This window comes from Ylistrum balloti, unplaced genomic scaffold, assembly GCF_031769215.1.
Source record: "Ylistrum balloti isolate Yb309-2 unplaced genomic scaffold, AGI_CSIRO_Ybal_v1 Utg369892, whole genome shotgun sequence".
NCBI lineage: Eukaryota > Metazoa > Mollusca > Bivalvia > Pectinida > Pectinidae > Ylistrum > Ylistrum balloti.
The window spans coordinates 1,185,142-1,329,320 of NW_026782024.1; the positions used below are offsets into that span (position 1 = coordinate 1,185,142).

Genomic DNA, 144,179 nt, shown 5'->3' on the forward strand with positions numbered 1-144,179 from the left:
ATATTGATATTGAATGTCATAATAAAGGAGTAATGTTGTGATGATTGTTTAATTTTAGAGGTGCGACCGTGGTTATGCCGGATGAAAGACGTGATAATATTGGATTTCGGATTAAAAAGGCGATATGGTGATGATTGTCGGATTAAAGGGTTGACAGAACTGTTATATTTTCGAATTAAAGAGGGTATATTTTAATGATTGACTGTTAAAGAGGAAATATTGTGATCATTGTCAGATCAAATATCTGTAATTGTCGTCGGATCAAAAACACTGATAAATGACGGATTAAAGAGATGATACTGCGATAGTTGTCGGATCGAAGAGATGACATTTCAGTGGTTTACGGACTAAAAAGTGAAAGTTTGATGGTTGTTTCAGATTAAAAAGATGTAACTGTGATCGTTGTTGTACTTCAGAGGTGACATGCTAACTGCCAGTGTCATTACATTGTATTCACACAATACTGACGGCCGGATTAACGGGTCAGTAGGCTACTCGGACATTGAACAGCTTTAGTGTTATGCTTGCCGACACACTAAATAGGTGGTACTGCAATTGCCGGCAGATTAATTAGGGACAACGTTCGGACCTGACCGCGGCCAAACAGTAAACATTATGGTTACTGACCGCCGGATTAAAGGGTCCGTATAGTAACGGATACCCGAAAACAGAAAAAATCACTGCATTGGTCGTTGGATTAAGGGGGTAGTTCTGTGTAAGCTAGAATTATGCGTTTACACGACCACACGGAGGACAGTGCGTCCCCGTGGTGTACCTCGGTATCAGATCAATACTCTCTCTCTAGCATCTCCTGGCTCTAACGGTGTACCGTTATTCTAGTGCTGTAAAGCTCGTAGAGTTCACAGCAATGTCAGAAGAAACGGCACCAGAGATGACTACTGAGACTAAAACAGAGGAAACTGGACTTCCCGAACCCGCAAAGAAACCACAAATGAGGGCTATCACCCTTACGGGATTCGGTGGACTGAAGATGCTGAAGACTGTACAGAAGGATGTGGCAAGTGTGAAGGAAGGCGAGATTCTGATCCGAGTGAAAGCCTGGTAATGTTATATAGCGCCACCAATATCGATTCAGGGTTGTACACGGTAACATATGGTTAATGTTTTAAGCGTGATTGACAGTAAATACCGTTCAGATTTATACATAGCAAAATTACTTTTTGAGTACATTCATAGAATTTGTAATTACATTATATTTTTACATTGTTATCATACCATTTCGCTATTGTATTTTAAGTATCACCCGTCTGTCAATGTTGATGGATGCTTAAGGAAGGTCTACTATTGATACGATTCACGGACGAATCAATAATGTCCTTGCTACTGAACATTGTTTACTTCTGAGCAGCGCTGTTCTCGTTACCAAATGCTAAGTACGTGTCCAGTAGGTCAGATAATACAGATCGACAATGTCATTGACAAGAAATAGTAGAGAAATTGAGATTATTGTTGACACCAATCTCTAACCATCACTCTCCATATGTCGTCTTTCTATATATTCATATATCTCTATCGCTTGACATCTTCCCTCTATCAACACAACGAATACATATTCACAGCTAAATGGTTCTCTTGTCTCTAGTGTGGATGGTAAATTACTGTCATGTACAAATTATCTCGAGTTTTGACACAAATCGATGCCCGCACTTGACATTCTCAATGCTGCTCTGATTTGTGATTGATTTTGCTGTTAATTTCCTATAGAATAAAAGATCACGGAAATGCAAGGTCACCTACATTGGTTCAGGAATACAAGACAGTTATATACATGTCCACCACGCATGCCATTGTAATGTATTGGCGCATTGTTACTAAAATATACCGATTTTACACACTTCATCCATTTCTTTCTTGTCAGGGGAGTATGTAAACATGTAAATGTTAATGTAATGGTATGATTTGGGAATTTAAAATGCAGTTTTTATAGTACCATCGAAAACGACAGTGTGTGCTATCGATTTTTTTGTATACGGTATAGTATTATGAAATCAATTTTTTAGTTTTTATCCTGGCTGGAAGTCAAACATCTTAAAATCCAGACTTGTCTAACAAAATTACGCCTCGTTATTCTGAATGGAAACTGAAAACTCCAAAATAATAGTCGGTGACGAAAGTCAATGCCAGGCAATCAAGGGCGACAGTTGTTAAATCCCGAATTCTATCGACTACGCACACAATTAAAGTCTAAGTATGTTATCAAATTTTTAACTAAAAAAGTAACCTTATTATCGACAATAAATAAACGTCTGTGAAAAAACATGTCAATCTAGGTGTACTGTCAAACAATACACTATTGACCTTGATGTACTGTCACACAACAATACACCTCACGTCTTTGATGTACTGTCACACAATAATACACCTCACGTCCTTGATGTACTGTTACACAACAATACACCTCACGTCCATGATGTACTGTCATACAACAATGCACCTCATGACCTTGATGTACTGTCACACAACAATACACCTCACGTCTTTGATGTACTGTCACACAATAATACACCTAACGTCCTTGATGTACTGTTACACAACACACCTCACGACTTTGATGTACTGTGACACAACAACATACCTCACGACCTTGATGTACTGTCATACAACAATACACCTCACGTCCTTGATGTACTGTCACACAATACACCTCACATCTTTGATGTACTGTCACACAACAACATACCTCACCTCCTTGATGTACTGTCACACAACAATACACCTCACATTCTTGATGTACTGTCACACAATAATACACCTTATAATCTTGATGTACTGTAACACAACAACACACCTCATGTCCTTGATGTACTGTCACACAACAATACACCTCACGTCTTTGATGCACTGTCACACAACAATACATCTCACGTCTTTGATGTACTGTCACACAACAATACACCTCAAGTCCTTGATGTACTGTCACACAATACACATGACCTTGATGTACTGTCACACAACAGTACATCTCACGTCTTAGATGTACTGTCACACAATACACCTCATGGCCTTGATGTACTGTCACACAACAATACACCTCACGTCCTTGATGCACCGTCACACAATAATACACCTCACGTCTTTGATGTACTGTCACACAACAATACACTCACTTCCTTGATGCACTGTCACACAACAATACACCTCACATCCTTGATTTACTGTCACACAACAACATACATCACCTCCTTGATGTACTGTCACACAACAATACACCTCACATCCTTGATTTACCGTCACACAACAATACACCTCACATTCTTGATGTACTGTTACACAACAATACACCTCACGACCTTGATGTACTGTCACACAACAATACACCTCACGTCCTTGATGTACTGTCACACAACAGCACACCTTACGACCTTGATGTACTGACACACAACAATACACCTCACGTCCTTGATGTACTGTCACACAACAATACATCTCACGACCTTGATGTACTGTCACACAATAACACACCTCACGACCTTGATGTACTGACACACAACAATACACCTCACGTCCTTGATGTACTGTCACACAACAACACACCTCATGTCTTTGATGTACTGTCATATAACAATACACCTCACTACCTTGATGTACTGTCACACAATAACACACCTTACGACCCTGATGTACTGACACACAACAATACACCTCACGTCCTTGATGTACTGTCACACAACAACACACCTCATGTCTTTGATGTACTGTCACACAACAATACACCTCACGTCCATGATGTACTGTCACACAACAATACATCTCACGTCTTTGATGTACTGTCATACAACAATACACCTCACGTCATTGATGTACTGTCACACAACAATACATCTCACATTCTTGATGGACTGTCACACAACAACATACTTCACCTCCTTGATATACTGTCACACAACAATACACCTCACTTCCTTGATGTACTGTAACACAACAACACACCTCATGTCCTTGATGTACTGTCACACAACAATACACCTCACGTCTTTGATGCACTGTCAAACAACAATACATCTCACGTCTTTGATGTACTGTCACACAACAATACACCTCAAGTCCTTGATGTACTGTCACACAATACACCTCATGACCTTGATGTACTGTCACACAACAGTACATCTCACGTCTTAGATGTACTGTCACACAATACACCTCATGACCTTGATGTACTGTCACACAACAATACACCTAACGTCCATGATGTACTGTCACACAACAATACACCTCACGTCCTTGATGTACTGTCACACAACAATACACCTCACATTCTTGATGTACTGTCACACTATACACCTCACGTCCTTGATGTACTGTCACACAACAATACACCTAACGTCTTTCATGTACTGTCACACAACAATACACCTCACTTCCTTGATGTACTGTCACACTATACACCTCAGGTCCTTGATGTACTGTCACAAAACAATACACCTCACGACCTTGATGTACTGTCACACAACACACCTCACGACTTTGATGTACTGTCACACAACAACATACCTCACGACCTTGATATACTTACATACAATAATACACCTCACGTCTTTGATGTACTGTCATACAACAATACACCCCACGTCTTTGATGTACTGACACACAACAATACACCTCACGTCCTTGATGTACTGTCACACAACAATACACCTAACGTCTTTCATGTACTGTCACACAACAATACACCTCACTTCCTTGATGTACTGTCACACTATACACCTCAGGTCCTTGATGTACTGTCACAAAACAATACACCTCACGACCTTGATGTACTGTCACACAACACACCTCACGACTTTGATGTACTGTCACACAACAACATACCTCACGACCTTGATATACTGTCATACAACAATACACCTCACGTCTTTGATGTACTGACACACAACAATACACCTCACGTCCTTGATGTACTGTCACACAACAATACATCTCACGACCTTGATGTACTGTCACACAATAACACACCTCACGACCTTGATGTACTGATACACAACAATACACCTCACGTCCTTGATGTACTGTCACACAACAACACACCTCATGTCTTTGATGTACTGTCATATAACAATACACCTCACTACCTTGATGTACTGTCACACAATAACACACCTTACGACCTTGATGTACTGTCACACAACAATACACCTCACATCCTTGATTTACCGTCACACAACAATACACCTCACATTCTTGATGTACTGTTACACAACAATACACCTCACGACCTTGATGTACTGTCACACAACAATACACCTCACGTCCTTGATGTACTGTCACACAACAGCACACCTTACGACCTTGATGTACTGACACACAACAATACACCTCACGTCCTTGATGTACTGTCACACAACAATACATCTCACGACCTTGATGTACTGTCACACAATAACACACCTCACGACCTTGATGTACTGACACACAACAATACACCTCACGTCCTTGATGTACTGTCACACAACAACACACCTCATGTCTTTGATGTACTGTCATATAACAATACACCTCACTACCTTGATGTACTGTCACACAACAACACACCTCATGTCTTTGATGTACTGTCACACAACAATACACCTCACGTCCATGATGTACTGTCACACAACAATACATCTCACGTCTTTGATGTACTGTCACACAACAATACACCTCACGTCATTGATGTACTGTCACACAACAATACACCTAACGTCTTTCATGTACTGTCACACAACAATACACACTGTCACACTATACACCTCAGGTCCTTGATGTACTGTCACAAAACAATACACCTCACGACCTTGATGTACTGTCACACAACACACCTCACGACTTTGATGTACTGTCACACAACAACATACCTCACGACCTTGATATACTGTCATACAACAATACACCTCACGTCTTTGATGTACTGACACACAACAATACACCTCACGTCCTTGATGTACTGTCACACAACAATACATCTCACGACCTTGATGTACTGTCACACAATAACACACCTCACGACCTTGATGTACTGATACACAACAATACACCTCACGTCCTTGATGTACTGTCACACAACAACACACCTCATGTCTTTGATGTACTGTCATATAACAATACACCTCACTACCTTGATGTACTGTCACACAATAACACACCTTACGACCTTGATGTACTGTCACACAACAATACACCTCACATCCTTGATTTACCGTCACACAACAATACACCTCACATTCTTGATGTACTGTCACACAACAATACACCTCACGACCTTGATGTACTGTCACACAATAACACACTTGATGTACTGACACACAACAATACACCTCACGTCCTTGATGTACTGTCACACAACAATACATCTCACGACCTTGATGTACTGTCACACAATAACACACCTCACGACCCTGATGTACTGACACACAACAATACACCTCACGTCCTTGATGTACTGTCACACAACAACACACCTCATGTCTTTGATGTACTGTCACACAACAATACACCTCACGTCCATGATGTACTGTCACACAACAATACATCTCACGTCTTTGATGTACTGTCATACAACAATACACCTCACGTCATTGATGTACTGTCACACAACAATACATCTCACATTCTTGATGGACTGTCACACAACAACATACTTCACCTCCTTGATATACTGTCACACAACAATACACCTCACTTCCTTGATGTACTGTAACACAACAACACACCTCATGTCCTTGATGTACTGTCACACAACAATACACCTCACGTCTTTGATGCACTGTCAAACAACAATACATCTCACGTCTTTGATGTACTGTCACACAACAATACACCTCAAGTCCTTGATGTACTGTCACACAATACACCTCATGACCTTGATGTACTGTCACACAACAGTACATCTCACGTCTTAGATGTACTGTCACACAATACACCTCATGACCTTGATGTACTGTCACACAACAATACACCTAACGTCCATGATGTACTGTCACACAACAATACACCTCACGTCCTTGATGTACTGTCACACAACAATACACCTCACATTCTTGATGTACTGTCACACTATACACCTCACGTCCTTGATGTACTGTCACACAACAATACACCTCACATTCTTGATGTACTGTCACACTATACACCTCACGTCCTTGATGTACTGTCATATAACAATACACCTCACTACCTTGATGTACTGTCACACAATAACACACCGTACGACCTTGATGTACTGACACACAAAAATACACCTCACGTCCTTGATGTACTGTCACACAACAACACACCTCATGTCTTTGATGTACTGTCACACAACAATACACCTCACGTCCATGATGTACTGTCACACAACAATACATCTCACGTCTTTGATGTACTGTCATACAACAATACACCTCACGTCATTGATGTACTGTCACACAACAATACACCTAACGTCTTTCATGTACTGTCACACAACAATACACCTCACTTCCTTGATGTACTGTCACACTATACACCTCAGGTCCTTGATGTACTGTCACAAAACAATACACCTCACGACCTTGATGTACTGTCACACAACACACCTCACGACTTTGATGTACTGTCACACAACAACATACCTCACGACCTTGATATACTGTCATACAACAATACACCTCACGTCTTTGATGTACTGACACACAACAATACACCTCACGTCCTTGATGTACTGTCACACAACAATACATCTCACGACCTTGATGTACTGTCACACAATAACACACCTCACGACCTTGATGTACTGATACACAACAATACACCTCACGTCCTTGATGTACTGTCACACAACAACACACCTCATGTCTTTGATGTACTGTCATATAACAATACACCTCACTACCTTGATGTACTGTCACACAATAACACACCTTACGACCTTGATGTACTGTCACACAACAATACACCTCAAGTCCTTGATGTACTGTCACACAATACACCTCATGACCTTGATGTACTGTCACACAACAGTACATCTCACGTCTTAGATGTACTGTCACACACACCTCATGACCTTGATGTACACACCTAACGTCCATGATGTACTGTCACACAACAATACACCTCACGTCCTTGATGTACTGTCACACAACAATACACCTCACGTCCTTGATGTACTGTCACACAATACACCTCACATCTTTGATGTACTGTCACACAACAACACACCTCATGTCTTTGATGTACTGTCATATAACAATACACCTCACTACCTTGATGTACTGTCACACACACAATACACCTCACGTCCTTGATGTACTGTCACACAACAACACATCTCACATACTTGATGTACTGTCACACAACAATACACCTCACGTCCATGATGTATGTACTGTCACACAATAATACACCTCACTGTCACACAACAATTGATGTACTGTCACACAACAATACACCTCACATTCTTTATGTACTGTCACACATCAACACACCTCATGTCCTTGATGCACTGGCACACAACAATACCTCACACGTCTTTGATGTACTGACACACAACAATACACCTCACGTCCTTGATGTACTGTCACACAACTTGATGTACTGTCACACAACAACACACCTCATGTCCTTGATGTACTGTCACACAACAATACACCTCAAGTCCTTGATGTACTGTCACACAATACACCTCATGACCTTGATATACTGTCACACAATACACGTCATGACCTTGATGTACTGTCACACAACAGTACATCTCACGTCTTAGATGTACTGTCACACAATACACCTCATGACCTTGATGTACTGTCACACAACAATACACCTCACGACCTTGATGTACTGTCACACAACAATACACCTCACGTCCTTGATGTACTGTCACACAACAACATACCTCACCTCCTTGATGTACTGTCACACAACAATACACCTCACATTCTTGATGTACTGTCACACAATAATACACCTTATAATCTTGATGTACTGTCACACAACAATACACCTCACGACCTTGATGTACTGACACACAACAATACACCTCACGTCCTTGATGTACTGTCACACAACAACACACCTCACGTCCTTTATGTACTGTCACACAACAATACACCTCACGTCTTTGATGTACTGTCACACAACAATACACCTCACGTCTTTGATGTACTGTCACAAAAACACACCTCACGTCTTTGATGTACTGTCACACAAAACACCTGACGTCCCCGATGCACCTTCACACCACTTCTAGAATAGTCCTTTAAGAAAGTTAAACGCCGCACGTGAGTTGAATAATGGATGAATCTGTTTTGTACGATAAGATCAAATCACTCGGTTTTATTGGAAAATCAATCCTATGTTTTCAAACTCACTTTAGAATTACATGCGAGATTGGTTTTGCAAGAACTGAATCCAATATTCGGTTTTGATTTTTACTATAAGATTACGCAAGCTTGTGATGGTTTTATTGACCATGGCTGGTACTAGAGGCGTACTGATCAGACATGACAGGACATGGAGAGGACTACATGTATATTATACTGTACAATTTGTTAGTCTGGTCGCTTTAATGTGGAAGAGTTGCTAGGCCTTATACTATGTCACGCTAGTCAGGATAGTTAACTGTAGGCCTAAACTTGCAGGGTATTCCATTATTCATCTCGTTAGACCCTACATCTCGCTTTGAATTTCACTACTCCGGAAAGTTGACTGTAAACCTCGTTGGTCAGAACATTTTTATATAAACTTCGTTTGTCCGGACATTTGCAACTGTAAAACTCACTGCTAATGTGTATAACTGTTATTAGATATTTACACATTTTTTTCCATACAAATGTATTCGAAATAGAAATGTTGATAGTTTATTTGTGTTATTCAGGAATCGTCAATTATTAGCGTTCTATTAAAACTGGTTAAACCTGCCTTAAACAATTCTATATAACAACAACCTGTCTATAACAGCCAAGTGACTCGGTGACCTTTATAAGCCCGCCTGTTTATAAAGACCACTAGTGTTTGCTCAATATGGTAATCATTGTAAATGTTTTTGTTACATTTAATTAGACGAACACTTTGTCCTTGAATAGTTTTTAACTTTACTCCTCTTTATTCCTTCACTTGAACTTAATTGACACACTGTGTGACCTCTGACCTCTTTGTAACCATATATTTTTTCTTCTAGTGGACTTAACTTCCTGGACTTAATGGCAAGACAGGGCGTTATCGACAGCCCTCCGAAAACTCCGTCGACTGTTGGGTTCGAGTGTTCTGGTGAGGTGGAAGCTATCGGTCCCAATACCAGTGGGTTCGAAGTAAGTCGCAATTGTTGACATTTACAAACATTTTCGTGTTTGTCGGGTCCATAGTGTAAGCCGAAATTCGTATTGGCTGTTCAGAACGTGTTATAACAGAGCCTTATTTCTTGTTTTATATCTAGTTTTGCACGGTCGCAAGGCGACAGTTTCTGATGAATAATCATTCTGAAGTTGAATGAAACTTTGAATGCGAAAAGATAAAACAGCCCTGATTGAGGCAATAAATAAAACAAACAAAAAAATACATGAATTATAACTATAAATTAAACATGGGATAAATGAAACGTTTTCTCTATAGAACATAAAAGAAATGATACAGGTTATTATGGTAGAACTAGGACAAACACCGAGTCTAAGCTATAGTCCGGATTATCGAGGTATCATTTAGGCTCGATCGGATAAGCGTACGCCACCCGTCATGTGATCAACCTCTTTCAAAGGCACTGTGAAATGTACCAGTTTGGTTTACACTTACCCAGGATGAAAATTTTAATTCGATTTTCGGTTTAACGTAGCGTCATAAATGTTTGATACTGAATTCTTGGCCTCTTTTTGACGCTTAAACGGCCGAGCAAGCGTTTTTGTCTTTCTGACGAGCAAACCTTACATTTTAAACATATTTTGGCAAGGCCGTGGAAGCGATATACAAGTGCCTCTGCCTAACTTGTTTGTACTCAGAGCAACCATCGATTTTCTCAACCTTGTCGCTGCCATTTTGTATAAAATCTCATTTAAGTGTTGTAGATCGACGGAAGTTATATCTAGGGTTATAAGACACAATCGACATCGTTATCGGTTAATTATGTAAACTGTACCAGCATATCTATTGAATCTACTATTGACGTTAACGGTTTTATAAACTAGAATAAAATACGTTTGTTGTGATGTGTGTTTAGGGTTTAAGGTTAGGAAGTTTTTTTATCACTGGGGATTCGCACGAATTTCTAAGCTTGCGTTTAGTTCGGTTCGTTCAGTTAGGATTAGACATTCTTGTTCATGTGTGTTGTAAGAGAGCATTATTCTTGGAGCATGCTGTACGGAAGTGGGGTTTGTTCAGATTGTTGGACGACAGCGAGGCTTAAGTGTATTGTATAAAAGCGGAGCTTTATGGTTTGTACTGTATTGAAGTAGTGTTTGTGAAGTGTGCTGCACGTAAACTTGATTTGTGATGTGTGCTGTACGGAAGAGGGGTTTAGGGGGTGTGCTGTACGGAAGAGAGATTTAGGGGGTGTGCTGTACGGAAGAGAGATTTAGGGGGTGTACTGTACGGAAGAGAGATTTAGGGGGTGTACTGTACGGAAGAGAGATTTAGGGGGTGTACTGTAAGGAAGAGAGATTTAGGGGGTGTACTGTTCGGAAGCGGATTTGTGGAGTTTGTTGTACGGGAGAGCAGTTTGCGTGATGTTTTGTGCACAAAGCGGTGATTGTGACGTGTGTTATGTAAGCGGACTTTGTGTAATGTGATGTGGAATTTTGGAGTTTATAAAATATATTGTAAGGCAGTCGTGTTTGTGGAGTTTGTTGTATGAAACTGAGGTTTTTGAAGTGGAATTTGTGGAGATTTTGGTATTTGTACTAGATACTGGTTTAATACCGTAAAGTTGGAGTACTGGGATAATTAACACCCATATACAAAACCAAGGGTGATCCTAAAGAATTGAACAATTACAGAGCAAACACTTCTTTCATACATAGGTAATATTTTTACATCGATTTTTAATATCAGGTTATACCAGCTAATCGACGGAATCGATCGTATTAGAAAAGCTGAGGCGAGTTTCAGGAAAGGTCATTCGACAATGGACAATATGTTTATATGTACTGATATCATTATAATTGTCTTTCGGTTAAAAAATATATTGCACCTTCATTGACTCAGTGTGGCGTGTCGGTTTATGGCAAAAGATCCTTAAGAGCAATATCGCTGGTAAAATATTCAAGGTTTTACATGGTATGTATACTGATACCAAATTATGTGTGGAAAATGTGAATGAACTATCTGAAATGTTCCCATTTGTTATCAGGTGGATACAAGGAGAACATTGCTCACCTTTTATATTTGCCTTGTATCTTAATGACATTGAACCATTTTTACTCAAAAAAATGTTGATTGCTTGCTTAAAATTGATGAAGTATATCGTGATTATATTGACATGTATGTGAAAATGTTTGTTAGGTTATTTGGTGGCAATAAAGCCCTGTTATCGGAGACAGCTGATGGGTTACAAACAATTTTAATTGAATTTCAAGAATAATGTCAGAAACGGAAACTTGTTGTAAACACAAACAAATCCAAAATTGTTATATTTTCTAAAAGAAAGACAATGGTGAGAAACATGTTTTTTATTATTGTACAAAACGTTACCACCATCGGACACGTCTTCTGTTAGCGTGTAACAGGAGTGATGTACAGGAATGATGTTCTCAGGTCTTACGTCGTCCCTTTGAACAGCCGCAAAAACAGTTTTACTAGCAGGACACCACTCTTCCCCACAATGCTCCAGTATCTATGGGGTTCTTTGCACAGAATAATGTGAATGTCTTCCTTTGGCCGTCTCTTCCAACGGGTATGATACCGATAGAACACATTTGGGATGAACTCGGGAGAAGAATATCTGATGGTGGAGCTCCGTTGACGCTGGCACAGCTGGAACAGAGACTCCTCCAGGAATGGAACAATTTTCCCCAGGCATTCTTCCAGATTCTCAGCAATTCAATGAGACGACGTTGCACAACATGTATCAATGCCCAAGGCCGACAAACGCATTATTGACTGATTTGTGATTTTCCTTTCATGGGGGTACCTTAATTAAATAGACATTAGAAATAGTAAATCTCACGAAATGAAATCTAGCCACATTTTGTTTAATTGCAATTTTAACAAACTTTTGAATAAATCTGTAAACATTTAGTTTCTGTTTTTGATTTCTTACAAAAACGTATCTTAAGCCGGACTTGTTATTCTTTTAGGGCTCAGTATCTTATGTTAGTAATTATTTAACTTTTCTAGTCCTCTATATTTTTGCCTGTCATAATCCTAAAATTTAAATTTATGCAAAGAATGTATTGTTACACACTTTGTATGTCCGAGATGAATAGATAGATTTTGTCCTGTAATCTTGTCTTGCCGAGGATGATGTAATTAGTAGAGGTTTCGCAGTGCGATATGCTGTTTGGAGTTCATGAAACCTGCTATATGGAAGCCGGATTTGTGGAGAGCGTTGTTGGGAAATGAAGTTGGTGAAACCTTAAACGGAAGCTGGATTTGTGGAGAGTGTTGTTGGGAAGTGAAGATTGTGAAACCTTTTATACGGGAGCTGTATTTTTGGAATATGATAACATGAACTGTGGTTAGCAAAAATTGACTTGTGGTAGAATTGGAATGTTTTTGTGAACGAAACTATTTTCAACAGGTATACACTATAACAGTACATTGTTAGCTAAATATAAAATGATTTCAGGTAATTTTTTAATGAGTATTGTGAACAACGAGAGAGATATTCTAGTGTCCTCAACCAGTGACAATAATAATATGAAGGAATCACATCACTCACGCGCGGTCTCGAAAGAAGATGGATGACACACTGCTCAACGAACAGTCCAAAAATTAATGAAGATTTATGTCAAAAACAAATGTACAATTCCCAAATGTAATAGAGGTTATTACGGATCGTTCATGTTAACAAGCAATAGTAGAAATAAATACCGATTCCCTTCGAAAAAAAATATGAAATCAATATGCTCTCTGGGAAAGTTTCCAACGCTTGAAATTTGATGACATCTTTCTAAAAGACCTTTATATGGCAGATTGGTGACCGCGTGATCGGGTTCTGTGACTATGACGCTTGGGCGGAGTTTGTCGCCATTTCCGCTCACTATGTCTACAAAATGCCAGAAAGAATGAGTTTCCAAGACGGCGCTGCACTAGCCATGAATTACCTGGCTGCTTACATGATGCTGTTTGATATCGGAAACTTGAGACCTGGAAACTCTGTCTTCTGTCACTCTGTCGGAGGGGGCGTGGTAAGTAGGGACAGAATAATGTCAATTTACTTCGGCCACAGTGGCGTACTGCAAGGTAATTATAGTCGATATAATTGCAACTCACCAATTGTAATCCCGTAAAACCCGCTAAGGGTTTCTTGAAATAGAAGGCTTATCTTACATTACCGCCAATATTTTCGGACATATCAATTAAGGGCCCGCTTATAAACATGAAAAAAAACAACAAAACAGCCACTGTAACGTCACTTTACAGCGGGAAAAGATTCAATTTTATAATCATTAACGGAAAATGGAAAAATGTAGAGGTTTTAATTTGGGTGATGTTGTATGTAGACACAAAAAAACAACACTACAAAAAAGAGATGATGTAGTAAGTAGGAACAACAAAATCACACTCCATCAGAGAGGTGGTGTAGTAAGTAGGGACAACAAAATCACACTCCATCAGAGAGGTGTAGTAAGTAGGGACAACAAAATCACACTCCATCAGAGAGGAGGTGTAGTAAGTAGAGACAACAAAATCACGCTCCATCAGAGAGGAGATGTAGTAAGTAGGGCAACAAAATCACACTCCATCAGAGAGGTGATGTAGTAAGTAGGGGTAACAAAATCACACTCCATCAGAGAGGAGGTGTAGTAAGTAGAGACAACAAAATCACACTCCATTAGAGAGGCGGTGTAGTAAGTAGGGACAACAAAATCACACTCCATCAGAGAGGAGGTGTAGTAAGTAGGGCAACAAAATCACGCTCCATCAGAGAGGAGATGTAGTAAGTAGGGCAACAAAATCACACTCCATCAGAGAGGAGGTGTAGTAAGTAGGGACAACAAAATCACACTCCATCAGAGAGGAGGTGTAGTAAGTAGAGACAACAAAATCACACTCCATCAGAGAGGAGGTGTAGTAAGTAGGGACAACAAAATCACACTCCATCAGAGAGGTGGTGTAGTAAGTAGGGACAACAAAATCACACTCCATCAGAGAGGAGGTGTAGTAAGTAGAGACAACAAAATCACACTCCATCAGAGAGGAGGTGTAGTAAGTAGGGACAACAAAATCAAACTCCATCAGAGAGGTGGTGTAGTAAGTAGGGACAACAAAATCAAACTCCACCAGAGAGGTGGTGTAGTAAGTAGGGCAACAAAATCACACTCCATTAGAGAGGTGGTGTAGTAAGTAGGACAACAAAATCACACTCCATCAGAGAGGTGGTGTAGTAAGTAGGGACAACAAAATCACACTCCATCAGATAGGTGGTGTAGTAAGTAGAGACAACAAAATCACACTCCATCAGAGAGGTGGTGTAGTAAGTAGGGGCAACAAAATCACATTCCATCAGAGAGGTGATGTAGTAAGTAGGGGCAACAAAATCACACTCCATCAGAGAGGTGGTGTAGTAAGTAGGGACAACAAAATCACACTCCATCAGAGAGGTGGTGTAGTAAGTAGGGACAACAAAATCACACTCCATCAGAGAGGTGCTGTAGTAAGTAGGGACAACAAAATCACACTCCATCAGAGAGGAGGTGTAGTAAGTAGGGACAACAAAATCACACTCCATCAGAGAGGGTGTAGTAAGTAGGGGCAACAAAATCACATTCCATCAGAGAGGCGGTGTAGTAAGTAGGGGCAACAAAATCACACTCCATCAGAGAGGAGGTGTAGTAAGTAGAGACAACAAAATCATAGTTGGAGGTAACTTCATAAACTGTTGGTGTATTTTAGTGTCTTTGACTTAAGGTCATTTGACATGCCAATATGCATTTTTTACAATATTTAGCTCATCTGGCCTGAAGGGCTCAGTGTGCCTTGTGCCTTGGTATGGCATCTGGCTTTTCCATTTAAACAACTCAATAATCAAAAGATCAAAAGTCATGATAGCTGAAAGTTCTTTGGATGAAGTTTGACAAGTGTTTGACAAGAAATGACAGTAACAAATGTTGAAAGTGACAGTAGTCATATTTGTTGAAATCAAGTCACTCTTGCTCATTAACCAAAAGGACTAGAATCATGATAGTTTGCTGGTTGGTTCCAGGATAGAATCTTGACAAAACAACTTTGATCAGTATCAGAGATTACACTGATCAAATTTGTTAAAATCTTTAAATGACTTCTTCACATTAACCTTGACTTTAAATATCAATTATGTGAAATATTAACATATTTGTGGTACAGACCTGTCAGGCATCTAGTTTAGTTTCCTGTAGATGAAATCAGAAGGAGGGGACCACAGTTTTCCTCTCAGTGTGTCTGTTCATATAACACAAAGATTGTCAGCCCTCTTGTTGCTTCATTCCTTAAGAGATTGTCATCAAAATTCACACACTTTTAAAGCATCAGAATATCTTGATCAACTGTCATTTTCAGGAGTGTTGGATTAAAGACCACAGTCGCTAAATATCTTAGAAAACCCATTGCCAGCAATGTAATGACCTCACCCCTTGAGGGTTAAAGCACTAAAATCTCTTGAACATAACTGAGTCAGGGTTGTAGGGTCAAGGTCAAGGTTACCATTACCTAGTTCCAGAAAATGGTTAGCAGCACGCTAGCAGCTACACCATACAGAATTATGAATTGTTGAAGCTTTTTTTTTTGAGTGCATGAAATTGAAATTATGATCAATTTATAACCTCAACACTACTATCCTCCATTTTTAGGGACAAGCAATCTCCCAGTTGTGTCGGACGATTAATGATGTCACACTGTTTGGGACAGCATCATATTACAAACTGGAGTCAGTCAAGGACAATGTCACTCACCTGTTTGACAGGGTAGTGGACTACTCTCAGGAGGTTCGAAAGTAAGTATATACATTTACTACAGAAGGATACACAATTTGTGGATGTAGGTTTCAGTAACATTGATGTTTATACTCGATTCACCAAAAGCAACAAGAGAGCTGGGCAAAGACACTTTCTCTAAGGAGAGAAGACCATACAATGGACTGAAGGTTTTAATAGGCTAGTTGTTATCTTGAAAAAAAAACAACACAAACAAATAAGAAATAAACATAAACAAGCAAACCACTGAAGAAGTAATATGGCAAAAAAATGTCCATTTTTGATTTTAACTTTTTTCATTTGCTTTTCTTCTCAGAGAGTACTGTTGTGGCCAATCTCTTAATTTATGTTTGAGCAAAGTTTCAAAACCTGTTAAAACACGACTAACTTGATGTCATATAGAGTTCAGCTTACTCTAGTTTTTTTTTTTTTTTTACTTTTGAAAGTGTTATTGCTGTTGAATTTTTCTCACATCATGACATGTAGTTTTGCTTTACATCACTTCATGCATTTTCAAGTTTACATGTCTTTGACAAAGGACATTTAACTGTTTCATTACTGCTGATGATTATGTTCTCCTTTGAGGAAGTAACATTACTTACTGACTTACTTACATGTTGTCCCTGAAACAGATGATGTTTGCCCTTGTGGCACATGTGATATAATTATTCTCCAGGTATTGTCTGTGGATTATTCATTTATTTACATTCTGCCTCGTCACATCAATTTCGAGTTAGTTGCCATGTCTGTATTTTCTCACTGTATTCCTGTCACATGGCAAAATTGCTTTAAATCTTAGGTCTTCCACATTATTCAGATACTGGTCAACAGTCAACAGAAAATAAAACAGGAAAGAGAGAACTTACATATCTAATAGTGCCAACCCAGACCCCTCTGGGTTATCATTTATTTAACTGTAAAGCTGGAATTTTGATGTCCCTGCTACACATAGGGCTACCCATGTCCTGATTCAATGTAAGCACATAGCAACTTCATTCTTTGAAAGATTTTGGTCACAATTTACACATACAAAGGTCAGTTATGGGTATACTGTGAATATCATTGTGTTTCAAAGGGTCAAGGTCACCCTTTCTATATAAAGAAAATCTTTAATTGTTTCATTTTAAACACTATGCATTTTTCATGGATATGCCTCCCCCCTTCCTCCCCTTTCATGGATACGCCCCCTCCCCCCCCCCACTCCTCCCCAATTAACTAATTTCTCTTGTTGGTTGGACATTTATGTTTTACAGACATTTTTCTAGTTTTCCCATTTAATTGCAGACTTTCACCAGAGGGTGTTGACATAGTCCTTGACTGTCTCTGTGGGGATGACACCAATAAGGGTATCTCTCTTCTGAAACCTATGGGCAAATATGTTTTATATGGTGAGTAAATGGGCAAATATGTTTTATATGGTGAGTACATAGGCAAATATGTTTTATATGGTGAGTTAATGGGCAAATATGTTTGATATCACAAGTTCATGAGCAAACGTTTTAGATGGTAAATAAATGAGCACATGTTTATTTGGTGAGTACATGGGCAAATCTGTTTGACTTTTTAAGTGCAAGGGGAAATATGTTCAGTATAGTGAGTACACTGGCTAATACGTTTTATATGGTGAGTACATTAGCAAATACATTTTATGTTTATAGGCAGTAAATTCAAAATATTTTCAACATTTCAGGATCCTCGAATGTGGTGACAGGAGAAACAAAAAGCTTCTTTAGTTTTGCCAAATCTGTAAGTACTAAGAATTTGTACCCTATATTCATGCCTTTTGAAGTTAATTAACAATAAACTGTTCTATCTGCTGGTATATAACACATTAAGGTCTAGGGGTTTGGATGGTGTAATGTAATCAAATGGTTAAAAGGTAAAGGTCACTATGCTGTTTGTTTACACTAACATGAGATTATTTTTGTATTTCCAACCTGACAGTAAAAAAAAATATACAAGATGGTCTATTTTACAGTGGTGGCAGGTTGATAAGATAAGTCCTATCAAATTGTACGATGAGAACAAGAGCATTGCTGGCTTCCAATTGAGGCAGCTTGTCTTCAGACAAGGTCAACACGAGTATGCCCGTAAGGTGATGAACCACCTCATACAGCTGTACTCGGAGGGCAAGATCCGACCAAGGATTGACTCGGCCTGGGCATTTGAGGATGTAAGTCCATTGGTGTAACCAAAGCTCAACAGCAAACACACATTCTCGTATAAAACATTCTCTTTTTAAGTCTTAACATTTAATAGCTTACACCGTGTGTTGTTTTTATCTTAAAAAGGTGACACACACCATATTATTTATATCTTAACAACTGAAAATATCCTGTTGATTTGATGACATTTAACACATATGCACTTGATTATATCTAAACAACCTGTTTTATCTTTATTATATAGACATCCTATATTGGTTAATTTCTGTGTTAAACACCTGTAATACTGCTTTATTTTCACAGGTTGGTGATGCCATGCAGAAAATTCATGATAGGAAAAACATTGGAAAAATTATTCTTGATCCAAGTTTGGAACCAAAAGTCAAGGTACCTAGCCCCATATAGTTTCTAAACACATAAAACCATTAAGTATTTTTCATGTGTAAAGACATTTGTTTGATTTTATTAAAGTTGTTTTGTTTATTATCTTGAAATGACAATAACCACATATTGTACTTACACTGCTTACACACAATGCCATTTACAAATGGAACAGTTAATACACTTCATACACAATTCAGTTGATCCATGATATAATATTGAGCATGTCAGTTTACACATGAATTAGTTTACATAGCAGATACATGTCACACATTATTGTTAGGTGTCTTCCAACAGTAAGAATTTCTATGTTAACTCTAACTAATGATAACAATGACTGTTTTCTCCTGTGTGTCCAGCCAGTAGCCCAAGGTCAAGCTCGGACCCACACGGACAGTACATGTAGTGATGAAAAGGAACCAGTGGTCAATGGGGAATAGAATGGTCAGTATTAAAACCTTGTTTGAGGACTGTGTTAATGTGAATGATTTAGAAATTTTACAATGTTCTCGGTCTTTATGTGATATATGAAGATTGACTTGTTCTATGGTTTTGTTAAATGACACTAGTATATTGCTTGGATTTAACCAAGGTTATTTTAACTGGTGTTGTTGATGAAGAAGATGCCACTAATCCTACTGGAACAAGTAATCATGCATTTTTCTAAGAAATGCCATGAAAGCTTTTTTTCATATTTCACCTTCTTTCTGATCACTCTGCCTTCTTTGTGTCCTTTTAGTCCATTCTGTCTTTTTTGCCCTCATTCTCTCAAATTAACCCTCTATTTAGGTCATCTGACTCCATGTGTCAAGATGACCTTTAGCCATTGTGTTTTATTCTTCGTCATGCACCTTGCATAAACTTTCATTCATATAACCTATTCTCAGTATCCAAAAGGCCCAAGGTGCTGATATTAGGCCAGTAGCATACTGGGATGAAGGGCTACCAAGTTCTTCAAATGAATGACCATGCCAACTTTGAAGGTCACAAGAGTCAAATGTATTGACCTATTTAAACAACTTCTTCTCAATAACCAAAAGACCCAAGGTACTTACATTGGATCTGTAGCATGCTGGGATAAGGGCAACAGATTTGCCAAATGAATAACTTTGACCCACTTTCAAGGTCACAGGTGTAAAATGTGTTAAAATCTTAAAAAAATCATTTTCTCAACAGCCAAAAGGCCCAGGGTACTTATATTGGATCTGAAGCATGCTGGGATAAGGGCAATAGATTTATCAAATGAAGAACCTTGACTCACTTTCAAGGTCACAGGTTTCAAATGTGTTCAAATCTTGAAAAAACATTTTCTCAACAGCCAAAAGGCCCAGGGTGCTGGTATTGGGCCGGTAGCATACTGGAAAAGAGTGCTACCATTTTTTTAAAATTAATATTACAAGGGCAAGATAGTCAGGTTCAAGGTCATTGGTGTCAAACATGTTTAAAAGGCAACATCTTCTCAATAACAATAATAATGTTGTAGCGTGCACATTTAATATTGGTCCTGTAGCATGATTGGATGAAGGACTATCAAGCTTATCCAAATGAATGACCTCGACCCATTAAGGCCGCAAGGGTTTCTTTATAACCAAAAGGTCAAAGCTATTGATATTGGTTCTGGATGAAAGGCTAATGACTTTATTCAAATGATTGACCTTGACCATTTTCAAGGTCATGGAGGTCAGTTATGTTTGATACCTTTTAATTTGTTCTCAACTTGTCCTGTATCATCATATTTGTGCAGTAGCATGCTCCGGGAATAGGATTTCAAGCTAACAGATATTGACTTTGTGAACTGACAAACTCTTCTCTTTAACAGTTAGGCAACTCAAGCTCATTGACCTTCTATCATATTTATATGTTCTTTATAAATCAGACGAATGTCTGTCTGTCTAACTATTTTGCCCTCACTCTGTCATTTAATTTACCTCTATCTATTTTCTGGTTCTGTACATTTAATCTCATAATTATGGTTTAGTTTTCTCATCTGGATATGAGGCTGTAAACAAGGTCATCAGTACTATCTGTTTTTTTGGATACTTATTGTATATGTGACATGTTTTACAAACACTTCATGTTGTTTCACAATTCTTTTATTACAGATGTAATCATGAGAGTAAGTGCTTTGGAAGTCATGGCACTACACCAGTGTTACAGCTGTACCTTGTGACCTTAGGCTGGAATTGCAGATCACATTCACAATTCCTAATAATGCTGCATGTACAACTGCTGAAATTCCACCTGGTCTAAGCAACATACTCCAGTGCATCCAGAAATTAAAGTAGACTTGTCTGATTCACATATTCCACAGCATCCAGATCTGTAGCTATAATATCCCTACTACAGTGTATTTGGTGTTTGAGTCAGAACTCCATAATAATCCCTGATAGTACCTAGAACTGCTTTAAGCATATAGCATTGGAGCGATATTTAGTCATTTATTAGATATACCTATCAGTGCATATTGCACACTGAGCAATTTACAGATGAAATTTTAGTTGTAAACTGTGTATATTGTCAATATTCCAATAGAAGGACTAGTCAGGTGTCTCTTGACAAGTGAGGGTTGTGTCTGCACATTATATTTACCTGACCAGGTTGTCTCATCGATTCCAACACATCATGTATATAATACATGTAGGATAACAAAGACTAATTCCATATTACAGTATCTAAAAACAAGCTATATTACAGTATCATGGAATTTGTTTCCGAGAATTTATTCAGTATTAAGGTATTTGATTAACCAAGAAATTTTCTATTCCAATATTACTCAAAAAATTGAAAAATTTACATGTAAATGTAAGATATGTCAGTCAATGACATTTCTGGGAAATTTCTCCCTACGTAACAGCAAGAGTTAACTCCCCTTACCAGGGTAAAATCCAGTGGAAGTTATTTGGTTTTGTGGTTCTAATTGAAAAGAAACATTTCATGTAATCTGGTTGAAATTATACAATGTCCAAACAACTAATGTCAACAAATCCATAACATCTTTAACGGTTAGCCAAAAGTTTTTATTGGTGTCAATCTAAAATACAGTTGAAGGAACTGAAAGATGGTGTTATATGTGTACTGTTGTGGACGACAGTAACCATGGCCTGGTGTGACAGGGTAAGAGTGATTGTTGAATATAAATGTATTGTGTTATTAACTTATTATAATTGTTATATTGTGGTATTACAATGCTCTTTTTGTTACATGTTCTGTCTGTCAAATAAAGATTCAAATTCTAGAATTCATTTAATAAACAATACGTCATATTTATTGATTTGTGAGCTGAAAAAGGTTGACCAAAATATTTGCAGTTGATAAACTAGCATGTCCGACAATAATCCTGTAACAATATATAGCCATTGTCTATTTATAGGCTAGCACTGCAGACCTGTTACTATATATAATCATTATCTATTTATAGCCTAGCACCCATTACTATATATAATCATGACTTATCCATAAGTTAGCACCTAAGACCTGCTACTATAAAATCATATAGTCATTATCTATTAAAAAATTAACCACATATAATCATTGTCTACATTTCTATTTATCAGCAATTAATCCAGCTGCCATATATAGCCATGTCATTATTCATTTGTAGGCAAGCACCTTCTTGTTACCATATAAAACCATCTATGACTATTAATTGTTATCATATATAGTTATTTATTTATAGGCTACCACCTATAGACTTGTTACCATATATAGTCATTATTGATTTATAGTCTTGTACCTCAGACCTGTTACCATATATAGTCATTAAGTTATAGCCAAGCACCTCATACCTGTTACCATATATAGTCATTATTTGTTTATAGCCTTGCACCTCATACCTGTTACCATATATAGTCATTATTTGTTTATAGCCTTGCACCTCATACCTGTTACCATATATAGTCATTATTTGTTTATAGCCTTGCACCTCTGACCTGTTACCAAATATAGTCATGACTTATTTATAAGCCAGTACCTCAGACCTGTTACCATATATAGTTATTTATTTATAGTCTATCACCTCCTACATGTTACCTTATATAGTCATGACTTATCTATAGCCTAGCATCTCAGACCTATTGACCATATATAGTTATGATTTATTTATAGCCTAGCAACCTCAGATCTGTTACCATATATAGTCATTATTTATTCATAGCCTAGCACCTTAGATGTGTTACTATATATAGTGATTGTTATCTATTTTGTATTGTTTATCATTGTTTTCATAACTCTGTTGTTGGTGAACATTTTAGAATGATCTAATGTGATAATTGAAAGCTAGCTATATATATAGAGGACTATTTTTAGAGTGTTTATATATATATCAATATAAAAAGAAAAGAATGAATAATTGTGTATATATAAATACCAGATAATTAGAACTGCACATAATTGTTTCATTTGGAAAAGTTTGGAAAGTTCCAATAAGGGAATTCTTGAAATAACGGTTCAAACACTATGTACATTATACATACTTCTCACTGACTGAAGCTATGTTTATGGGCTAACAGGTCCATTCTGATGTGACTTTCCAATATATAAATTATTAAAACCTCCCTGACATGACAGTCCAGTTTGGATGTATGCTATCAAGTATCTGGTGTCTATATGTACTAAATCATCACTGTTTTATTTAAAGCTTCCTGTCCAAATACAAGCTCCAAGCATGTGGTGTTTGTGTTTTTCAGGAAGCTGAGGAATGGGTAGGTCTGTGCTGATGTGATTGTGTGTGTGTGGGTAAGGCACATTTCCTTAATTACTCTGAATGTCACCTCCTGTATGTTATGCAGTGTGGTGATCATACCCTACTACAAGACCCTGCCACAAAATGACCCTGGCTGTTCACAGGATGATAAACGCATTAAACAAACAAACCCAATACAAGTACTTTAGTAGGATCCATTATCACACTTTTTAATCATGTGATGTTTCAGCCCAGACAGAAGGTGTTAAAGTTCATAAATTGTTATCAAAGGGCCTTCTACATGAATAACAATGTCTATAGGATGAAATTTACCACACTGTTATTTAATGTAAAATTTCTTTAAGATTATACATAAAAGAACACTGTAGTTAAAGATATACACCAGGGCAAGCTACACATTTGTTTACAAATAAATAATCTTGCATTTTCAGCTACACATAGCATATCGGCTGGTCTATTGTTTGTGTCAAAATTATCAAACAGATTTCCATTTGTCAAACCATATACCGTAAATAACAAAAACCATATAGCACAGTATTGAGCAAGCAGTTGAAAAGCTATTGTTTGTAGCGTTATATAAATCCATCTTGGACATTGAATTGGATTGTGATGCTATCAAGAAAGTAGGTCATCATTGACTCATTGTTATCAAAAGTAACCAATTAAAATGCACTATGTGATTGTTACCATTACCTGTCAACCAATCAATGCAACCTATCACTCGTTATATTGTTATCTTAGTGCTTGTGAGAAAATGTTGTTAGAGAAACCACTTGTATAATTAAAGGTATGTAGATTGTATTTACTGTGAACCTTGAAACTTTATAGTGAATGCTGTATGGTAACCAGAAAGTAAATGTGTATATGGTATTGCTGATCACTTGGGAAACATGTGGATGATTTGATCATGTCAAGTTCCATAGAATAGTTAGCATACACTTGAGCAGTATGTAGTTTAAAGTTTATCTCCCCTGTATCTTTGTCCAGTCGTGTGTCAGTCATCAGTTGGAAATAAAAGTTGTATTTTGACAAATTGTTGATCAGATTTGTTTTTAGTAAATAAGAAAATGCTGATACGACCTAAATAATCCTCACTTCTATTCATCATCAATATCAAAGTATCAATATTTGGCAAATTTCTGGAAACAAAAATGGTCTTGGAACCATGAAACAAACTCATCTGAGGTTTTATCATAGTTAAAATTTGTGTAAAAGCAGATTGAAATCTGTCGGCTAAGAAATGAAACAGCTAGAGTGATAACATCTGGCACTGATATTGGATGGAGGGGGCGGGACTGACATGGGTACTACTTTATACCATCTGTCAATGACAGGACATAAACATCTTGAACACTGATCTATTCTGGACACAGATCGTATGTCCCAGTCCAAGTGGGATTTCAACAAACAAAACCTAAAGTCATAGGAAGTTTCTGCTATGATGACATTGAAAACATTCAGAACCAATCCTAATTTGGAGACACTGGTAACATCACATCAATAAAGTACATCCATTCACCATCAAAATCAACACTTCTGTACTTTTCTCCATTAAACATCCTTCTCAACAGTCTTTGGAAACTTCTTCAATTGTGGTTTAATTCATGTTCAAACTATAGTTTATTTCATGTCTACCTCATTCTCTTAAACAGTTGTCAACTTCACATCTACCTGAATCTCTTAAACTGTGGTTATTTCATATTTACCTATATATTTTAAACTGGATTATTTTACATTTATCTGTATCTTTTAAACTCTTTTTTTCACATTTACATGTATCTGTTAAACTGGTTTATTTCACATTTACCTGTATCTTTTAAACTGTGGTTTATTTCATATCTACTTGTATCTTTTAATTTGTCCTTTATTTCACATTCACCTTGTATATTTTAAATTGTTGTGTTTTTCACATTTACTTGTATCTTTTAATTTGTCCTTTATTTCACATTTACCTGTATCTGTTAAACTGGTTTATTTCACATTTACCTTGTATCTATTAAATTGTTGTTTATTTCCTTTACTTGTATATTTTAAATTGTCGTGTATTTCACATTTACCTGTATCTTTTAAACTATTTGACAATATACATATATATATCTTATGCGATTTTCAAATTTTTCAGATTTGATGTCATGATCATAAAAATTTAACTTTATTATGTAAGGACAAACACCTTAACTATATACAGGTATCTGCATTAATGACACAGGACCCCAGTATTTTTAACTATAAATTAGCATTATGAAATAACAGATTCAAACCTGCAACGATACACTTTAAATGGCATCAGGCACAAACTCCAGAGACAGTGAAACCAATCTTACACAAACAGATTCAGAATGATCAAACAAATATTAGTCAGCTTCATTGAAGAATGCTTGTACAGATTTCTCTTCAAATTTTTAGAGTAAAAACAAACACGAGATTTTCTTACCAACATCTGTATTACTATTTCCTAGTACCATCTAGAAACTAACAATGACATAAAACAAATACTTTTGCTCTGTATCAATACGGTACAGCACTCGGCTGTCATTGCCTCTGTTTGAACTGTTAAAAGATAATTGTTCAGCAAAGACAGGGTCAACATATAAGTATTTAGAATAATGCTATTTCAAATATGTTTAGATATAAATGAATAGTGGTCATGTAAATTACACTCATACAATGTATATTCAGAAACTACAATAAAAAATAATATCAAGTTGTAATTTTGTTTACAAAAATTTGTCTCATATTTCGCATTACCACATGACGATAATAAGGAAGTACCACTTCATGTAAAGCTAGTTTTTGATGTACAGACAGTTTTGAGAATTATCAAAAAGTAATTTCTAACTACTGGAATTTGTTTCCTGAAAAAAGCAAAGTCCTAATTTTGTTTTCAATTTTGGCAAAATCATTAATAAAGGGGTGATGTAATGTAAAATTCCTAACCACATCCGGAAACTGTTACTGATATCATGAAACCCAGTTATTTCTAGCATATGCTTTCAGTGGATCACTACAACACACTACAGATTATACTGTAATCTGTCTTCACTGGAACATATGTTCTATGTTTCTTCCATCTGAATAATGGACATTTACATTTTAATATTTAGACACATGTCAGGTATTTCCATTATTACAATCTTCACGTTTCAACAAGTGAGACCATTGTTTTTTGTTTTAGAAATTGAGATAAGAGTAGAGATTGATTAAATAGCGCGATACATTTTTCTAGAGAGTACAAAAGTCTCCCCTGTCACTAATACATCAACAAAACTGTTATATTGTTTGTACACAGGTAAGATAGGCCAAGTCTGTTCCCCAGATTTACAATGTGTATCAGCAGTGTTATAGTCCAATGGTGTAGGAACGTCCAGAAGGATTGTGGATAGGAATCACGCGAGGTTTGGTGACGAGCCATTCATACCAGACGTTCTTGGTACTCACACAACGCCAGATGTCTACAGAAAGGGTTTCTCCCTTCTTCAAGTATTGAGGTGTCTGAAAACAGATCAAACCATTACAACATATTTATTCTAGAACTATTCAACAGCTTCAGTACACAAACTATTTCCAAAATGTGTTCTCTAACATTGTAAGTTAAATGGTACTGTAACGGTACTGTCAATAATCTCTGATACCTTACTATATACCTACCTTTATAGGAAACAAGATGGGGAACCAGCTGAACATGCCTGTAGAGTGAGTGGAAGGAAGAATACCTACAAAAACAAGGGTAATTAATAAACACAAGGAAAACTTTCATATTCTTACACATTTTTACAATTCTAAACTCATGAAAATAACTCTGTTGTTTGTAAATCACGCAAACAAGGTTACCTTATAAACACAAGGAAAACTTTCATATTCTTACACATTTTTACAATTCTAAACTTGTGAAAATAATTCTGTTGTTTGTAAATAATACATTATATTTTGATATTAGCACTGCAAATTTAATCATCAACTGATTGCTCTATAAATCTCACAGAAAATCAGACAAAGTAGAGAACTAATTATTACAGGTAAATATGAGGAAAAAAGCAGTGAATCAATGAAGTGATAAACCTATACATGACTTACTAAGCATCACATCACCGTAAAGTCTGGTATCAAAATATCCAGCCAGACCATGTAGCACGGAATTCTCCTCTACGGTGTACTCCAGTGTGGCATAACGGCAGTTATCTATCACTTTGTCTGAATCAAAAGTAGCTGTTGGTCTTACAAAAAATTCATACACAAAATAAAAGCAACTTACACCCTACAAACAGTAGTATTAATCAATAGGAGATTTTACAACCAATACTTGTGACCAGTTTTTGTCTCTGGAAATATCAATAACACAATATTTTGATGAATTGTAAATGTCACATATGACAATACCTAAGAAGAATTTTGGGTACTAAGGTCATGGGTACTATATATATAAAATCATCAACTAATTTGAATGGGATCGGGGACATTCCTGCAGTTTAATCATTTTGCTCTGTAGTACCTAATTACAAATTGGTATTGACAGGTGTTATTCACCCGTGAGCATTTTGTAATTAGACAGTTTTCTCTTAGGCTGGATATGAATATGCAGTCTTTAAAATATATCCATGTGTTGTTCCTGGTTAATGGTATGGCTATATAAAAACATCAGTAATTTGCAAGTTAGTTGCTTTATATTACTCATCTTGTAGTTAAAACATAATAACAGTCAGAGGACAACCTCACAAGTCAAAGTAGAACACGTCTAACTTACCCCGATTAGGGTGGTGGAAGTGGAAGACAGGCTGTGGTTCTGCAATCAGCTGGCAGTTGTGGAGACGTACTACATACGGCATCTCAAAGTTGTACTATAAACAGCAAAAAAGTAGTGACCATGAGGTTTAAGGATGTGGCAGGGATAGTCTCTAACCTTTCGAATGTGATGGTGATAGCCACTAACCTTTGGAATGTGATGGTGATAGCCACTAATCTATATAATGGGGTGGTGAAAGCCACTAGTCTATAGAATGTGACAGTGATAGCCATTATCTTTTAGCCACTATCAAATCCATGAAAAGTGCGTTTGAACATCTAAGAATGACTGTAATACAGTATGTAACTTTGACTACTAATCTTACCTCTAGTGGCTTGTCCTTTTCCTTGCAAGATTTGACCTCATTGTGGAGTTTCTCTGACTGGAGAGGTGCCAGGTAGGACTGATATTCACAGGGAATGCTGATCCCATCATCTGCAAGGGAGATTACTCATATTTTCATTTAAAGTGCATCTCCATGTATTCAAGTGATCACATCTCACTGACAACAAGTAAATACTTATAACTCAATAAGAACAAATCTAATACTCATACAGGTGATCTAACTTTTACACACTTTTTCCTGTAGGTTAACAAATAGAACCCACCTCATCATCCCTCTATGTTCCTAGCAGCAGGTGACAAATGACCCCAGGATAAACAGTGAAAATGGCTTCCCTATAACAGTATATTATACTATTGTATGATATTTGTCAATTTCCTATTAAAACTTTCCTACTGTGATTTGCTTGTTCTGTTTACCTTGTAAGAATCTCTGAGCCCCGTCCAAACATTCAGGTGAAAGTTCATTGTCCCCAAATGATCCAAGTAGCTCACTGACAAGTATATCTGCCTTTTCTGGAGCCTGCCACTGACGCATATCACAGGATATCACATCCACCTGGTCTCCCCACATCTCATCTTTCATGTTCTCCAGACTAAAGAAGAGAAATCACGGGAAACCTCTAGTTAACAACATTAATATTATCAGGACTGTCTCCCTTATCAAAACAACTGTTTTTAGAAGCATTACAATTATCTGAAACGAGAACACATTATTATTAAAAGTTATGTCCCATTTCCACAGTAATTGTTTTGGTACACAGATATCTGTTATGAGCAAAATATTTCATTTCAATATCAGAAACATACCAGTTCTGTTTCTTTTACGGGAACAGAATTTTCCGCTAGCCACTTACGTAACAACAGCATTGGGATTCTTTTCCACAGCGTAGAGTTTACGTATTTTACGGTCAGCCTGGTGGGCTGCTGCTAGAGCAGCCCTTACAAGTGGTCCTCGGCCAGCTCCCACCACCATTAACACACTGCCAACAAAACAATACACCTTTAGGAACTGCAGTTTGTTACAATTAGCCTGCCAGGGTTGAAACCTTCTATGGTTTGTTGTGATTAGCCTATTAGGGACTGAACCTTCTATGGTTTGTTGTGATTAGCCTATTAGGGACTCAACCTTCTATGGTTTGTTGTGATTAGCCTATTAGGGACTCAACCTTGTATGGTTTGTTATGATTAGCCTATTAGGGACTAATCCCTCTGTGGTTTGTTGTGATTAGCCTATTAGGGACTCAACCTTCTATGGTTTGTTGTGATTAGCCTATTAGGGACTCAACCTTCTATGGTTTGTTGTGATTAGCCTATTAGGGACTCAACCTTCTATGGTTTGTTGTGATTAGCCTATTAGGGACTCAACCTTGTATGGTTTGTTATGATTAGCCTATTAGGGACTAATCCCTCTATGGTTTGTTGTGATTAGTCTATTAGGGACTCAACCTTCTATGGTTTGTTGTGATTAGCCTATTAGGGACTGAACCTTCTATGGTTTGTTGTGATTAGCCTATTAGGGACTCAACCTTCTATGGTTTGTTGTGATTAGCCTATTAGGGACTCAACCTTGTATGGTTTGTTATGATTAGCCTATTAGGGACTAATCCCTCTATGGTTTGTTGTGATTAGCCTATTAGGGACTCAACCTTCTATGGTTTGTTGTGATTAGCCTATTAGGGACTCAACCTTGTATGGTTTGTTGTGATTAGCCTATTAGGGACTGAACCTTCTATGGTTTGTTGTGATTAGCCTATTAGGGACTCAACCTTCTATGGTTTGTTGTGATTAGCCTGTTAGGGACTCAACCTTCTATGGTTTGTTGTGATTAGCCTATTAGGGACTGAACCTTCTATGGTTTGTTGTGATTAGCCTATTAGGGACTCAACCTTGTATGGTTTGTTATGATTAGCCTATTAGGGACTAATCCCTCTATGGTTTGTTGTGATTAGCCTAGTAGGGACTCAACCTTGTATGGTTTGTTGTGATTAGCCTATTAGGGACTCAACCTTCTATGGTTTGTTGTGATTAGCCTATTAGGGACTCAACCTTCTATGGTTTGTTGTGATTAGCCTATTACGGACTAATCCATCTATGGTTTGTTGTGATTAGCCTATTAGGAACTCAACCTTGTATAGTTTGTTATGATTAGCCTATTAGGGACTAATCCCTCTATGGTTTGTTGTGATTAGCCTATTAGGGACTGAACCTTCTATGGTTTGTTGTGATTAGCCTATTAGGGACTCAACCTTCTATGGTTTGTTGTGATTAGCCTATTAGGGACTCAACCTTCTATGGTTTGTTGTGATTAGCCTATTACGGACTAATCCATCTATGGTTTGTTGTGATTAGCCTATTAGGGACTCAACCTTGTATAGTTTGTTATGATTAGCCTATTAGGGACTAATCCCTCTATGGTTTGTTGTGATTAGCCTATTAGGGACTCAACCTTCTATGGTTTGTTGTGATTAGCGTATTAGGGACTCAACCTTCTATGGTTTGTTGTGATTAGCCTATTAGGGACTCAACCTTCTATGGTTTGTTGTGATTAGCCTATTACGGACTAATCCATCTATGGTTTGTTGTGATTAGCCTCTTAGGGACTCAACCTTGTATGGTTTGTTATGATTAGCCTATTAGGGACTAATCCTTCTATGGTTTGTTGTGATTAGCCTATTAGGGACTCAACCTTGTATGGTTTGTTGTGATTAGCCTATTAGGGACTCAACCTTGTATGGTTTGTCGTGATTAGCCTATTAGGGACTCAACCTTCTATGGTTTGTTGTGATTAGCCTATTAGGGACTGAACCTTCTATGGTTTGTTGTGATTAGCCTATTAGGGACTCAACCTTCTATGGTTTGTTGTGTTCAGCCTATTAGGGACCAAACATCATGGATATCTAAGAGATCTATTCCAATCGCCTACAGTGGTGAAAACACTTCTCTACTATCAGTACGTCACAGCTTTCCTAGTCATAGTGTAATGCATATAATATAGTGATCCTTCTTTTCACATTTATGCCTCTCATTTCTTTAGATACAAGTCTAGGAATATGTTTGCTTATAGACATATGATTCTGTGATTTATCATCATCTAATTGATCCATATTATTGAATACTTACATGCTCTTGGTATCTTTATCCTCCGGACGTATTTTGTCCAGTAAAGCACAATAGATTGCCTAAAATTTGCAGAAAGAATATAACCTGGTGTTTGAATTCAATTTTTTCATATTATTAATTTCTATTTCAATATAAAACACACATTTCTAAGAATAACTTAAAACAATTTCATATATTAATGAACTTTTAACTTTTTCATATGACCCCAAAATGCATTTAAAAGCCTTTCTAATATGACAATTTTATTTAATAAAGACTGCTTCACATTTTCATCTTCTACAAATAGTAATTTTCACAAAAAATGAAACAATGAAACATTGTAAAATTATCCCAAGAAATGACTTACGTTATCTTTCCCATAGACATATCTTTTTGATTGGTTTCTAACAAAAAGAATTTTTGAAAGAATCCTAAAATATCTTTCTAACATGATCCAGACAATCTCCTTTTTGAGATGAACCCCCGAAAGAAAACTTTTGAGAAGAAATTTACAGAATGTACTTTTTTCCCTGTTCCATAAGTTGACACTAACATAAACGTACCTTTTGATACTGTGAGTATTTCACAGGATCCTTCTCAAAAATCTCATAAGTCTGTGACTCCAGGTTGTCCATTAATGGCTTTAATAAATCAATATTTAGGTAAAAATGATATGAAAGCATTGGAAAAGATTGGTGGTTTATCTTAATACTAGGTTCAAAAGATTTCTCATGTGAACAAACAGCTATACATTATGGTATATACACCTATATCACATATTTCACGTACCAACCTATGTATTAAAGGGACTGTATGTTAAAAGCATGTATTTGTTATTAATTGCACATGTTTCACACATTTCAATTTACATTTCTATGCTATCCAGATATTCACAGTCAGTTTTCAATGTCAATCTTGATCACTTCTTTGCTTTAGAAATCCCCTCACAAATTTAGCACTTATAACACTATGTAATAGTTTTGAAAACAAGGAAGTTCCTTATGTTAACAAGAACACATGGTGGCAGAAATGACAACAACAGCATTGACACATGAAGTAAAATCCAATTTTTTTGTACAAGATTTTGTTATGAATACAGTAAATGCTATTTGAAATAAGTGCCATTAATCTGCAACATTTACTTGACAGGTTCAGGTGGGAAGCCGTTTTATTTTCTCCAGGCAACAGTATTTTGTTTTGATGCTTCATCATAAATGAAGCAAAAATTTATATCCAGACTGTTGATCAACAGATCATAATTTCATTTTTATATTTATTAATTAAACTCTTTATGTGTATATCTCTGTGAAAACCAACTGTCATTATTCCTAAGGTGATACACCCAATATATATGTGTATATATATATAGGCAATATCAATAAAAAATCAGTTTTACTGTGATGTCCTTTTAAAACTGGCTGTAATTATCTAGATAGTATTGTAGCATTGTTCTGTATCTGAACAGATACATCAAATACTGTTAATTTATTTATCCAGTTATAAAGTTGTAACAACATCAGGGAAATATTTCCAGTTCTACATTTAATGGTAAATACTTCTAGTCCTACATTTAATGGTTCCCTGTTGGTAAATATTTACTTATATCCCTACTTATAACAGACACATTTAATGGTTACTGTTGGTAAATATTTCTATCCCTACTTATACTATCCTTACTTATAACAGACACTGTAGTAAATACTTCTAGTCCTATTTAATGGTTCACTGTTGGTAAATATTTAACAGACACTGTAGTCCTACCTACTTATAACAGACACTGTTGGTAAATACTTCTAGTCCTACATTTAATGGTTCCCTGTTGGTAAATATTTCTAGTCCTACTTATAACAGACACTGTAGGTAAATATTTCTATCCCTACTTATAACAGACACTGTAAGTAAATACTTCTAGTCCTACATTTAATGGTTCACTGTTGGTAAATATTTCTATCCCTACTTATAACAGACACTGTAGGTAAATACTTCTAGTCCTACCTGTAATGGTTCACTGTTGGTAAATATTTCTATCCCTACTTATAACAGACACTGTAGGTAAATACTTCTAGTCCTACATTTAATGGTCAACTGTTGGTAAATATTTCTATCCCTACTTATAACAGACACTGTAAGTAAATACTTCTAGTCATACATTTAATGGTTCCCTGTTGGTAAATATTTCTAGTCCTACTTATAACAGACACTGTAGGTAAATACTTCTAGTCCTACCTGTAATGGTTCACTGTTGGTAAATATTTCTATCCCTACTTATAACAGACACTGTAGGTGAATGCTTTTTATCTTACCTGTAATGGACACTGTAGATAATCCTCATAACCTTTAGCAAACTGAGTGACTGGATCAGGAGCAGGCTGAGTCTGAAATGTGTAAAAACATTTACAAAACAGATCACATTACATATGATAGACAAGTGATATCACCCATGATACACATGTGATATTACATATGATATACAGGTGATATTACCTATGATACACAGGTGATATTACATGTGATAGACAGGTGATATTACATATAATAGATAGGTGATATTACATACGATAGACAGGTGATATTACATATGATAGACAGGCGATATTACATATAATAGATAGGTGATATTACATACGATAGACAGGTGATATTACATATGATACACATATAATAGACAGGTGATATAACATATGATACACTGGTAATATTACATATAATATACAGGTGATATTACATATGATACACATATAATAGATCGGTAATATTACATGATACACTGGTAATATTACATATAATATACAGGTGATATTACATATGATACACATATAATAGATCGGTAATATTACATATGATACACTGGTAATATTACATATAATATACAGGTGATATTACATATGATAAACAGTGACATTTCAATAAAAGATCCTTTGTCCTATCTAGCTAGTCTAAGAATAAGTTATGATCATTCTAAGGAACTCTATAGTAGCAAACCAATCATATAACAAGCTGTCTTGAATACTAAATACTAGTCCCTATGTCACTTGGCAAATAGCTCATACTGTGTGAATGCCTGCTGTGATGGATTGAGACTTTGTTTCAGCAGTTTCTATCATCAAGTTCACTTCAATAACTGTTACTAAACAAATGTTAAACTGATTACATCAAAACAAAAATGTTAACTTTTTCTTCATACACAGACAATACATCTATTATATTTACCACACTGGATTTACACCAGACAACAGATACTATTAAATGCAGTGCTGCACAACTTACCTGGAACAAATGGTCAAGATATTGCTGGTAAGCATGGACTCCCTTGTCCAGGTGACGCTCCACACCAGTCAGGACCAACTGGACATCCAACTGTTAGAGGTATACAACAAAACATATAGAGTGTGTCCCTTCAGAATGTCAACAGGAATTATGTCAGTGTATGGTAAGTAAGAAGTTTCAGATTTATGAGAAAAGGTAGCTCTCTTTCCCCGGAACCAATCATGTGAATAAAAGTCATCATTTTTAACTGGTGCTAATTAATGTACTATCATATAGAATATACATGAAGGATTTGGCTTTCAACTTCTCAGCTTCTAAATATCTTTATTAAAAGTCTTTTTTTTTCTCTCAAGATCTAAAACAGTAAAGATGGCAAGTCACTGTTAATGCCATGGAAAATCCCTGTCAGCATTACCCTGAAGAGTTTATAGAGAAATGCCTGATGAGCCCTCGACAGCACAGGATACCCTTTCTTGTTAGTCATGAACAGACTGGTTGAGATGTGGACACACTTGACTGGTTCTGCTAGCCATCGGTCAAGGATATGATCTGGAGGGAGGTTAGCACACAGCTCTAAAGCCACCTTTATTCTCTTGTTACCATCACACACTGTCCGGAATGTGTGCCACCTGTAACAAAGTAAATAACACTGGTATTCATGAAATTATCCTATGTGATTAAGGATGGTCTTTTATTTTCCCATTGTGTTGTACACTTTAATTTTCTGGTACAGAAAACAAATAACTATCTTTATATTTACATTAATATGCAATGATTTTCAAAAAAACTAAAACACATGATGCTATATGTATCTTTGGAATAGCGGCGAGTTCAATTGAACAGCCACTTTCTACCGTAATCAATAGGTGGTATCACTTTGTAGATACAGTATTATGTAACATTATGATGAGATGTCTTACATGTTTTTAAATATAACCTAAAAAACCTATTTCAACTTATATTAATCACTCTGTTGGCCCTGTGAGCACAAGAAAGGTCATGCTATGGGAGGACACAGGAGTACCCGGGGATGACCTGGGTGATATCAAAATTTTCTCATGGTCCCCATTGACTTTGAGATAATGAGGCTGGATTTTTATTTTCTAAGTAAAAGCACATATCTATATACTATTTAACAGCTTATTACCATTCCCATGTATCCTCTATCTGCTCCTCTGTTTTCTCCTCTTCACCCTCAATAAGACAGTCAACCTGATCTCGGGCAGACATCAGAGGAACATGAATCCAGTATTGCTGTTAAAAGTGGAAATCACACTTACTAACAAGGAATAAAAACAGTCACAACAGCAACTGACTGTCCTGTGATCTAAATTGTCCTGCTTCAAGGACACAGTCACAACAGCAACTGACTGTCCTGTGATCTAAATTGTCCTGCTTCAAGGACACAGTCACAACAGCAGAGGACTGTTCTGTGACATAGAAACCAGGATATAACTAAACACCTTATATCTTCACCTGCGGTTTTATTAGCTCTATCTACTGACTAAGCTACTGCAGTCCCACATTTTCTATAAACTATAAATACAACTACTGAATTGCATATGTTTTTTTCTCATCAACCATTACAGTTACAGTAAACCTTTCAAAATCAATCACTGGGTATATAAAAGAAGAATCTCTTTCTACCCACGCTGACTTCCCTTCATAACACAAATTCAAAAAGATCACTGTAAAATATCTAATTGAATATATATCAAAAATCATATCTATGTTGTTGAGATTAATGTTTATTGCAAGTAATATAAACAAAAATTTAATTTGAAGATAATTAAAGAAGTTGTACAGAAAAAAATTCATCGAAAAATGAAATAAATACTTCCTCCTGTGGTTTTCCTTATACCTGTTGGAAGTAGCTGGATATAAGCTGCTGGTTCAGACACCTGGCCACGTTGCTCACATTCTTGTTACGTAGGGAGATGAGTATGGCAGGCAGACCCAAATGTGAGGCATAAGCCAGCTCTTGCTTGAAAGCCTATGTAAAAAGATTAAAGACACAGATTGTTGGTAAAGCTTGTGAGTAAATATACAAAGGCTTATGCTGGCCCACAGAATATTCAGCACCTGCTAATCAAATAGCAGGGTTGTGCTTGTCATGTTACAATTCACAATGGAGAAATACTCAACAAAAAAAGTATAACATTAATGAAATGCATGTGTAAGAAGCTTGACCAAGTGAAGACTATTAATGTTGTTGTTATGCACTGTCGAAAACCACCTTTGGAATGAGATGACACTGTCACCTTGTCATCTCCATCCCCAACACTTTTCCAAAACAAAAATGGCTGATTATAACTAGTTCTCAGAAATTCAGCATCAAACAGGGTCAATGCACTCTTACATATATATTTCAGGAAAAGTTATAATGATCAGTTCTCAGGAACATGAAACTATTTCTTTTTCATTCATAGTTTTCAGTTGGACAGAAAACTGATACTGCATTTAAATCTTGTTACTTAATTCAACACAGGATAGATTGGTATATGTACAACCTGACACATTTCAACGGGTTTACGTGAAAACAGCTGATACATGTAAAATTCTTTTAAGACATTGAAACATTCATATATGAATATAATTACACTTCTAAGCATTACTACTTACTTTTTATGTCACCCTGATAAAACACCACATGCTGAATAATGTCTCTGATTATCACTCTTGAAATCAATTGATATGTATCAGTCTTTAATTCCAAAGTTTTTTTCTCAGTAAAGTTACTTGTGTCACTGTGTATTTTAAAATATATATTTCAGTACAACAACATGTAGTGATGCTAAGAATATGTAAAAATAGTTAGTGTCAAAATCCATGTTATATTTACTAAACACATATCCTACCTACTTGTTAAAAACCATTTGTCTTTCACATTTTGTTTAGTAACAGGACTTACCACTTCTGAGTTCTTCCTGATGGTCTCTACTTTTGAATCCAGTTGAATCCATGGGGAAACCTTGCCCACAATGAGAGTGTTCCAATCTGTATAACATAGAAATAAGACCACACTGTCTTTTTTTCATCATGTTAGTTTGACCTGCTGAGGTAATGATGATAGATTTCTCCTACAGCCAAAAGGGCTAAATATTACTTTTGATTGGGGGATGAATTTGACAGTACAATGATATACCATTCTTGGTAATCCTACTGAAACTCCCATAGATGGGAGTGATCACCTGGCATGGGCTTATTTATGAATGTTAACCATTGTATAGCATTTCTATGGTGTAACCTAAGCTTACAAAGTTCAGTTGTGTTTTACTAGCTCATGAGCTCCTAACGGTGAAAGACTTGCAAGTAATGAAAATTGAGCATACCTCGCATAATAAGAGTTCAACACTGAAAGTGATCAATAAGCATTGAACAGCATTTAGTAGGTAATCACTGAATTTACTCTTATCCAGTTGACATTCATATTACCAATGACACGTGGTCTATGTAACCTTAAGTGATGATCTGAGGTGTATTGTTCTATACCCCTACTCATGGCGTAAAGATGAGAATGGACTGATCTGTGATTGCATGATAATGTTGAAGGGCACTTTACAGTTATTGCTCTTACTTGAATTCAATAGCATGGGCATCTTGTACAGTGTTCAGTGAGGTAACCACTAATACAGGAAGACACTGCCTCAAAATGACCCTGCAGGTTGTTCATAGGGTGATAAACCCAGCAAAGAATCAAATAAGCCCATGAATGCCAACATGTTCATCACTTCAATACATAATGACAAAATTTTAGTGATTGACAGAACAGGCTCCTAAAACAAAATCTCACTCCTTACCTTGTCCAGTTAATACCAGGTCTGAACGGGTCATGGCTCCAGGCCTGTCCTTTGCAGGGCCATAGATAAATTCCCTCTTGTATCTTGGATTCACTATTGGTAGGCATACAAAATCAAACCTGGAAATATAAATTTCTAAAATGTGTTAATAATCAGTTAGTTGATATCAGCCCATTCAGGACTTTTTACAACAGTATTTTAAAATAAGACTTTTAAAGTTGAAATGGAGAAAATAATGTAGAAGTGTTTATTTCACACTCCTTACATAACAGTCACAGCCATATGGAGAAGGGTGTCACTCTGTCTACAGAGACACATATATGTACAAAAGACAAAAGTGATCTAGGTGCCCACCATTAAATGATCTTTATTGGTTCCATGCAAGACTGACCTTTCCTTAAGTTTCTACTTTTCACTTCTTTCCCCTTTTTGTCTTAATCATTTGATGACAATGGAAACCTACACATGAAATCTTTAAAAAGATCTTACCAGAGCTGTAACAATCAAAATCCAAAATCTTGGTTTTTTCCACTGGTTTGTAATTGGGAATTTTTGTCTCATTTCGGGAAGAATTAAGAGAAGCAGAAGTGAGAAGAAAATGATTGCAAATTGCCGAAATATGAAAAAAGGAATGGGGTCGATAATTGGCCAAAAAAATCCTCAAAATAGCCTTAGAGATGGTCTCCTGTCAGCCATTTAGTTTTAGTTTTTCTTGTATAGACAAAAATTTGAATGGGACCTAGAGAACCTAGTTATCAAGTTGAAAAATATTTTCAGTAATTCTCAAGAATTTAGCGAGAGAAATATCTTCAAATATCACAATACAAGATGGTTACCCGTTATTCATTTTGTTTCACTGAACAGACTCAAAACTGAATGGGCTTGACTTTAGAGAGAGGGACATAAAAATTAAGTTTGAGAAATATCCATCCCATACATCACAAGAATTAACAATAATAAGAAGTGTTTACTGATGAATGGTGTATGACAGACAGAAGACTGACCATGGACAAGGGCAATTTGATCTGAAAATGGTAGGCTAAAAAGAATGAGGTGCTTCATGTTGTTTAATGCCTGTGATATATTGTCTTTCCCTTCACCACCTGTACTTATGATGTTCTATCAACTTTAATATTGGTCTGGACTCCACTCAAAGCCAATATATAAAAGTCAATACAACATCAGATTAATTCAGCGTAGTCTCACCCTTGCCACCTGTACTTATATTACCTTTTAAGATTTTTTTCGCATATCCTTTCTTTTGCTAATTCAGTGACCTTTTCAAAATCATGAAATTTGCTTGTTTTCTTCTTTTTCATTTGTAAACACATGAGTAATACATCTATAGACTAATATTATGCTGGTCCATGCTCATTTTATACATGTTATCATTATGCAGTTTACCCTTTAAGCAGTTCCGCCAGCTCAAGTTCATATTTTACATAAGGAGCCAGAATTCAGTGTCCGTTTCCCAGTTAGATGACTTTAGAGGTTTTGTAGTATACACCTATTGTGCACTTGGGAGCATAGGTACTTGTGAACTCCATTTCAATAGCATTTGAAAATAACAACACAATAGCCTTATTAGTTTTTATAAGGCTATTGTGTGGTAGGCTATTGTGTTGTTTGTTATTTTAATGCTATTGAAATTGATTGCACAAGTACCTGTGCTGGGAGGTATTCAGCTATATGTTTTTTCGAAAGAAAACTGTAAAGGTAAAGGGAATGGGTCTGCTTTAATGACGAACCTGAACTATTCTTGGTCTGTGAATATCTTTTAAAACTTTTGCGACATTAGATGGAACTGCAAACGCACGTGCGTTGTTTGATTTCAACGATATTTCAGTGTATGTCGGATTTTTGCAATTTCGAACAAATACATTACACTTACCCAGATTTACAGACATTGTCTAACGTCGTATTAATGTCGGGACAGCAATGATAGTCACGACCACAAGATAAACGACCCGTCATTCTGCGAACAGGCATGGTAAGCGCCGGAAGTATACTCTAATCGATACTCCTCGGACTTTTACCTATAACAATGGCTACATTTGGGACATCTCGAGTGGTATCCACCCTTTGTTTGGTTGGCAAGACCTCAACAGTTAGGCCTACAAGTATAAATCTAAGATATGGCAAAATTAAGGAAATATGGAACCATACCTCTGTATGTAGTGGAAGACCACAATGAAGTAAGAAACATGACCACTGAATGCACTGTTGTCAGTTGTTTTGCTTAATTTATTCAATGAAACAAATTGGTTTGTGGAGGGCATTACTTTCTTTCTACTAACTGTTGTATTCATTGTAAATTTAGCCCCAAATACGATGATTTGATTTTAATTTGATTTTTGTTGGAATGGACATGAAATTGAAAATGTCTGAATTTATAATGGTGCAGCTAAATGTGTTTTAATTGAATACTGGCTTGAATTCTTATTACATAGATGTTACATTAAACATTGTTTTTTGTTTTTGTTTAAAAAGGTTGTACCATTCATACACAGAGCTATAGGTGGACGATACCTACCTATGTCAGACATCATCTTTGTGCATTTTGATTCTCATCCAGATCTACTCATCCCAGCAGAACTTAAGGCTGATGACATTTTCAACAAAGATATCCTTTATGAGTAAGTAAAATAAACAACCTCTTTTCAATTTTCTGTTATAAGTAGGACTAGAAGTATTTACATCACAGAGAGGACTAAACATGGTTGATTGTTCAGGCCAAATTATAAAATGTTTGCCTCTCACTTCTGATCAACTTTTTATGGTAGCCTGTTACATCAGATTTCTTACAGTGGAGTTTGCTTAACCATTAGAAGCCTCATCATCTTGTGTGTCTAGTACCACCTTAAGTGACCACTCCTTCTCTCCTTCCTTATCACCTTGTGTGTCTAGCACTGTGCCAGCTGACCACTTCTCTCCTTCCTTATCACCCTGTGTGACTAGGATCACACCTGTTAACTGTTTCATCTCTCCACTCTCGTCAACCTGTGTGTCTAACACCTCACACAGTGACCACTTTATCTCTCCTGCCCCTTTTTCTAGGTCCTTAACACTGCACCTGGCGATCACTTATCCATTTCTACTCCTTCATCACCTTGTTTGGCTATACCATGCTTGTTGAACAATCTGTCTGTCTTCCCTCATCGCTTTTTGTGTCTAGCACAATGCTTGCAAACCACCAACTCTACTGCGTCCTTAGCCTGTGTCTTGCACCAAACTCAGTTAATCCACTTCAACTCTTCTCCCTCTTACTCTAAAAAACAGCTAGAAAACATTTTTGTGTGCCAGCTTGCTACCCCAAAAAGTTTAATCTTTGTTGATTCCATAACAATTATACTGTCACAGAAATCACCATAGTGACTTACCATGATCCCCATGATCCCTGCTGGTATACATGAAATTTATTCATAATTCAACAAATATTTATGAAACAAGTAATGGATATGGTAGGTAATCCCATTTCTTTACACACCTTGGTGAAAGACTTTACTATTACCACTGTGACTGCTTGCCCAACCAAGTCTTCCATCCTGTCTTCACATAGCAATGTCAATTCCATATGTACATTAATAATATGCTTAAAGCTGCAGCACCACATCTAGGCATAGTGGTGTTGGAGCTTATTTCTATCTGCACATTGAAGTCATGTTTTGTGGTTGTAGCATTGTGTGATCCTATCCTAATGATACTTTGTTTTACGTGTGTAGGAGTCAAAGCATAGAAAACTGGATACTACCAATGGTTTATGCAGGACACATCAGTAATGTTATCTGGTTTAAACCTCCCTGGTGTGAACAGATCAGAGACAAGACAATTCAGTTTGATGTCGGGAAATGTTCCTCAACAGGTTATCTCAGGTAATTATCAGGGAATAAGATCATCATTTGTATCAATTACTTATGAATCATTAGAAAGTTATATTAAGAAACTTATTTTCTCCTACTTTCTTTATGTGGCATTTTTCAATTTAGTGAATATTATTTCTGTTGTGTTGAATTGTGCACATATCTTTATATTCATTAGGTGAAAATATCAATTACTCAAGGTCAAAAGGTCAGACTTCCTTTAACAACAGTTTACTGGGTGGCTTTTGTTTATTGGTTTTAAAAAACTTGACCAGGGTTTTGTCTTTGTTTAATTTCACTTTCACTGACCAATTGTTGAATATCAATTTTACAGAACCAGCTGTAAGGAAAGTTACTTCGTCAGTGAGACGTTATATAGGCCAGCAGAAAATCTTCTCAACAGAAAATCTCTCACTTTGACTGTCATAACGGTTCAACCAACCAACTGGTCAGAAAAACAATCAATAAATACATGCCAACAAAATGGTGTAGGTAATGGACAAAAAGAGAGAAATATGTGCCATTCAGATGAGAAAACTAAATCAGAAGTTAAAGAAGATCTTCATAAAAATACAGATGTTTTGAGTCAAGGAGAGTCTTGCAAACTGGACACTGGAAGTAAACGTGTTTATGACACAGATACATTACATTCAGATGTTTGCCATGAAAGTATTTGTCCGAAGAAAAAGCAACGACTAAGCCCAAGTGAAAACAGTGATAGTAGTCCATGTAACCTAAGTCAGGAATCATTGTCACATGAACTCATTTTAAAGTTGGAAAATTTATTTGAAAATTTCAAAGATCGTCACATTGTTTTAGATATAGATTTAGATTTTTTTTCAACTAAAAATCCATTTCAAGAGTTGTATAGCCCAAGACAGTTTCAGCTACTACAGGACCTGTATGTGTATTCCAAGCCTACAGATGACTCAGATGAGGTATGCATCACTGTTTCAGATTTTCATGTTTGTTCGGATCTTCCTTACTTCTCACAGTATTTCTCTCTGGAAAGATTTGTACAAAAAGAAATTTTACGGATTTACCTTTTATTTTGTTTAGTTTGTGAAACATATGGTACATGAAAATTGTTTCAGATGCTTTTTTGAAGTGCTTGATGGCTTATTTTGTTAGTTGACATGCTATTTATGGCCTTGGTAAGATTTTTGGCTGTTGGCTCAGTCACAGCAGAGTTGATGGACTTATCTATGTCTTATGCCAGGATGATTTTTTGGAAATTTTCAGATTTGTAAAAATTAAAAAAGTCCATTTTTTCCTTGTCCAGTAATTCTATATCATATCTCAGGTGTTGAGCGATGATTTAAAGCAGTACTAGTCACTTCACAACACAGCTGCTTGACCCGAGGTGCTCCAGCAACGTGCTGATAACACAAATTATCTTTTTTTTAAAGCTTTGTTAGGGGAAAAAATGAGCACACAAACAAAAAATTGAATGGTTTTGTTTTTGTGAATCAGAAACGCTGGCAATGGTAAATTTTTCATATCTAAATGTCAAAGGTCATTGTTGGTGGTACCACTGATAGCTTGAGTACCTAAATCACTATCAATGAATAAAGAAATTGGTGTTCATACAATAGCTCAAGTTGACTTGTTAAGGTAATGCCCCTACCTCATTTAAACAAATCCTTTTTTTCTTTTCACATACTGCAGTCAAAGTCATAATACATTGATGACCTAAATTTTGCACCAAAATTCAACGTACGTGCCGCTATCCAAAATCAATCTTGTTTTCATTTGAGGAATCACTGTTACAAGAAATTTTTATTGCTCTGCAATACATGTAATTTTGAACTGCTTGAGTATAATTTATTCATAAATTCATGTAGCTAGGGAATACAGCGAGCATGAATTTTGTGTTGGAAAATACCTGCATTATGTAGTTGATGTGTTCATGAGAAACAGACAAAAAAGATGAAAATTCAAATTTCTGTTGAGTTATTGAAATTTGTCAAGTTTATTTCTCACACAGGCCATCACAAAATGTGTAGAAGAAAGAGAGGCCCAACTGTCTGAGCTAAAACAGATATTGCAGTCAATGGGGGATAACCCAGGTGTGATTCCAAAACATGACAGGTAACTCAAGTGAAATCTTGTAGATAAGTTAGATGTTTTAAATACACCTGTTTGATGCCAGAGAAATATTCATGATTTATTTTATCAAAAAGGATATAAATATGGCAACAGAAATCATGAATGTAAAGAGGGGTAAACAGTGCTATCTGATTTAATGATGAATAAAAATCGAAAGTTTTAAAGAGGCGTGTTGAAAACTGAAAGAAATCTCTGAACAAAATTGTATTCCTGAAAGGAACAATAAACATTATTTTTTAAGAACTATTGAATCAAAATGCTGTTCATAAGAACACAATCTCATGTTGTTTTAAAGTATACCAGATTTCAAAGAATTTGGTCAAAAACTGAGAAAGGAGATATCTGGAGAAAATAAAAATTTGGAAAAAAAAAACCAAAGGGCAGTAACTCCTTCAAAAATTGTTGATTGAACTGCTGTGTAGGAAAACACAATTTTATGAACATCATTATGAAGCTTAGGCAAAGTTTGAAAGAAATTGGTTGAAAATAAGAGAGCTGATAATCGGACAAGATTAACATTATGAAATGACAAGGGGAAGTGACTCTTTGAAATACAGTAAAATCAGGTAAACACAAAATTGTGTCTTGATAATTAAGCCTACTAAGTTTGCAACAGATTGGTGGAAAAGTGTGAGTGGAGATCTCCAGACAAAAAAAGTTTGAGGTGGGCAACATCATACCTTAATATTTCCCATAAAAATTTTTCATGAACATAGAAAAACCAAGAACACAGGACAATATTTTTCTTCAGAGATCTTTACATCAAGTCTCATCTATATTTACAACAATTGTTATAGATTAGCAGAAAACACATTCAAGTACATATATAGCTAATACTGACGGAGGACCTAACACACAATTGTAGAGAAAACAGTAACATTATGAAATACTTTACTACAGATCTGAGCTGATCCTAACTCTGGTTGAAGACCTAAGACAACATTTTGGAGAAGATGGTGTGGACTTTGGGTTACTACATGATGCTGGCTGTACATGTGATGATACAGAATTGCCTCATCATGTCAGTAGCCAGGAGCAGATAACTCTCCTAGTAGACTCTGTTCAGGAACTACTGTGTCACATGCACAAACCAACTATTATCACTATGGCGAGGTAAATAGACACTGGGAAACCTTACATTTATGCAGTACAAAAGTTGTCCTTTCTTCTGTCAAACTATTGAAATAATTCACCTTATCATTGTTAAACTTCAAAGATGCATATTGTTTGACTTGCCTGCATGTTGTGTTACTTTATAGGGAATGTAACAGTTGTGTAATTATTCTGTAATTAAGATAAACTGGTTATCTAGTCTGTACCCACAGTAAAATAGACCAAGGTACTACCCCTCTGTAAAAGAATGTGTAACAATACTGCCTCTACAGCAAGCAATAGATTAGACTTTTTATCTATTTTTATGCTCCCCTAAAATTTTTGGAAGCATATAACTACTACTTTATCCTTCTATCCCTTCCTTCTGTCTATCCTTTCATGTTCAGATCATAATTTTGCCCTTGATGAAGCAAGGATAATGAAACCTAGTGTAGAAATTGGTAATAATAAGGCAATAGCAACATACTAAATTAAGGGCCCCTAACTTTTCATTTAAAGAGTTATCACCCTCTAGGCTCTATTAAAATTCTTGTCTGGGGCATAATTATGGTTGCATTTAAACTAAGATAATGAAATTAGCTGTATACTGTTACATAGATCATACCAAGACAATTAACAGTGTACCAAATTCATGGCTTGCAACACCTTAATTACAGAATTATTGCCCCTTGTTAAAATTTTTGTTCCAACAGTCATTTTCAAGGAGCATTCATCAGTTAAACTAATACTAATACTGTTTTCCCAACAGGGTCAGATGGCAAGTTTTTTACTCAATTGACATGCACAATGTTTTGTTTTTTAATTATCATTGTGGTCTTGACAAGATAGTGTGCGAAAATATTGAAGTCAGTGTCCATTGACATTAACTAACAAGGACATTTTTGGAAATTTATTTTAATTTGGTTGATGCAACTCCCTCTCTTTTTTAGATCTTTGTTTGTTTAATTTTAACTTTCCTTGATTTTGTCATAAGTCTAAAATGGATGAAATGGTTGTATGATGCAGTGTGACTTCCTTACCATCTTTTAAATTTGCATTTGTGTTCCAATCCATACTCATGTGTACTTTTTTAACATTCCTTTTAGTACCCTTGAGTGTTCATGTATTATTGTTGTTCCAGATCCAGTAACGATGACTACTGCCCTCCAGATCAAGTGGATTACATACAGGATCAGACCCTTGAAATCTTACAAGATCTTTACTTAAAGCTCAATCTTACTGCATCTTATTGACCAGGAAATCTAACAAATTCTCTACACAAAGCTCAACCTGACTGCATCTTATTGACCAGGAAATCTGACAAATTCTCTACACAAAGCTCAACCTGACTGCTTCTTTTTGACCAGCAATCTCACAAAATCTCTACCCAAAGCTCAATCTGACTGCATCTTATTGACCAGAGTCTTACAAGCTCTGTATCTGACTTTCAAGCTGACTGCATTTGATTGATCAAGACTTTTGACCAGATCTCTACCTGAAGATGTGATACTCATCCGAAATATTCTAAAGTGATCAGATTCTGAAGAAAACATCACTACAACTCATATCACCTGTGTTAAAATTTTATTATATAAAACTTAAAATATTAATCAGCGAGACTTTTTTTTCTTTGTGTACTTCTGGGTTTTTTCTTCTTTAGTGTTTGACATCTGAGTGAGTAGGTCCTTCATGCCCTTGTCCTTGATATGGTATCCTTTACCTTCACCTTTATAACCTTGTTTGGACCTTGGCTGCCAGTTCTTCTTTCCTCCGCTAAAAGTTGGTTCATCATCCTACCAACAATATAGATCCATGATAAATATTGATGCTGTATGCTTGAGTGATTAACAATAACCAGACATGTAAGCTTGCATTATTACAACAAAATAGTTCTGTACGCTTGCAGTAACAGGTATATATTTCTTTCATGCACGAGTGATTGACACAGTGAGTCCGACATAGATTCATAGAGAAATTCAAAAATTAAATTCACTTCTGACTTATGACTCCTGTAATAGTTCAATCAACTGAAACATGTAGAATGGCACAACCATGTGTTTACAGCAATTAAACATTGAACCATACATTAACCACAATAAATACAGTAACTAAATACAGCAGTGATAAGTACCCGATACTAACAATGTGTGTGCTTGGTTTAGGAATATGTTCATTGATATCTGACCAATTATACCATAGTGAGTTAGGAAGTCTGGACTTACCATATCTAACCGTAGAGGGTTTGCCTCCATCTCATGGTCCTGGGTCCCTTTCCAACCCGTTTCTTTTCCTTTAGCCTTTTTCCCAGGTGGCCCTAAACACAATCAACAGGTTAAAGGTCAACAAATCATGTTTATGTTGGGTTAAAGGTCATTAGCTCTGGTTTACATCTGTTAGATTAAAGATCAGTAGATCATGTTTACATATGTCAGGTTAAAAGTCATCATCAGATTATGTTTGTGTTGGATTAAAGGCCATTAGCTCGTGTTAACATCAGTTAGGTAAAACGTCAGCAGTTCATGTTTACATGTCTGATTGAAAGTCATCAGATCATGTTTACATCTGTCAGGTTAAAGGTCATCAGATCATGTATACATGTCTGGTTGAAAGCCATCAGATCATGTTTACATGTCTGGTTGAAAGCCATCAGATCATGTTTACATGTCTGGTTGAAAGCCATCAGATCATGTTTACATGTCTGGTTGAAAGCCATCAGATCATGTTTACACGTCTGGTTGAAAGTCATTAGATCATGTTTACATCTGTCAGGTTAAAGGTCATCAGATCATGTTTACATGTCTGGTTGAAAGTCATTAGATCATGTTTACATCTGTCAGGTTAAAGGTCATCAGATTAGATCTAACTTTGTGATGTTAAACACCATTAGGTCATGTTTACATTTCTTTAGTTAAAGATCATCATGTTTACCGTACATATGTTAAGTTCAAAATCATAAGGTCATGTTTACATATGTTAGGTTAAAGGTCAGAAGATCACATTTATATCTGTCAGATTAAAGGCAGGGCTCTCACACCCCATTTTGGGACTGGGGCCCGGGGCCCTTAGAATTGGGAAAAATAATGGTGTTTTCCTTAGAAATGGGAAAACGTCGGGTCTAAATTGGGAAAAAAAGATACTATTTTGCATTAGGAATTTGGCCCCAAATCTGGCAGATCGAGAGCCCTGAAAGGTCATCAGATCATGTTTACATCTGTTAGGTTAAAGGTCAGCAGATCATGTTAACATGTGTTAAGTTCAAAATCATAAAGTCATGCACACATGTGTAGGGAAAAAATATAAAGTCATGCACACATGTGTTAAGAAAAAATATAAAGTCATGTTTATATGTGTTAAGTTCAAGATCATAAAGTCATGCACATATGTGTTAGATAAAAAGATCATAAAGTCATGTTTACATATGTTAGGTAAGGATATAAATACTGTGTTAACGACAACACTCTAAGATATCCAATGAATAACAATGGGTAGAGGTATAGTGTTTTTACCTTCATTGAGAATTTCATTGAACAGTTTTCGTTTCTTCTGACTCTGTCCTTGGACTTCCTTCCACTCCTGTAGTCGGTGTTTGTAGTGAAAGATGCCACAGTTTTTGTGTACATAAAAGCCAAATCTGTCGCCTTGGAGCTTTGACTCATTACGCCCTAACTCCTCTGCCACTATGAGTTTCTGATTTAGGGTTGCACATTTCCACATGTTGTCTAGAGTTCTACTGCCGTTTTTATCACAGGCTATGTCCATGTACGTCCCCTGGACAAGTAAAGTTTGGTATATTGATTCAAAATCATCTATAGTTTTAGTTATCTCTCACAAAATGTTTAAAAATTAGTAAGAAAGAAGTGCACAGTAATGGTATATCAGTTTTAGGACATGGCTGGTGTAAACATAGTGTACACAATATATCTACTTTGTTTCTGTAGACAATAGATATCAACCAAGTTTCATGAGAATCATGTAAATTAAATGTGTAGAATCAGACAACACTAATATCATAGTTTAATTAAAAATACCCGGTACACCAAATGTATTAATCTGAAGCAGCACTTTAAACAGATAGTTTTGCCGTATTAACTTATTTTATCTTCTTGGTTGTGGGATGCTCCTTACAACATAATGCCTTCAAATTTGTTACGGTATGTAAGAAATTCTAGAAGTATACAATATCTCTAGCAGTCAGTTATCTATGATTATCAATGAGTCAACATGTGGGTTCAGATACATTACTTGAAAAATGAACCAAATGCTCCAAACAGAATGATAAAGCCTTTCATAGCTCCACTTATCAATAAGGAGGAGGGCATGCTCTGATATAACAGTATACTGTACTGCCTACAAATGGACCTCAGAAGGATCATTGCATTATTTGTTTCTTAATCCCTTAATGTTGAAACATTTGTCTCTTCAAATTTACTTGACTGAAACAATTAGCATATTCAGACGATATTGAGATCAAGAAACATGTTGCACTATGACTTCTACTGTTTACACTTGTTAAAGTAACAGTAACAGATCAATGCAAAACTTCAGGGTATCACACTTGTTAATATGATTAGTCAAAAAGATTTAAACCAACCTTCATTCGTTTGAAAAGCAGATCACGACTCTTTTCCCCCATGGAGGGACTTTGACAGAAAACATCAACAACATGGCTGCCACAGGGATTGCACACTAAATTACGTAGCTCTGCTGGTGCGAGGTCCAGAATTCCACTGACTACAATCTTAGGGTTACCAAAGCGCAGCAAGTTTTGCATCAACACTGAACCATGATAATTTATGTTCTTCAAAACAGGGACAATTTTCTCCTTCTCCTGAAACATCAACATATTCTCTAATGTAAAACAATATTTCTGGATCTGTGATCCTTTTGTTCTGTAGAGTTCATTTCCTCATAATAAATGGATATTTAAATTTTGTCAGGAAAGTTTGAAGATGTATAAATAACATGCTGTTTATAGTGTTTAGTATTTTTAGCTTTAAAAAGTAAAATAACAGTGAACTTGACCTTGATTATATTAAGCAGTTTTTTACATCTACATATCATTTTGAAAAAATCTCCAGAAATGTGAATGGACATGAGGAAAGGCAGACAGGCATGTGACCATAATCATGATGAAGTAATCTTATATTGATAACAATAAAATCATGTTGTACCTCAGTTTTTACTGATTTATCAGCATTATCTGCATCTTCATCGATACCAAAGTACACTTCATATGTGGAAAGAGATAGCAGCAAGGGAGACAACTTAGTCTGTCTTTCCACTGGATCTGCACAATGAAATGCTCCCATAATGCACTAAAAACGAAAAGTTTACTGATAAAGATCACTTCCTTTTCATATCAATATATTTAATATCATTTTTATCATCAACATACTCTTTACAATTTTTTTTAATCCAACCGATTGGTGAACATTACAATGAAGATATATTTTCAAACTTTTCCAATTATTTCATGAAAAAGATTCTATATTGGACTTCTGAATTTAACTCCCAACTTAGTAGCTATTCTAATCTATATCTCCTGCATCACATTTGGGGGTCAAAATGCTTCAGTTTATGTAAATCAAAATGACAACCTTTTTATGCTAGAGCAGACAGAGAAAATGGTGATTCAGAAGACTTACAAAAACAAGGAGTTTGAGGGATTTAATGACTTAGCTAGGGTTTTAAGCCTTTATTAGCTTACCTGGTAATTTAGGGCCATAAAGAGATGATGATCATCATGAAATAATAGCTCAATCCCACTGGTGAAATTTTAAAAGTTTGAAATAGGTGTTGCACAGGAAAACCATGATTGCGCAATCATGTTACAAAATGGCCTCCCTGGCTGCCGTATCATAGTTTTGAAAAGGTAGAAAAATAACAACACTTTGTTGGCTACCTTTCATTAACATTCCCACCACTTTTTAGCGTAATGGCACCAGTGGAACTGGAGAATAAGTTTAAAATATGTTTTACAAGATGGCTATATGGCACCATCTTGGATTTCAGACATACCAGAAAAATAACAACATTTGGTCAGGACCATCTCAGGATCATTTCATTCAAGTTTGAACTCGATCCCATTGGTGGATCTTGAGAAGAAGTTTGAAATGTCAAAAGTTTACGCATGGGGACGATGATGGACTAAGCACAATTTTAGTTGAATTTGTAAAAAATAGGACCAAACAGAATTTCAATTCAGCTCTACAAAATTAAGAACAAGAAGAGGTATTAACCAAACATTGATTATTTCCAAAAACCTTTTAGACAAATAAGACCAGCAACAATTGAAATTCAAAATGAACTTCAAGCTGATCCAGAACCTTAGAATATGTTACAGCATGGATATTGTATATTGGACCTACTTTAATATGTTTCAGAGTTTTGTTTGTTTTTGTAAAATTAGGTAAAAATACCTTCAGATACCCTGTAGTTAAAATATTAGCCATTAAAGCCAATTCTCCATTGGTATTATGTTTATCTTAAATTTTCTGTACCATCATGCAATGTCTACTTACCCTAACCAGTTTTTCTTGTCTACACCCTAGTCGGAGACAAGTTTCAGCCATTCTTGTTACCACACCCAGGTGATTGAGAGCCAAGAGATCCTCGATTAGGACACTCGCCTCTTCAAACATCTCCTCAAACTGTAGCACAAACAGCAAACCATTTATAGCTTGTAACACACTTCATACAGATGCAGCTTTTGTTCTCTACATATATGATATTTAATGGTTTTCAATTAAATATCAGAAATATGTTACAAGTATGACAGCATAAAGATATCGCATGACTGAAAAATACTGTGTATATATATTCTGTAACATGAGAGCGATATACCATATTCAAAGAAAAATCATAAATTTTTTCTTTTTTTTTTACATTTCTGGAAGGAAACAAGATATGTTTGAGAAACACTGCATTCTCAAGGGAAAGCCACTTGAGAAGGTTAAACAAAGATCAGGGTAAAACATTACACTGAGAGGAAGTTTTTCAATACATTGAAGGTGAACATGTGGTACCATCATGCGAAAGGTCATGAGGAATGCACTAAATAAAAGAGCATTTTCTAAAAGGATATAAGAAAATGCTTGTTATAGCAATTACCAGACACACAACCCCAGCATATATTTAAATCCACTAAATGAAGAGAAGAATTTGTTGTTTTTACCATTTCTTCTATTATTTTCATTATTAGAGTCCTGTATTATTTTCACACCAGGGCACTCGGATGTTGGATCTCATTTTGATCAATATTGAACTCATCTGAGATCACACCGATATCAACCAATATAAGAAAATGGTAAATATCTGACATTATTAATTCACGTTCTCTTATATCGCTTTATATGTATTTTACGACCTGTGTAATATTACAACCAAAATCAGCCAACACCATTATGAAGCCTAAACAGTAATGGCTGAATAAATTATACGGCCAAACATTAGCTGATGACATGGAACATGTGTAAACTCTTAATGTCATGTTCTGCTTATTATCACATTTTTCCCTGACAAATAGGACATGATATTATGCGAGTTTCACTGTACTACTAAACAGGAATATCTGTGAACTTCAACCATTAGTAATGGAAAGGAACATTCATATTGGTCAAAACTACAAACATATCTCCTCACTGGAAAAAGTAAATCCTCACTAGATGACAAAGATTTTTTATATCATCATAAAGTGATAAATAAAGCATCTATAAAATTGATATTTTTTATATTTCATGAGCAAAATTATAATAAATAGAGGATATTTAATAGTGTCTTCAGTAAAAACAAATATATTTAACAAAAGTGTCTAATATTATAGTATCTTTCACCAGTGAAAATATTAGACATACCAATGACATATATTTGTTATCACTGAATACACTACTAAATATTCTATTTATTACATTTTACACGCACAAAATAGCCAAATGACTGGCATATTTAGTACAGATATAAAAGGAAGAATCTGACTGTGCTTGTTGCGGATACTACTCACTCATTATAACTTTGCAGTATGCGACAAAATATTGTCCCTTTTTTTTAATCTTTGAAAATATATAAACACAAAATTAAATTTCAATGTAAATTAATTTTTATATTAACAAAGAAAAAGTTACTTATTAATGTAACTAACAGACAAAATTTGCATTCAGAGAGAGTTTAACATGTGACAAGTTACTACACAGCTAAGAATATAGCAGCAACTTAGCTGTTGCTATTGATGACACGAATACTTTTGAAATGTCTAGATCTACTTTCAAGATGTTTGACTGGGTTTGATCTCTGATAAGGTAATTTGAGCTGCATTGTTTGCTGACTTCCTGCTGACTAGTAAACAACCTTTCTAGGTTTCTGGTTTTGTGATCATTTGGGTTTTATGATTTGTCAATTCCATAAGATGATTTTTCATAGGTGTATGTCTGCAAAATTTATTTTCCACTAGTTTTATCAACAAGATATTTCACAGGCAAAACAACATAATAATATATTTTATTTCACATATTGAGGTATATATATATATAGATGTTGTGGACAAATCTAAAGAACAGAAATACTTACAAGTTCTTTTTCCTTGACATTAGAAAGAAGTTTCTGTAAAATGAAATTGGCAACAGGATGGAGGGCATAGTACGTAAGCTTTCCTTTGAAAACTTTCTTGTAGATATCTCTGTACATGTCTTCAGACCCAAGATTTAATATCTGCTCCACCAGGAATGAACCGATCTCATCTGTTGCTATCGCTGGTAGACTGAGAACAATAAGTAATAGAATAACAAAAGTATCATGGTGACAGGTAAAATTAATTATTGTGAAGTTTCCATTGGTGAAATCATACTAATTTATGGCCAGTGGAACTTCAGGGCTCTCGATCTGCCAGATTTGGGGCCAATATTCGGCCCCATTCCCAATGCTAAATAGTATCTTTTTTTCCCAATTTAGACCCCAAGTTTTCACAATTCTAAGGAAAACACCATTATTTTTCACAATTCAAAGGGCCCCGGGCCCCAGTCCCAAAATGGGGTGTGAGAGCCCTGAACTTAACCTGCCTCCCACAAAACATGGTCTAGCCATGTCCCCCTATCGTAACACATTGTCTAGTAATTTCTGAACAGCGAAAGCCTTATCTGGAATTCTTCTCCATATCAGAACAGAGAGAGAATTAGCTCCAATCAGCCTCAACTGCTGAACAGACAGCCTTGCTTTGATTTCCCTCCTTTATTCCAGAACAGAAAGAGCTTTACATGAAATACTCTTCCATTTCTAAACTGAGCAAATCTTACCTGGAATCATTCTCCATTTCAGAACACAAATCAGATGTGTTGAGGACCTTGAGCAGGTATTTTTTATTTTCATCTTCCTTTTGATGGTGAACCAGCAGCAGTGTTTGTATGACAGGATTGGTGGTGGAGGAGCACAAGCGATCTAAAATGTATTTTAACCTACACATTATCAGCTATAATAAGGTGTAAATATCTTGTCTTGTTTTTTTTATTTCTAATAATTTAGATTTCATTTTTCAAAGAATGTCTGCAGCAACAGTACAGTGATTTTTATACTAAGTTAAACACAAATTTAAGCATCAGTACTTTCTTTCACACGATCCTTACTGCATTCAGATTAAAAATACTTTCGAACTCCATCCATTGTTTCAAGATCAGAACAATTTGACATCCAGGTAATGAGACAATTGAGTACTTCAATATGATATTTGATATTTGGAAAGTTGGATCATTCTAAGCACCTTTATAATACAACAAAAATTGATGATTAGGAATAGCAAACATGAAAGATTGAGCTTACGACTGTTAATCTTTTTTTTTCAAAACAAAATTAGGTTTACCTTTAAAGTCTTCCATGCGAAATATTTCCTTTGTCATCTTTTTCAGCATTTTTCTAAATAAATCTGGCGGTTCAAATTTGTCAAACGTTGGTAACATATTTTGTTGATTATCTGAAATTATAAAATGTTAGGTGGAAGTTACATTTGCATATAATCATTCATTTGTTTAGAAGTTTCTAAACATTTACCACTTAAATGAATTGTGATGAAACTTCTACATACATGAGCACATATTAAAAGTGACCATTTTATCAAGTTTTACTTTTCAATCATACATTGTCCAATTTGAAACACACAGGTTGGGTTTATTGGTAAGAATTTCCTTCCTCTTAAGATAACATGTATATCAATCAATCATGAATCTAACCTCTTCTTTGGTTCCTTGACAATCTACTTCTGATGACCTGTTCATCCACTGCAACACCAGCCAGAATCTGAAGAATCACTCGAACAATATGTGAACTGTAAACATCCAAACTGTTCATTAAATTATCCTTCACGTAACAGCACAGGTTTAAAAATAAACCTTCTAATGTAAGATCCTCCTCAGTCTCCTCTACATCTTCTGATTCCAGCTTTGTTTTCAGACACCTTGGCACTTGAGCTAAAGTGTTCTGTAAAACATGGCTTGCAAAGCGGTCAGTTAACATGTCTGACCAATCTGATTTAAATATCTGTAGAAGAGTTCTGATGTGACTTGCTTCACTAAGCCCTATCAATCTCTCGAATATACGACTGGTACTAGCCAAGTGACAAACCTTTAAACCATCCTCTTTCAGCTGACCAAATACATTATTCAGGAATATATCTGTAAAACAAAAGTTTGAACATAGTTATATGCACATTTCTATTTAAGCAGGAACAAATTGCTTCTATTAATTAGATTGGTTACCATGCTATTGTTCAACTGTAAATAACATCACAGCTGTCTGAAATTCTAACTGCAAATTGAGAAATACATCATATAAAATGAATACATGTCATTCCAGTCCTCTAATTGTTAGATACTTGTTTTGTCTTTTGACGCAAATTACACCTATATTGACTGTAACTGTGTTGGGGTTTGGATCAACTTGGGGCTAGAACGACTTGATTCAAATAAATTTCTGTGTACATTGTATAATGGGAGAAAAAGGTTTTAGTAATGCCCTTATTTTTTTAGATTTCTCAATTTACAACCAGAATTTCAAGCATTTGTGAAATACATGAAGTTGTCTCACAGGCATTAGCTTCGTCTGTCAATACACCCATATACTAATACATGTATATCGGTGTATGATTGTATTGACAGTCGTAGCTAGTACCTGTGCAGGTTGCATTGGTATATGTAAAGTGCAGTGGTATTTGTCAACTCGAAGTCCAGTCCCACAGACAAATATATCATCAACGTTTACTTTAAAGACAAAAACAAAAACTCGCATCCAGTGAATGAAGCTTTACATCGAATAAACTCTGTCAATATGACTGCAGTATAGCAATGAACCAACAACAGCAGGCTAATCAACGAGTACCTTTATCTTCACTTGAGTCAAATTCTTCGTCCAAAGTTTCTGATACCCTTTTGTAGTAATTAATCACTTCATCTGGTATTCTGTCCTTTTTCTTACTCTCTTGTGATTTGTCTTTCCCTTTCTTGTGCTTAAACGTTGACATTTTAGAAGTGGTGTAGCAGAGCAAAACAAATACACGTGCTCCGATTTTCCCGGAAATGGCTTTTCTAAGTACGAAAATGTGACTGTGCTAAAATGATTAAAGTAATACAATGGAGATTTTATAATAATTTAAGGTGTGGTAGAGATCAAAATACAAAGTATGTATTGATGCTTAATAACCTCACCGGAAAGGAAAGCTGAATAATACAAAAATCATGTTAAGAACCATCGTGATACGAAACTATTTATTCGAGAACTTCCGGGGAGCAATGCTAGCTAGCAGGCAAGCAGTAACCTTTGGGGAACTTTGTAAACACATCAAGATGTCTCACCGTTATATGACTTTTGGTCGTAGAGGGAGTGTTCTTCTGAGGAACCTCTTTTCGGAACGATCAACAATTACTGAAGTATGCTTAATTAAGATGATATTTGTGAAATCTGATAGGGAAAATGCACTGTCAACTGAAAAGCTGATCATTTAGGCCTGCGTTACACAACCAAACAATTTTTATATAAAATATGCAGTGCCCAGAACCGAGCGCAGTTTGATCAATGACATGTACAATTGATATATAAAACGGGAGTATTACTGACAGTGCGTGAGTGTAGACAAAATTCCATGTCATACGTTTATATTCGTATTTAGTCGATCTGCCAACGGCCTTAAATAGAATATATTCAAAGTCTGTGGTTAAACATTGAGCATAGGCCAGTTATTTCACAAATATACGAAAAATCAATTGTCTTAAAATATGAGTCTGTTTGCTGTTCAGAACATGCTCAGAAATCAGAATTTTATCTGTGAATTAAGATATTATACTATTTAAATCACAGAAGTTGAATGTTTTTTTCATATTTTGTATATGATCCCTGCAAGTTTAGTAACTGCGGTATAATTCATATATAACACTACTCAACCCTGTGAAACATTACCCTCTTCAACCTAATGCAGCTGTATATTATGCAGACAAATAATACATTGTCTATTCTAAAGATGGCCAATACAGGCAAATAATGAAGAAATAAATTGTATCGACCATGTTACGTTAGTGTCTTTTCACTGTGGAGAATATTTTTAGTGCAAGAAAAGTCAGTAATGTGCAGTTTGAAAATACTTACCATTTCCCTTTTGATCTAAAGATCCTTTTGATCTAACTTACGTTTTGAGTTTCAATAGAAGACATTAAGTAAATCGTTTTAAGCCCAATGGGCCAGATTCATGTATTTATGAATAACTTTGTCTTGTGTGATCAAATCAGTTTTGCTTTTCGATAAAAGATTAAAAGGACTGAATTGAGCTGTCTTGTTAAAGCTTTTAGCTGGATTAAGGTAAAGAAATTAAAAGATGGTTAATCATAAAGATTTAATTATGTTTATTCTACCAATAAGTGTGAGCAAATTTTATCACACATGAGAAACAATCAAAAACCTTTTCAAAATCAACCTTTCAGTGATAAAAACACTGGGCTCTTATCATTTTTCCAGCACTAAATTGCAATCACCACATATAACTATCATTCTTGGACTCATGAAGAATTTCTGCTGTTTTAGCATAAAAGGTTGGGCTATTAGAATTGGGACCATATAATGTAACTGAAGTCAGTTATTACCTTCAACTTCTTGATCCAAAAGAAATTCCCTGTCAATATCTTTTCTTCTCCTTTACCTCATCTCAAAGTTATCATTGATAAGTATTACTACCCCCTCTGGAGTTCCATTAAATAGAATTAAGATATTAACTTTATCTTCATTCACACTGTAAAATATCTTCATGTTCCTCTGTAAAGTGATTGTCTCAAAGACAGTAAATATTATATTGCTTGTCTCTAAAATAAGTCACAAAATCTTTGCACTTAAACTCGTCACCTAGACCCCGACATATGGCAGATAATATTCTAATACCCTTCACAAGTGTTCAACAGATTATAATAACTGATAAATTTAAGCATGAACCCAAATATTTTTCCTTCGCAAACTTCTTGTAGTTATTCTGCTTTTGTATTGATTTTGTCTAATAACATCAGAGGAAATTCAGGTATCAGAAAACGTATTGCTTCTTGGTTCAGTTGTACAAGAGCATAGTTGAAGAGTAAATCAGTTAATTATTTGTAAAGGATGGTACAATTACTATTGATAAAGTAAGAATTTCTGTTTAAATGTTTGATCAAATTGTTTCAGTGTTGAAAAAAGTTTATTGTTAAAAAAGATCTCCCTCAAGTTCTTATTCTGTAGGAATAACAGGATTTTGCCCAAATTTGGTCCTAAGCATCCTTGGTTAAAAGTTGACTTAATGTTTGGGTAAAAGTTGACTTAATGTTTGGGTTTTTTTTCTGCAGATCAATAGAGAAATAACAATGCTGAAAAAATTTTTGCGGTCAAGGGAAATGGATTCTCTGATGCGGCATTTCAGCTCCACTGTTCCAAGGCTTTCAGACAAACTCCCAAAAGGGTTTGAAAATTTTAAGGAAAAGGTGAAAAACAGATCAAAACAAGACGGTTAGTTTATTGTTCTTTGTTACTGTAATGCTGAACAAAACATTAAATGACTATATCAATTGATTCCACATACACAATATTTAAGGCATTTGAGACATAGTCTCATGATGACCTGTTTCGATCACCTTTTGTCCGATGTCATGTGTGTTGTGTAACGTTAACTTTACCATATTTTTTTTTATTTCCATTTTAAAACCCCTGAACTGATTTCACAGAAATATTTCAGGAACCTTTCATGGACAAAATTAAACCAAAAAAATCACAGAAGCAAAAGCATGCTTTTACTTTTCTCTTATTATAAAGCTGATGATGATCGCTGCCTTTATTTATATCAAATCCAGAAACAAAAGAGAGGGATTCCAAGATAGAAGACAAGGAGGACAAGAAAGATGATAACCAACCGTGGGCAGATCTGCAAGGAAAAATGTTTGAAGACATGAAATTAGCTTTTGAAAAGTATAGAAAGGAACAAGAACAACAATCGGAAAAACCAAAAGCCCCGAAGTAAGATGTACATACATGTCAAAGAGTGTGAACCTTGATTGAAATTATATGGCTTTTGGTTCATATGAGTACGTTTATCACACAACTTTCTATGACTTTGCCTCTTTTTTTATTTGCATTAAATCTAAGATCTTGAAACTTGGTGTATACATTTTTCGTTCTAACAGAATGTGTTGTATACCAACTTCAGAGTCTGCAACCCTTTAATTGCAGAATTATTGCCCTTTGGTAAAATTTTGTGTCCAATGAAGTTGTTTTCGGAGACCACTCATCAGTTTCACTGATTTTATAATTTTTTTACATACATTTATTTCTTTCTTTACATAATTTTTTTTTTCCAGAAATGACTTTACGCTGCCGATCACGGTTTTTATATTAGCATCACTGGTGCTTTATTTAGCTTCATCAAACATGGTAAAAGAAGTATCATTCAAGGAATTTATCAACAGTTACCTCAAAACTGGAATGGTAAGATGGAAATAAGTTATCAATGGTTTTAGTTATTATTTGTGCCCCTTGATCATTTTGTCTTCATTCCATCATAATTCCTTTTCTGCTCATTTACTTTTTACCAGATATACTTAGATGTATTTCAGTGTTATGGCTGTTTGGGTTGAGGAATTTTCATTAGAATTTTCACATTTGATTGATAAACAGCTTTCACCTGTTGTCAATCAATCATTTGAGATAGAAATATTCTTGATATAAAACCTCTTTGCATAAGAAATTATTTGTTTAACTTTCTGTTTTATGTCCCTTGCAGTTGAGAATAAGCTATGAAATTGTACATCTGGAGATGTCTATATGTGTCAATTGTTAGTTTACCAGTATAAGTCAAAATGACAAATATTACATATGTCAAATGTATATAGCAGTGAAATTTTATATTAAATGTCCCCACAGGAAATAGCAGACCTGAATCATTTGATAATAACTGTGAACTATATCTTTAGATTTTATTTCTAGGTGAAAAGCCTTATTGTTACCAACAAAGAACATGTGGAAGTGAAATTCAAACCCGAGTTTGTAAGTACGGGTCTACCATCCCTTAAAAATACAGGTTTATCATCCCTTGTAAATACAGGTTAACCATCCTTTTAAGTGTGAATTTACCATCCTTGGTAGGAATAAGTTTGCCATAACTTGTAAGTACAAGTTTACCATCCCTTGTATGTACAGATATGCCATTCCATGTTAGCTCACCTGCTCTCTTGGCAAATGAACTCATGCTGTGGTGCTGCATCCTCTGTCTGTTCCTCATAGGTAGATAGATCCCAACAAAGAGAAGTGCAATCTACCAGAACCATCACTCTTTTGCATATTTTAGGAGTTATTGCCCTTTGTTATTATGGAGCATTACATTTAAAATATAAGGGGTATCGACATGAAACTTCATAGGTAAACAGATCTCAACAAGGAAAAGTGCATTGCACATGAACCATCACTCTCTTTTGAATAATTTAGGAATTATTGCCCTTTGTTATTTTTCATACTTAAATTTTGTCCCAATTGGGGAGCATAACGTGTCTCTGACCTTGACCTTGATCTATGTTTAATGCCACAGGGGGAAAATTTGTCAAAACATTTAAACAAATCCTGGCTTACAGAAAGGTCTAGAATCATGATATTTGGCTGGTGAGTTGAGATAATGAAACCCAACAAAGTTTGCGAAAATAAACGGCATTGACCTATATTCAGGGTCATGAGAGTAAAAATAGTCGAAATATTTTATCAACATCTTGTGAAGTAATAGAAGGCATGGAAGCATGATATTTGGTTGTATTAGGCTTAAAAGTGTTTTGGATGAAGACCAATAAAGTTCGAAAAAAAGATATGACCTTAACCTGTATTCAAGATCACAGGAGTCAAATTTGTCAGAACCGTGAAAAGATTTTTTTCTGCACTACTTGAAAATCTAGAAATGTGATATTTGGCTGTGAGGTCTTTTCTAAATGGAGGCAGACAAAGTTTGCAAAAAGAAATGACCTTAATCTGTATTCAAGGTCAAAGCGGTTAAATTTTTCAAAACTTTTAAATGGGATAAAGATGGACATTGTTTGACCTATATTAAACACAGGGTCATCATGATAATAGATGGTAATATCACAGGGTGAATTTGCCTAAAACTTTTATTTTTGGGACTGATCAGAAAAGCAAAATGGCTGACTGGTATGCATTAGAGATTTTGTCTATGGAACATTGTTAGCATTATTTCTTTAAAAGTACAGGATGGTTCTTTCTCAAAGTTCACATGTAGGTTCCTTTTTATGCCTATTAGCACTTGTTAAGTTTTTAAAGGAATGGCTCTCCTTGGTCCCTAGTTGTGTCTTTCTGCTTTTGGATCTGATTACAAAAGCAAAATGGCTGACAGCTATCTTGGATTTTGACTATTGAAGTTTGCTGTCACTATTTCTTGAAAAGTAATAGATAGGCCTTTCTCAAATTTTACACTTGGGCACCCTTGATCCTTTTATGGCACTTGGTTTTGGGTTTGATAAGAAATGGCAGCACACGTTGGTTTTGATAGTAAATGTGTGTAGTTATACCTTAAGAGGTACTGGATGAACTAATTTCAAATTTTGTTTGCAAGTTCCTCTCAGTCCCACACCTAGTTATGCAGGCAAACTAACGAGCACCAATCATGTCCAGCTTCACATTGCACAAAGAAATGAAATATTTTTTCAGTGAGATCAATATGATGACCATGATACTTCCCTGTAATTTTCATCACCCATCATCATTTGAGACCTTGTGTTACCAGTTTGTCTGTCAGTTGACAACTTCTATGAAAATTATGATAATGGGCGTAGGCTCTTGAATATCAAATCAACTGTCACACCATAGGTTAAAATGCATTAAAACGGTAACCCAGATTTGATAGCACTATGAATGGTAGTTAGTAGTTTTGTCAAAGGTTTGGTTGGACAGCTAGATGATTCAATTAAACAATGTTTATATGGGATCTTGTGAAGTTTAGGAATCCAATATAAGTGGAGGAGGTCTTTATCCTTATCATTAACTGGCAATCTAAATGATTGTAATACTGATGCATGATTATCCATTTTAACAAGATTTATTCTTTCATATACTTCTTCAATTCTTCAGGAATGATGTTATTTTGTCCAAATTGGTTTTGAATACATTATTGGGTGAAGGGGAATCAATTTTGTGTGAAAAGTCAATCTGAATCTGACCACCCCTGAAGGGAAGAAGGATAGGGCCCACTATGACAAACAGAAGAATCACTTTAAAATCTATCATCTTTTGTTACAAAGTATTTTGACCAAGATTCGTTGTGAATATCCTTCTGTACATGGGACTCAATTATGTAAATCTAAGGTCTGACCCCCTAGGGAGCAGAGAATCAGATCCAAATATGGGAAATAGATTCAAGAGATTAAAAGCATTTTTTTTCTGCTTTGATGTAGGTATATCGTCAAAATTTAATTTGAAGCTTTAAAAGCCTTTTTCTTCTGATTGAAAACTTATAATGATATACTTATCAAAAGAAATGTTTAAATATGAAAGCTGAAATGTCAAGGTGAGCGATACAGGCCTCATGGCATTCTTGTCTCAAGACTTTGAAAGTGATCTTCTAAAACAGGAAATGTGTCTACAGTTTTAAATCTGTGTCCTTTTGATTGCTTAAAGAGTGCCCTAATGAGACAAGTGGTGTTCAGAATAGGAAGTGTAGATGTATTCGAAGAAGCATTGAGGACAGCTCAAGAGGAAATGCAGATAAGCAAACATGACTTTGTGGATGTTAAATATGTCGAATCTAACTTCAGGTAAGGCCATGTTCAGTTATGCATTAATTTTTCAGATTTCAATCTTCTCAAGTTTCTCTAGTGGGATTTAGCTCAGACTTGCATGAAATGATGTAGAGAGTTGGAGCAAATGTTTTTGGGTTTTTTTTTTGACGACCATTTTGTAATATGATTTCGCAACTGTTGTCATTCTTAACAAAACCTGCCGCCCTGCGGCGGGAAGAGGGTTGGGGTCTCATAGCGGAAACAGAGCAAATTCTTTAAAATCCTTCTTCTCCTTGAACTGAAGACATCCTAGATATTTGTTGATAAGTATTGCATAAATCTTTTTTATACACCCATCAACAATGGGTAGTATTATGGTATACCATATGCTGTCTGTCTATTAACTTTTCCTGGTTAACTATCGCTTAGCTTTATTTATAGACTAATTTTAATGAAACTTGCTACAAATATTCCATACCAAAATGGCTGAAACGAGTTTGTCTTACAGAATTTCTTTCAAAGTTGATATGGTAATACAAGAAGGGAAACGATTTGACAAACATGACAGGTTTTTCATGCAACACTGTATGTTATGCATCTTTTATTGTTTTCAAAATGTTAACCTTGCCTGAAGATCTCCTCTCTCATTACTCAACAGATTCATTTCAATCTTGGTATGCAAAGTCACTATGACACAAAGTTGTGTTTTTTTCTGAATGGGTGTTTTTTTGTATTTGGAAGAGTTACTTTCCCTTGTAGTTATCATTATGATTATATTTTCATCTTATTTCTGTGAATCTTGATAGGTTTAATCAGCATTTTACTGGACATTTTGTTTTCCCTAATGACATTTTATGACATTTTAGAGTTTTAGAAAGAAAGAGTTATTGCCCATTTTTTGGGGTAACATTTTAATCTTATTTTCTCCCTCAGATTTTAACCATTTTGATCAAGACATTTTAGATTTGAAATCATAACATGAGCATTTAGATTTTACCATATTTCAAATTGTTATTGCCATGTTTTCTTTTCAGTATTTCAATCTTGTCCAGAGATTGTTTTCTTCCTTATTTGAGTACTTCATTATTGCTATTTCTTAAATTGTGCTGACTAGATTATTCTCAAATTAAGTTCCCATTAGACCCATAGTGTGCATTTGATGACATTTTGGAGCTGATCTTTAAATGAAAAAAATAAAAAGCTTTCTTTGTTGATGAAGCAAAGGATTGATTCACATGTCAATACAACATATAATAATTAGTAAATATGAAAAGTATAGAAAAGAAGAAAAAGAGAGGGAAAAATCCATCTTATTAAAGAACTGATAGTGGCATGTATCATAGATGTGTGGGTGTCAAGATCCCTGTGGATCTCTTGTTATTTAATCATATAGGGATTTTTGAACAGGTGTCTAGAATACAATTTTGTGTTATATACCTTCTGTAGGTACCAGCAGGTTGTTTATAGTTTTGAAAATGTTATGGGTAGGTTGTATTTTGCATATTGTGTGCATTTCAGACTTATCAGGTTAGAAAAATTTCCAGTTTTATTTGTACAAGTTTGATGTGTTTATGTTTCCAATTGAGTGACATCGTCGTTTTTGCCTTGACATTGCAATAATTGTTGTGTTTGTGTTTCAGCTTTAGTGACATCCTCGTTTTTGTCATTGACGTTGCAATAATTGTTATCTTCCTAACATTTCTGCAGAGAGTAAGTACCTGTCAAGCTGGAATACTTATATTAGCCTAGGTTGAAGTCTTAGAGCAAAACTCCAAACACTTGCCTACTAATAGGATCAGAAAATCAGATATTCTACTTCAGTCTAAACATGTTAGTCTGATATGGTATAACATGAAAGTCTGGTGTTCTACTGGTATAACATGAAAGTCTGATGTTGTACTGATATAACATGAAAGTCTGATGTTCTACTGGTATAACATGAAAGTCTGATGTTCTACTGGTATAACATGAAAGTCTGATGTTGTACTGATATAACATGAAAGTCTGATGTTCTACTGGTATAACATGAAAGTCTGATGTTGTACTGATATAACATGAAAGTCTGATGTTCTACTGGTATAACATGAAAGTCTTATGTTCTACTGATATAACATGAAAGTCTGGTGTTCTACTGGTATAACATGAAAGTCTGGTGTTCTACTGATATAACATGAAAGTCTGATGTTCTACTGATATAACATGAAAGGCTGATGTTCTACTGGTATAACATGAAAATCTGATGTTCTACTGATATAACATGAAAGTCTGATGTTCTACTGGTATAACATGAAAGTCTGATGTTGTACTGGTATAACATGAAAGTCTGGTGTTCTACTGATATAACATACTGATATAACATGAAAGTCTGATGTTCTACTGGTATAACATGAAAGTCTGATGTTCTACTGATATAACATGAAAATCTGGTGTTCTACTGATATAACATGAAAGTGTGATGTTCTACTGATATAACATGAAAATCTGGTGTTCTACTGATATAACATGAAAATCTGGTGTTCTACTGATATAACATGAAAGTCTGATGTTCTACTGGTATAACATGAAAGTCTGATGTTCTACTGGTATAACATGAAAGTTACGATTTTCCATCTTTATGATAGATGAGATTCTCATAACCTAATTGCTGTGAAATTATGATATTATTGTTGGTCTATTTCATGTTTTGTAGAGAGTGGGTGGTATGTTTTCTGGAAAAGGTGTTGGTGGTACTCAGGGGATTTTTGGTGTTGGGAAATCCACAGCCAAGATCTTTCAACCAAATTCAAATGTTGTTGTGAAATTCAGGTTTGTATGAAATCTAGCAAGAACATGTTCTCTTTTAACTTGTGATTCTCCTGAGAAACTTAAAAAAGACAAGTTTGTTTTAGTATTCAGTGTTGTACTTAATATACATAAAACTAGAACTTAGTACCTGTAAATCCTTTAGTGTTCAATATTGTACTTGATATACATAAAACTAGATTCAAGTACCTGTTAATCTCTGTGATCATATTTTAAAGTGTCTGTAGAGTACAAATGTGAAAACTTTAAACTTAATTTATGTATATCACTGAAATAGAGGTAGATGTAATACTTATTGATTATGGTGCCATGACTCTAGCATTTGAAAACATTTGCGGAAATTTCAAACTTAAAAAGTTTGAATATTATTCAGAGTGATACCTGAATGTATTGAAAAACAAAATGAAACCATCAGATAAGAATTCAGTTGCTACACAATTTCTCTAGTGCTCTGAACTTTTCATGTGACCTCTGACATTGGTAGGGTATCACACACTGGAATATGTATCCTATTTCTGTCTGCAGTGATGTAGCAGGATGTGAAGAAGCCAAATTAGAAATTATGGAATTTGTGAACTTCCTAAAGAATAAGGAACAATATCTTAAACTTGGTGCCAAAATCCCAAAGGGAGCCATGCTGACTGGACCTCCAGGAACAGGGAAAACACTCTTGGCCAAGGCCACTGCTGGAGAGGCAAATGTTCCATTCATCTCTGTGTCCGGATCTGAGTTCCAGGAGATATTTGTTGGAGTTGGTCCTGCTAGGGTAATATTCATTTAAATGCATAAAGAAGTGTCAGCCATTGTTTGTGAAATTAACTTGTCCATCCCCCTTCAACCCTTTCCCCACCACCACCACCACCACCCCCACCACCACCCCCACCATCACCCCCACCATCACCCCCTTCCTCACCAAAAAAAAGTCAAAATAAATAGCTGTGTTTTATAGTAGTGTAACCTAACTGCCTCAGAGCATTTGTTCTTCTTGTCAAGTTCTCCATGAGGTAAACCATTCTTAATGTCAGTGAAATATAAGTGCAATAGATTTTCATCTAGTTTTCCATTACTTTAGAGCTTGAAATGTCATGTATGCAGTCCGTAAGCTGGTATCTATTGTCATATTCACATGTGGGTGTGTGACTGATATCTTATGTACACACAAAAAATGTATTACTATGCATGTGCGGGGAGAATTGGAGCCTTAAAAATATTATGATTGTACTTGCAGAAATTAAAGATACTCAAAGATTTAAGTAAATTCATTTTCAGACTTTCAAATTTCATATGACTTTTTCTCTAGATCCCAAGTAATGCCCTTTTGATTTGAGATAATCAGAAAAATAAAACAGACAACAGGCAACCATTTTTGGATTTGGAATCTAAATGTTTGTGTCTCTGGAAAAAGGAAATCATGATTTATTTTATATTATTAGTGGTAAAAATAGAATCAAAACGTGTTTAATATTATTAGAGGTAAAAAAGAGAAGTCCTAATATTGGTGCCCTTATTTGGTGGCAATATCTCACTCTCTACAAATTAAGAACTTCTTAAATATCACTACACAGCATTGTTTCGGGAAAAAAATATTCATATAGCTCTACAAAAGTGCCTATATGTAATACACTGTACATAACAATATAGATTCAAATTTCTCCTCACTGACTGACTTTACCATTTCTGATTTTTATGATATTGCAGTTTTCATTCTGTAATATTTGGTCTTAACTGTGTATATTTTTACAGGTCCGAGACATGTTCAAGGAAGCCAGGAAAAACGCCCCATGTATACTGTTCATTGATGAAATAGATGCAGTAGGTCGAAAACGTAGTGGTTCACAAATTATGGGGAATTCAGAGCAAGAAAGCACCCTTAATCAGTTTCTAGTAGAACTTGATGGTAAGTAATTTGACTGGCATTCACTTCCTTAAATGCACTCGCCTGTTCTGATCTCTGCTTTATAACCAACAGTGTTTGATGATCTGTGTTAGGGTAGTGATCATTTCAGCTCAGATATAATCAGCAGTGTTTGACCTCTGATATTTTGACCAGAAGTAAGATATAATTCAATATAAAACAAATTCCAACACAATGTCTTGGTTGTTTGCCTTTTTATGTATTTTGTCACCTCTAGTTGTACTAATTACCTGAAAAATTGGTGATTTATATGACATTTTGAAGAAGTTTCGGTCATGGACTACATTTTTTTACAGTGTAGTTGGTGATGTTATTCTGTTAATATTTCAACAATTTCAGCATTTTCTGGTTGCTGAGGTGCTTTTCTTGGTTATAATTCTGGAAGTCTTGGCAAGATCCAAACTTAATTATGTGTGAATCATCACCACAAATCACAGATTTCAAATTCATGAATTCAGACTTGATAACCTGATTTTTCAGACTGGAAAATGAATTTTTTAGCTGGTTTCTTCATTTTGTAAAAACTGCAAAGATTGCAAAATATTAAGCACAGAGACCCCCTCGAAAATTTCTGTATCAAAACTTAAAATTAGAAGAAAATGTTTAATACTAGAAGATCGTTAAATAAAAGGTATCTGTATTTTTGCAATATTTTCATTTTTTGGTTGCTAGGCAGTTTAAAGCTCATGAAATTTCAGTATTTTCACATATTTTTTCTTAATGTCCAAGTATCATACCCTAACTACATAATGAAAGATGAAAATTTATTTCAAAAAAGGTTGCTGTGAAAATAACAGAGAATGTCTCTTATTCAGGAAAAAAATATGAATAATATATGGAAATGAATGATTTCCTCTTAAACATATTCTGAAAAAAGTTCTGTTCTGGAAAAAGTAGTGCAATAACTAACTAACTAAATTAAGTTTTACACTGAAATGTTTTGCTCCTCAGAGAAGTACATCCGTACCATTAATTAACAAATAAAAAACCAAAAACAAAGTGTAAATATGAAGTGTGTTTTAGGTTTCAGTTCCCAGTCAGGAGTGGTAGTCTTGGCTGCCACTAATCGCATAGACGTCCTAGACCCTGCCTTACTACGAGCGGGTAGATTTGACCGCCAAATCTTTATTCCTCTGCCAGACATCAAGGGCAGGTGAGATGTGTGAAGTATAGGAATGTGACTTTTGGTCATTATTACAAATTTTGTGGTACTTCGGACTTAATTACTTACATTGAATATCATTGCATTCTTATTAGCTAGCTTTGACAAAGTACCTTTATCCATTTTTCAGAGCAAACATTTTTAAGGTCCATCTTGAAGGTATCAAAACAGATCTTTCCAAGGATGAATTAGCCAAAAAACTGGCTGCTCTAACCCCCGGATTTTCTGGTATGTGTTTAGGTGTTGGAACCTTAAAGTTGTTGATCTGATTAATTTACTAGACTAATGTTTTTTTCTGTCAATTTAGTAAAAGTTTGATTGATCTGCAAGTGTACTGCAAAGTTGACCCTTGTAGAAAATTCTGTTTTATTATGAGTGACCATTGTAGAAAATTCTGTCTCATTATGAGTGACCCTTGTAGAAAGTTCTGTCTAATTATGAGTGACCCTTGTAGAAAATTCTGTCTAATTATGAGTGACCCTTGTAGAAAATTCTGTCTAATTATGAGTGACTATGGAAGAAAGTTCTGTCTAATTATGAGTGACTATGGAAGAAAGTTCTGTCTAATTATGAATGACCGTTGTAGAAAATTCTGTCTTATTATGAATGACCCTTGTAGAAAATTCTGTCTCATTATGAGTGACCCTTGTAGAAAATTCTGTCTCATTATGAGTGACCCTTGTAGAAAATTCTGTCTAATTATGAATGACCCTTGTAGAAAATTCTGTCTAATTATGAGTGACCCTTGTAGAAAATTCTGTCTAATTATGAGTGACCCTTGAAGGAAATTCTGTCTAATTATTAGTGACCCTTGTAGAAACTTCTGTCTCATTATGAGTGACTGTGAAGAAAGTTCTGTCTAATTATGAGTGATCCTTGTAGAAAATTCTGTCTAATTATGAGTGATCCTTGTAGGAAATTCTGTCTCATTATGAGTGACCCTTGTAGAAAATTCTGTCTAATTATGAGTGACCCTTGTAGAAAATTCTGTCTAATTATGAGTGATCCTTGTAGAAATTTCTGTCTAATTATGAGTGACGGTGAAGAAAGTTCTGTCTAATTATGAGTGACTATGGAAGAAAGTTCTGTCTAACTATGAGTGACTATTGAAGAAAGTTCTGCCTAATTATGAGTGATCCTTGTAGAAAATTCTGTCTAATTATGAGTGACTATTGAAGAAACTTCTGTCTAATTATGAGTGATCCTTGTAGAAAATTCTGTCTAATTATGAGTGATCCTTGTAGAAAATTCTGTCTCATTATGAGTGATCCTTGTAGAAAATTCTGTCTAATTATGAGTGATCCTTGTAGAAAATTCTGTTTCTCGTTGAATCACTTCTGAAACTTACTTTTAAATTTTAACAGGAGCTGATATTAGTAATGTTTGTAATGAATCAGCGCTTATCGCAGCTCGGGATCTCAATGAATCTGTCCTTGCAACCCACTTTGATCAGGCTATTGAACGGGTCGTGGGAGGTAAGCAGCACTGTATTGGTAATATTTCATGGTGTTTTGTTGTTACATATATCAATAAATTGTGTATATATTTCTATCTGAAAAATGTAAGTGGAAAAAGTGGCTGTATACATCTGGTCACATTATCTTTTATTCTTCCTGCCATAAGTTTTGCTCTACATTCAATGTGTCTTTAAATGATGAATTTTGATACGCTCAGATCAGTTCTATTGTCTTTTTGCATACTTTTTTTATAGTAATAATATCAATATTAAAACATTCCACATGTAGCTTGTCAAGTGATTCAGAACCTTAAACCATTTTTTCCTTTGAAGGATTGGAGAAGAAAACACAAGTCTTACAGCCACATGAGAAGAAAACCGTGGCATACCATGAAGCTGGCCATGCCATTGCTGGATGGTTCTTAGAGCATGGTGACCCCCTGCTGAAGGTAAACACTAAAACTGAATAGTTTCTTTGGTTACTCCCTACTGAATATATATAGTAATGTACAGTGGACTCAGTCTACACTAGACAACACTGGGATAACATAATTTGGTCGGTTTGTAAAGGTTTGCTGATACTAGAAAGTCTGCATTTAGACTATAAATAAAACAGCTATTATTAAAGAATCATATTCAGATACGTATGTCAGAGTGTCTGGGATACTGACCTATTTGAATGAAGATAAATTATGTAATAGTGTTGTAACAAGCTTAAATTACATGGCTTTTTCATTCTTGTTCATTATATACAGTCACATGGTCAACATTGACGATAAACAATCATGAGACTCTCAGTGGGAAAATATGGCCTGTGTAAAGCATTTTTGTATTAAATTGTAATGATTTCTGTCCAACTGAGACATGTAATATCTTTAAAAAATGCCTTGTTTCCGTGGCAGTCAATGGTCAATTGATAGTTTGTCGACATAGCTATCAGGACTGTATGAGCTTTTGATGCACACTAGATGAGAATCTACTCAATGCCAATTTGCACAAAATAGATTTACAAATGGAAGGAATGGGATCCTAAAATATCGCCAGAATACAGAAAGAACGATTACAGGAGAAGGCAATCAAATAACCACTTTACAGTTAAAGAAGAATTTGGAGGAACCAAATTATTTGATCTGACAAATTTTAATTCAGTTTGCTGGATTTATTGTCCTTTTAACAGTTGGGTCATTTTAAGGTAGAGTCTCCTTGTTGTTGGTAGCTTCTCCACAGAGCAATATACAGACGGCTTGTTATATGGTCCATCCAGAATAATTTGGGTAAAGTGTTTGCCCAAGGACACAACCACATCAGCACAGACTAGTCTGTTTTTAGGTTTCCTGAAAAACAACTTTCGCAGGAAACTAGGGAGCATTGAACCACAGATCTTCATCTAAGGCAATGCTTTAAGGGACTGAAAAATCTTGTGGAAAATGCTTGAATATCTTTTCAAATCTTGAATATAAAGTTTCTTCTTGGTCCTTAGTTATGCCTGATTAATTCTGATATTACTTGGATTAATGAAATAGCTATTTTGATGTACACAGCGCAAATTTGTTATCAATTTATCTGAGACAGTGCTTGATGGATCTTCTAAAATCTGATCACATGGAAAAGTAGTAACACAGTCACCTTTCTCCTAGGCAACTGGGATTTATTTCTTCCATTAGACATGAAAAGGTAACAGGGTTACCAACTCAACCATGTGGTCTTTCTACAAGTACTCCAGTTTCTTCCCATAGTGAGACCCCTTTCGTGCTTTAATCCAGCTAAACAAAAATGAAGATATTAGCTTTTTTGGTTATTGTTATTATACAAATAAAGTAAATAGTTTGAAAATTTCAAACACAACATTGTCAATGTTTTAAAATAAAGTAAATAGTTTTAAAATCACAACTGTAGATTTCAAACGCAGCATCGTCAAAATTTTAAGATAAAGTAAATAGTTTTAAAATCACAACTGTAAATTTCAAACACGGCATTATCAGTGTTATAAGCTGTTATCACATTATTTACCCAATATCAATATAGATTTATTCAAAAGAAATAAAGGAAGATATACATGCATTGAAGCAAGATGATAAGCACCACATGTTAGATCTGTAAAATATCTCTGTTATATCATTATCTTCTATATAACAAACATCCTCACTTACCAGTGACATGTGTATTACTGTTGATAAGTATCTAATTGATATACAAATTATGAATTTCAAAATCTTTTAGAAATATTTGTTGATAATGCTTCATTAAATTTCAGGTGTCAATCATACCTCGTGGTAAGGGCCTCGGCTATGCCATGTATTTACCCAAGGAAAACTACCTAATGACTCAAGAACAGGTACGATTCAGGATACGTGGTTCTATCAATTAGATCTGAGTGTTGATTATTGAAGTACATGTTATTAATTCTTATTTGATCAAAGGTTTATAATTCAGATCTCACATTTTAGATTTGCAGTTGATGTATCCATTCTTTATGTATCTGGATTCACCTATGTGATATATGTATATTAATGTTCATTAAATATCATTATTTTATAGTTGATGGACAGAATGTGTACCTTACTTGGGGGAAGAGTTTCAGAGAAAATATTCTTTGGTAAAATTACATCTGGTGCCCAAGATGATTTACAGAAAGTAACCAAGATGGCCTATGCTCAGGTAAATCACGAAGATTCATTGTCATCAACACATGACACATGTTTATAACACCGGATCATTGTTATTTACACAAGACTTCATAGATACATTGCCACAACACAGGATACATTGTCACTAACACAGGATACATTGACACTAACACAGGAAACATTGTCACTAACACAGGATACATTGTCACTAACACAGGATACATTGTCACTAACACAGGATACATTGTCACTAACACAGGATACATTGTCACTAACTCAGGAAACATTGTCACTTACAGAGGATACATTGTCACTTACACAGGATACATTGTCACTAACACATGGTACATTGTCACTAACACAGGATACATTGTCACTAACACAGGATACATTGTCACTAACACAGGATACATTGTCACTAACACATGATACATTGTCACTAACACATGATACATTGTCACTAACACAGGATACATTGTCACTAACACATGGTACATTGTCACTAACACAGGATACATTGTCACTAACTCAGGAAACATTGTCACTAACAGAGGATACATTGTCACTAACACAGGATACATTGTCACTAACACGGGATACATTGTCACTAACACATGGTACATTGTCACTAACACAGGAAACATTGTCACTTACACAGGATACATTGTCACTAATACAGAATATATTGTTGTTAACACTTCTCTATTGTTCTAAACTCCCTCCCATACCATTTGTGATTTTGACACTTTTCCTTTGTAGGTAACCCTTTTAGGTATGAATGATAAAATAGGACAGGTAGGCTATGGCCAGCAGGAGGGATCGTTCCACAAAGCCTATGGTGAGGACATGGCTGAACTTATTGATGAGGAGGTTAGAAATCTTGTAGCCAAATGCTATGATCGTACTATGGATCTGCTAACTGAAAAAAAGGATCTAATAGAGAAGGTGAGTTAAGTGTGAGACGTGTGACTATGATTTGGCCCTACTGTTTCTGTAATAAAATAGCAAATCAGCTAGAGGCCAAATGTGAGACATGTGACTATGAATTGGCCCTATTGTTTCTTACTCATAACCAGGCCCTGGAATTGCTGTAAGAGGCCTGTTAGAACTACAGTTCACTTTTTACACATCTTAATGTGAACGTCAAGTACAATTGGAAAGGATCATTGGCCAAATACAGATCCTTGGTTTAGTAGACATTTAAGACAAGTTACCTTAATACTTACTCAAGGTCATTCATTTGAACAAGCTTAACATTTTTTAATTCTTCCCACCATGCTAGGATATGAACACAACAAGTGTTCTCTGTTGTTTGATATGGAGATGTGAGGACGTTGATATATCAATGAAACTCCTTCCTGTTAGACAATTTTTCTGTATTACACTATACGTTTTATATTACATGTATTATATAACACTAATTGTAGATTCATTATAAAATTATAAAATGACCACTGTAACAACATAGATATCTCTGTGTTAAATACCAATTACAGGTTGCTGTGTTACTACTGGAAAAGGAAAAGATAGACAAGACTGATATGGAGGCAGTTTTAGGCAAGAGGCCTTTCTCAGAAAAGTCAACCTACGAGGAGTTTGTAGAAGGTACTGGGTCTATGGATGAAGATATCTCACTACCAAAAGGTCTAGAAAACTGGAACCAGCCCCGCGAAACAAAATCCACATCAAAGTCTGATATGTCATTTTCATGACACAACTGAAACAGGAATAAAAAGACATGTCGGAACATTATTTATATTTTTTGAAACTTGAAGAAGCAATCAAAAGACCAAAACACCATGACTGCAGAAGAAATCAGAAATTATATCACAGGTTTTGAACCATTATCAGCCATCATGTCAGGTTTTTGTTCAATTATCAGTACGGGGAAATGTACATAGTTCTACTAGGAAAAGAATGTGATACTTGTAAAGCTTGCTGAAGAGGTGTATCGTCTATGGTGTGCCCTGTATGGTGTAGTATACATGGTGTAACCCCCATGGTTTATCCTCTATGGTGTGCCCTGTATGGTGTAGTATCCATGGTGTAACCCCCATGGTTTATCGTCTATGGTGTGCCCTGTATGGTGTAGTATACATGGTGTAACCCCCATGGTTTATCGTCTATGGTGTGCCCTGTATGGTGTAGTATCCATGGTGTAACCCCCATGGTTTATCGTCTATGGTGTGCCCTGTATGGTGTAGTATCCATGGTGTAACCTCCATGGTGTATCGTCTATGGTGTGCCCTGTATGGTGTAGTATCCATGGTGTAACCCCCATGGTTTATCGTCTATGGTGTGCCCTGTATGGTGTAGTATCCATGGTGTAACCTCCATGGTGTATCGTCTATGGTGTGCCCTGCATGGTGTAGTATCCATGGTGTAACCCCCATGGTTTATCGTCTATGGTGTGCCCTGTATGGTGTAGTATCCATGGTGTAACCTCTATGGTGTATCGTCTATGGTGTGCCCTGTATGGTGTAGTATCCATGGTGTAACCTCCATGGTGTATCGTCTATGGTGTGCTCTGTATGGTGTAGTATCCATGGTGTATTGTCTATGGTGTGCCCTGTATGGTGTAGTATCCATGGTGTAACCCCATGGTGTATCATCTATGGTGTGCCCTGTATGGTGTAGTGTCCATGGTGTAACCCCCATGGTTTATCGTCTATGGTGTGCCCTGTATGGTGTAGTATCAATGGTGTAACCTCCATGGTGTATCTGTACCTTTTGTGGTGTGCCTTTTGTGGTGTAGTCTCTGTCATCTAGTCTCTATAGTGTAACCTCTGTGGTGTAGTTTGCATGGTGTAGTAGTGGAGCCTCAAGCTCAGTGGTATAGCCTGCATGGTATAGCATTTGTGCTATAGCCTCCATGGTATGGTGTAGCCTGTGTGGTGTAGTCTGTGTGGTGAGGCCTTCATGGTATGGTGTAGCCTGTGGTGTTGCCTGTGTGATGTATCCTACATGGTATATGGTGTAGCCTGTGGTGTTGCCTGTGTGATGTAGCCTATATGGTATATGGTGTAGCTTGTGGTGTTGCCTGTGATGTTGGCTTTGTGATGTAGCCTCCATGGTGTGGTGTAGCCTCCATGGTATGGTGTAGCCTTTGGTGTTGCCTGTTTGGTGTAGCCTATATGGTGCAGCCTCCTCCGTCGATAGCCTGTGTGGTGTAACCTCTGTGGTGTACCCTTTGTGGTGTAATAATATTTTGAAACCTCATTGTTGGCATTGTTGGTGCATGCATTACTTGGGCCTTCAATTTTTATACCTAACTGAAAGTGCCAGTTTTACAGTCTGAAGGTTAGTTTTCATTTAATGGTTTCTTTGTGATCTCTACAGATCTCCTAATAGGCTATATATAGCCTATACTTTTGTTGAATTCTTCCTACAAAGGCTAGCACTATCATTGATGTTGATAAATGAAGTTTCAAAAAATAGCTAGATCATGAAACAGGTAGAGGATCTCAAATTTCAGCATATTTATTTGTGAATTTTGATTGTAGTTTTATAATTCTTTGATACTTGGGCACACAAGTCTGTGATTTCTGATGTGCCGACCTATGATTATATCGAACAGGTGTCTTTATGACCAATTAGGTTATGGCATCATATAACGGATTGTGAAGGGACATCAGACTGCTGTGATTACACTGCTTATATGTTTCTGTGTGAGAGATGTGTGATGAACCTATATTGTTACCAGACAATTTGTTAATAAAATACAGAAAATTACATTATATAAAATTTTGTTTTTTTTTTATTTTGATTTATTAACAATAAAGTATTATTAGCTCACCTGCCCTAAAGTGCCAAGTGATTTTATGGCATACCACAGCGTCTGTTGTCTGTCTTTCTGTCCGTCAACTTTTTTGTCAAAATCACTACTAGTCATAAATGACTTACAGGATTTCGCCTAAACTTGGTCAGAAGCATCCTTGGAGGGAAGATAACAAATTTTGTATAAATGTTGTGTTCAGGCCCAAAAGGAGAAATTGGAAAACCCTAGTCCTTTTGTAGGAATGATTGGATTTTGCCCCAATTTGGTCAGAAGCATTCTTAGGGTAAAGAGAATCAATTTTGTATCAACAATGTGTCTTGGCCCCTGGGGCAGAAAGGACAGGGCCCAATAAGGGAAATAGTGAAAATTCTTTAAAATCCTACTCCTCTTGTAGGTATGATTGCTTGTAGGAATGATTTAATTTTGCCCAAATTTGATCTGAAGCATTGTTGGGTGAAGGGGAATCAATTTTGTATCAAAAGTGGGTCTCTGCCCCCTAGTGTGTGAAGGGCAACGCCCAATAGAGGAAATTGGAAAATCCTACCCTTGTAAGAATGATTGAATGTTGCCCAAATTTAGCTTGAAGCATTCTTAGGTTATGGGGAATTAATATTAAATAAAAAGTAGGTCTCAGCCTCCTGAGGCAGGAGGGAAGAGGCTCAATAGGGGAAATAGACCAAATTCTATTCAATCCTTCTCCTATGAGAATGCTTGAAATTTGCCCCTTTTTGGTCTGAAGCATTCTTAGGTGAAAGGAAATCAATTTTGTATAACGAAGGTTCTCAGTCTTCTTAGGTGGGAGAATCGTGACCCAACATGGAAAATAGAGCAAATTCTTTAAAATCATATTCCTCCTTTAGGAATGATTGGATTATGACCAAATTGGGTCTTTTCTTAAGCATCCTTGGGTCAAAAGGAATCAATTTTAACTGGTGAGAGATACAGGCCCTATAGATCTCTTGTTATTTTATGTTGTTGCTTCACAATTTCTAAACTTCTCCCTTTCTAAGAAAGTAGACAATCTTAAAAATAGGATGGAGACTTAAAATCAGAGGGCATGTATACTGATCAACCTACCACAGTTACACAAATTCTCAAAAAATCTGAATTTATTAATTGTGTTACATATTAATAAAAGATAGAAGGAGAACTACTAAAAGAAAGATATATGTATCAGGAAGAGATATAGACATGTTTCCCTCATATGAAAACACTTATAAGATCTTGTATGTATTCAATTTTTTTTCAAATTATATCCTAAATACTAAATTATCAATTTGATTGATTTCAGAATTCAACATTTGTTCAACATACATATTATTATGATAAGCCAATTTTGATCAACCAAAGTTTCTAGATTTTTTTTTTTTTTTTTTTTATAGCTCTTTCTGTAAGACTTAGGAGCTGTAGTTCCATTCATCAACAGGTACATACTGCATCTACTACTAAAACCTATTTATACAGTGCTAATTAACAAGGTGTCATTTATCTATACTGCTGTTTTGGTAATTCAGTTTTGGCATATAAAGCCATTAATTTGACTGGGAGGATAAATGATGATATATCATCTGTAACTTGTGATTGTTATACTAAAATGTTGATCTTGCATATCGGTAATATATTTATATGATTTCATAGCTAGAACTAGATGATAAAATTAAAGCTTTGATTGTCAACTGTATTTATTACCTTCATTAAATATTTATTGTTATACCATCAATTTTCATCTTACTAGGGTATTGGTTAGCTTGGGGGAATGCATCAATTAACCAGATTATATTGAACAATTTTTCAAATGAAACGTTTTAAACAGAATTACAAATTTATTTCTATCTTGTTGGAGACCATTTCCTTTTATATTTTGTATCAAATTATGACGTTTGAATTTGATTAGCAGTTATCAACATTTTCATTTTCCTCGTGTCGCGTGGCGGAGTCGCATTAACTATTATATGTTCGTCAACATGTGCTTTTCTAAAAATAAAACACATATGAAATTTCAGCCAATGAGATTATTTTAGCAGAATCAGCCCGGAATCTAAATCACGATCCTGTGTTTACTTCCGGCAACTACCACAGAAGTAGCGATGGGAAAGAAACAGCATCAGAAAGATAAACTGTAGGTTTTCTGTGAATGTTTACTTCAGATACCTTGACTAGATAATGATCAATTAAACACTGGGACTAGAACTGACTATCATTCACTCCCAGCATATACCATAAACACTGCTTGGCTACAGGAGACGAACTTCATGAAAATGACTTGTAGACTTGACAAATAATTTAGTTTCCAAACGTTTTTATTTCCCCTTCCTTTTTTTTTATTAATAAACTTTTGAAAATATAGATCGACACGAATCGTCGATCTTTTTCATGGTTTGTTAGTATTGGTCTGCTTAGGTCTAATAGTTCATTTCATTAACCCTCTTTGAAAAACTGTAAGCTTAATGGAATTTCCAACAGCAAATACAAAATTTACCTAGGCCTGTACGATCAGATTTTACTCTACGGTTATTACCTCACAAATGATGATGAAGTATTTTAATCTCCTTCCAGTGCACTGGGAGTGTTTAACAGATTTGATGTAAATTTAAATCTGTCTCGATCGTGACTGATGGTAATACTGATATGTGACTTTGACAAATAGTTTTCAATGAAGATGGAGACAGTATCTTCCTTTCTGTGATAAATTACCAAAGAATATGTCTTCTGTTGACACACGATTGATGATGAGAGACTTTTACTATTGAAAACTGGAATGTCTTAAAAATGTTATTGAACAAAAGTTTTGTAATAACTAAAACCAGTTTTGGAAGATGCATATTTTAGTCTTTTCTATTTCAAAGAAAAAATAAATCGTCAGATTGTATCAGGATAACATGTTTCAAATGGTTACTGAAATGTCTGTTCTTTAATATAAATCTAAGGAAGATTCACAATTAGGAAATTTGAGGAAGAAGACATACTTGTATGCCAGATCATATATTTGTTTTTCTTGGAATGGTTGGTAGCTACTGGGAATGAAGGTTTCTGTTTATAACTTATATGAATATGGTGAATATCCAATGGAGCACTTTCTGTTTGTTGCTTTATATATGTCACCCTTTAAAGGTAAGATGAAAATATGTTAGTTCTGTTAAATTTATTTTACATGTTTCTCCACATACAATAAATCTGGGGTTGATTTGTTTTATAAAGACTGACTCCTTTGTTATATTATTAACACATTGTGTTCTTGTTTATTTTTGTATCCATAGTTATCTGACCACTACAGAATGGAAGACAACATATGGTGGTTACAAGGGAGACAAGTCCCTGGGAGAAAAGTCGCGATTCAGACGACTTCCTTTCTCCTGCTGCAGGTGAATAATATACATATTTTTAAAACTTGACTATAATTGAAGTCAATTCTTCATTACTAGAGGACTCATTTTTCCTCTCATGATGCAGTGTACTGATGTAAGATGAAATAGTTCCTGATATTTGTTGCTGTATTCTCAGTCTGCTTGAAGTTTTACATATGTTATTTATAAATCTTACATCAGTGTAACTAATTAAAGACAATTACAGTGAAGTGTTTAACCACCATACTTGACCAATATGATAATTGTTTAGAAACACATTCTAAACACTGTTTGGTTTTCTACAACTGTAACTGTGCTGCCTTTGTAGTACTCTATTTATGTAGAGTATGCATATATACTGTATATTTTGTATTTTCCAGTATCCAAGTCTGTAACTAGAATAACTAAGTTTTCTTTTCATCTTTCAGTCTGTCCATGCAGCCATTTGAAAATCCACTTTGCACAAAAGAAGGAATAATATTTGATCTAATGTAAGAATATTTATATAAATGATTAAGTACTATTGCTTGAGATCAGATTAGAATTTTTGATGTGTAATAGCCATAATGGTGGTCCTGGCACAAACCCTAACACTACCCAATATAAATCTCTTCTCTCAGCTCCTCTCCCCATCCTCCCCTAAAGAAAAGCAAGGTAAAAATAACAATGCAGCTAATGTTGTTTTGTTCCTCTTATATTACATGTGGACAAATTCTAAAAATTCTACTTCAAATTGATCAAAATGTCAGAACTATCAACACATCATAGTGGAACATGGACCATACTTATATTGGTTTGTTATACTTCATCAACATAAAAAGAGATATTGGTATACAAGTGTCAAGAGATAGACACACAGACAGACAGACATACAGACAGACAGACTACATTCTTTAAGTCCCAGACAGATAATAAGAATAGAAATCTTTAGTCCCAGACAGACAAAAAGAATATAAGTCTAAAGTCCTGGACAGATAAACAGAATATAGACTAAGTTATGTTTGTGCCAGACAAACAAACAGAATACAAACCTATAGTTCCAAACAGAAAAAAAAATTAAACCTTTAGTCCCAGAGAAATGAATAGAATATATATGTGTAGTTCCAGACAGACAAAATACAAACCTTTAGTCCCAGACGATCAAACAGAATACAAACATATAGTTCCGACAGACAAGCAGAATACAAACCTATAGTTTAAAACAGATGAGCAGCATACAAACCTTTTGTCACAGACTGACAAACAGAATGTAAGGCTTTGGTTCCAGGCAGATATATGGAATACAAACTTCTCATCACATACAGATGAACTGAATGCATTTTACACATCTTTAGTTCCAGAAAGACAAGCACAATACTAACCTTTAGTCCCAGACTGACAAACAACACTCCAGTTCTCTCTGTGACTGTAGTAGTGAGGAATGAAAAATGTTGTAACACATTGTTAACTATGATTATTTCTGAACATTTATTTTGGTTTTGTTGATAGGAACATTGTTCCCTTTCTGAAGAAGTACGGCATTAGTCCAGTCACAGGGGAGGTAAATCAGAATAACTTTGTTGATAAAGTGGTATTACCTGGTAACTTGACAATATATATGAAGAAATAATCTGAAACTTCCTATCAAAGAAAGATGTAATTTTTCATTTTTTTTTATACTGACAATTAATCTTAAATTTTCTAGTGGAATAAAATAGTTTTGATTTTTTCGAAGATATTATAACAATGTTTTGAGTTACTATGTACATGTTCTGACTTTTCGTTGTTGACTGTGACAAACATGAATTCAATATGCTGGTACACAGTTTAAGTTCGAAAGTGAGCAAATGCATTACAGAGATTTTTTCTTTCAGAAAATGACTGCCAAACAGCTAATAAAACTCAATTTCAGCAAAAATTCTGAAGGTAGGTAAAGTTTACAAATCCCTCAAATGTGTAACCTGTTGACAAGAGAGGGGGATACGGAGTGGTGTATTTTCATGGGGATACCTAGTGGTGTATTTTCACAGGGATACTTACTGGTGTTTTTTCATGGGGATACCTAGTGGTGTGTTTTCATGGGGATACCTAGTGGTGTGTTTCCATAGGGATACCTAGTGGTGTATTTTCATGGGGATACCTAGTGGTGTGTTTCCATAGGGATACCTAGTGGTGTTTTTCCATGGGGTATTTTCCATGGGGATACCTAGTGGTGTGTTTCATGGGGATACACATAGTTGTGTCCATAGGGATACCTAGTGGTGTGTTTCCATGGGGATACCTAGTGGTGTGTTTTCATGGGGATACCTAGTGGTGTGTTTCCATGGGGATACCTAGTGGTGTGTTTTCATGGGGATACCTAGTGGTGTGTTTCCATAGGGATACCTAGTGGTGTATTTTCATGGGGATACCTAGTGGTGTACTTTCATGGGGACACCTAGTTGTGTACTTTCATGGGGATACCTACTGGTGTATTTTCACAGGGATACCTACTGGTGTATTTTCACAGGGATACCTACTGGTGTTTTTTCATGGGGATACCTAGTGGTGTGTTTCCATGGGGATACCTAGTGGTGTATTTCCATAGGGATACCTAGTGGTGTGTTTCCATGGGGATACCTAGTGGTGTGTTTCCATAGGGATACCTAGTGGTGTAAAGAACCCTATAGATATGGGAATAGAATGAAGAAAAAGAAGAGAACCAGCATCTGAAGCCAGATTTATGAACAATACTGTATAATAAAAATGACATAAATCAAATTTCTGCATCTGATTTCTGTGGATTTATTTGTGGTTTACATGTTGCAGCCAGCTAGCCTAGCCATCAACAGAAAAGCAGTATAAATATTTTATAGCTAAGGTCAAAATTAAAGCTCAGTCATGATGTAATTATCATTGTCTTTATCTCTTGGTAATGACAATACTGTGTAACGTTTATTGGATATCAGTTATATGAGCTCTTCTTGGTTCTATTTTGAATGATTATGATATATTTTGTATGTACAAAAAATGAATGGAACATTCACAGCACCAAAATTCAAAACTTTTTACTCCTTTCATAAAAAATGTTTTTTTTTTCTCTCATCAGGAAAATACCATTGCCCAGTGACATTTAAAATTTTCAATGAAAACACACACATATCTGCGATAAGGACGAGTGGCAATGTATTTGCTCATGAGGTAAGCACCTGAAAACCATGAAATTTGTTATGTTGAAGTTGTCTTTTTATATCTAAATCAGTTCAATTCTAAAAATCATTAAATGATAAAATGAAAAAATCAATTCAGACACATATTTGTGTGCTGTTTACACATGTCCATGAAGCCTGGATATAATGTATGATGTGATGTTTGTACAGAGTTTGTTATTTACTGTGTTATTAACCATAAGATAAAGGTGATTTGTTATTTATTGTGTTATTGACCATAAGATAAAGGTGATTTGTTATTTACTGTGTTATTGACCATAAGATAAAGGTGATTTTAGTCGTAGATCAATGTGTGCTTTATAGTTCGAAACAACATTGCATTCTTTCTGTGATGTCATATATCATTTTGAGTATTGTGTTTGTTTCCATGGTTTCTGTGATGTACATACTGTGTTGATTAGAGTGATTGTTGCCATGGTTTCTGTGATGTACATACTGTGTTGATTATAGTAATTGTTACCATGGTTTCTGTGATGTACATACTGTGTTGATTAGAGTGATTGTTGCCATGGTTTCTGTGATGTACATACTGTGTTGATTATAGTAATTGTTACCATGGTTTCTGTGATGTACATACTGTGTTGATTAGAGTGATTGTTGCCATGGTTTCTGTGATGTACATACTGTGTTGATTATAGTAATTGTTACCATGGTTTCTGTGATGTACATACTGTGTTGACCATAGTGATTGTTGCCATGGTTTCTGTGATGGACATACTGTGTTGATCATAGTAATTGTTGCCATGGTTTCTGTGATGTACATACTGTGTTGATCATAGTGATTGTTGCCATGGTTTCTGTGATGTACATACTGTGTTGATCATAGTAATTGTTGCCATGGTTTCTGTGATGTACATACTGTGTTGATCATAGTGATTGTTGCCATGGTTTCTGTGATGTACATATTGTGTTGATTATAGTAATTGTTGCCATGGTTTCTGTGACAGGCAATTGAAAGACTGAACATCAAACCCAAGTATTACAGAGATCTTGTGACAGATGAGGAATTTACAAGATCAGACATCATAACAATACAGGTACCACTGATTATTAACAGTTTTACTAATTCCTGTAGCAGCCTTATTTCATAAGTGATATTGAGAACCTTTGTGACATTTGTAGAAGTGTTTGTTAATTATAATTTCCAGGTATTGACCAAAGTCATCATTACTTAGTGTAGAAAATTCTAGGAGGCAGAAGACAATTTTATCTATACTCACTTATTCCTTCTTACATTGTAATAACACTCTTTATTTCATTTCTTTATTCTCATCTTCGTAAATACTGTCATTGCTATGCTTTAAAGACCAATGACAAATGTCAGCTATTCTTTTGTTTTTAGAGAAAAAAAAACAATGAGTTCACAAAAATTTGTACTTTATCATGGACATTTCATTTGTGAAAATTTTTGACATGGATCTTTAATTATTATAGGACCCGACAAATCTTGAAAAGTTCAACATCAGTTCATTTCACCATCTCAAACATAATCTCAAGGTTGGTGATGAAGGTATGTAACTTGTAACTCTATAAACTGAAGATAACGTTAGTAAAAGAAGTTACTTTGTATAAGTTACTTCTAATTCAATTACACTAAGTCAATGTTTCCTATAAAAACTTTTTAACTATGAATTTTGTTCATAGATGCAAGTATTATATACACAAAAAATATAGTATCTCACTGAAAATTTTATTTTAAGTAAAGTATTCGTATCGATGGGCATTAAACAATGAATGAACCTTTTACAGATGAAGAAATTGCAAAGAAGAATCCACGTTACCATCTGAAAGCCCTTAATGCTGAAACTGCGGAGGCATTAGATGAACTTGAAAGACAATATAAACCCATGGTAGGCAAGGGAGACGACTTTTGCAATATTTTGTAGCTAGAGGGTTCTACTAAACAATAGAGGACACATGTAATGTTGAAGGGGAAAGTAAATTAAGGCCAATTGAACACAACTCGAGAGGAATCTTCAATGTGAGAAATAAGAGGATGTTTACAAAAGTAGTTTCATTGGATACCTAAAAATTCATATTTTTCTAATTTTTCAGGAAAAGACACCAGAAGAGAAGCCCATGGCTGACTCATTAAATGCTGTAAGTATATGTATACTAGTTATTGATGAATGACTTGATTCAAGCTTTCAAATGATCCTAGGATATCCCTAGATCACAGTTATAAGAGTAAGTGTGATTTCTGTATGCATGTATGCTCTGATCCAATCATACCTAAGACACTGATAGATTAGAGATCATGATCATTGAAAACTTTTCATGGTATGGTATATGTAACAAATGAATGTTAATAGCTGATTTGTAATGAGGAGAATATTAAAATTAGCAGACAAATGAGGATAAATAGCCACAATGGTCAGTTTGACAGTTGTAAGCCTACTGTTTTAAAATATTGGTCGAATTCATGGTCATTATGAAGTTTAAACTGATCTGGCCTGTGATATTATATGATGTGTCATTATACAATCCTTTGTCTATTTTCAGGCTCACTACTCCACAGGACGGGTAGCAGCGTCCTTTACCTCAACTGCCATGGCACCAGCTACTTCACATGAAGCAGGTTTGTCTTGTGAAAAATATGTTTTCCTTGTCCTTAAGATGTTAGGTTTACCTGTCAGATTTCCTTGAATTTGTGACTCTATCTGTTTACTAAGGCCTTTTTCATTTCTTAACAATTACCAGGCACAAGTGAAATCTGCCATATATCCCCACACTTTGGATTTATCACATCCAGGTATCTCTGACAAACCAGAACCAGTTTCTAACCTTACCCCGCACTTAGAAATTAGTGGTCACATTGTAGGTCAGATTTTTGCCGGTTGACTCTTCCGTCAGATAAAACCACCGTTACCACTTGGCTATTGCTACCTCTGACAAACCAGGTATTAGAGACCTCCTTATCTATACAAGGAGTGAAGCGTTTTCAACATCTGTTGCTGCTATATAGAATCAAACAATGATAACATACTAAAACGTAATAGTCAATCACAACAAGCTCAGTTAGTATCTTTATTACTTATGTCTACTGGTTTTGCCTGAACATGTGGGTTTCTCAAGGTCCTGAAGAAGCCCACATGTTCGAACAAAACTGGTAGACATAAGTGATAGTTACTGATTTCATTATCCTGAGCTTGTTGTGATTGATTCTTACCTTTTAGTTCCTACTATCCTTTAATTGTACTGCATACCTGGAGGTATCCAAGCAAGGGATAACGAAACCTGCGCTATCTTTACAAGAAGAATGACATTGGTTCTACAAATCTTAAGATAATGGCATTCTGTTTTTCTCTGTCAGCCATTATTGATGAAGACCTACTGCGATATGAGAGGGTGAAAAAGAAAGGTTATCTGAAGATTGTGACCAATTTGGGTGAACTGAACATAGAACTTTACTGTCACCAGGTAAGGCTTCAGTTAAGGAATGGTGATGGTAATTTATGCTAAGCTGGATATTTGGTAGATTTCATACCATTTATTATCAACCTAGTCCTATTATCCTTTATATAGAAGAAAGTTCAAATCATCAAATGTATGTCATTCAAAGTACAGAGTTGTAAGTCTGATTGAGTGTCAAGTTAATGTTGGTTATCTAAATTTGCAATTCAAAATTCAGAACATTTTGTAATATTACAGAAAAAAAGACCCAGCGTCAGGTCTTGTAGATTCAGTAATATCGGCAGTCTTCCTAGGATGGGTTCCTAGTGGAATACAGGGGTCTGGTTCAATGATGTTTAAATAGCAAATATAGAGGCCCAGACAACACCCGTAGGAAGAATTAAAACGGTTTGAATAGTTGACATGTTTCGGCAGACTAGTTATGCCATCCTCAGAACTGAGTAACTTCTCAAAATACCAGACTTACCGGTATATACTATTTCTACCTATCAAATATGCATGTTATTTACAGTTGAAGTCATATGATACACAGGTTACAATGATGTAGTCTGTTAGTAACGTCATAATTTACAAACTTGAATTACGCTAGACACTGTAATATTGGTAAAATGTCACTTCATTAAAGTTATTGGTTGTCTTTGTTAGGTGCCAAGGACATGTCACAACTTCCTGAAGCTCTGTGCTAGTGGCTACTACACTGGAACTGTATTCCATCGATCCATACGCAACTTCATTGTGAGTATGGCAAGGTCACGGACAGACCATATACAAAATTCACCATTCATACCTGTATTCTTGTGGTTCAAGAAACTTATCTCTAGCCAAATGGTATATCGCGGCTAGTACTTACAAGGGTTACATTATCTGTACCCAAGTGGTATATTGTAGCCGGTATTAACAAGAGTTATAAATGATATCTATGCATCTGCCATTACAACGACTACTTTTTTCCACATATAAAATGTGATTTGTCCTTAATTTCAGCTTATAACAAATTCTAAAATCACCATTCTTGTTTTTGTATTACAGATACAGGGAGGTGATCCAGAAGGTACTGGACTTGGTAGGTGTTTACGTGTCTGCAGAAAATTTCATTTGTGTATTTACCTATTAGATAAAGAAAACACAAAAAAGGAAGGGAAAGTCTAACAGATAACTAAAAAATTCTTCTGATGGGAACCAAGTATGTTTACCTATCTCTTGTTTAAATGTACTTGGTTTCTGACAGCATCCATAACCTGTATCTCTGTAAATTTGTAAATGTTTAGAAAAATTAATATGTATTTTGATTTCAAGATTTTGACTTTAACACTCTCCTTTATTCGATAATTATTTATCACAAGGTAAAGAATAAGTAAGCATTGATTTCATTGGATGATTCAATTAAGGTCAAGATTTATTAAGCATTGATTTCAATGGATGAGTATTTAAAGTTGGTCTTAGTTTAACAATATTTTTATTCAATATTCAACAATCACATATACATATAATACTTAAGGGATGGGAACACAAGCTTAAAACCTATATCTATTTCATTGGTCTTGATTTCATTAGATGATTTAAGATGTAAATGTCAAGATTTAGTAAAGTTGGTTTTACAGGATGAATATACATGTTTATATAAGATGAATGTGGCCAGCACTTGACCTTAAATAAGTTGCTGTATTACCTAGAACATTAATCAGATGCTTGTCCTGTTACAGGCTATCATCATACAGGTGTTCATCAATGCAAAATTGCCTTGATCTTGATTTTAAAATGTTGCATAATCTAAAACATCACATTTGAAATGATACAGTTTAATATTATGTTTACAACAGGTGGACAATCAATATGGGGGAAGCCATTTGCAGATGAACTGAAGCCCAACTTGAAACACACTGGTCGAGGGGTACTGAGTATGGCTAACAGTGGACCAAATACAAACAAATCACAATTGTAAGTTACTCGTCAAACCACCTCTTTGATACACTTACCTCATTTTAACAAAACTACATGTGTCAACGTCATATTCACCTGTTTCTTTTGATCACGATGATACAATAAAAAGTTGTACCATCACTATCTATTGTAAAGATTGTAAGTTTCAGTTATCAGTGGTACTGTACTTTCACAATGGGTTACCTGACATATATATTTCTACCTGTACTGTACTGTTACCTGACATATATATATGTCTACCTGTACTGTACTATTACCTAACATATATATGTCTACCTGTACTGTACTATTACCTAACATATATATGTCTACCTGTACTGTACTATTACCTAACATATATATGTCTACCTGTACTGTACTGTTACCTGTATAAATTTCCACCTGTAGTATCTTGTTACTTGTCAATGCTTCTACCTGTACTGTACTGTTACTCTTCAGTGTTTCTACCTGTACTGTATATTCCAAGTGTATTTCTACCTGTAGTAAACTTTCATCTGTACACTAAACTGTTACCTGTATAAATTTCCACCTGTAGTATCTTGTTACTTGTCAATTTCCACCTGTACTACACTTTTACATGATTCCATCAGTTTTATTTTAGTTTATTTTTTTTCCTACTACAGATCTAGATGCCCTGTATGTTATGAGCTATCTTTCCCTAGATATCTTCACTAGTTGATACCATTCTATATAACAAGACGTACAACATATATATCTAACATTTTATCTACCAATCATATCTTTATCTTATATTTTTGCTGTAAAAAGTGCAAATTACAATTTTGAATGTCCTACTCCTGATTTTTGAAGCTGTGGTATGAGATTAATTATTATTATTACTTTACTGACTGATTTTTAAATGTGATTTCAGTTTTTTCACATATCGATCGGCAAATCATTTAGATGGAAAGCATGCTGTGTTTGGCAAGTAAGTATTAAAATGAAATTTGATGTTTTGAAAATGAAAAAAAAAATTCAAAATATTTGCAAAAATTTTTCAATTTTGTCTTGCAGTAATAATAGAACTAAATCAGTAATAGAAATGAACTTTTTCAATCTGTGTCTACGTCATTACATTAAGAAGTTAGGTTAAGCTCCGAGTGTCAGAAAACATATCAAGTGAAAATGTAGAGTTTAGATATTTTCATAAAAGTTTATGTATATGTTCACAAACAATACCTCTGGTTTGAATGTGAATGTGTGTTTCTGCTGTGTAGGGTCGGGGCAGGGCTACTATAAACAGAATTTAGGTGTCATCAGACTCAACTTCTTATCCTAAGATCATAAAACTCATATGTTTTTAAATACAAGAAAATTAAAGACAAGATCACATTTACTATGATAAGAAATTTATGTCCTTGCTCCACAAAATTCAAAGATTTTGAAGGAGTTTGTTTAAGACTTCAGGTGAAATGTGGACAAGAAAAATAGTTGAGATGAGTGTAAATTTATCTACATTTGTTCTTTTCAGGGTGGTAGGTGGACTAGATACATTAGATAAAATGGAAAAAGTGGAAACAGACAAGAAAGATCGACCTAAGGTTGGTATTCACTTCTGGTATTGGTGTTATATCACCTTGTTCATCAAATATACAGGTCACTTTATCATAAGCACTGATACCTAGTATACCAGTTCAGGCTGCACCTGACATCACAATAATCATGACGCCAGCACCTGACATCACAATAATCATGATGCCAGCACCTGACGTCACAATAATCATGACGTCATTAATGACACTGACTGTTGCAGGATAAATCACATAAAAACAACACTTCATATACTTTGTATTCCCTGTTTGTCTCATTAGCCAAAATATCGAGGGTTTATATATCTATAAGTGTTATAATCTGAAAGTTAACAGTTGATGGTTTTTGAGTAAAACAGAAAAATATCGATTTTATTGTTTCAGGAGGAAATAAAGATAGAGGAATGTGTCATCTATGTCAACCCATATGACGAGGCAGATGAAATGGTAAAATTCTCATATTGAAAAGTTTTATAATGATCTTTAAATTCACCATACTGTAAAATTAGTTTTTATGTTAATTTATGAAATCTGGTGTAAGATCATTAAATATGTTACCATGGCATTGTGTCTGTTCCCTACAGATACATCTCATTAAACCCATAATATACTGATTCTAAATACACAAGGAGGGCACTGTTTAACAACTGAAAGTATACTAATCATTTTACTGTGTGAATTCAGCTGCAGCAGGAAAGGGACAGTGCGAAGCAGAAAGATGTTGATGAGAAAGAGGAACAAAGAAAAAGAAATCTTCGGGGAAAACCAGTCGTTACTGATAAACCTAGAGCCTTCAAGTCTGGTGTTGGCAAGTACATTAACCCAAGTACATTGTAAGTATACAAAGATACTGTAACTTGTTTCTTCAAGTGAAAAGTCTGAAACATATATGTTATAGTGCAACTTTCAGAACAATTTTCATGTATTTTGTTAGTCGGTACAATAATTTTAAAAATATGATTTCTGTAAGGTTGTATTTAGTAAGTATGGTTTCTGAAGTACACACGGACTGGATATTGTTTATACTGTGTATGGTGTCTAAATTCTAATTTTCTTTGCTAAAGAAGGAAAGTAAATGCCTGAGAAAATACACAAATCAGTCTGGATAAAAGGGTCCACAGAACAAGTATTCTGTACTTGGTGACTAGAATTATTAATTTCTCCTGTAATTATTTAATTAAATTAAATGACTCCTTAAGTGGTTCGTTGTATAGAAATTTCTTCAGAAAAAAAAATGTAAGTGTCACATTTTAGTTAATCATATGTTTAGATGGTAGACAGTGGCCATTTTGGATTTTGATTTTCAAAGTTTGGTAATCATTATTTCAAAAGAACTGCTGAATGGACATTTTGAAATGAACTGGACAAGTGAAATATGAGTCCTTGTCTTACATGTCACATTTAAGTACAATCAAACACCACCAGCTGCCATTTTGTATTTTGATGAATTCAGTTTGTTAGTGCTGTTTCTAATTACAACTGAACAGATTTCAAAACTTTAGCAACATCTTCTAAAATCAGCCACTGTATTGCATGCAACATATAGATTGTGATAAGGTGGCTGCCATTTTGGGTTTGATGGGATTCATTAATTATTAAATTGTCAGTACAATAGATAATAGAGAAGCAAAGGTCAAGGAGGATCAGCCAATGGTTGGCACACAAGATCCTTCTCTTTAGTGTGACAAATAACTGATGTTTTTCAGAAATAAAACCATGGAAAGACTTTCATGAATTTGATCATTTTAATCTCCCTGAATACTAAAATTGACTTGAAACATGCTGATAGTAATATTAGGTATGTTGGAAATTTTTCCTAACCTCATCGAGTACAGATCATTGAATCATATTTTTCTACAACCATATACATATAATATTATTGTATACTACAAAAATATAGCATTCATGATCAACGAGAAGAGGTTAAAGTTTCATGAATTTGATATTAGATAAGGTTTAATAACAATTCCAGGGAATTATGATGAACCAGTTATAAAGATTTGATTTGATTGTTGTAGGAAGAGGCCAGTAGAATCATCAGAACCAGCAGAAAGTGCTAAGAAAAGTAAAGTTACTGGAGTTCAGTTTGGAAACTTCAGTTCCTGGTGAGGCGATTCACCACTGAAAATCTGAAAACCTGAACAATCAAGGAAAATTACCAAAACATTTGGTTCCACAAAAGCCCTGCTCCAAGTGAAAACTGTCACTTCTTGGTGAAGTGTCCGCTGGACTATTTAAGATATACTTTTATGTAGTAAGAGTGGCATCAACAAACTGTCGTGTCTGGAAAAATTACTCCGAAGGAAGTTGACATGAATATAGAATACATAACATAATAACTTGTCAGAGAATTTAGTCTAGAGAACTGTTTTGAATAAATCGTGTCCGCTATTTGAGATGGGAATTGAATGTAAATGATGTAGATAGATGTCCACGATAAAGGTATCTTTAATTGCTATAATGATAAAGATCATGATTGGATGCAAGGGAGATTCACTTAGATAGGATAATATATTATCTTTATGGGGAATGGATTTGATCCTTAAAACACATTAAATAAATTGATATTCTTGAAAAACTTCAACATGGACAGTTTATAATGTGACAGTGTAAAATGTTTTACTGGACATACAACTGTTACAGCCTTGGAAACTCTTTAGAGTTATAGGTAAGGAAGGTCTGTGTCAGCCTTAGTGAGGATTGTTAATGTCTTAATGATGGAAACCACTCCATCGTGATCTGATAACTACAGGGATATGCTCCTCGAGATGTGTGATAGGGGGACTGAGATGCTGTGTGTTATAAGAGGTATGCTTCCTGAGATGTGTGATGGGGGACCGAGATGGTGCGATGGTGCATATTCTGAAGGTGAAAGAAAAATAAACAATCAAAATAAAAACCGAGTTTACTTTTGTAAATTGGATCTGTTGAAATACTCATTGGGTATCCATTATTTTTCCCCTTGAAACATCATGATAAAGAGTAGAAACACAATTGCAGGAAATTCAGAACAGCAATGTGATATAAGTGAGGCATTAAAGCCCACATGACATGCACATATGACAGGAAACACCTTTAATGTGTGTAATGTTTGATATCTAGGACCTTTAATTGTGGTATTTAATTTTCTACCTTCCCAGTGTTAAACTGACTCTTTAGATTAATTTCTCTTACTTAGAAATTGCTCCAGATACAAAATTTTAACAAAGGACAGTAACTGTAATTAAGGGATTGTTGGACCCTAACATTGGTAAAGAACACATTGATTTAGTATGATCAATGTATGTATCATTTCTTGACTGTGGGCAAGGTTATGCTATGAACATGAAAGGACAAAGACAAAGCAGGGACTAAATGCTCCCCTGAAATTTCAAGACTATCTACTACCAATCAAACCCATTATTATTTGTATGTAAAATATGCAAATGATAGGTGCTAAACTTCAAACAATTGATTGTGTGGAACAAAAATATTGCAGTGAAAGGTCACTATTGACCACATAGATACAGAAATGATGAACAACAACTGACTTAAAAACATAATCAAGTGGACCACAAACTAAAGGGTAGTTAGGTATACCTAATTTGTTACAAGAGCCAATTTATGGACAGAATTACTTTATTTGAATGTGAACCTCCAAGTAAAGATGCCAGCCGAGGAACCAAGGCCAAGAGAACTTCTGCAGATTTTCCTGATGTACCCGCAGTACATGATCTTGTAGGAGATTCTGCACCACTGGTAGATATCAATATCCTAAGTGTTGCAATGGGAAACAGCAATTTTGTTTTTGTCTCTTAATGTCACCTCAGTAGAAGATACTGAAGAAAACCTGCAGAGTATGCCTTTTACGAACATGCAGTGGCATACAGCAGACCCTATTCTTGGGTTACCTGTTGTAGTAACTTAGTCCAGTTTGGTGGTGAGATCCAAAGACAATTGATATAGCTATGGGAACAAATTGTGTCCTTCCTTTGGCTGACTTGTTTATTTTCATTAGAAGCTGCATTTGTGGAAGAACTTATCAAAGCAGTTCACAAAGACATTGTCGGTGCCTTCATCTTATTGGTGATGCCTTGTCTTCAAACGAAAATGATTTATTGACCATCCGACATGACCACCAGCATTTTAAAATGAAAGGCAGCTTAAAACAGGGGCGGCTCTCCACGATGTTGTTTCCATTTCTCGACCATGCTATTCCTGCTTCACCAGTGTAAAGTGGGATGCATGTTCAGAAATGGATTCTTTGAAATTGGAAAAAAACAAATTACCACCGGTCTGCCGTCATCTTAAATGTTTCTTGTTTATAATCAAAAACGGTCTGTTCACTTCTACCTCCTAAACTTTCAATAATAACAATAATTACAGAATCCCACAATACAGACTTTCTCTTACCAACTCCTTTTTATATCCTCGTCTCCCATGTAGAATGACCTGGATGAAGAGACTAGGTCTTTACCTTCACCAGAAACTTTCAGAAGAAACTTGACACGCGAATCCCAGAGTATATACCTAATATACTTTTATTTTGGAGATAGAAGGACTAATATATTACACACTAAACTGAGACTTCGATGTGGCCAATTAAATCACGACTTGTTTGAGTTCACGTTACCAATAGACTCCATTGTAGTTGTGGAAATGGTTATGAGAATGCTTATCATTATTTCTTTGAATATTAAAATTGTTACCAGTAGAATGGTCTTATTTGATCAGTTATGAAACTTTAATGATAATATAAATATTAGTATTTTTAGATACGTGCATAATTACATCAAGCCCGGTAACAGAGTTTAGATTTGAAACATGTATAACTAATTGTTACAGTCTAGGTTCGCTGAATGTTGTATTGATCTTATTGTATATAGAGGGCGCTACTTAAGTTATAATAAATTTTGTCCGACCCCTTGTCGTTATTTATTTTAAACACAGGTACTTCAATGTCCTATTTGGTTAGATATTCGATGTCAGGATTTTCATGCAAGATATCAACAGCTGACGATAAACACACAGGACAAGATATCGACAGCTGACGATAAACACACAGGACAAGATATCGACAGCTGACGATAAACACACAGGACAAGATATCGTGAGATGAGGAATATTATAGATAAGTTTTAAGGTCGTGACAATGATGTAAATATTAAGTTTCCTTGTGCGTTATGAAGTTTGAAGCTCATTAGTATGTCTTGTGGTTTCATTGTTGTTGACCTTGATCTCACTAGGAACTTCACATTACTTGGACTGACATACATCATCGATGAAGCAGAGGACGCTTACCCTTCAGGAACATTCCGCCTTAGTTTACTTGTCGATTATGTTGGGTATCCGCGTAATATGTTGTGGTTAAATAAGCCTCGACCTGTCTGTAGACAGGATAGGTCTGGACGTAAACAAACCAGAATGACAAGTTCACAGTTCAATCATCGGGATCAGGTAATGTGGCGAATCTATGTATTATGATTAAACATTGAAATTTTAGCTCCAACCTTTCTTCAACGGCGAAAAATCTACAAATTCGAAGATCTAAATGAAGGCGCCAAGGTCAAGGTCACCGTTACTATTTTTAGGAAAAACTTGTCAGCAGTGGCTTTATTTCTTGAGGTCTTGCGAATTTTTATTTAAAATCACATTCATATTAAGGACTTTATCATCACGGACGAGTTCAAGTTTCAGAGCTAGGGTCAAATTCAAGGTCACCGGTACTACCTTCACAAATGTTCCTATCAGCATTCCAGTGTTTTCATTCCTAAGAGGATTTTGATCAAACTTCACACACATAGCCATCTTTCTGATCGAACACCAGTCGAGGTGGAGCTGCGAGAGGATTTGTATCGTTTATGATGTTTTGTAAATAATCTTCGTCTAAAAGGCGCACGATACTAAAAAACAACTGTGATATATAATTTGTGTTTTAGGAATTTAGTTTCTGTATATTTTAAGGTAACGATGCAGTGATCTTTTCTTTAACATACTCGAACAATCAATATTTCGATCTTGCCACGAGTTCAGTACATGACTCGGAGGTTATTTTTGTTTTTGTTTTTGTTTTTGTTTTTTTTTTTGTATATGTAATAATGTTTAACACTACAACAATGTTTTCTCCGTGGGAGTCTAAAGGTCTTTTCCCCAGACTTTCAAACTTTCAACATGGAATCCAAATGAAGCAGATTTTGTCACGTGGAGCGCTTTACTTATTGTGGTGTAAGCGCTATCTGCATGTGAGAGGAAAATTATCAAACTTTTTAAAATTTGATTCTTTATCACTTTTTTTTCTCCCATCTATATGAAGAGTTTCAACCTCAACCAAACAGTAATTTAATACCAATCAATTCGAGTTACCTCCCTTCCCCTACCCATATACACATACACAACTGTGGCGTGGATAAAATATTCGCCCACAACTGACGTACCAAGGTATATCTGAGATAAATAGGCGGCACGCTTGTCACATCATACTACAACGACACTTGACAATTCACACTCGGTAGACGTAAACATGACCATGCATACCAATCGATAGTTGTACCCCATTTTCAGTACTAGTGAGGACACAGAAGATGGCTGCCTACACGTGTTTATTGTTCGCTACAGTGGTGGACACTGTGACGTCTATATGGGTTTATGTGGCCAGGGATATGCCGCTCTCTATCATAGCCCAGGTGATGTACCTGCCAGGTGCCATGTCACTCGCCTTTGTGGATTACGTCAGCGCCTTTCTATGGCAGATAATAGGCCGTCAATCGGTAGGACGTGATTTTGGGACTTCTAGGTCGATAGTCAGTTGTGATCGTCAGCGTTTTCCATTACGAAGAGAAATTTATCCTCAGAATTTCATTGGTTGCATATCTCATCTTGAATTCGCCCTTTTACCTTTACATGCAAATTTAGATATCTAGATAAATCTATCACGTGTTCCAGCTGAAATATAAATATTAAATATTCGTGAAAACAGTCGGAACTATCAACAGTATTACCATAGTACTGAAATCAACATTTCTCTTAATACTTCGCACTATTTCTTTCAGATCTTACTGTAAAACATATTTTATAATTGTTAATGTGCCGCGCAGATAACTCACCAATAGTCATTGTTACTACGGAAAGCGTTGATAATATTGGATTTAGTGGTGAACCTAAGCGTAAAAAACAAAGAAATAAATACCAATTAGAACTGAGGATAGAGAGAATGTTGAAAAGATGAAATGGGCTGATAAAAGTTATTTAAAGAAGGGTTGAAAACATAAGGGAATGAACGGATTACACGTGTAGTAACAATGTTTTTTCCTGTTTCAGTTCTACACTAGCGTTATCTTCTCCGGGATGGCAATAGTGATGACTTACGTGTTGGTGTACGGATGTGTAGGACTGGGTGTCAGTCTCGGATGGGCAGGTAAAGTATCCATCAAATTAAGGGTAATGTACATACAGTAGGTTATCTGTCAACACCTTCAGTTATCTCCCTTATATAACAGATCGGCAATAAAGTAATATTGTACTTATAAAGCCAATGTCAATATTGATATTTTTTTTTGAAGAATTGAGCTGTATCTACATTAAAAAATGTTTCAATGCTTGTTATTTTACTCACAACAAAATTGTATCTGAAAGAGCAAATTCTTTAGGGTGACGATACAATGAAAGACTGGTACATCCTGTAGGGGAAAAATGTCGTGTTTTCTATAAATGTCAAAATTATAGCATCCGGGAAGTCTGTCAATGTTCTAAACTCCACGTCACACCACCCTTTGCAACGATTGGTCCACTGATTCCAACAGTGTGTCCAATTATCTGACAAGTTTCCGATAGTGCCAGGATATAATGCTTTTTACTGTTAACGATTTCAACCCAATTTGTATTTAGTAATAAAACATATAATTGTAAAAATGCACGACAGATTTCCATAATCAACAATTACCTAAAATCTGTATGAAATAATCCAAACTCTACAATACTATCAAACAAAGCGCTTAAATATTTCAGCACCATTCATACGTCATTTGTCGTTGTAGTTAAGACCAAACCTGCTCCACTACCTGCGCGAAACCCGGTGTCGATCACAGGATTTCTCAGAGCAGCCGGAGAGGAGATTGGGTGGCGCTGTTACCTTCTGCCCTGTCTTATGGCTTATTTCACACCACAGATAGCGCTTCTGATCAGGTAAACCTCCACGGTTCTCCCCACACACCTCATAGGGTGCCTCTCATCAGGTAAACCTCCACGGTTCTCCCCGCACACCTTATAGGGTGTCTCTCATCAGGTAAACCTCCACGGTTCTCCCCGCACACCTCATAGGGTGCCTCTCATCAGGTAAACCTCCATGGTTCTCCCCGCACACCTCATAGGGTGCCTCTCATCAAGTAAACCTCCATGGTTCTCCCCGCACACCTCATAGGGTGTCTCTCATCAGGTAAACCTCCATGGTTCTCCCCGCACACCTCATAGGGTGCCTCTCATCAGGTAAACCTCCATGGTTCTCCCTGCACACATCATAGGTTGCCTCTCATCAGGTAAACCTCCATGGTTCTCCCCGCACACCTCATAGGGTGCCTCTCATCAGGTAAACCTCCATGGTTCTCTCCGCACACATCATAGGGTGCCTCTCATCAAGTAAACCTCCATGGTTCTCCCCGCACACCTCATAGGGTGCCTCTCATCAGGTAAACCTCCATGGTTCTCCCCGCACACCTCATAGGGTGCCTCTCATCAGGTAAACCTCCATGGTTCTCCCCGCACACCTCATAGGGTGCCTCTCATCAGGTAAACCTCCATGGTTCTCCCTGCACACCTCATAGATTGCCTCTCATCAGGTAAACCTCCATGGTTCTCCCCACACACCTCATAGGGTGCCTCTCATCAGGTAAACCTCCATGGTTCTCCCCGCACACCTCATAGGGTGCCTCTCATCAGGTAAACCTCCATGGTTCTCCCCGCATATCTCATAGGGTGCCTCTCATCAGGTAAACCTCCATGGTTCTCCCCGCACACCTCATAGGGTGCCTCTCATCAGGTAAACCTCCATGGTTCTCCCCGCACACCTCATAGATTGCCTCTCATCAGGTAAACCTCCATGGTTCTCCCCGCATATCTCATAGGGTGCCTCTCATCAGGTAAACCTCCATGGTTCTCCCTGTACACCTCGGAAGGTGCCTCTCATCAGGTAAACCTCCATGGTTCTCCCTGCACACCTCATAGGTTGCCTCTCATCAGGTAAACCTCCATGGTTCTCCCCGCACAACTCATAGGGTGCCTCTCATCAGGTAAACCTCCATGGTTCTCCCCGCATATCTCATAGGGTGCCTCTCATCAGGTAAACCTCCATGGTTCTCCCCGCACACCTCATAGGGTGCCTCTCATCAGGTAAACCTCCATGGTTCTCCCCGCACACCTCATAGGGTGCCTCTCATCAGGTAAACCTCCATGGTTCTCCCTGCACACCTCATAGGTTGCCTCTCATCAGGTAAACCTCCATGGTTCTCCCCGCACACCTCATAGGGTGCCTCTCATCAGGTAAACCTCCATGGTTCTCCCCGCACACCTCATAGGGTGCCTCTCATCAGGTAAACCTCCATGGTTCTCCCCGCACACCTCATAGGGTGCCTCTCATCAGGTAAACCTCCATGGTTCTCCCCACACACCTCATAGGGTGCCTCTCATCAGGTAAACCTCCATGGTTCTCCCCGCACACCTCATAGGGTGCCTCTCATCAGGTAAACCTCCATGGTTCTCCCCGCACATCTCATAGGGTGCCTCTCATCAGGTAAACCTCCATGGTTCTCCCTGCACACCTCATAGGTTGCCTCTCATCAGGTAAACCTCCATGGTTCTCCCTGCACACCTCATAGATTGCCTCTCATCAGGTAAACCTCCATGGTTCTCCCCGCACACCTCATAGGGTGCCTCTCATCAGGTAAACCTCCATGGTTCTCCCTGCACACCTCATAGATTGCCTCTCATCAGGTAAACCTCCATGGTTCTCCCCGCACACCTCATAGGGTGTCTCTCATCAGGTAAACCTCCATGGTTCTCCCTGTACACCTCGGAGGGTGCTTCTCATCAGGTAAACCTCCATGGTTCTCCCTGCACACCTCATAGGTTGCCTCTCATCAGGTAAACCTCCATGGTTCTCCCCATAGGGTGCACACCTCATAGGGTGCCTCTCATCAGGTAAACCTCCATGGTTCTCCCCGCACACCTCATAGGTGCCTCTCATCAGGTAAACCTCCAGGGCACACGCGTCTCAACTCTTAGGTTGCCTCTCATCAGGTAAACCTCCATGGTTCTCCCCGCACACCTCATAGGGTGCCTCTCATCAGGTAAACCTCCATGGTTCTCCCCGCACACCTCATAGGGTGCCTCTCATCAGGTAAACCTCCATGGTTCTCCCTGTACACCTCGGAAGGTGCCTCTCATCAGGTAAACCTCCATGGTTCTCCCCGCACACCTCATAGATTGCCTCTCATCAGGTAAACCTCCATGGTTCTCCCTGCACACATCATAGGTTGCCTCTCATCAGGTAAACCTCCATGGTTCTCCCCACACACCTCATACGGTGCCTCTCATCAGGTAAACCTCCATGGTTCTCCCCACACACCTCATAGGGTGCCTCTCATCAGGTAAACCTCCATGGTTCTCCCCACACACCTCATAGGTGCCTCTCATCAGGTAAACCTCCATGGTTCTCCCCTGCACACCTCATAGGTGCCTCTCATCAGGTAAACCTCCATGGTTCTCCCCGCACACCTCATAGATTGCCTCTCATCAGGTAAACCTCCATGGTTCTCCCTGCACACATCATAGGTTGCCTCTCATCAGGTAAACCTCCATGGTTCTCCCTGCACACCTCATAGGTTGCCTCTCATCAGGTAAACCTCCATGGTTCTCCCCGCACAACTCATAGGGTGCCTCTCATCAGGTAAACCTCCATGGTTCTCCCTGCACACCTCATAGGTTGCCTCTCATCAGGTAAACCTCCATGGTTCTCCCCGCACAAATCATAGGGTGCCTCTCATCAGGTAAACCTCCATGGTTCTCCCTGTACACCTCATAGATTGCCTCTCATCAGGTAAACCTCCATGGTTCTCCCCACACACCTCATAGGGTGCCTCTCATCAGGTAAACCTCCATGGTTCTCCCCGCACACCTCATAGATTGCCTCTCATCAGGTAAACCTCCATGGTTCTCCCTGCACACATCATAGGTTGCCTCTCATCAGGTAAACCTCCATGGTTCTCCCTGCACACATCATAGGTTGCCTCTCATCAGGTAAACCTCCATGGTTCTCCCCGCACACCTCATAGGGTGTCTCTCATCAGGTAAACCTCCATGGTTCTCCCCGCACACCTCATAGATTGCCTCTCATCAGGTAAACCTCCATGGTTCTCCCCGCACACCTCATAGGGTGCCTCTCATCAGGTAAACCTCCATGGTTCTCCCTGCACACCTCTCTCTCATCAGGTAAACCTCCACACACCTCATAGGGTGCCTCTCATCAGGTAAACCTCCATGGTTCTCCCCGCACACCTCATAGGGTGTCTCTCATCAGGTAAACCTCCATGGTTCTCCCCGCACACCTCATAGATTGCCTCTCATCAGGTGAACATCCATGGTTCTCCCCGCACACCTCATAGATTGCCTCTCATCAGGTAAACCTCCATGGTTCTCCCCGCACACCTCATAGGGTGCCTCTCATCAGGTAAACCTCTACGGTTCTCCCCGCACACCTCATAGGGCGTCTCTCATCAGGTAAACCCCCATGGTTCTCCCTGTACACCTCGGAGGGTGCCTCTCATCAGGTAAACCTCCATGGTTCTCCCTGCACACATCATAGATTGCCTCTCATCAGGTAAACCTCCATGGTTCTCCCCACACACCTCATAGGGTGCCTCTCATCAGGTAAACCTCCACGGTTCTCCCCGCACACCTCATAAGGTGCCTCTCATCAGGTAAACCTCCATGGTTCTCCCCGCACACCTCATAGGGTGTCTCTCATCAGGTAAACATCCACGGTTCTCCCCGCTCACCTTATAGGGTGCCTCTCATCAGGTAAACCTCCACGGTTCTCCCCGCACACCTTATAGGGTGTCTCTCATCAGGTAAACCTCCATGGTTCTCCCAGTACACCTCATAGGGTGTCTCTCATCAGGTAAACCTCCATGGTTCTCCCCGCACACCTCATAGGGTGCCTCTCATCAGGTAAACCTCCACGGTTCTCCCCGCTCACCTTATAGGGTGCCTCTCATCAGGTAAACCTCCACGGTTCTCCCCGAACACCTTATAGGGTGTCTCTCATCAGGTAAACCTCCATGGTTCTCCCCGCACACCTCATAGATTGCCTCTCATCAGGTAAACCTCAATGGTTCTCCCCACACACCTTATAGGCTGTCTCTCATCAGGTAAACCTCCATGGTTCTCCCCGCACACCTCATAGGATGCCTCTCATTACAGGTCAACTCATTATCAATATGCTCCCTTCACACTTCATTGTCCATAGTAAAGAGATCTTAACAGCAAGCTGGACTCTTTGTTTAATATACTTATAGATAAACTTTCAGTTCTTAAAAATTGTTATATATCATATCATATATAAAGATAATACTTGACCTCTTGATGCTGTTTTTACAGTGGAATTGCTTGGGGATTTTTTCACGTAGCTGTCATGATCTTGCTTACTAAGAAGTTGAAAACGGAACATCCGGTTCGGACGATCGTTGTGCAATGCTTGTCTTGTGTAATATCCGCCTTTCCGCACGGCTGGCTCGCCATTAAGGCTAGGTAAGTGGCAGCAGTAGAGAAGTATTTTTATACATTATAAATTTTAATGGGTTATTCTCGTTGCTTTCTCGTGATTAATCGATTTGTGTATTTTCAGCTATTCCATGTGGCCGAGTACACTGCTGCATTGTTGGTGGAACAGTCTGAACCCCCGGGTCCTCGGGAGTATTTATACCAACACCCCCGGGACCTACTGCGGACCACAGTGGAAGATAAACGGCGAGGGGCTGTCTGGTTGTATTATTATGTTGCCCGTAGCTTTATTCATATGTCTGGAACTTAATCAAGTTGTTTACTGACTTTTGGGAGCTCTTTTTTATTAGCAGTCGCCCTGCCGTTTACCACTAATTTATCCAAAACATTAATATCAAGTTTTTTTTGGTGATATTGTGTTAACTAGAACCATTTACGGAATTCATGACCATATTTATATTAAGCTGTTTTTTGTGTGTTGACGTTCTGATAAATCTAATTATACATCCAGGAAACCATGAAGTGGAAAATTTAATACCTCAAGGGAGTGTGCTGCTTATGTCAGATATATTACCACATGGAGTTTTTACCTGATGGTGTTTGAAAACGTTTTATCATTTTTAAGCATAATATGTAACATTATCCTGGTTTACGTAAGAATGGGAATAGTGTTTTTAGGTCAGTTTACCCAAAAGATCATGATCATGATGACTTAAACTCATCCCGTTTCGTCCGCCGTCTTGCCATAACGAAAAATACGTAAAATTTTAACTGTATGTATTGTTCTACCATACGTAAACTTTCAACCATGTATATATTGTTTTACTATATGTAAACTTTCAACCATGTGTATATTGTTTTACTATATGTAAACTTTCAACCATGTGTATATTGTTTTACGTAAACTTTTCACAGTTTAATATTCCCATTGGTGGAATTGGTATGCACATGTACCATAGACTGAACTGAAAGGTACCAGATACCGTATCATTACTTCATATGATCTGGCGTACATATCCAGTGTACCGTTGCATCGCTACACCTGATCTGGCTCACATATCCAGTGTACCGTATCATCACTTCATCTGATCTGGCCCACATATCCAGTGTACCGTATCATCGCTACACCTGATCTGGCTCACATAACATTACAGTCATAAGTCATAACATCTCCTTTTACTTGGAAAATGTCTGATATATGATCAGTTATTTATCATTTTTGTGTTTTTACAGGTCGTAATTTTATCTACAATATTGCTATTGTACATAATTTTAACACTGAGAGATGGAATAATATCCCTTCAAACTCGGTTGATATCTGGCTGGTTTCATTATAGAATCTATGAACTATTTTTAATAATAGACACTGTTATGTTTGCACATAAAGGTAGCTGTATGTAAACCATCCACAGATGGTCAAAGGGGAGGTAACTTCGATAACTGTATTACATGATTGCCTCCCTTGTTTACCGTTACTCTCATGTGTTAGGAGGAGAATAAAGAAAGATAGTTGAAGAGGTTGGTTGTTTTATGTATTTTCCCTGTCACTAACCAGAGCCTAATTCCCGACAGCACTAAGTAAATTAATTCGAATGATCTTGTTAGTTAGCTGCGAAAAGATTGTACAGAAGACACAGATGAACAGCACCATTCAATACAAATTTATAATTAGAATCAAACACTGAGTTAAGCTGCTTTTATTACGTCCTTCTAGGAATCCTCAGTGATGCTTAGAGTTAAAATTTTTAAGTTTTTGAGACGACTGAAGAAAAACCGAGTGAAAGAAATGCTAAGCTCTAGTTCCGAAGAGAAGCACGTTCAATTTCGAGATTTTTTTCTTTTATAATAACAGAAAAATGTATAGCATATATGTTTTACCTGACAAAGAAATCGTCTGTATTTTTATTACTGGTTCGTTCACGCGGTTGTCTCCCCTATTACACACAGTCGTTAAACATGACGATATTAGATAAAGTAATGTAGATTTATGTATACAATGATAGAATAAATCATGATAAATATATGGTAACATAGATAAGATATTTACATAATTTTAAAGCATGGAGGCAGTGGCGATAAAATCAAGATAATGAGAAAATGAATGATATTCAACGTAAGAATATACATTACGTAATACGGTTCTATAAGCGGAATAAATTAAATCTGTACTAATAGGTAGTTACTTGGTCAATCAATCAATTACATGTAAAACAGACATGTCATTGCATATTGACTTCAATGATTCGGAGATCAAAGAAAACTAATAGCATACAGTACATTATTATTCTTATGATATTAGTGAAACTTACTTCACACCTTTAACTATGGGAAAGTATTGGTAATAAATCATTTGCTACCATCGTTCATTCATTGCATACCTGACTATGAAAGGGGCTGGGTACAGTGGACTGTGATGATAAAGACATTGGTTTGTAAGGAAATGCAAGATAATTGATGAGTTAGAAATTATGGAGTCGATAGTATATACAGCGGAAAGGGCAAACTTTAATGATACATTAATGACAAGTTATAATTTTTTAAAAATTGTACAAGACACACAAATCACTAACACACGAAATACAAATTTAAACCTGGGGTTTTGAATGGTTCTGATGAAATATCACCTATGGTGTGAAACCGGTCAACCGTAAAAATGTAGCAATTAGAATACAGAAACTGCCGAGGTGTGTTGTGATTGTATTTCATTTCTTCCAAGTTTAAACCTAGATATAGTAGTGACAAAAATGAAATAAAGTACATCAAACAGATGTTTAACATTTTTCATATATCTGATTGATTTTGAAAATTCTATAATCAAGAAAAGAATAAAAACAAAAGTTTTTTAGGAAGTTTGTATTCACCATTAGCAGTTTACTTTTGCTCACGAAACGACAAATTTGGACGTGCTTCACTTTGACCCAACAGGAAATCCTCGAATTACTTGTGGGGTGAAAATTCTGCGTGTATGGAACTAGTGTAAGTATTCTTTGCAACGTCTTGAATAATTACGCTAAGAATATGAAATTTCTTTTTCACTTTTGTCAAGCTTCTGAACTGATTATTCTCGCTCGTGTCAATTATCTTGATCTAACTGTTGAACAGACTCTCCATGCAGTCTCTTGACACCACTGGAGCTTAAGTCACCCAATTAAACTGACTACATAGTGTTCAATTTTCCTAATCCTCAGAATATTTTGTTTTGAAATATTTTTTAAGTAAAAAAAAAACACAAAAAAACGCACTCATAAATTACCTTCATAGGAAAGTTATCCTTGTGTACATTATAATGGATAATGACAGATTGATACAAGTATTAAGCCAGGAGTCCCCTGGTACCGAACAATACTCACCCGTACAGATGCAGGTCAGTTATATAGAAATTAGTGAATAGTTAGGGTATTGAGCTTACAAGGCCATTTTTGCACTCTGTGAAGTATTCAGAAAGTCAGTTAATGCATGCTTTCCCATTCCTCGGGACTTATTTCACCCTACTTTCGATCGGTTTTCACAAATCCCTTGTTACCCAAAAGCCGTGCTATAACCTATAAGTTGACGGAAGATTGGTCTTCGGAAAATACAAACCGAAAACGTATCTACCAATGGTTACGTATAGGAGAGGTCGGTGTGCTTTGAACGAAAAAAAAAGTCTTTCGATCACAAAGGCACATTTACCTCCACTCTAGATGTGTTGTACACACGAGACATCCTATAAGTTAAGTATACAACTCTGGTGGAGTTAACAATACACGGGAAAACAAAGAAAAGGTTGCTGCGGTCACGCGTGTCTCGAACGGCGACTGTCATGATATATTTAACAATCATTCCAGCACATCCAAAAACAAAGAGATAATGTCAGAGGGCGCTTTAACACGTATCGGGTTCCTCCTTAGTCGGGGCCAATGAATAGTCGACAGTTATTGAACAGCATTAACTTCTGACGAAGAACAAATAGTTTTTACAACAATAAAGAAAATTACGTGTAAATGAACAGACACAAACGTCTTGATGATGGCAAATATTTGAATTCAAAGCAATGAGATCGTGTGAAAGATATAAGCGTTTCTGAGGACTCCGTTTGAGCATGTATGTAAGATATGTTTTGTTTTAGGTTGTCTATGTTTTTGTGTGGCCACGAACGCGACCCGTCCTGTACGAAATTGGATCGTACATTGCACCAATCACACGCTGCCTATTGTATCTGTCAATTGTATAGTATATGTGACTTATAAATAGATATTTATTGTCCAGTCGAAAGTATAAGCAATCTTGTAAATTGTCTTTTGTGTACAGTTCGAAACATTGTTCTGCGTGTAGCGGTAAAATTTCTTCTCTTTGTGTCTAAAATCGGTTTGGTTTCCGAAAAAAAAGCGCATGCTTTGTAATTATCTGAAATTTCAGTTTCTGAGAGTTGAAAAGAAATACGAAATTCAAAATGGTATTAGCCATTACAAAATGTTTAGCCACAGATTATGAGAATGCGAAACCGGACCACCGTCGTGGGTTGTATTCATGGCGTCGTCCATTCAATGCAGTTTTGTCTCTTGATAAATGAGCGGTGGGGGTAGGGGGTGATAAAAATGATAAATTGACATCTATTAGTGTATTGATACTTCATGGTTATGTTGACTGATGATTTTACCTAACTTTGTACCTGTATAAGTCTGCATGTGTAGCTTATGTTGGCGTGGCATCGCATGTAACTTTATATTAAACTGCAGATAGTACAGATACGACAGCTCCAAACATGTTTGTTCATGCCTGGAAGTCGAATTATATTTATCTACATCGTGAAATATGCGTATGTTTGTGTGTCGGATGATAAATTTTAATATAATGTGTTTTTCTTACCCTTGTAATGAAATATGTGTGCGCATGTATGTGTGTCGGACTATGATTATCAATAACATGTTTTCTTATCATCAAATATCGGAGCTTAAGTAATTTCTCATTTGACGACATCTTTACAAGTAAAGTATGAAAATTGACAAGTTTTTATAAAACCTCATATTAAATGGGAATAAATTTAGTGTACTATATCACATAACTAAGAATATATATATATTGACAGGTTTTAAGGATACCCCTCGGATGTTTGACAAGGAGTAGGACATACTCAATACGAAATTAATTCCAACGTGATATCTTAGACTTCTGTGTTTTTTTATATACTTTGTTAGCTGTGGCTGTACTTATAATCTGAAAGGAGGCGCTTTATATAACGTTTTGAGGAAATTTCGCTTGTGGACTATTTTTTGACGGCGTACTTGACGGCGTAATTTGGTTAATAACGTCAACAATTGCAGCATTTTCTGGTTGCTAAGGTATTTCTATTGAATATAACTCTTGGAGTCTTGTGTAGGCTTCAACTAAATTTTACATGAATTATCATCACAAATTACAGATTTCAAATTATTTTCCATATTGTGACATGATAATCGATTTCAGATTGGCAAAGCCGATTGGAAAACAAGTCTAAGGTATATTACACTGGTGAAAAATACACAAAAACATTTCATATACTGGATAACAAAAGTAATGATTAACAAACTATAATTTTAACGTGAATGGATGTGTGGGCAATTATGATTATCAGGATAAGATATTTTCTGGTCCTTATAATGAATATGAATTGTGTTTGCGTGTCGAATTTCAATTATCCGTATTAATATGTAGTTTTATGTGTTCCTCTTCTGGACATGAGCATTTAGTTAATTTGAAATACAATTTTACATATTTTAAATTTATGAAACACATCAGAATTCTGATCGGTCATACTCTTGTCCAAACTATTCAGTTTTCAATCACAGAAAAAAAATGCAGTTTTAAATAAGTTTAGGATATATAGGTGCTTTAAATAACAAATACTTTTGTATCACAGCAGGAAAAATTATATCAAAGTAACTTGGCGATTTATTCTTTGTTTTACTGTAATTGATCTCCCGTTGTCGGCTTTGACCAAGAACTAGTAAAGATTCATCTAACGACTTGTTCCTAGATTGATACATAAACACAAATTACTATAATTAATGGTTTGGTACTTGAGTCGAAGTATTTTAGTGTATCAGCTGATATGACGCTGTACCATGTAGATGTAATGGTACACCTGATGATTTTATTCTTGATCTAAAAGTTAATTACCTCTGTTTGTTTATTGTTTATTTCAGTATATGGCTGCAATTTATACAATGATTTATTTCTTAATTGAAATTCTATTTCCTGTTGACCCGGTACTTGATTAATAGGTCGAATATTTCTAAATTGTTATCGCTAGAAATAGATTTCAGTTATTTACTTCGCTACTTCCCCGATATGATATATACATAAACATGTAATTACGTCATTCTTACCTATGTTATATTAATGTACGTCATATGTGAAAACAACTTCAAGGCCATTGTTCGTTTTCTATCTTCTAATTCTGAATGACTGTGCTGTAAATATTCAGTGGATGGTCTCAATCCGACGATTCAGTCAAATTTTACTGTCATAATATTGTGAAGGTGATGCTAATTCTTGAAAGTCATGACGCCCCCAACTCCAGCCTTGGAACTCCTCATTTGAAGTTTAGACGCGTCCTCCTCCATCTCTACCGACTCCAACAGTGACCACGCCCTCATCTTTAATGTTTACATAATCATATGGTTCTGTGTCCATTGTGTACTAAGCACCTGGTTTGGTGTTTTTTTTACTGGGTTTCAGCTATCGTTTCACCATTGTTTTCAATGCTTTGTAGGCTACGTCGTATGCTAATGTTGTTATTTATAGTTGTGTGTCGATCAATAGCGTGGTAGATTTGTGTGTTGATGGTATATTTCGTTAATGTGTACCGTGGTACATTAATGTGTACCTTGGTAGATCTGTGTGTTGGTGGTATATTTCGTTAATGTGTACCGTGGTAGATTTGTGTGTTGATGGTATTTTTCGTTAATGTGTACCGTGGTAGATTTGTGTGTTGATGGTATATTTCGTTAATGTGTACCGTGGTAGATTTGTGTGTTGATGGTATTTTTCGTTAATGTGTACCGTGGTAGATCTGTGTGTTGGTGGTATATTTCGTTAATGTGTACCGTGGTAGATTTGTGTGTTGGTGGTATATTTCGTTAATGTGTACCGTGGTAGATTTGTGTGTTGATGGTATTTTTCGTTAATGTGTACCGTGGTAGATTTGTGTGTTGATGGTATTTTTCGTTAATGTGTACCGTGGTAGATTTGTGTGTTGGTGGTATATTTCGTTAATGTGTACCGTGGTAGATTTGTGTGTTGATGGTATTTTTCGTTAATGTGTACCGTGGTAGATTTGTGTGTTGGTGGTATATTTCGTTAATGTGTACCGTGGTAGATTTGTGTGTTGATGGTATTTTTCGTTAATGTGTACCGTGGTAGATCTGTGTGTTGATGGTATATTTCGTTAATGTGTACCGTGGTAGATTTGTGTTGATGGTATATTTCGTTAATGTGTACCGTGGTAGATTTGTGTGTTGGTGGTATATTTCGTTAATATGTACTTAAGTCATGTGTTGATGTTTTGATATATTTCTACATTATTAAGGTTGTTATATATTTCATCTTTGTGTGGATGTTTTGGTATATTTCGTCAGTATTAAGGTTGTTATATATTTCGCCATTGTGTGTTGATGTTTTGGTACATTTCTACATTATTAAGGTTGTTATATATTTCATCTTTGTGTGGATGTTTTGGTATATTTCGTCAGTATTAAGGTTGTTATATATTTCATCTTTGTGTGGATGTTTTGGTGTATTTCGTCAGTATTAAGGTTGTTATATATTTCATCTTTGTGTGTTGATGTTTTGGTATATTTCGTCAGTATTAAGGTTGTTATATATTTCATCTTTGTGTGTGGATGTTTTGGTATATTTCGTCAGTATTAAGGTTGTTATATATTTCATCTTTGTGTGTGGATGTTTTGGTACATTTCTACATTATTAAGGTTGTTATATATTTCATCTTTGTGTGTGGATGTTTTGGTATATTTCGTCAGTATTAAGGTTGTTATATATTTCATCTTTGTGTGTGGATGTTTTGGTACATTTCTACATTATTAAGGTTGTTATATATTTCATCTTTGTGTGTGGATGTTGCTGTGGAATATTTAGCCTTATGTTGATGGTTTGATATATTCGTCTTTTTCTTATTGTTTATTTTTGGTGTTGGCATTTTTTACATCTTGTCTTTGCGTAATGATTTCTCTGATGCTTTGTTGTGAGATATTATTGTTGTGTTGATATTGTATACAGGTGTAATTTTTCCGGTGAGCTGATGTGGTAATCATTACCACATCAACAACGGATGTTGATGTGTTAATTTAATGGTACATGTTGTCGTTGCGTGTTGATACTGTTGTATATTTAGAGATGTTTGACGTCTCGGCGTCTACGTTATGTAGATGTAATACCTAGACTATAATGATCACTACGAATTGTCAGTAATTTTTCCCTACCACCTTCGAACGCTGATGACATCCTCTCTAACGCTGTAGGTCAATGAGCTGAAGACTAATGTGTATGGTTTAATTAACGCAATCAGTGATATATGTTTCATGATTGTATTCCAATTTACCTCGATGTTTGCTCTCTTAAACATTGCTCATCTGAAATCTGGGAGTATAAATTGATACGGAATTATAACTTTAATCAGACATTTACACATTACCAAGACATTACTGTACTGTTTTTAATTACTCTATTTGGGATGAAAACATTGCCAGGATAACACAAAACAGGTTTTATAAATTAATTGGTGAATATGACTGTATGTAAAATTTCTGAAGACATAATTTTTAAATTTTCACCCCAAAAATGAAATCGAAAAAAACGAATTCGATCTTTCATCGGAGTTAGGGACGCGACCAATTATATCAACGGGTAACACCAACAGAAATATATATGGACAAATTGACAAGGTGTACAAAATTAGTGCTTCTGGACTATGGATCGAGGATTATGACGATGACAAAGGAGTTATCTTCTTTTAGAGGAAACACAACTTTGCAAATTTGGGTACCACAGACATGAATCACTCAGACTAAATATTATAATCAGTTTAGTGACAGTTACTCATTTCATCGGAAACAAAATACCAAGTACTTCATCTGAATCAAACCTGCATTACCAAACATTCCAACGAAAGAAAAACACATTTAATATAAAATTTAGTTTTTTTTTTTCTGAAATTTTATCTTTTTTTTTCCATTTAGTCAATACTTAATGATTGTTTGTTATTGTTAAAAACAAAGTTCTAGAAAAATGTAATGAATATGTTCTAAATTGAATTATTTTCAAATATGATTAAACTTCAGCAGAAATGAAAGAAACGGATTATCAGAAATTATTAATATTTAGAATAGGATCTAATAAGAGAACTTTTGGTCTGCATTTGGATTGAAAATTATGTGATCGAGTCCAAGCATATCTAAAAGTAGATCTAATATAAATAACAGTTCCACAATACTGCGAAACAGCTAATATAGAGGTCTGTTTTAGTAAGGTAAAAACTGCAAGTACTGAGGGAGAGTGTGACAGTAGATCTTGTCCGATTGGGCACTCGTGACTTATCTACGAGGTAAGAAGATATACTGTCGTGAAAGTAGTCAGCTGGATACAGAACAAAGAAATCTCCCCATACAACTGTGATGTTTTAGTGTATACTTTGAAATAGAATTTATTAATCAAAATAACTAAGATACATTATCAACAAACTCTCCCCGTGACTGAACACAATAAGTGAACACAGCTCGTAAACGTTAAATAATAGTAACATCCTCAGTCGCAGTAAGATAAACGAAGATATGTTTTTCTTGATTAAACGTTACTTCAGGTAAGAGGAATAAAATAAAGCAACATTTTAAAAGTGATATGTTTGAATAAATAAATTAAAACACATGCAAATTGTGAATGGAATGATATCTTTTCAATTTGACTAGTTATACCAGCAGCATGCGCCTGTATGACCCTGAAGAACCAAGTCAGCAGCAGGATGTATTGCACAGGGACACTCCACCTAGCAAGATGGCATATGGCTGCCAAAAACTGACCGGAAAACCCGATCGAGACAATGCACTGGTCAACAGTAGGATTCGTGGCAAGATCTGAAGACTTAGAGAGGCCAGGTGACTAAGTATGGCCCAAACTGCTTCAATGTTGAGTATTTGGCGTTTTAGAATATATATAATTTATGGCACACAACTGCTTTAACCATCTTGCATCATGTAAAAGCAAAAACAGAATATATGCAAATATATTCTAGATCACATTTTCAGGGTTCCTAGGGGAAACACAAACCTCGGTTTGGACAGATCCAAAATCATCAGTCCAGCCTTCACCTCAATCAAGTAACCGTCGCGATTATGGAGTCGTCCGTCTTCCAGTAACATAATTTGAAAATTGCGCATCACAATGGTATTTCTATATATTTTTAATTTGTAATAAATTAAAAGAATAAAATAAAAGATCATAACAAAAGAGTATTAATCTCTTCAGTAATGCTGATCTGGGAATAAAACTCGAAATTAAAAATAAACTTTCTTAGAAAACAATGATAAAACGTAAATTAAATAATGCTATCACAGATTATCTCAAATTGAAAATATACTTGTTACCCAAACCGCTAGGTAAAAATTCTACGTAATGAAAAGATATTAGTTCCAAACCCTACAATCATCAGTACAAGACTGGTCCAGTTATTGATATGCAAACTCAGTGACGTAAGCAATATATGCGAAACTTCATGTCACGAATGATTACGTCATACTGACCGTGTGATGCGCAGTTTTCTATAATACAGTGATAGAAAACAAAGCTGAAGCCTTCACCAATCACCAAAACCCGGCAACCACCACCAATAATGCAAACTAGATTGTTTATTGCCATTTTATATGTAAATTTCTAAAGCTATATGCTAGTATGTATTTATATATATATATATAGTAAGTATCTACATCATTTATCAACAAATATAAACGTAATATTACAACGTAAATCAATTTACATCATGTGTAATGCGTAGCCTGAAAGAAGTAAATAGTTGCATAACTACCCTTTTGTGTAAAATTGATACCGGAATGATTTTGTTGATGGTCCTCATTATCCCTTCACAAACTATTCAACATAAACACGTGGGTTCCATTAAGGGAAATTAACACACTGGAGAGTATCAGAATCGACAATTGTTTGATTACATTTTTTATCGACAGTTAAAAAAAGCATTTTATTGCTTAACCTTTCCAATTCTTTGTGAAAGAAGTTCAAAGTGATTTAAAGCATTTTAGAATATTTCTTTATAGGATATTCCCTTTATGGTACCCCAAATACACACGTGCACAACAACCACATCAGCATGCCAAACCGCTCACCAGCAACCATTGTACCACAATACTGTTAGTGTCACTATTTACACACAGTTTATTGACAACAGTTACTATGACCACAAACCACGTGACATAGAACCACCCCTTTCCATTACACCACTAGTAAATGGTATCATATATTGTTTTTGACAATTAAACGCATGTTTTATAGGATAAACGCTTGATTCAGTCTCTAGAAATTTTGATATTTTATTTTGTTTGAAAAGAAATCACAATCTCAAATTTCAGACAACGTTACAAGTTCAGAAATGGAAAAGCGTCCAAGGTAGTCTTATGCCACGTGAATGTGTATACATTATTGCACAAGGTACAGTCATTTCCGTGATAAATGTTTTCATATTAGCTACATGCTGGCATTTATAGAACTTGAAATGTAAATCGTTCTAATGTCGCATTATTTGCATATTGTAGCTATTTATCATATCCTACCAGACAACATGTTCACACAAATATGTACAAATAATTACTATCATTAATGAAATTCATGACTCATTTCTCTCACATTCACGGCGAGATTCTATCATACATATGTATATATGCAACAATAATTAATAAAATAAACATAATATATATATATATATATTTATATATATAAATTCTTCCTGAACAGATAATTCCTACATATGACTTTATCGCTGACGAAACACAATGGGTGAATTTGATTGGTTCATATTATTGCATTACAAATCATTAAATAAAAATAAGGTTCTGCGCAAAAGGTATTCATATATCAACCATTTAAAAAAAAGAGAGATTCTGTGTGACATTTAATTATTCCTGGTCAGTCGCGTGGTCATCTTTCGCGTTTCCATACCAACAGCTAGCACTTACTCAACACTAGATCAGCTCAACATACAATCAGCAGCATTCCGAGATATAATTACTTCCTTTTTCAGCCAACATCCAAATTTTACTGATCAGATCTACATTTCTTATTTGCGTACAGGATTTTATTTACCTAGAAGTTCTATTCAAACTCAGTGACTAGAAATCACATTTGATTATATATAGTATTATTTTCGTTTCTTTTTGGCACCCTAACATATAAGGCATCCAGTGAAAGTGTTTTGCACATATATAATATCTGTTTATATATTTCAACAAACGAACCATCAAATTTGTATATACTTAGAAAGTATACTGAAAACAACTTATGTGTACAATAAAAACTAGAAATATTAAACGCATATAAATTCACAAAAATAACAACGACACAAAAATGTCTTCATATCCGGCATTAAAACAACAAATAAAAGTTAAACAAATATTACATAAAACATCAAATTGTCATGGATTGATGATATGTACAAGCATCCGAAACAAAGGAAATATGTCTCTATTTCAGATCTAATGGTGATCAAAGAGAAAAGGCACTTATAGATGCTTCCTAAAACTATATGATAAAACTACAGTTCTAAATCTGCTCACAGTCTTCAGACACTATACCTCTTGTACTTCACCTAAACACAAAATGCCCATTTGTCAATTCTTGAAAAAAAAAAAAAAAAAATCGAGGTATGTTTGTGCTCTAAATGAATTTCATAACAGCATATATCAGTCAATTTAGAATGAAGTAGACAGGATCGCCAAACCAGCTATCGAATTTCTTTATTTGAATGAAGTGACATTTCGGAAGGCAAATACATTTGGACCAAGTGTGTGAGACATGGCAAGATACTGACTCGCTTGAGCTGTTTTGGCTGATGGAATATCATAAGATTCCCAATAAAACGGTACTTACAATCATCACAGTATACAGAAACACATGCATACACACATATATATACAAACATTCACACGCACGCATAATGTCATATTTGATGTCATACTTCTTCGATAATAATACGATATCATTGGAACACTTCAACGCCTCCAATATGATCAAGTCTTCAGGAAATGTCCGAATGCACTGGTTATCACACGAGAAATAGGTCAATGACACAGTTTCCAATGGTGTGTTTATTCAGTTGAATTATTGCACGTTCAGCTTCACCGCGTGTCATGAATGTCACAACAGCCTCTCCGCTAGGTCTGCCGTCTGGTAGAGCCTGAATCTGTATATTTTCAGGTGTTACCTACAAATAACGATTTAGGTAAGTTAATTGAGACACACTACATTTGAACTTGCAATCAGAAAAAATAATGATCCGATTCTTGAAAATCATTTTAATAAGATTTATGAACTGATCCCTTCTACTCAAACGATTAACAAAAGACGAAAACAAGAAAAGAAGCAAATTAATAATGAATTTACGTTATGCAATTTATCTTAATTAAAAGAGAACCTTTTGCACAACTAAATCAGTTTTGTCTTCAGTTTCTTAAAGCCTAAGGTAAATAACTTGTAGTTATAATGAACATTACAAAAGACTATACAGTCCATATTCTCTCCATGAATGATAGCACATCACAACTTTAAGAAACGTTTAACATTAATAGTATGATTAAATGGAATGTAAATTCATGAAAATAATATGGAATATGGTTTACTCAATACGGATATGCAAATATGAACAGCTAAGTGAATACGTATATATACATTTATAGAAAGAAGTGAGTAAAAAGTGTCTTTGAAATTGAGCACAACTATTATTTAATGCAGGTTCGAAATATGTCATTAATTCTGACTTACGTAATTAAAAGAATATCTAATAGTTGTCCTCCAAAAAGATGTTTCAATATATTCTTGTCAATTGCTTTATCCAATTTAAACATTGATATTCATTTCGATAAAATACTTTTATTTCGCCCATATTTCAAAGACACATAAGCAAAGCTTGATAAATATATAAAAGTTGAAGAAGCCCGTGAGTGATTGTAGCGTAGATTGTTTTAGTAGTGAGTGAGTACCGAGTAAAACAAAGACAGAGAAAAAGTACACACAAGGTTAACGTGTTATAGAATCTCGTCTAACTAGAAGCAGTGTCAAGTAGCCGATAACACACAAAAAACGTACAAGATGTCGGTCATTACTCTCCTATATTTGGGGCGGTCCTGTTGAAATACTGACTTACAAATTTTGTTTAAAAGTTTTCTTAAAAACAAGTTTTTTTTTTCAAATATATTCACAAAGACAAAATCATATTTGAATTTCAAATTTCATATTTTTTATCGGTTATAACATTTTTTTATTTCGAATTTTTTGAAACCGAAAGTTGAATTTGACCGGAAGGAGAAGTATGACATACCTCTGGAAAGCCATTGAAGAAGGCCATTAAATCTTGCATGGAGGTGTTAAAAGGGAGGCCTCGCAAGACGACAGGGCAAGTGTGTGAAACTATAGTCTGTGGAGAAATAGGAGGGCTAGGGTACCAGTAAATTATTGGCGGATAATAAGTCGGTCGTGGTGGTATTGGTGTCACGGCAGCTGGTGGAAAGGTCGCCTGGAACGGCTGTGGCAAGTGGGCATATGGCAGCGTAGGGGTGGTCAACGCCGACGTCGGAATCATGGTTGGGGCAGGATCTGCAAAGATAATAAGATTCTTAATATAGATATGTAAGTAAAGTGTTTGCATGTATTCATGCCCTTTCATCAGACTGAAATATATATATATATATATATATATATATATATATTAAAGACTAAATAAAGTACATTACATACGTAGAGCTGGAGAAATGAGCTGGCGCTGTACAAGCTGGGTAGGTGGCGGCTGGGGAGCCAGGGTGGCAGGTGGAAGAGCAGGAGGGAAGCTACTTATACCACTGGTGAGTACAAGGTTCATATCTTCCCCAGAACACTGGATTACGTCAATAATCCTTTTCTTCTGACCAAAAACCATTGCTTTCTTGTATCGGTTCAGTGTTGTGAGTTGTGCAGCCTCCTCTGAATCCATCTGAATGAAGGCCTCGCCAGAAGGTTCTCCCTAGAACATACGGAGAGTATCCAAGTCAGGCATGCATACTTTTTCTGGTATGTAAGGGTAAGTAAATTGAAAATCAATATTCTCTTAACGAGTATAATGATGATATCGTTAAAATCTAATATTTTGAATACCATTCTCACCTGGGCAGTATAAACCATATGAACTCCTTGGTAGACGATGAACTGTGAAAATTCTCCTAGAAAATTCAAAATATCTGTCACCTGGGCAACACTTGGCAGATTGCGCAATCTCACACAATCTCTCTTTGTGCCACTCGTGATCAGATTCTGGGGAATGTAAGGCAGAGCCGCCTGTTGGGGTATTTGGGCAATCAGTGGCGGCAACTGCGTCTCTAGAGGTTCTGGATTGCGTGGGTCCATACTGCGGTTCAGAACCTGGATATCAAAACGGAAATGACTTTATTTCATATATTCCCTGACGTGATTCAAATGAAGATAAGAGGAAATTCATATAAAATATTATTTAGGTAGGGGTAAAATTACCAGTTTTTAAACCTTAATTATGGGAACAGCTTAACCAAAATACAAGAGTCATATCTTAACAACGAGCTGTAATATTCGTAAAAACACCCATGTGTAAAAGATGTAATTGCCAACTTCACGCTCGATTGAATACCTAACAAAAGTCAGGCTGTTTTATTTGATACTAAAATGATGCATAATCCGCGGGCATATTCCCTGTATTAATTGTATGCAATGAATGAAAGGCAAGGCAAGACAACATAAACCTGCCAGAGAGCTGACACCGATGTAACAAATTTACGAGACTCATAACTTCTCAATCTAAGACAGACACCTGTGTTACTGTAAATACCTAAAAGGCTATGTAAATACATCTACGATCAACCTTCTGTGTAACGCTATTTCAAATATAATATCATAATTAAAACTATTGTTTAATGGCTGATCACATTTGGCAGCTTTCCGACAAGGCTTTAAAAAAAAACACTTTATTTAACAGAATTTATTATAACCGATGAGACTATAGGTGTCCTCATTTGCTCCAGCGTCAGATAAATTACTTTGTATCGAATGAATCACTTGACTATAAATTGAAATTGTAGGTAATTATTTATGAACCTATGATTTACATGAATGTTTGCCCTGAATCTGTATAACACAAAACGATATATACCTGCCATAATTATAAACGATTTTAGACATTAACGATACTGTATAAAACAATCATTGATTTGAATTTAGGAATATTAACGTTCGAGACTTCCTTCCATTTACTAATTTTCCTCTGGATCATTAACGAATGGGAGGAATCCGTTTTTATCAATTCAAACAACCAAGTGATTTATGCAAGATCTACCGGAAATAAAATGTCCGTATAAAGAATGGAGATATATATTTAGATTTTACCAGCTTTTGACACAATGTGAACATTCACCGTTTAATTGTTAGTATTACATGCATGCAAGTGGAATACCATAACACACTGATGTTAGCTAGATATCGTTTGCCGTTAGTACAATTCCATCCCTGGCCCGTTGTTTACCTCTTCCAATGTTGTCTATAGCAAAATGGTTTAACCCCTTATCCAAATCCCAAAATACAACACAAAAAACAACTTCGGTAATATTCTGATAACCAAGTATAGTTATACAGAACATTTTCCTCTATATCATGAAAGGAAAAAATAAAAAAAGAATACGCTTTGGTACCAGGATCGTACTACATCGATTCAAAAGTTATTATCTTGAGCATGTGTTCCCCGAAAATATCCGTCCCTTTGGGAAAAAAATTCACTTAATATGTAGTACCTGTTGCACTTCGGCCGTTGTGCTTTTAAATAGTTCTATGTAGCGAGTTCCCATTATCTCTCTGTGCTTTTTAAGGGCATTGCAAGCCTCGTCTTCTGAGGCCAGGAGCACAAAGGCGTCTCCAGTTGATCGTCCATCTGGGTAGTGAACAAATAGGATCCCGTCCTCGCCATCCAAAACTGTGCACGGATTGGGTTCTCTTGCAAAGAATTCTAGCTGTAAGCGCAAAGACATATGATAGCAACAGCGATTTTATAATCAAAAATGACTTTGTACCCTCATGCAGTAAAAGCACTCCAATGACCCAATACCGTTGTAAATTGTCTGTCGTACGTCTATATTGAAGTATCTCAAAATGAACTGTTATCTTCAGTTCTTTATTTTGAAATAAAAAATGCTTTCAGATATTTTGAATTTTTGTCAGATTATTTCATAAAAAAAATGGATTTCAGAACATACTGTTTATAACTGAATGGGACGGGTCAATATGCCTTCTTACAATAACATTATACAAACAGTGAAATATCATTACTCCGAACTCAAATTTATATGGAAATCAAAGGAATTTCGGAATAAAGGATTGATACTGTCAACAATAAATCAAAATTTTAGTATAACATAGTGGAATGTTAGAACACAAGATAGATATGTAGCAAAACTACAACTGCTTCTACCTGACAAAGCTTTTTTACATTCAGATATTCCTAATTTGTGTGAAAAAATAATGGTCGGTGATATCTGATAGAGGTCGTCAAGTTCTACTTCAAACACATTGCCAGAGACAACAGCTGTGTACGATATACATATTTATCATTACAAATAATATCATTTAACATAATAATAACTGAATACAAATGGTGTTATTGGTTACTGACTGTGCTCATTTGACATGTAAAACACATAACTAAACACTGACAGGACAGATATCGTTAGAGCCATTCACCTGTCGCCATTGTTATCACCACGGTGATGAACGTGATCACGTGACTAAAGAAAGTGAGAGGTATTGTGCTTCACTACAAAGTGATCCTAATCAAACAAAATACTTGTTGTATCAGTTGATATTATCAGTTCATTTTGAGATACTTTTGAGAAGGTAAGATACATGAAATGAAAGATAATTATGAGAGTGACCTATTTACCCACAATATTACAATATATGATCACCTTCCCCACGCCTAGGTGGAGATTTCCATATATTATACTGAGCCAGCAACCTGTCACCCCGCACCTCTGTAAAACTTGCAATGAACCACTGGCCCAGACACTAACACCAAATTCTCCACAGTTTGGCACCAACCCGTCCAAACCCTATCCCTGCCACACTCAGAAACCATGTACCTAACCATGACCTTTTGTATTGCTTACTTACCTTCATTGCACACTAATGCATAGCTTTGGAACTATGCCTTCAAACTGAAAAAACGTAGCAAGTTGTTTTGTTTAGGTTAAAATTTCGTCGTATATATCACACTAGAACTATCATCCCCAAATACCAAAAAAAAAGAAAACACTCTTTGCAGCAAAATGGATATCACCCAAACTTACAACATCAGTCTAAAGGTAGTAATGACTTAGCTTCATGAAATAAAAATGTATTAATTAAGATTTCGAATTGTCTACAGATGCTACTACCTGACTAATGTTTATAAGTCAACAGGGTGGATATTCCATACATATATTACAACAATCATTTTAATAAAAATGTTTCTCATTTTATCAATTAAAGTTTTACAATTACTGTTCATGCATAATGTTTATATTAGTTCCCATTACCAGTGTTCCGGTTGACCTACCACTTGTTGTGAAGTCGACGTGAAAGGAAGTCCACGCATGCGAATGATGACCTGTCCACCACGCGAAAGGAAAGCCTGTGCCTCAGTGTTACTTCCTAAAATTAGGGAAAAAACAACAGCAATTGAAAGATATTTTCAAGGTATACAGGAAGTGTTAAAATACTTTCATTTCATCTTACTTTTATCGTCAGTGAAGCGTTAATACAGCAGATTGATTTATGTATAACTGGGAGTCTTTAATGTCCAATTCAAACCTACTATTTGGCACATAAAATTAATGTTCCGCTTACTTAGATTATCATGAATTATAACTCATCGTCCGATAATAAAAGAAAAACTATTTATACGGCTGTCTGGGGTCTACAGCATATTCCAGGATGTGAGATATGAAATGTAATTAGCATCCATGATGAATATTAATGTGGTTACCTCCAGCCACGTCCACAAAGTCTTTTCCTGACGCTTTGTACACCTCGATGTATCTCTGGCCAATGTGATGTTTGTGCCGTTTTAGAGCTAAGTCCCGGTGTTCTCCATCCTGAAATCTTACTAGGGCTTCCCCATTCCTCCGGCCCTGGGGGCTGAGACAAAGGGCCACACCTCCCCTGATAAACATCGACAACAAAATGTGAAAACCATGCTGCAAATCACCATCCAATCTCATTTTTTGTCATGATAGTGAATAATACATTAGAAAGAGAGGATATAGCTAATGGAGGCTTGCAGGAGAAGGGTGAATATTTGATGGCGTGAGAAACCTAAGTCACCTTTCAAAACTTACAAGTATGCAGTTTCATATGTATCCAAATATGCATGGGGTGTTAGCGATTAATGGACATGTTCAGATAAAATACAGGACTGCATGGCTTTAACATAATATATCTAGAGTTTAAATCACTTACTTGGCTATATTGAGTCCCTTGAAGAACCGTGCAATGTCTTGGTCTGATGACTGCCATGGCAAACCACGTGCTCGTACAACAGAATTGTCGTCAACAATATCAGTTTTAGAGCTGAAAAACGCGGAAATGACACAAAAACCATGAATGACGCACTCGTTATGCAGTTCTCCTACTTTAATCAGATATAGATATGTACATACCATATAAAAAACGTATTTAATTAAGGCGGAGGTTCAAAAGCGCCACCACTACATTAAGTTGTATAATTTATTTTCTATGCCTCGGCTATTATCAATACATAGAGTTTAATTTATTTCCAACAATCTAAGAAAGATTCAAAGAAGAAAAAATGAAGTAAAATCTTGAGAGCATTTTTCGTTACCTCTATTGAAGTTAAAATTGTCATAATTCATAGAGGCATTAAAGTGAGAGCTACATGTAGCTAGTGATATATGACTGGGACCTTACTGAAGTAGACTTTCTCGACTATCACTATACCATGGCGATAGATCTACGCAATAAAGAGGGTGGTAACATCTGTTCAGAACAAGATGTCGCCAGACTTCGATATGAGTCACGAGTCATAAGGTGGATAAACGTTAGATGCTGACGTATTGACCGTCTAGATAGGACATGCATTAACTGCATTATATCAATAAACTTTTGTCGAACAAAGGTCGAGACTCCTGCATGAAGGGCTGCATCACACGCCTCGCTCCGATATTACTGTCCCTTCACTTCAGTCTGCATTTAATGTAGCAGCTCAGTACTTCCATCACTAAGCATGCAATATATTCGCACTTCAAAAATGGCACACGTTGTCGTGGCAGCATTTCTTGTGATGATGTCAATTTATTTGCTTTCAATTGAGACTTACCAAATCCCTGGCTCCAGTCGTTCATTAATGACGTCAGGCTCGACAAATGTGTGACCTGCAAATGTTTATAATAATGAGCGTCTCATAAAAGAGAAATTTCCATTGAAGACGTTTTAAGTTAGTGAAAGTAAAAGAAAACTGTCATAAATATTCAAATAACAGCCAGGATAACATAACCCAGAGTTGATGTTACATATCTGTAATTCTATACAAATCTTTCAAACGAAATCTACAAAGACAGATAAAATCACTTATGTTAACATATTTTCTAAACCAAGGTACTGAAGCGAAAATGTAGATCAAGTTTATCATTCGCAACATGAAATCAGCTATCACACTTGCAAGGTTAGAAGGACGAGATAATTCTTCAAATTTCGTCAAAACATTAGTATAAAGATATTTTTAGGTATTTTAAACAACATATATTTTATTAAATGAGCCCATTCTTCTCGGTTCTAAAACAGGAAAAGAACAATTTATACCAATACAAATTATTCAAATCGGTTATTCAATTGCAACATGAAAATTAAATGTTGATCGTTAATATTTGTAAAGTGGATTAACGCATTTCGATCTTATGTGAATTGAACATTTCAATGTTTGTATATTTCTAAACGGGTCATTTTCGGAGTCCAGACAAGAAACAACATGTAACGGGTTTATGTTTCGGAACAGTGCCTATTTCAGAGATTAGCCCAACACCTTCCGTTATCATCGAACTAGTTATGATATTCTATTGTTTCTGACAGAAGAGCAGTGGCGTGTGACAGCATATCTGTCGACACTTCACATACAAACTTCAAAAACATATAGGCAGCCTTTACTGGACCTTCATATCAATCCACCGGATCGAAGTAGGACATAAACTTATCAATAAATGGGACTGAGATTTACACCAACTTTTCATATCTCTACCACCACCTGAGCACAGCTATTGTTGACAGTATATACTTTGTATGAACATATGACAATACAGGAATCTCTGCCAGGGACAAACAATGTATACGGACAAAGGACGACCTGACCAGACCTAGGTGTGGGATCAGCGTCCCCCAGATCTCGGTAGGATTACCTTCTGTGGTGCGGTGATAGGTATCGGGATGGCTAACGATGTTTGAAAACATTTAAATGTTTCTCGTGCAGTCTGATCTATATCTCGTGTTAAATAATGTGTTAAACAAACATGTTTAAGTCACTACTTGTTACAACTCAACAGCAGATTTCAGCACTGATAGGTGATTTTGTTACTGTCATAAACGTGATATCTTGATAATTTAAATAACTTGTCTTCTAAAATACCCACCACAAAAGATGTTTATGGCTTTTGCATATTAGGGCAGAAAACTGTAATTCCAATGTGTCGGAACAGAGCTATAGAAATTTAAACATGTCGGCGTGAAGAAAAAAATATTCATCTAAAACAGATGTGTCAATTTTGGGAAAATGAACGGGAGCAGAGTAAATGAGAACTGAGGTTTGTATAACGATAAAAATGCTCCACCAGGTACGGTCGTCCCCAAATACTCTGAAAACATTTAAGTCAACTTGATCAAACTTTCCTTACTGCTGTAGCGTGAAGTCATTGAAACCCCTAATCTGTCAGAAACTCTCGAAGCATGAACTAAACAGAAAAAAACACTGCCCCAGATAATCCCGGCCAAGAAGATGATCGTAACGTTGTTGTGACAGGTGATTTCGCTTTATGTCTGTAGACACCGATTCCATGCCAGGATAACTTGGTTATACTTAACACTCCTGTAATACTCCTAATCTGATCCATTTACATAGAAAAAGAGCACTGCTCCAGGGGTTGTACAAATACATAACAAAATACGTATTCTAAATATTATTTTTTCATTTACATTTCTTATCCTTAATTGAGTTGCCTTTTTCCACCTCATCGCACACTACAAACGTAATTGTTATACTACGTGGCCATCATTGCTGTCGTGTGTGTGATGGTGGCATACAAATCTCAAATTCAGTAAGAGGAGGGCAAACATGATTTACACGAATACTCCCAAAAACAAGTAAACAAGACCTGATTGTTTTGGAAGGGTAAGCATACACGGGAAACGTAGACACTGGCAGAAAAAGAAACATTGCTGTTCTACTTTGTTGTCAAAACATAAGTTCGATGTGGCTGTAACCTACTTACCATCATTGATGAGTCGTTGCACTATTCCGGCCATTTCCTGGACTTGTCGGACACCATACTCTACAGAATGGTCTTCCTGTAATCCTAGATCTGAGGCAGGAGTCAAGGATACTAACGATTCTTACAGTGAATAATACACGTCATCACATTATCGAGGAACCAAAACATCATCTAGAAACTTAACCTTGGGTTTAACTGAAAATCATTGATAAAGAATATTGCTTAAGAATCTCGGGTAAATTACATGAAATTTAATCGGAATTAATATGTGGAGTAAGCAAAATGTCCTGATTAGTCAGAAAAGCAATAAATATAACGGTACGCAAAAGGGGTGTGCTAATCACAGAGAGTCTATGACTTTTTAAAGATTTTATGGACTGATTGGGGGAACCTTTCTAGAAAATATCTGCTGGATTCGTCAATGCATAGAGCGCAACACTATCCAAAATCAGCAGAAAAGAACTGTATGGTAGTGTTCTCAAATGTGTTTGCTTTAATGTCAAAAGATGCATAATGCAACATTTTGATGACATAGATAAACCTCAGAGGTTGCACAACCGTGATAAGAATTCCCCAAGTCTTGGAAAGCATTTTGTCGGTGACACAGATGACCACCGATAAGTAATATGTTAATTACTTGAGGCATTAGCCTTATTTGGAACTTTAGAAGCACCAATCTGCCTGTTTAACAAGACTTAATAAACGCTGTATCATTTCCTCTGACCTAGTTAGTCTCAATTTTCAAACGTTTTCTCTCGATACGATCTGCGAGACGTACATAAACTGAAAATCTCGGAGAGAGGAAAGTTTTTCATCGCCATCAACTATCTTGTTCCATCAGATGTGACATAATCTCTCTCTATAGGGTGGGCTTATTATCTCATTTTGGTGGTCCTATATGTAAATCTAACTCATCGTCTGCATAAAATGTCACGTAAATATAGAAAAAAAACATTAATCGAAAATTAAACGAAATGAGATATATGTATGATTTTAATTCACTCAATAGAATAGCAATAATTCAGAAAGAAATGGGATCATCTCTAAAACAAATATTCTCGTGGACTCAGTTTTAAAAAAATGTCTAGAAAATTAAGTAAATTAAAAATTTAAAAGAAAAATTACGCACAATAATGGTGTAATTTTGCTACAGAATGAATCCAAGGTAACGATTCAATCTACGTGCTTGCTTTTCACAGTTGCCCATAAATAAAGGGATCTAGTTAGCTTATCCTTGGGGATCTATTACTAATTAGTCACTAGCATATCTTCAATAAAAAGGCTCTTTGTCTTAACAAATTCATTTGTATTTATTTCTACTACTGTTAACAACAGGAGCTTATTTTGAATTAATTACAGCCAGCGATTTGGAACATTCGGTTTATATCCACAGTAAGCCAAGACAAGGCCATATATTTATGAAGATCATGAAGATGCAACATGATTGTCGTGGTGAGATGTGGATAAAGACATTGCTTAGGTCGAGGAAATTTTTTCACAGTGACATAGCTCAAAATCAGCACACTGTCATAGCAGATCTACATGTAACCCAAACATCTTCAAACTCCAGAATAAGAAAGCAATGAGAGTCACCAGACACACGATGGACACAGAGACTGGCGGTGGACACACAAGACTGATCGCTAGGCCACATGACTAACCTCCAGCTAGGTGTGATGGTTAATTACGCTTGGTCTACCGTTTTGTCTCGCGGGCACGAGATAACGGGAAATGTTCTATCTCTACCATCATAAAGTCATTAGTTATCGCCCTCGATCTAAACAACAGTGAAACTCACCTTAGTACTTCTTACAACGCACACGTGTAATTCTAACTTTTAGCATATCGAGGCCTGTTTCGAGCACATATTCTGCAGTTGTCAATGTCAACTCACACAATTTGCTCAAACAGGTGTGTAGCCATAGCAATTCAAATGTCTTTAGTGGTCTCCTGGTCAGTGGTCAACGAAGGTGACAATCGCATTCTGAGTCACACAATACAAACACATTTGGGTTAGCATGTGAAATCAGTACAGTGTGTTCATTGTTGTAGGGGAGGGGTCGGGAATTGTAACATATAGTGGCGAAATTGGTGCTGGTGAAAGTAATGCTTCATGTACATTGTGCGAGAAAACAAGCCAGGAAGAAACAGAAGTTGATTGCAACAATATGTAAAGAGTGCCTTCCCCACATCCGTAATACTAGGCCTACTTTTCATCTCCCTATAACCTATCATTTTAACTAAATAGGAGACTAAATAGATTCATATACAAATCCCTCTGTATCTCACAGGTTACATTAAAATCACTTTTTCTAACAGGCAAATGAACGAACTTGCAGAAATCGACTCAAACCCCTTTTATATATAATTCTTAAGATAGTTTTGTACCTATAAAGTCTGGCGAATTTGCATAACTGTCAGTGGAGATATTAGGGGTCATAGGTCACACTCGCATGGAGGTACAGATCGCGTTACATAAATATTTTTAGTCGTTTTTTTCCGTTGTCTACATGAAAGGATTTTCTTAAGCAATTAATGTCATAAGATAAATCCGTATTTCTGTCCAACATCTACAAATTGTCCTGATTTCAGTATTAAACTTTCTATAAAATATATACAATTACACTATTCGTAAACTCCGAAGGTATTATTTACGAGCAATAAACGTTGTTTCATTGAGTGTTATGCTAATCTGCTTGTGCGAAGCCCAAATTTGGATCATTAATGTCGACTTGGTGTACCTTTAATAGATTTTGATATCTAAGTCAGACCATCGCTATACTTTCCCATCCTCGTTATATAACATTGTCCAATTACATCAGCACTTCTTCTCTTTCCGCCCATCCCTATCCCCTTTCCATTTTTTCCCATTTTATACCACTAGCGCCCGTTATTTCCACCCATAACCTTCCCACTAACTTCTCTTTCTATCCATCCCTATCCCCATTCTAGCTGGTTTTTTCTCTTCCCACCACAAGCACCACATTTAAGAATTGTTTCTCCTACTCCTTGCTACCTTCTCCTCCTTGACAACCGATACCAGTAATAAGGATGCAATTAGTGTTGGACATTCTTAATAATGTTTATATTTGAGCACATGTATGATAGTTCGAAGCTAGCTCTCTTTGGCATATCTTTTAACTGTAACTTATTGCTGTCAGACATGTCCCTAAGACGCCTTTCTACGGTTTGTTTGAAATCTTACATTTTCAGTACATTTTACTCAATACAGTAATAATTTGACGTGCTGGTTAATATACCGCTTACAGTTTATCACAGTCTGACGCCCGAGGATCACGTATTGGTATGAGATGTCCAGATATATCCCCAAAGGTATTCACATCACAACGAATTCTATACTGACAGGTGAAAGAAGCAAACTTGATCTCCAGTCCATATATCTTACAGTCGGTGCTCTTACCTGTCCGTAAAATCAATCAAACCATTATCGATCTTTATCGATATGTGCCCCGTGGGCCTTTACCATATAATGTTAAATACACGATACGGGCCCTTATCTGATAATAAATCCACAATGTAAATAAATGTTTGAAAATGTTTCCATCTCGGTGTTAAAACTTCCGACCTGGAACACAAATCATTTTTACGACCTAAACATATTCACATCTCAGGCGCCATTTTTAATTATAACACATATACAAATTTAATTCAATTCAATCCCAAGTTGTAATTAGGAGATCACAACCATCTTTTAAACATCCGAACGTTCCGGTTGAAGGATTTGTTTTAAAGCGTGCAGCGACATATTCGACAAATTTCAACGTTTCCCGTGGATTAAACGCTGTATATCATAATTCCTGCTCGAAACCAGTAGGACAACAACTGGATACAAATTAGCCGAGTTGACGATTTAACTATCTACACGTCAGAACGATAGGTACCCGTTTGTACGTGGTGGGAACGGGGACTTGTACCAGTGTTCCGTGTGAATGAACACATTTAAGTGAAGATTCGATCGTATCGCTAAAAGTGAAAATATTTTGGAAGACTCAGGCGATGTATTTATAAACTAACGATCACATGCTACACTACATACCGCTTTCGTCAAATCTTTATTTTAAGTGTCGCCGAGACCCAAATCATCTCTCCAATAATAGCATTAACGTTCCAAATCTTTAGAAAGCACTACTGCATTATATTTTCTATATTTTGTACAGCAATGTAACAGGTGTCTGGCTATTTGAAGAAATAAAGCGCAGATTCAGGAGAGATATTTTCTAAACCTTATGTGTAATGAATTTGAAAGCAATGCTTATATCAGAGTCGTGTTAGTTCCTCCAATATTTTCTATTTATAGTTTTGAATAAATTAAGGCCGACAGTTAATTAGGTATCAAAGACTTAACCCATAATAAAACTGGGACATTAATTTCATTATTTATGACTAAATTAGTTTTTGGTGTCGGAATTTTGTACGGTGAAGTGCACATACGTGCTCAGGCCTCGACACATATTAATATTTACGTTAAACTATTCGGATAGCTGTGCTCTGTAAATATGAAGTTTAAGATTGCGATGACTTCGAGTTGTTTCCATTCATCACTCTATACAGATAGGACATACAGTTGGAGACTAAAACACCCATTCTTTATTAGAGTAGACAGTATACCTTCAAAACTGTTACTATTTGTACACTTAGTAAACTTAACGCACCATTACACATTTCAATGGAATTCAGATTTTATGCGTGAATGTGTTAATTGAAAATAAGTTTATACTTGTATTTACAATTGTATATTATATCTCGTTCTGCGTGCCCGTCACTTCTAGCCTCAGGTCGGGAAATGCGCCATGGTGAAAGTCCCCAAATTTCTCGGCGTCCCATCCATCACTGTCCACAGAAAACATGCCCCCAGGCCGTTACACATTAAACCAGTGCGTCGTTTATACTGTGTTCGGGCGGCAACTGAATACCGTGCAGGTTAGCAAGCGGGCTCGCTTTTTAATGCCTCGTTCAGGATGGTGAAAATAACACAAGATGTTTTGATATTTCCTTAAAGTATTTATAATTTTACAATTTATTTCCTTTGAATTTGGACCCCAAATTGCAAGGACATAGAAAACAGAAGGTACCACGTTATTCGTTTGTATAAAATATCGTACAACTGTAATGTTAAAATACAGTCTGAAGATACCTCTCAGTGTGTGTAAAATTTCTGTTAAGCTCGACATGCTTGCAACAAAGGATGCATGTACATGTCTGACAAACGTCAGCAATCCAGTTAACACGACAAACTGGGGGAAATACCACACACACAAAACTACGGTAATAGGGAGGAACGAGTGGCTGTGTCAGTCATCAGACACTTACACATACGACACGTGAATTCCGTCCTGTTCTTTAGTCCCTCTCGACGCTAGATCCGACACGATAGGGATATGAATAGGGGATGAGGAGGGGGGGATCAGGTAATTGTATGAAATGACTAAAAGCGAAAAATTATGTATTGGATCATGACAGGGACCATCCTCATTCGTATATCTTAGTTGCTCACTAACTGTACCGGTCGCACTAACGGTATCAGTCTCACTAACTGTACCGGTCGCACTAACGGTTTCAGTCTCACTAACTTTACCGGTCGCACTAACGGTATCAGTCTCACTTACTGTACCGGTCGCACTAACGGTTTCAGTCTCACTAACTGTACCGGTCGCACTAACGGTATCAGTCTCACTAACTGTACCGGTCGCACTAACGGTATCAGTCTCACTAACTGTACCGGTCGCACTAACGGTTTCAGTCTCACTAACTTTACCGGTCGCACTAACGGTATCAGTCTCACTAATTGTACCGGTCACACTAACGGTATCAGTCTCACTAATTGTACCGGTCACACTAACGGTATTCAGTCGGTTAGATACCATGGAAGACATGACCACCATTAAAGACTTCTATTTCTCTTCGTCTGATTACGTTATTTCCTTTACCGCAACGGTATTATGCACGGATGTAAAATGTCAATATTTGGCACATGGCCCATGTAAGTTATATAATGAATCCGTTTTCATTTGATGTTATTAACTCTGTTGGATTTCTATGACTGAAATCTTTCATATCTGCTTTAGACATAACACTTATATAAACATGCTATGAAAATACAAAATATAAATTACATTCAGATATAGCATTGGTATGTTTTTGATCTAGAAGGGAATTTAAATGCCGATTCTTCGGTAAACCTGGTAACACCGATGTACTGACGGTATTAGTACACGCTGAGATATCGAACATGTGTCGAGTATAAGATGTTTCCAATAACACAGCACTCGAGTACAAGTACCGGGGGACAGATCCGTAATGGAGACGTCTGGAGGGTCGGGAAAGGGAGGGGAGGGAGTTGGACTAGTCTAGGAGCCGAGTAACGACACGTAATAGAGCTTTGTGAGGATAGAAATGACCAGAGAACCTCGGTACCTGGGTATACGACCTGTACACATAGGGGTACATCTACCCGTCCGATAAACACCAGGCTTAAGCTTGACACCCGAAGAATGTTGCTAGCTGTGTACACCAACCCACTCAGCTACAGCTGAATGTTATGAAAACCACAGTGTATGTGGGCTATTTAAAATTTTAACCTTGCAAATTAAAAATGTCTGAACGCAATTTGTAGAACATTGTTCAATAAGAGTACATTGTGGCGCTGATGTGTCTCTTTGTTCGTTCCTTTTCCGTTTTGTTATTTGGTTCCATTTACCGACGTCCCGTGCCATTATATATGGTAACATCAAGTTATAAGTTCATTAGAAAGTCTCAATTTATAAGCTACAGTTTAAACATGTCAGAAAGCCTGTCCACGATCCTTCTGGCAAAATGAAGGGAACATTTTTCATTATGGTTGTCTCTATTGAAAGTTAATCCACTCTGAACAAACATAATGTTAAGTATCATACTGCGAGAAAAACTTTAAAATACACCCGCTTTAGATAAGTAGTAATCCTGTTTCACTTCATTGTATCTCGTTTGTTGTCATTCCGTATTTTTTATTACTCATATATAATGAGAAAAACATACACGTGTAATATACTTATATCGTGAATGAGGATACTTGACATTCATTTCCGAGTAGAAATTTCTATACATGTCTATAATGAATGGACCCATCCCTTTACTTTAACAGTGAGGTCGGTATCTTTGTTCCAGATGGACCAGGAATGTTGAACTGGTAAAAATACACTACCACTTTTTATCTTAAAATCATTTATGTTATGTACCTCCAGTTTTGTTTTATTGATATTCCTACAAAGATAAAAATACACACCAAGTATGGAATCGTGTAGTGTTTGAATGACACGTCTCCCTGAACTGATCGTACGCTCAAGGCTGTTAACAAACAAATTCTTATACAGCCACTTAAGGTATCAACTGTCATATGTATAGTACAATTGCATTTCAAGATCATTTGTTCGTAAACCTCTGATTAACTGTGACCTCACGAGCTCGCGCGCTGGGAAGTGAAAAAGTACACATTACAACAATGACATTTAACGTGGATATTTCCATAATATATCTGACAGTAGTGGTTCGCCATAATCTATTGGACTTGGACAGAATATCTCAGTCTATAATTGTCAGTGATGTCTTACATCTCAGTGTAAAATATTGTGACGTCACAATTTGTCACAGAAGCAGACGACTTCTATCTAGCTTAAAGCTAGAATACACAAGATAAAAACAAGATTTAACTGTGACAGAAGACGTTTATGTCAGTCCTACCAAACTTGTTTAAGACGAAAACATTTCTATGTAACACCCAGCATTATGTGCCGTCAATGTTATCGGGTTTTGATCGTGTCTTCTACAATTGCAGCGATATGTTTTGGGGTAAGTTTCTCGCTGACAAAGGGTTTCCATTACCTGGCCCTGAATGACAACATTCCGTTTGAGCTTATTTAGACCCGTGTAATTTTGCGATCACGTGATCAGTGCAAAGTATATCCCGAGTCTACCAAACAATGCTAAACACAACACTCTTGTTTCTATTTTAAGATAAATCTACTGGGTACATTTATGAATATTAATTAAGTGATGATGTACTATGATCTATACTAATTAAGTGACCAGATTGGTTTATCTCTTACGTCATAACATCAATAACGGACATAGGTAGAACATCATCAGCACCCTTGGTCAAGGTCATATGGAAGACAACAGATGGACGATAATGGCAGATGGCTGACCAATAGGGTCAGTAGTAATATTAAGCCTAACAAAGTATATATTGATAAGTACTTACCAAACGAGGCACTCCAAAAGCGCAATCATAGACATTAAATATCACTTGATGTAAAAAGGATACAATCCACCATTGACTTGATGTTGTGTATATTGTCCGTTTTGTAAAATTTTCTAAACTGTTTCCTTAGATCAAAGAATTTGTTAAAATAGCTGGGTATGGAGACATTCTTATTGCTAGCCTCTGGGTGAAGACACTGACGTAGATGTGACTGTCCATCAGTTAGTAGACAAAACGATTTTCCGCCATTTTCCGGATGTACTCCTTTTGCGGAGAGAAATCTTTCGAACTATAAAAGAAAAAGAAAAGGAAACCTTAGAAAATTATGATACAGGCACTCGAGGGGGGGAATGAGGGCACAAACATTTACTGAAGTAGTATAAAAGTCGGGAGGATGACGGTATAGATATTTACTGAAGTAGTATAAAAGTAGGGAGGACGAGGGCATAGATATTTACTGAAACAGTATACAAGTCAGGAGGATGAGGGCACAAACATTTACTGAAGTAGTATAAAAGTCGGGAGGATGAGGGCACAAACATTTACTGAAGTAGTATAAAAGTCGGGAGGACGAGGGTATAGATATTTACTGAAGTAGTATAAAAGTCAGGAGGATGAGGGCACAAACATTTACTGAAGTAGTATAAAAGTAGGGAGGACGAGGGTATAGATATTTACTGAAGAAGTATAAAAGTAGGGAGGACGAGGGTATAGATATTTACTGAAGTAGTATAAAAGTAGGGAGGACGAGGGCTTGGGCATTTACTGAAACAGTATACAAGTCGGGAGGATGAGGGCATTGACATTTACTGAAGTAGTATAAAAGTCAGGAGGATGAGGGCATAGACATTTACTGAAGTAGTATAAAATTCGGGAGGATGAAGAGTTTAGAAATTTACTGAAAATAATGCACGTACTCCCTCTTAAATCGATAATCCCTTCTGTGAAACCATTGATACCCTCCCTCGATGGGCGGACGGGTTTTACACGATGTTGTTCACACCGACACAATCACACCCGGTCTAGCAGTAATTGAGATATTTCATATGATGTTAACTTTTAAAATGTCGCCAGAAGCCGTCATCCATGCCCTTCACTAGCCGCGCTAGTAAATTTACACTACGTGGGCCTGGGTAATTATTTCCGTTCAATAAACACTTAAAAGTATGAGAACTTTGTCATTCTTATACTTTTTTGTGTGTACTTAGATGAATTGCGTTAATTCATTCTAACATATATGTTCAGACAAGGTTGAAAACGTCCAGAAATGTTCAGCAATGCATGACCATTAAGCGAACAAGTAAATTATGGAACATAGTTGTTTTTGAAGTACTTTTAATCACCTAAAACAAATGTCTTTATTTAAATATGAACGTTCAGCACATTGTTTGGTTCCCATTACACATGTTGAAGTGTGAGAAATGACACGAGGTACTACAAACAGGTGCGCCGATAAGGTTCTGTCCCACAGGGTCTCCCCCTCTCCTTTACTTCCATGTGTAGAACAATTGGGGTATTACGTTGGGAATAATCCGAACCAAACTGTCCTTACGGTCGTGTGAACTAGCCACTGGTCAAGGATGACCATTACGTCACCGCCCATATCTACTTAATCACTCTTTTATCTTATCCTTTTGGTTTAAAATCCTCGCCAGTATTTTTCAAATATTCATGTTCTGGTATAAACAGAAAAGAGAGCACCTGTTCGTGTGTTCGCCAGATTAGATAATATGACCGTATGTTGGGTCTCTAAGAGGGATAGCAGATAGATAGGTTAGGAATCAGGTGTACGAGAGGACTGTCAATACAAAATCAACTTGCCCTAATACTGACAGTAACACGCCTTACGGTCACTGATTTCAAGTGAAAATGATGAAGACATGTGTTTGAGATTAAAGACCATTTTTTCTTTAAAATAGTTATCGTATTTATGGTAAACTTCTGATCAGTGGCGAGTTCTATGTTGCCCACAGTAAAATCAATATACTGAGGCAACAGGTTGCAAAGTAGCAACAAGAATCCTATTACTATTACACCTCACAAGTCCCTGGTCTATGTATAAGCAACACGTGGACAGTCGCCGCAACAGCTGTTTGCAGACAGGCAACCGTCTGGTCAACTTAATGTTTGAAATATCTCCGTTTATAACTCTAGTTTAGCATTTTCCCCTTTCCTTCTTTCGCATACACGTTTATTTGTTAGAGTATAAATTGAAGTCGAGTGACACGTGTTAATTATTCCTAAACAGCAGGAAATTTGATTAATAATATTACCGGTAAAGATGACTACACCTATTGTTACAAATCGATCCAAATTATAAATCTCTGTATAGGACAACATATAGTCAAAATGATGTATACAGTTTACAATTAGCATGAATCATAACATATAGCGAACATCAGGACAAAATACAAAATGTGGGCGTGTCGAGATTTGACATAAGTTACGGTAAATCTGCGGTGAAAACGACACATTGACATCTATCTACAAACTACAAGTGAATTAATACTGGTAATTCCTGACCGGCAACACAATAATATTTATCTTCACAGGCCAGTGATTCAGTATATATTGTGTAAATACGAAAACACTGAGCGACATGGGCTACTGTTCTATGGGCTAGGGTCTCCGTAGGGGTACGGCCAGTAAAATAACACATGTAACTGGACATTGAGGGTCAGTAGCGTTTGAAATCTTTCACATCCTGGGTTCGAGTTATACTATGTATGGTGTGCTGTGAACGTCTACAAGCTATAGTGACAGTTTAAATATAATATTAAAACTACATATATATCTGTAAAGCTCTATCGTATTACCAAAACAGAAAAAAATAGTAGGCATCCTTTTTCATTTATTATTTGACAAGTATTTTTATGAAACAAATACTTCACATATGCAAGCTTCCTACAATGTACACGACTGCATGATATATATATATATATACAGAGCGAGAGAGAAGGAGGGGGAGGGGTTTGACAAATTTGCTGAGGTAGGAGTTCCACACAGTTCTTACCTCATCAAGTACGTGTTCAAGGGGCTGAGAATTCTTTATAACATCCTCATCCAGTCCTGTCTCCAGTTTACATTCCTCAGTAAGGACGGTTTCTGACAATTCTGTTGGCTGTGGCCGGACATATTGATGTTGGACGGCGATTACCTGTAATTAATACAGGTGAAAAAATTACAGGTGACATAAAACGTGTACAGAAGTATTCATGATATTACGTGTAGCTAACGTATACAGAAGTCAAACGTCGACAGACACTGAGGCATACGTTAAAGTATGTGCCAGGTACAAAACTAATCACATTTAGTGAAAGTGTCCCAAGTGTTTAATAAATGGGTACATATTAAGATATTTGTGAAAATGGATATATATGCTTAATTGTTAACTGTCGGTGAAGTTACACCTTTCTCCACACAGGAGCAAAATATACAGGTATAAATGTCAACACACTGACGATGTGTGTAAGGTGCAATAACAACGTGGCACGCGAGTGTTACACTAACATATGTGCACATTTAAAACCAGAATACAAGTAGTCAAAGTGGCCGATATGAACTCAATTGAGGGGAATGCATGCTATCAAAAATTAGATACTACTGTCACCGCGAAGGACCGGATGGTGTGTTTATATATAGATACACACTTCTCAAGATGTTCACCCAAGTTTTATCACAGATTATTCACAGGTAACCTACCTTACAATTTGTCACATCGAAAAGTAGAGAGACAAATACGACTATCTGCTGTTCATCAACTCCTAGATCTTCTCCATTCTTTCCTGCCGTGACACAGAAACATATGAGAAGGTGGGAGGCAGCCATGCTGGTCTGGTGTAATGTCACACTGAAGTACACATCCACACCGGTGTACGATCCTCACCTGTATAACCAAATCTAATACAAACGAAATGTTTTGTTACTCGACCCAACCAGCTGTGACGATACCGCGCTCTTTTTATCCCTGAGCAATCTTATTGGCCAGACAGAGGATCGCCCTAACGTGGCAATGAGGTCTCCCTGCGCACGCACAGTTCCGAAAACAGATAAGACAAGAATAGGTAAAGTTTCTTGAATAAGCTGTTACGGTGTTAAATTGTTCACAATAGTCTTGCTAATCAACGAAGAAGATCATTTAAATACAAACGTCCAGGTAGGGTTAGACAAACCCGACTGGGTTTTAAAAATTCTTATGTGAGGCCTCACCGAGAAGAAGTGTCAACACACCTGAAACACATAAAGAACTCCTGTGTGTGTCTATTATTTCCAGTGCAAAGTTTTGATCCGATAAAAAATGTTTAATCAGACAAGACAACAGTAGCGAGTAAGCCGAGGTATGTGTAGTACTATAAGTATATTGACACAGGGAACAGCAGAACAGACACTTTATCTCCCAAACCGCACGATAGTTTCACCGAACAGAACAAGTTATGAGCTTCAAATTCCATATCCGTTACTTATATACAGTCCGTAATCGGCTAATTCAGAAGTTTTACCCCGCGGGGAATTCACACCTGACAATCCGGTAAAAATCTGTTCCCCGTGGGTGCCGGGCTGCTCTGTCTTAAGCTTCAGAAATCGTATGGTGCTGCCCTCCAGCGACAGTCCCTCCGAGCGTGAGTGCCCCGGGCCTGTTATGACACTTGACACATTTGTATACATGCTTCATATCATCAAAATATGCATAATTATGTGTGTAGCGAGCCCTACACTCCAGATTACAGACAATTTCAGACGATAATAGCTCAAATTATACCTATTATTCAAATTATCTCATTTTGGCGAGTAATTGTGCACCATGAAGTAGAAAAGCCAGTTTGTGTGTATAGATACGTGTGTGTACCGTTATCCCGCATGCATCCCTACCAATATTACTGTACAGTACAAATATAGCCAATAGAGTCACACAATTAATAGTCAGATTTTATAATGAAACTCTTGACAATTAGTAACCAGGCACGTGTTGGAGGCTCTAACAAAGCCAGTATATGATACTGGTCGACAATATTGTTGGTAACGACATCTTTATACGAGAGGCAGCTGGTGAAAATTGTCCAAGATCTAGATTAACCTCTGTCGATAATTGATAATTTTTATTTCAGCTCACCACCGTGTTTTATTTTGAATGTCTGGTTTAGCAGTTATTGTAACTGGCCAAGTGCTGGCCGAAATACTTTTGGATTTCACAACACAACAATGTAATAGAGAGTTCCTGTACACAAAGCCTTTGACTTTGTCAACCGCCAAAATTTCTTGTATGAACTAATTAAAGCGGGTATTGACGGGGAAATGTTGCAGATTTTTAGATCCCTCTATAGAAATGTGAAAAGTGTTAAAGCTGTATGATCGTTATCAGGCGCTTTTTAATTGTAAAAATGGATTGTTTCTGGGAGAAATTATCTTGCCAAATTTGTGTTCTGTATACGTTAATGACTGTGAAATGCAATTTTTAAATGACAAGTGTCCGTCTGTTAAAGTTCAAATTATAAATATTTCTTCTAATGTATACCGACAACATGGTTATATTGTCAGAAAATCGAGAAAGACTGCAGAAATTGTTACATTACTTATTTACATACACACAGAAATGGCATTTAAAAGCAAATACATGTACTTTCAAAACAATAGTAGTTATGTCGCAATGACGGAACTATTCGAGATAAAGAATCATAGGTATATAACGGGGGTGTCTTGGGAACTGTTGATGGATTTGATCATTTAAGTGTATTTTTCAATTATAATTAGAAGTAAAGAAACACTGTACAGAAAGTAGCTGTACAAATAGAAAAATCCCTGTTTGCAATAACCAAAGTAGGTCGTAATATTTCTTTTTTATCCTGAAACACAAATTTTTGATACAAAATCTTATACTATGTTCTGAAATCTGGGGTTTTACATAATGCATCAGATATTGAGAAAGTTCTCAAAGTTATCATTTTATAAAATATTAATGGGTGTTCCGGGGTAAAAATGCTGTCAGTTGTATGGTGTACATCAATCTTAGTTGATATCGTTAACGAATCACTCGTAAATATAAAATTATCAAGTACTGGTAAAAATTTAACATTTAAGGGTGTAATATCACAAGCATGTCACAGAGATGAGGTACAAAAACAATGATATATGGATCTCTGGTAATGCAACGGAGCTACACTGGGATAGGTGTGGGAGTTAGGACAGGTAGATAACGATGGTATCTGTGAAAGAATTACTGACATTTTTCAACAAGACTGAATAGATAAAATCAATTGTTCTTCCAAATGCAACCTGTATAGATTTCTGTGTAAAAAATGTTTTCAACAATACCTAAGAAAGTCAGTTGATATCAAAAGTTTGACAGAATTGTTAAAATACCATTATAATCGTATGACTTACGTATTGAAACTGTTTCAGGCTGGGATATATGCATGTGCCATGCAGGACAATTAAGACGAAATACTAGCATGTTCGAATTAGCAGAGCTGTTATCAACTGACAACAAAAAGGATATTTCAAATCTTTCATTATGTTTAAAAATTGCAGAGAAGGGAAATCAGACAGATTATAACGTAACGTGTGTATGCAGACTTTGATATTTTCAATTAACGACTTTAATATTGTTATTTCATTTGTTATTCAATACATCAATCATGTTAATACGATGTACATGCAGAGTGATGTCACTAGTTTCCGTATAGTAGGGTCACAATCTACACTACGTAAACGCGTGTTTGTGTGAATGTACTGTAATTCATTCTTAATGCATTGTAAATATGTACGTTTACTGATGAATCACAAGGTTTACAGAAAACAAAAAAATACTTGAAAGCTTAAAATCTTTTACGGAACTTAACAAAAAATTTCATGGAGAATAACAACACACATCGTAATGGGAATTATCCTACGTAACAATAAGGTGAGTTCAATATGCATTTCAAAGGGGAGTTGTTGTACAGAACAAAAAAAATGGGGTTGGGTGGGGGGACAACATAATACATTTAATGCGGAGTTCTTGTACAAAACAACAAGATACAAGTAAGTTCTTGTACAGGTCAACAACTTAATGTTATGAAGAGTTATTGTAGAAAAAAATCTATTAAATTACAATTCATTAAGTCAGTCTTTCATATTTCTAGAAATTAATACTTATTTAAATTACTGACACTCCCCTAAGGTGAGTTTTACAAATATGAGATCCGAAACTTGTCTACATATTATTTCTGTCTGTATAAGTGTACTTTATCAGGACAAAAGTGTAGAATGTATATATAGATAATTTTTACCTATATAGTCTATATAGGTATACGTTATAAGGACATAAGTGTAGAATGTATATATAGATAATTTTTACCTATATACTCTATATAGTTATACATAGGACATACATCAATATAAGCGGAATACGTATCTATTAAGTTTATGACTAGCTAACAGTTATAACTGAGTAATCTATTGGCTATACTCCTGAACTAGAATAAAACTGATGTGTACACACTACTGGAAACAGTTACGTCAACACTGGAGAGCCCTCGACACCGACGTCTGTAGTGGTTAATTACACCCACTAAAGACTGTTTACAGAGTCAATATCATTCGGATGTAAGCCTTGGTATAAATAGTTGATCAAAATAATAGAGAGAATCGGATAGTAGGTAAAACATCTACGACTTAACGCGTTTATCCGGATCTCTCTATCCGGAGAAATAATAATGTTATCCCGTATAATTTTGACACGGTCTCGGAAGTAGGAAAAATATTGCCGGACAAGCGATAAGGGAAATGTATTGCTTGGAATTCTGATGATGTAAGAGAATTTTGTTGAACACTGCTGATAAGGGATGATATGAATCATATACGGTAATGTTGTTGATCCGAAGGTTCCTTCGTTCCGTAGATCGCGAGTTCGAGGCCCGGACAGGGCACGAGTCAAACATTGTTTTCTGATTAACTGTGTTAAATGTCCAACATATCAATAAACTAACACAATGCATCATATACAGTAAATATATATCAAACTCAGGTACAATGACGACAAATCCTTACCACAACATTATTGTTGTTATTTTGGATATTGTAACACAGTTAATGAAAGGAAACATTCTCTCAGATGTAAAACATTCCAGGCAGTCTTGTACGCTTTGTTAATCAGGCTGGTGCCCTTCAGTGTTGTAAAGTTTAATCTATTGATTATTTTTTACAGTTATGTTAAATATATCTCGCTTGATTAAAACGAACTGGACATCAATGAGTATTATTCCGATGTTAGAATTTATCCCTGCAGCTGTGACGCAGCCTCTGTCCACTTAACTACTGCAACCACTGGATTGTGCCAGCTGTTCCACTCGACTAGTCACAGACGTCCACGT

At 36.1% G+C, this 144,179-nt stretch overlaps 8 protein-coding genes across 8 annotated transcripts; 5 read left to right on the forward strand and 3 right to left on the reverse strand.

Moving 5' to 3' along the window:
- Positions 1 to 868: 868 nt before the first annotated feature.
- On the forward strand, positions 869 to 20,037 carry LOC132546515 (synaptic vesicle membrane protein VAT-1 homolog-like). The gene is made up of 9 exons (XM_060210233.1): positions 869 to 1,062; positions 10,133 to 10,262; positions 14,073 to 14,288; positions 16,929 to 17,071; positions 18,336 to 18,439; positions 18,742 to 18,797; positions 19,030 to 19,224; positions 19,520 to 19,603; positions 19,957 to 20,037. Exons 1-9 carry the CDS (start codon positions 869 to 871, stop codon positions 20,035 to 20,037), a joined length of 1,203 nt encoding a protein of 400 aa, XP_060066216.1.
- A 6,698-nt stretch (positions 20,038 to 26,735) lies between these two features.
- Positions 26,736 to 41,579, reverse strand: LOC132546475 (protein arginine N-methyltransferase 5-like). Its single transcript, XM_060210194.1, has 17 exons — positions 41,482 to 41,579; positions 39,591 to 39,709; positions 38,702 to 38,787; positions 37,652 to 37,783; positions 36,938 to 37,044; positions 36,206 to 36,419; positions 35,791 to 35,880; positions 34,827 to 34,898; positions 33,087 to 33,164; positions 32,545 to 32,603; positions 30,279 to 30,404; positions 29,842 to 30,017; positions 29,405 to 29,514; positions 29,041 to 29,134; positions 28,374 to 28,490; positions 27,948 to 28,012; positions 26,736 to 27,791 (listed from the first exon to the last, which is right to left on the reverse strand). Exons 1-17 carry the CDS (start codon positions 41,577 to 41,579, stop codon positions 27,639 to 27,641), a joined length of 1,896 nt encoding a protein of 631 aa, XP_060066177.1. The 3' UTR covers positions 26,736 to 27,638.
- A 110-nt stretch (positions 41,580 to 41,689) lies between these two features.
- LOC132546498 (UPF0489 protein C5orf22-like) lies at positions 41,690 to 48,261 on the forward strand. The gene is made up of 7 exons (XM_060210216.1): positions 41,690 to 41,785; positions 42,081 to 42,226; positions 43,313 to 43,462; positions 43,785 to 44,388; positions 45,438 to 45,541; positions 46,460 to 46,672; positions 47,793 to 48,261. Exons 1-7 carry the CDS (start codon positions 41,726 to 41,728, stop codon positions 47,902 to 47,904), a joined length of 1,389 nt encoding a protein of 462 aa, XP_060066199.1. The 5' UTR covers positions 41,690 to 41,725; the 3' UTR covers positions 47,905 to 48,261.
- Positions 48,228 to 58,180, reverse strand: LOC132546497 (nucleolar protein 9-like). Its single transcript, XM_060210215.1, has 11 exons — positions 58,007 to 58,180; positions 56,863 to 57,303; positions 56,496 to 56,606; positions 55,936 to 56,077; positions 55,214 to 55,403; positions 53,173 to 53,301; positions 51,823 to 51,966; positions 51,243 to 51,479; positions 50,158 to 50,419; positions 48,874 to 48,965; positions 48,228 to 48,444 (listed from the first exon to the last, which is right to left on the reverse strand). Exons 1-11 carry the CDS (start codon positions 58,146 to 58,148, stop codon positions 48,262 to 48,264), a joined length of 2,073 nt encoding a protein of 690 aa, XP_060066198.1. The 5' UTR covers positions 58,149 to 58,180; the 3' UTR covers positions 48,228 to 48,261.
- Positions 58,181 to 58,457: 277 nt separating this feature from the next.
- On the forward strand, positions 58,458 to 78,583 carry LOC132546455 (AFG3-like protein 2). Its single transcript, XM_060210168.1, has 18 exons — positions 58,458 to 58,554; positions 60,484 to 60,643; positions 60,985 to 61,147; positions 61,489 to 61,615; positions 62,114 to 62,173; positions 64,799 to 64,935; positions 66,540 to 66,609; positions 67,589 to 67,704; positions 68,227 to 68,467; positions 69,445 to 69,598; positions 70,640 to 70,769; positions 70,909 to 71,006; positions 72,143 to 72,253; positions 72,568 to 72,683; positions 74,489 to 74,569; positions 74,773 to 74,892; positions 75,621 to 75,806; positions 76,358 to 78,583. Exons 1-18 carry the CDS (start codon positions 58,471 to 58,473, stop codon positions 76,571 to 76,573), a joined length of 2,370 nt encoding a protein of 789 aa, XP_060066151.1. The 5' UTR covers positions 58,458 to 58,470; the 3' UTR covers positions 76,574 to 78,583.
- Positions 78,584 to 80,715: 2,132 nt separating this feature from the next.
- LOC132546477 (RING-type E3 ubiquitin-protein ligase PPIL2-like) lies at positions 80,716 to 94,655 on the forward strand. The gene is made up of 20 exons (XM_060210195.1): positions 80,716 to 80,758; positions 81,897 to 82,001; positions 82,412 to 82,474; positions 83,472 to 83,523; positions 83,837 to 83,888; positions 85,051 to 85,142; positions 86,119 to 86,208; positions 86,606 to 86,681; positions 86,921 to 87,021; positions 87,227 to 87,271; positions 87,674 to 87,749; positions 88,485 to 88,591; positions 89,231 to 89,320; positions 89,615 to 89,648; positions 90,406 to 90,523; positions 91,398 to 91,454; positions 91,998 to 92,067; positions 92,440 to 92,502; positions 92,740 to 92,888; positions 94,074 to 94,655. The coding sequence occupies exons 1-20, from the start codon at positions 80,727 to 80,729 to the stop codon at positions 94,162 to 94,164; spliced, it is 1,563 nt and encodes a 520-aa protein (XP_060066178.1). The 5' UTR covers positions 80,716 to 80,726; the 3' UTR covers positions 94,165 to 94,655.
- Positions 94,656 to 98,501: 3,846 nt separating this feature from the next.
- On the forward strand, positions 98,502 to 105,601 carry LOC132546513 (uncharacterized). The gene is made up of 5 exons (XM_060210231.1): positions 98,502 to 98,801; positions 99,352 to 99,448; positions 100,068 to 100,215; positions 104,680 to 104,829; positions 104,927 to 105,601. Exons 1-5 carry the CDS (start codon positions 98,616 to 98,618, stop codon positions 105,126 to 105,128), a joined length of 783 nt encoding a protein of 260 aa, XP_060066214.1. The 5' UTR covers positions 98,502 to 98,615; the 3' UTR covers positions 105,129 to 105,601.
- A 12,474-nt stretch (positions 105,602 to 118,075) lies between these two features.
- On the reverse strand, positions 118,076 to 139,659 carry LOC132546508 (epithelial splicing regulatory protein 1-like). The gene is made up of 13 exons (XM_060210225.1): positions 139,534 to 139,659; positions 138,845 to 138,988; positions 135,895 to 136,120; positions 127,575 to 127,664; positions 125,417 to 125,471; positions 124,540 to 124,650; positions 124,067 to 124,242; positions 123,638 to 123,732; positions 121,842 to 122,057; positions 120,193 to 120,447; positions 119,791 to 120,052; positions 119,375 to 119,649; positions 118,076 to 118,261 (listed from the first exon to the last, which is right to left on the reverse strand). Exons 1-13 carry the CDS (start codon positions 139,657 to 139,659, stop codon positions 118,103 to 118,105), a joined length of 2,190 nt encoding a protein of 729 aa, XP_060066208.1. The 3' UTR covers positions 118,076 to 118,102.
- Between the last annotated feature and the right edge of the window lie 4,520 nt (positions 139,660 to 144,179).

Coding starts and splice junctions, on each gene's coding strand:
- LOC132546515 (XM_060210233.1), top strand. CDS start 869: ATGTCAGAAGAAACGGCACCAGAGATGACTACTGAGACTAAAACAGAG. Junction 1,063..10,132: donor CTGATCCGAGTGAAAGCCTG/GTAATGTTATAT, acceptor TTTTTCTTCTAG/TGGACTTAACTTCCTGGACT. Junction 18,440..18,741: donor GGGCAAATATGTTTTATATG/GTGAGTAAATGG, acceptor TCAACATTTCAG/GATCCTCGAATGTGGTGACA.
- LOC132546475 (XM_060210194.1), bottom strand. CDS start 41,579: ATGCCTGTTCGCAGAATGACGGGTCGTTTATCTTGTGGTCGTGACTAT. Junction 37,045..37,651: donor TATCCAGCTACTTCCAACAG/GTATAAGGAAAA, acceptor CACTTTTAACAG/CAATACTGGATTCATGTTCC. Junction 27,792..27,947: donor CCATCTTGTTTCCTATAAAG/GTAGGTATATAG, acceptor ATCTGTTTTCAG/ACACCTCAATACTTGAAGAA.
- LOC132546498 (XM_060210216.1), top strand. CDS start 41,726: ATGGCAAAATTAAGGAAATATGGAACCATACCTCTGTATGTAGTGGAA. Junction 44,389..45,437: donor CTACAGATGACTCAGATGAG/GTATGCATCACT, acceptor TTTCTCACACAG/GCCATCACAAAATGTGTAGA. Junction 46,673..47,792: donor ACTATTATCACTATGGCGAG/GTAAATAGACAC, acceptor TTGTTGTTCCAG/ATCCAGTAACGATGACTACT.
- LOC132546497 (XM_060210215.1), bottom strand. CDS start 58,148: ATGTCAACGTTTAAGCACAAGAAAGGGAAAGACAAATCACAAGAGAGT. Junction 57,304..58,006: donor TGACTCAAGTGAAGATAAAG/GTACTCGTTGAT, acceptor TTTGTTTTACAG/ATATATTCCTGAATAATGTA. Junction 53,302..55,213: donor ATGTCAAGGAAAAAGAACTT/GTAAGTATTTCT, acceptor TTTGTGCTACAG/TTTGAGGAGATGTTTGAAGA.
- LOC132546455 (XM_060210168.1), top strand. CDS start 58,471: ATGTCTCACCGTTATATGACTTTTGGTCGTAGAGGGAGTGTTCTTCTG. Junction 72,254..72,567: donor TATTGAACGGGTCGTGGGAG/GTAAGCAGCACT, acceptor TTTCCTTTGAAG/GATTGGAGAAGAAAACACAA. Junction 74,570..74,772: donor ACCTAATGACTCAAGAACAG/GTACGATTCAGG, acceptor ATTATTTTATAG/TTGATGGACAGAATGTGTAC.
- LOC132546477 (XM_060210195.1), top strand. CDS start 80,727: ATGGGAAAGAAACAGCATCAGAAAGATAAACT. Junction 86,682..86,920: donor TCTCAAGGTTGGTGATGAAG/GTATGTAACTTG, acceptor AACCTTTTACAG/ATGAAGAAATTGCAAAGAAG. Junction 89,649..90,405: donor TCCAGAAGGTACTGGACTTG/GTAGGTGTTTAC, acceptor TGTTTACAACAG/GTGGACAATCAATATGGGGG.
- LOC132546513 (XM_060210231.1), top strand. CDS start 98,616: ATGGCTGCCTACACGTGTTTATTGTTCGCTACAGTGGTGGACACTGTG. Junction 100,216..104,679: donor CAGATAGCGCTTCTGATCAG/GTAAACCTCCAC, acceptor CTGTTTTTACAG/TGGAATTGCTTGGGGATTTT. Junction 104,830..104,926: donor TGGCTCGCCATTAAGGCTAG/GTAAGTGGCAGC, acceptor GTGTATTTTCAG/CTATTCCATGTGGCCGAGTA.
- LOC132546508 (XM_060210225.1), bottom strand. CDS start 139,659: ATGGCTGCCTCCCACCTTCTCATATGTTTCTGTGTCACGGCAGGAAAG. Junction 127,665..135,894: donor CATCAAGTCAATGGTGGATT/GTATCCTTTTTA, acceptor CTCCTGCCTCAG/ATCTAGGATTACAGGAAGAC. Junction 118,262..119,374: donor TCTTCAATGGCTTTCCAGAG/GTATGTCATACT, acceptor CGTTATTTGTAG/GTAACACCTGAAAATATACA.